The following is a 141,638-nucleotide window of genomic DNA, read 5'->3' as shown; positions in this document are numbered from 1 at the left end:
CGTACAAGAATGACATGCATCTCTTACCTTCTGCTGTAGTGGGCAGTCAGTTCAGGGCAAATCCATTCCAGTGTCTGTGCGAGTGATAGAGAGCCTATCAGTAAGAGAGGGCCGAAGTGTTTGTGTGTCTGTCTCCAAGAGTTTGGGGCCTTGTATTGGAATGTTGGAGGCAGCCATTCAGTTTGCTACCAGATGATGATGCATTTTCCTGAGGAAAAAGAGACACCCTCCCTAAACAAACACACACACTCACACAGACACACACACACACACACACAGACACACACACAGACACACACACACACACACAGACACACACACACACACACACACACACACACACACACACACACACACACACACACACACACACACACACACACACACACACACACACACACACACACACACACACACACACACACACACACACACACACACTTGCCTAGACACATAACACTTTATATACATACACACACACACACACACACACAACAAATAACATAACACAAGTACAGCTTCAAGTACACATACACTCATATATACTCGAGAGTTGAATGCACATAAACATGTTTAATTGAATGTATATGTGTGTATAGCAATGTATGTTTGCTTATGTTTGTGTTTTCTTTCAGGAGATTTTAACTCTCCTGCTAGGCTGTTGTTGAAAATAAGAACTTGTTCTTAAGTGACTTGCCTGGTTAAATAAAGGCAAATAAATAAATAAATTCACAGAGATAATGTTTTGACAACAGTTTTGATATCCACAGTTACTTGGTTTCACTGAGGTCTCAGAACAGTACAGTGTCACTAATCTTAAGGTTAATAATCTTAACCTTAAACAGTTGACATAGTAACTGAAACTTTTAAAGGTATCCTATTAGATCAGCTGGAATAGGCTGTTCCTGTGATTCTCATATTTTACATTCTAATTATGTGAATTTATGAATTAACCATCAGGTCCTGTACAGCAAATGCAAGATTTCATTAGGGTTGGGAATCACTGCACTAGTAGATTCCTTTAGTATTGGGGTTTTCTTATTGATCCTGGGACTGCACATTTTAGATGCTCCAGAAACAGTATGAAAACCCCTGATTTAGCACAAGCTGTGCAAAGGCTTCTTGGATGAATGGTCAAACACAATCAGTTGTCCAGAATGAATCTAATAGAACAGTGGTTATTTACCAGGGGGCCGGACCCCACTATGGGGCCTCTGCAAAACTTCCAGAGAGGCTCTAATAAGTCTTACATATGTTCAAATTTATATATGTTAAAACAGTATTAATTAAATTTCGCAAAGAAAACACTAAGGCCTGGTTTAACAGATTAGGCCTTAGTTCAAATAGGACATTTAATTAGCTTTTATAAAGATGCCTTAGAAAAAAACATTACTGGAGTGCATCTTTTACATATTTTAGGATACGTCATGTGCAAGTTCCTTTCAGTTAGAACAGCTCAGTAATTCACTTTAGTCTGGGACTAGGCTTAAGCCTCGTCTGTGAAACCGTGGTAAATAAAAATGCACAATGTTTAACTGGCATCATATTTTATTACAGTTTATTTTAATTACAACTGAAGTACCAGAGGTACATTTCAGTTTAGACAGGAGGGCCTTCGAATATTGTCTTAGACAAAAGGGGGCCTTGGAGTCAAAAAGGTTGAAAACCCCTGTATAGAACATTCATATGAACAGGATAACTAAGAATCTTTAGACTTTTCACAGACATTTTAGCATAACCTAAAAAAAATAAAATAATAATATATATATATAGTTGTACAAGTAAAAACACAGACATAAATAAAAGCCACCCCCTTTAATACCTGCCTTCCTCATGTAGGTCTAGTTGTTTAGTCTGTATCTACAGATGAGATACTAACGTAAAATACAGAGGAAGTGCACATGTTCTGTATTACTTCTCCCTCTGGTGGACAATACATTATAGCGCACCTACGATCAATGTGATGCTCTGTTCACCTGCCATTAACACCACACACATTCAAATAATTGTTACTTTTATTATTTTATTTTATGAAATCTACCAGTTCATAAATACCATTAAACTTAATTAGTATGTCCAACGACATACTTTCCTGTGATTGTTAACATGTTAGTATATTATTGTGAATTAAGCTTTAAATGCAAGTAAACTTGCATACTGCACGTTCAAACATAACCCGGTCAACAAGCAAGAACCAAATATTTACCATACCAAGAGTGACGGCAATTTGACAACTGAACACTATTAAATGTACCACTCTTATGAGTTTGTAAACAAACACCTCACAGTTACCGGGTTGCTAAACTAGTTGTATACTGCACGTTGCATGTGTGTCCTGAGTGTGTTAGGGAGCTCAGTCCAGTGACCGCAATAATCCGGAACAGATACAATCACAGTGTCTGATGTGTTGGATGTTGATGGTTGCCTCTGTCATGATGGATGTTGCCATGGTGATGTGGGTACGTGTGGAGACAGGGATGCTCAATTCCTTCATTCTGCAACTGTTCCTGTTTGTGGAGACCATGCAGCTTCTGCAACAGCTCAGCAATGAAGGCCTGAACACACACACACACACACACACACACACACACAGCTTAATCTAGCTGTACGCACTTAAAGTAATTGTGCTTAAGCATGTAAATGTTTGTTTTTTGTTAGAAAAAATAATAATTTATGTAAAACCCAGAAGAATTTTTTTACGTGATTACATTTTTTTTAATTGCTTACACACAATTTCTATAAACTACACACAAGACACCCCCCCCCCCCCCCTTATAAAACAATAGTGGATTTAACATAAAAATTTTACATCTAATGTTAAAATGTATTTTTTTTTATGTAACCTTCTCCCTTGTTTAAATAGTTGTCAGTTCAAAAATAATTTATGCAATTTTATAATATTTATTTTAAAGAATTAAAAGAGCAATTTCATGTCTATCCTTGTATAGTTCAACTGGTCGAGGTTTAAATGGGATTTAGAAAGTAATTATTAATAAGTAATGCAATACTTTTTATAGAGAATAATTAGTACAGTAATCCAATTACACTGCTGAAGATGTAATTAGTAGCTAAAAGTATTAATTACTTTTAGGAGCAATTTACCCAACACTGAGGACAACTTTCTGTAAAACTTTATAAATACTTAAGATAAAGTGTTCCTATTATCTTAAAAACGGGTCAGTGCAAAATACTGGTTTATCATAATCTTGTGGTGTGTTAAAAAATTTGAGAATATTAAACAAAATTAAACAATACTTAATATAAATTAAAAATGTATCTACTGGTTGTTGTGTGTAAACTATATAAAGCTCGTAAATATCTTCTGCAGACTGTATGTGTACCAGTCAGCAGTTTCTATGTTTACTCTTTTAAGCTTCACAATCTTAAACAATAAAATTGAAAATGGTGAGAATTGTGCCCTGGTGTGTATCACACATGAAAATTGATTACGTTTTTCAGATGTCAGTGTTCGGCGAGTGTGTGAGTGTGTGAGTGTGTGTGTGTGGTAAGTGCCACGTTCCTCTCGACTGATTCTCCATGATGTGTCAGCATTTCAACACTAGCTTACCCAGAGACACAATCTTCAGCACATACACACACAGTAACAAACATGTACACGCACACACACTAATCAAAAGGCTGAGAGTGTACATTGTTAAAGAGCCCCGATGAAAGAATGGCTTTGTGCTAACAGAGAGCAATAGGGGCAAAGGGAAAGAGAGAACAAATCAGTCATTGACAGTGATCATTGTGAGGAACGCGTGGAAGGGAGTGTCAGCCACTGCAGTGTCCCTCAGAGAGAGTGGGAGAGAGCAGGAATGAGGGATGAAGAGGAAAAGTAACAGAGGATGAGAAAAAGTCCATAGAGGGGTAATGAGGATGATTAGACAAAAAAATTTGAAAAGAAACAAGAAAAATGTTAGGATAGAAAGATGATGACAAAGAGAAGGATTTACAGATGGATGGAATGATGAAAGTACCTCAGTGTTCCTAGTGCAGGTTTGCAGAAGAACCTGTAAAACAAATGAAAACAAATTAATAATTTCTAATCTTAAAAAAAAAAAAAAAAATGCAACTCAATTAAATGAGCCTAAAAAGTCAGTAATACTTATATTAACATCTGTGTAAACTAACATGCACTTGTGTGCAACCAGTGGAGAATATAAAGCCTTAAATGGTTATATATTGTGTAGAGCATTCAGACAAATGAGTCTACAAAGTTCTCATTTCTGAGAAAAATGTTGAGTCCCTGCAAATACTTGGGTCAATCGACATGGTATAAAAGCTCTGGCATCCACTCACCATCTTCATCTAAAATTAAAATGGCAGACAGACCTCAAAGTCAATGGTCCTATCTTTTACAAGTCATTTTCATGTGAGATACAAACTTTAAAATTTGAAGAATTAAAAAGTTGAAAAATGTAAAAAAAAAAAAAAAATGTTAATGTATTATTTGAGCACTAATGTATTGGGGCGGAGGAACATATTAAGAAATGCTTACTAATGTATCTTCTTCTTCTCTAGAGGGTCATTTTATTTACCTGACATTTGTAAGAGATTTTCCCAGAGCGGAAAAAAAATCTAGTTGTCTAATAAACCTGGCATTGTATATTATGAATATTACTGTCTCTTTAACAAATTGCTTGTGTTCCTCTTTTATAAGTTGCTTTTAAAAGCGTCTGCTAAATTTATAAATGTAAATATGGCTAGAAATACAAGCACAGGATGTGGTGTGTGTGAGAGAGGGGGATTATGGAACCTGTAGTTTGTGTGTTCGCTCTTCATCACTTGAGAGATCCAACAAATCATCAATGTTCACTTCCTCTGGCATGTCCTCCAACATAAACACACACACAAAAAAAAAATTAGTAAGTGTGCTAAAAGCATTAACTGTTCCAGAAATACATAAGAAAAAATACACAGGTATGAGAATTTAAAAATAAAACACTGCAGAAAGTAGTAGGCCTACTATGAGAAGCTAAAAACATACAGGCATAGGACAAACTGTAAATCTGACATTGTAGACATGAAGTCCAATGTAAGACATGTAGCCCCAACAATTACAGCATACTGAACCAATTATGGCACCGCTGCACTGAACCTCATTTGTTTATTCCACTTCACATCTCCACTGCCTATTATATCTTATTGTTCCTCAACTTTTCAGCAGCCTACAGTTTCAGTATCTCAGAATATCTTCAGTCTCAATATTCCATAATCTCAGTGGGAAACTTTTGCGTACACATAAGCAAAAGAACAAACCCAGATAACAGATCGCATAACACAACTCCCGAGAGACATCTCTGTCATCTCTTACTGTGGGACAGCGTCTCACAACAACACACAGCTTATGTTTAAACTTCCTGCCTGTTGCTGCCGCAGACGGGTTCTCAGGGGTGCCCATGTAAGGTAGCGATAAAACCAAGTGATCCCCCTCTGCAATTGAGGGACATTAACAAAAGGCTGTTGTTGTATATATAAACTTGAGACTCACAGTCTCCTCTCACACCATTTAAAGGTGTATGAGGAGATAATTGCATTTAATGTGCCTTATACAACTATATATATATATATATATATATATATATATATATATATATATATATATATATATATATATATATATATATACATACACACACACACACACACACACACACATTTTGTTGGATCTTTGATTAATTGCTTTTGTTTCTCTTGTAAGTAGCATATAAAAGTATCTGCTTAATGCAAAAATGTGAAATTTTCATTTGGGAAAATGCAAATACAGACAGATAAAACAGAACTGTGTTGTCAACATAATGAAAATGAAAATATTTAAATGCAGAAGCAGCCTTTCATTGCGTGGTGTAAAATATTTTAAGTGTCTCATTCTTATTATTTTGGTGCTTCTTCTGTCTACAGGCACTTTTTAAAACCAAAATTACCAAACATTCATGAAAGATGATCCATGAATTCATGTTTATGGACAAAATATTTAACCGTCTATACACTACTGCATTCAACTATGCAAAAATCAACACACCTGTTTACAATAAGAAACCTGAATTTAAAAGTACAAAGTAGCTAAGGTGAATATGCATTTTTTAAAACTGACATCGAGAGTAGTATGTAAACGTTTGTGGTCAACTTCTTAGGGAAGGAACTGTTACACATTCAGCAGTCAAACATTTCAAAATAACGCATGAGACAGCAGAGTTTTGGAAATGCATGTGCGGCGCCCTCGTTCATTCTTCCATCAAATTTGACTTAGCCTATTTTTTTCGAACCCACCAACCTGTAGTTTCGAGCGTCAACACTGCACCTGTGAGGATGAGCATGGACACTCACCTTGCCCTCGTACAGCCTCTCAAGACCTTCATCGATCCATTTCTCCACGTCCAGTCTTTTCTGAAGCTGTTTGCGGTTGTATTTTACAGTAACGCGCGCTTGACGCTTATGCATGTTCATCCCGTGCTCTGGACTACTATCTAAATCCGGGGAATGACCGGTATGTATCTCCTCAGTCATGTCTGCATGCGCCTGTGCTCGTCTAAGAATGAAGCGCGTGGACAGAAGCTGGACGCTGAGTGGCGCGCGCTCTCAACTTGATTGGAGGTAACGTCAGACGCTCGTGGATTTATGGGGTAGGCCCACATTTAATGTTGTAACATAATTTTTTTGTAAAAAATAAATTACGTGTTATTACAGTTTTGTAATTGCTTACACACAATTTCTCTAAACTACACACAAGACCACAAAACATCACACACCTCACGCAAAAGCGAACACTTGATTCAAAACTATTTTAACTCTTCTAAAAATTGTGTTTTTGCACAGAAAGTCTGCACACAACCCATCAAATGATTAGCCATAGGGTGAATGCTGATAAAGTGGGGCGTTTCAGTTTGGTTGTACTGTACTCAATGGGTTTACATTTTACACTTTAAGCGCATGGCAGTGGTCTTCATCAAAGAGACACTATTTCTTTAAATGATAAAATCGTTTTGGTTGATTCAATATGACACTGGTGGTGGGTGTGGCCACACCTCAAAAGGAGGACACCCTCAAGGTTAAATGTAGAAACCCCTTATAAGGTTGCTCACTAAATGTAAACAAATATTATTGTGCCATTTCCTGTTTTGTTTGTTACTACAGTTAACAGGGAATAAAATGAAAAGAATAAAATGTTTAAAAATGTGTTAGTTTTCTTGTAAGGTGTATTGCTGGCCCACTTTGACTGATTCCAGCCCACTTTATCTAGCACATTGAGACTGAATGTGTTAGATAAAGTGGGACAGAGGGATTCCGGTAAAGTGGGCGATCTTTAACCTTCAGTTTATACTCAAATTTATTATATAAATTGACATTCACTGGTTAGATGATATGTATAATCTACTTTTTTAGAAAACAGAACTGAGTGTGTCATTATAAAATTCAAGTCAGATATGGAAGAAAGGAAAGATTTTTTTTTTTAGATTTTTACTAAAAGTTTTACAATATGGTTACCATTTTAAATGTTCCTCTAATTCAATTTTTGTAAGCCTATTTGTTGTAGAGATCATTTTTATCAAATTTAATGTCAACAACACAACATGTTCTATCAGTTGTTTGGAATTTTGCACATGCATTGAGTATTAATTTTACTCATAGTCTAGGCTATATGCTTTTGGGTTTGTTAAATATGTTGTTGAATATGTTTGTTTGATATGTTTTAATATATCATGTGTTTTTTAATTAAGATACAGGATAATTTTTGATAAATCAGGGATGGCCCACTTTAACAGACCAGCTGGCCAACTTTACCTGAAAATAAATTTGTCTGGAGCGCATGATCTCAAAATGTGTATTGTATATATCTTTCAAATAACACATTATATCAACTGTATTCAAATTGAAATATTACAGCTGGACCTTAAAGTTAACAAAAGTTAAAAAACAAAATAAAATAAAAAACATCTAGGCATCTAAATTGCACGTTTAACAAAAAATGGCCCACTTTACATTCACCCTACACGCCAAACTACACACAGATGTAAAAAACGTGTCTTTTGCTTGTTCATTGTGCAGTGGAGTTTGTCATTGCACTCACACGTACATGTATTTGCACAAATACACTATATAGCCTACAGTATGTATGCACAATTGATTAACTTTACAGTTATTGAATTGAATCAACTCTGAACTGACTTAAGCTGAATAATGACACTTGGCTAAGTTGGCTTGTTAGAGCTGCTTTACATCAGAATTTGTTAATGTGAAGCTGCATTGAAACAAGTTGTATTGTATGAAGCATAATAGAAATAAAGGTGACTTAACTTGTATGTCTATTCAGTACATATTTACAGAATAAACAGAAATGCAAAAATGAGTTGTTTCTCAAAACATTGAGTTTTGATTTCTAAGTGAACAAGTTATGTATAACCAAAGTGTTTTCACACATGATCATTGGATGTAAGTAATTGGTTATTGACTGTGGCATTTGAATGGCAGTGTTTTCAAAATGAAACACAGGAGCTGTTAGTTTGGAATAATGAGTCTAATGTAGAGAACTGTTTGTTAACAATGGTGTACAGCATGCTTGCAGTTTTGCAGACTTGGTCTGAAGATCAGGTACATGAGTGAATGGTTTCTCTGAGTGTCTCAAGTACCACTTGAAGTGTGTAAGCAATTAAAAAAAACTAATCCAGACATTGTAGAAAGAATAGAATTGAAGAAATTTGGTGTTTTTCTCATATAATTTACTTCATTTCATTAAAATAACAAACACATATACAAAATAAATTAACATAAAATCTTTACAAAGATAAGACAATGATTGAAAGCAAAAGTACAAAAATGCAAAATAGAAACTTAGGCGTAAACTTAGGTTTAAATTAATAGGAAACATCTGGCAAAAGAAATAAACATTCATTAGACAAACCCCATTGAAGAAAATCGGATTTTTATGTAATTTAACATAAGAACCACTGACACATATTTCCCCATATCATTCGAGGAAAAAAACCACACTGCTTAATACACAATACAAAACTGGAGCAAAATCTTCCCTTTTGGTCTTAAGAATATCGTTTGATATTCCTGACTGTGTTCTGCTTGCTTTCTCTTATTTATACCTTTTTTATTATTATTAAATCCTGACAAATGAACAAAGGTGATACTCTCACCCTTATGCAATAAAAAAAGTTCTTGTTTTCATCAGTCTCATACAGAGCCCAGAGTTTGACAAGAAAGCACCTAACTTCAATGCTCTTCAGTTGAACTTACTTCTTTCTCTTTCAATAGAGGTATTTCCTTACTTAGTTCTCTTTGTATAGAGCTATTTTTCACTTTTTTTATCTTTGTATAAAGATATGAGTTCTCTTCATATAGAGTTCTGTAACCTAAGTCTGTTTCAGCTTTCAGCACTTGTGTCTGTCTTCATATGGAAACAGATTCACAGAGCCCAGCACACAGTAGTGTGAGTGTTTGTTTCTTTTAGTTTTTGGTTTACGGAGTCTTCCACCTTTACAGATGGCAAAGGTCCAATCCCTTATTCAGCTAAGACATACTTCATTCATTCATTCATTCATTCATTCATTCATTCATTCATAAAAATTAAGACAAAAGCAAGTGCTACATCCAAATTCTCATCCCTGCATATGAGTTTGTGTGTTCGTGTAAATGCTCGTGTGTCTACATCAGTGTATGCATGTGTTTGGGCATTTACACATCTCATCTAAGCCCTCCTCCAGCACTCCACAGGAAGTCCTGCCCAGCAGGCAGCGTGTGAGAGGCCGCCAATGAGATGCGGCTCTCAGTGTTGCTGGGTTTCACCTGACTGAAGTCTCGATCATAGGGATAGTGCTGCCTGTCGAAATTATTCACTGTCTCCAAATCATTAAACACAGAATCGCACAGCTGTTGTCTGCGCAGTCTATGCCTTCTCCTCCTGGTCACCACCAGTCCCACACACACTCCCAAAAACACAGCCAGCACACCTAACACACATGACACCGCCACAGCTGAAGGCGAAGTCCGCCCAACCCGGGGGGCCATCATCTCCAGACCTCCCTGCACAGGAAACTCACAGGTCGAACCCATGAACCCAGGCACACACTGACACACTGGCCCCGAGAAGTGTGTGTAGCACGTTCCCCCGTTAAGGCATGGGTTCGTGAGACAAGCGTCTGCTCGGAGGCTGCAGTTTTTACCCATAAAACCTAGAGTACAGGTGCAGGTGTAGTCGTTAATGGCGTCTTGGCAGGTTCCGGCATTTTGACATGGATAGCGGGCGCAGTCGTCAATGTTTGTCTCACAGCGAGGGCCGGTGAAACCAGGGCGACAGCGACACAGAGCACTAGCACCCAGATCCACACACTCACCACCTACAACAAAAGAGAGAGGAGGTTACATATGAGTAGGTGTAGAAGAGAGGAACTGTAACAGTAGGACATGAAAAAATGTTTAGAGCTATGCTCTTTTCTATACAATGAAAGTGAATGGTGACCACAGCTGTCAAGTGGATTAAATGTAAAAAAATTCCATGCATAAAACTTCTATGTGTTCAGAAGACTTAGTGCATTTGTCATATGTAATATGTTTTTTTATCTTTTTAATATGCTTTTACTTTTTGGAGTATGAGAGGCTGTAGTTTGCCATCCACTTTCATTGTATGAGCAGCATTAGCATTCTTCAAAACTTCTTCTTTTGTGTTCCACAAAAGAAAGATATCTAACATGAGGGTTAATATATGATAAATGTGGGTGTTTTGGTCACAATTCTGTTATTGCATTTTTTCAATCAACACAAAAACTCACCATTGGCACATGGTTTGTGGCTGCAGCGGTCCAGTCTTTTCTCACAGTTGGATCCGGTAAAGGCTGGGGGGCAGCGGCAGACGTAGCCACCGGTGAATTTCTCCTCACATGTCCCTCCGTTAAAGCAGGGGTCATCAGCGCACGTCATCGCAATGATCTCACAGTTCTTCCCATAGAATCCCTGAGGACATGTGCAGGAGTAATCGTTCTCCAAATCCTGCAAGGAAAAAATAGGTATCAAATCATTTTTGATCTCCACAATCCATTGATCTGAGCATATTTATTTATCCTAAATCACATTCATATAGTTTGGAAAAAATTATTTTACAGTTATTTTATTTAGCCTATATTAAAGGAATAGTTCACTTTGAAATTAAATTTTGGTATGTTTTAGCTTACCTCAAGGGCATCCAAGATGTAGGTGTCTTTTTTTCCGCAGTAGTTTCAATTTTGATATTTTTAGGTCAAACCGTTCTTGTCTGTCAGTCATTTAATGCAGGTCTGTGGTCACTGTCTCAAAGAGCATGCACATTAAAACAATTCCCCATCGTCCAAATTAAACAATTCCCCATCGTAAGTACACATTGATGGCCTAAGACACGAAACGAGCGGTTTGTGTGAGAAAACGAACAGTATTTATATCGTTTTTAGCTCTTATTCACAGCCACGTCCAAGTGATCTGAGGGCGCTCGCGCATCCTGGTGTGTGACGTGTACGCAGACTGGTGCATCGATATATACACTAGATGTCGCCTTAAAGACATTCGTTCCAATGAACTGCCGTAGACAAGGCGACGTCTAGTGTATATATCGATGCACCAGTCTGCGTACACGTCACACACCAGGATGCGCGAGCGCCCTCAGATCACTTGGACGTGGCTGTGAATAAGAACTAAAAATGATATAAATACTGTTCGTTTTCTCACACAAACCGCTCGTTTCGTGTCTTAGGCCATCAATGTGTACTTACGATGGGGAATTGTTTAATTTGGACGATGGGGAATGGTTTTAATTTGGACTCTGTGCATGCTTTTTGAGACAGTGACCATAGACCTGCATTATATGACTGACAGACAAGAACGGTTTGACCTAAAAATATCAAAATTGAAACTACTGCGGAAAAAAAGACACCTACATCTTGGATGCCCTTGAGGTAAGCTAAAACATACCAAAATTTAATTTCAAAGTGAACTATCCCTTTAATTGTCTTTTTAAATAAAATGTATTAACTGTAAATGTTTGTTTTTGAACAAAAATGTAACATGCTGCATCTACTAAAATTGCATGTGACGTAAAATATAGATAGATAGATAGATCGATAGATAGATAGTTTAATTAATAAGTGAGCTTAGACTTACGTTGCAACTGCCACCATTCTTGCAGGGGTTGCAGTCACACTCGTTAATCTCCAGCTCACAGTTTGTGCCCCCATATCCCGGCCGGCAGGTGCAAGTGTAGCTGCCCTGTCCAGTGTTGGTGCAGGTGGCGCCATTAGCGCAGGGTTTGTGGTTGGTGCAGTAGTTGAGGTCCTGGTTACAAAAGAGGCCTCCCCATCCCTCCTTACACACACACTGCCACGGCTGCGAGCAGGTCCCATGCAGGCACCCTGGGTAATGCACACACTCGCTGCAGGACGGCCCCTGCCATCCCAGACGACACTTACACTCTCCGGGTGACTCGCAGTAACCGTGTCGTTCGCTGCAGTCTGAAGAGCAGATGGCTGTGGGGGGAGACAGAGAAGGGGGGTAAGCACACCACACACACACACACACCACGCCCCCCGGAGAGGGCAGATGAATGGGTGTGTTAAGTGTAGGGGCCAGCAGCTGGTGAGCTGACAGAGGTAATGAACTCTTTTGTATTTTGAGCTACGGCAAGCGTGCACGCACACACACACACACACACACACACACACACACACACACACACACACACACACACAGAACGACCCTCTAGCATGTATCTGTTGGGTTTCTTTGTTAGGCTGAACAAAAGAAGTGCAGAAGCTCTGAAGGAGCAGCTCAACTTCCATCAGACACACACACTAAGATATGAGAGATAAGAGGGACGTAATGCTGCTGCTCAGGTTCCAACACACACAAACCACAATAGCACATAAATACAGTGATCAAGAAAGAGCTAGGACTGCTTCTTTAGGACCCAGACATACTATCCCAAAGGACTTAACAGACCTCTGACCATCTGACACACACATAGGTTGTAGGCTACTCACGATCGGAGCAGTAGTCTCCCTGCCATCCCTCTTGGCATTCCCTGTTCCCGCTCTCATCGCAGGTGTAGTGTCCCAGCGTGTCGTCACGGGGACGGCAGTAATCCGAACACGCCTCGCCGTAGTAAAACTCATCACAGAAAACGTGATACGAGTAACGGAGCTCGCTCTGATCGCCGAAATGAACATCCTGAGACCAGTCTTCCCCAATCGCCAAGCGCCTTCGCGTTGCTAAACGACTGATCAGGTTGTTTTGATTCTCTGTTGGGGAAAATTCAAGGAAAATTGTAGCTTGAAAAAGCAGTGAATTAGTTAATTAAATAAATAAATAACTCTTAATTTAGTAATGCATCATGTCTGTATCTTTGTTTTGAATTAAATTGCTACAGAGTCTCTGAAACAGGGCCACTCACCTGTGTAATCATGATGCTCTTTGGGAGACTCTGCATTCCATGCCTCAATAATAAGAGAAAATGTCCCCTGAAAAGAACAAGAAGTTATTCCAGATCCAGGGAAACAAACTGAGAAGCTAACAATCTCTATGTCTTTCTTTCTTTTTTCTTTTCTTTTTTCTCTTTTTTACTTGTAGGCCTATTTGTTACATTTTCTGACTTTTGCATGGTCTTGTTTATGGTCTTTTGCACTTATTTACATGTTAAACTTAAGGGAACCTGAAAAAAAATGTATAGGCAGCATTTGTCTAATTAGTTATTTTCTCAGATCAGCTTAATAATTACACAATGAAGTAATGAAATATTGTTTGCTAGTGTTAATCTAATGTTATTTTACCGGCCACTTGAAGTGGAAAGGCACCCGGATGGCTGCGCTGCTGGCTATGGAGCTCTGGTCCGCTCGCAGGACACTCGTCTGACCGGTTCCGAAGGTGCACGGAGGCTCGGCGGAGATGACGTCCTCAGAATGCTTGAGACAAATCCTGAAAAAGATGTTGCAGTCTCGCGTCCTCCTGCACAAGCGCCGTGTCGTGCTGAACGAATGAACTTTCAATTCAAATACACCCGATGAAACCACCTGTTCAACAACAGAGAAACCGTTGGCTATATGTGACTTCTACATATTTTAATAAAAGAAATAAACAATGCTGCACTACCTAGGAGACAAATATTCATACTATAAAGGCACATTAAAGAGAAAATGAAAATATAAATGAAGTATAGAAAAAGCCTTGAACTGGCTCCTTACCAACTGGAAAAGCGACACAGACAGCAGGCAGTACAAAGACAGATGCGCCATCTCGCTCGGTTAATCCTAAACTTTATTACAATAAAACGCACGTATCTTCATCCGAAGCTTTAAAGTGTTTAGAGTTACAGAAGAAGAAAAAAACAGTTAGATGTCCTGGTAAGAAATCTCTGGTACGTCCATGAAAGTCCACTGTGTCTTCAGAGGGAAAGCGCACTCGTCGTCTCCGTTCTTCAGCGCGTGCGGTTTTACTTCATTGAATGTCTTGATGAATGGACGCCGTTATATAGGTCTTGCCCCCCTCCACGTGACGTCAGAGGGGACATATGCCATAATATTGGCCTGATTAAATTGATCTGCTGCTGCGTGTGGCAGTTGTGTTGATGGAGTTGAAGGGTCAGGGTTGAAGCTAGCCACACTGCTGTCTAGGCTATATCATTTAATATTTTTCAATACAGTGATGTTGGGCAGATGTGCACAGGAGTTCTCAAGTATGAAAACTTGATGAATATTTCTTTATTTTGCGAAATTATAAAAGTAAATTCAGCAAACAGGGGCGTTTGTCACTCGCCTTTCAGAATTCGTTTATTATTCGCTCTACTTGTATTATAAATGAAAACATCTGTGATCTGTAGTGATTTAGATTTGATTCGTTTACTTAAAGTTTGTCCAAGTAGGTAGAATAATTATCGTGAATTTTAAATGACACGGTTCTATTAGGCTAGCCTATTCGTTGAACCAAAAATTATATGCGGTGCAATATTGCCTTTTTAATTAGGACTATATGCTTGCATCCTTCATAATGCGAACAGTAGGCTAGTTATGATCTATAATAAAGGAAGGTTTGTGTGAAAGTAAAACTTATAGGACAAAAGTCTAAATCTCTGCAAATATTTTGACAAATGTTTTGACATTAAAAAAAAAGTTTTCTTATTAGGCTATTTTAATTTTTTTATACCAATAGGCTATATATATATTAAACATAAAATAACAATAGTTTACGTTGTATTAAAACATATTATGCATTTAGTAAAAATATATATATTTCCAATTATGACGTTGGACGATGTTGTTTCCACCAGAGTGGTATGTAGGCTACTTTTACATCGAACTCACGTTTCAGTTTTTAATTATTTCCTCTGCATCCAAACACACACACACACACACAACCGTGGACTGTGTGGTCGATCTGACGCGTGCGGGCAGTGGAAGGCCATAAGTGTCTGTCTGTTTGTTTGTTTGTTTGTTTGTTTGTTTGTTTGTTTGTTTGTTTGTGTCAGTCAAAAGTGTGTGTGTGTGTGTGTGTGTGTGTGTGTCCTACTACATGGTAAACACGTTATTGGGACCAGACAAGGATATAGAATCAATTTTTGACCTTATGGTGATTTTTTTTTAACATGTAAAAATGCAGAAAGTTTTCTGTGATGGGTATGTTTAGGGTAGGCTATTTAGGGTTAGTGTAAGGGGATAGAATAGCCCCTATACAGTTTGTGCAGTAGGCCTAGTAGCCTATAAAAATCATTACACCTATAGATTGTCCTCATAATGACAGGAATAGCCTACCAGTTTTTGTCTGTGTGTGTGTGTGTGTGTGTGTGTGTGTGTGTGTGTGTGTGTGTGTGTGTGTGTGTGTCTTTTGTTGTGCAGTAGGCTATGCAGAGACGCGCAGGCTGCTCTGTCTGGAGGATGGGTGGGGAAATATCATGATGACGCTTTTGTGTGGGTCAACTCCAACAGCTGTATGTTAACATGCGGCACATGGTCACTTATTGTCCGCCACAAACCGCCCGAACTCACCCAACCGGCATCTGTTGCGGTCGGTAAAACACTTGCAGCCGTTCCACTCATATAACGTAGGCCTAACTGCCTAATATGTTATTAGGGCCTACATGATGCCTGTAAACTATTTTCCAAAGTAGGCCTATTAGGTCGGATTAATATAAAATAAATGAACATCGAATAGTAAAGAACACTGTACTACAGGCTTATGCAATTCAGTGTTATGCGAACTGAATGGAATTTTCTTTTTTTTATATCAATCTATTCACGAGAAGAGCAGAAGTTGTGACGTGTGGTTGTGTGCTTTTGTGGTCGGTCTCGCTCGAGAGCTGTTGTTATGGTAATGAGTGACGCGTGCCTCAGAATCCTTTCATTAAGCCATAACCACAATGCACCACTTATAATGTCTTTTAAAAGACCTCATAAATATTGTCTCCAAGACCGCAGATATAGGCTAAGTGTACATAAATCTAGAAAGTGTGTCAGACAACAGTCAGGAAATATTAGCTACTTGTCACTGTAAGCTAACAAAATCACTTCATTAAACCAGCTGATTCTTTACTTGATAACTTATGATTCCTGTCAGTGATGCTGGGGAGAAAGACCCAATTTATGCCACTCAATGTGTTGTATCATCTATATTGCAGAGATAAACTCTTGTTGTGGGTAAGAGGACAAATGACCAGGTGAGAAAAAAGTTTCAGTAGCTTATGGTCAAGGAATGGAGTATCTAACTTTAACCTCAAGCTGTTGTTGGTGAGCAAAAATTGAATTAGAAACTGTTGTGGCTATGGCATGCAAGATGGTTTAATCCTTAAACGAAAGCTTTGCGAGTGCTAACAAGTTAAGGTTCAGTTAAAAGCAACTGACACATGGTCTGGGCTAAAGGCTGTTAGCTAGATTTAGGTTTTTGAGAGCCCATCTGCACAGAGAGAGAAAGAGAAGCACTTTTCCAAAGAGAGAATCTCAATATAGCATTCACATGTAAAGGTAAAGAAGGCAATAAAACAGTAAACACTTTTTTCAGACAACAGTGAAATGAGAAAAGTTTTTTTTTTTTTTTTTTACAGTTAGGACTATTCCAATTTAAAATACTTAAAACTTAAAGGGATAGTTCACCTAAAAATGAAAGCGCTGTGGTCATTACTCATTTACTCACCCTCATGAGTTGTTTTTTTATGCCTATATAATGGAAGTCAATGGTCACCAATACTGTTTGGTTCCCTATACATTATTCAAAATATCTTCTTTTTGTGTTCGGCAGAAGAAAAAGTCATGCAGGTATGAATCGACACCACTGTGAGTAAATGATGACAGAATTCAAAATTTTGGGTTAAGTATCCCTTTAACAGAGTCTGTGTCACTTTGCTTGACCCGAGGAAATTAATATATGAAAACAAAAATGAAAAAAGTACCTTCTGGATGTGACTGTCAATGATATTGCCTGACTGTTTTCGTAAATGTTTGGCAGTAAGAAGTTAAGGAACACCTGTGAAATTGATATACTGTATTTATGTTCCTCTTTATTTTGTCATGACATAGTATTTTTACCTAACATAGGCCTATTTATTACCATTTTAATTTGATATATTTATACTTCTGTTTCTCTTAAGTTTAAAATGTTTATCAATGTGTAGTCTCTGGTCTAAGTACAAGTTAGGATAGTGAGTGAAAATGTCATCATTTTTATAAAATAGTAATTTTAAGTAATTTTTTCAATTTTCAGTTTTGTCATATGTCTCAAGAACCAGTGACTAATCAAAAGATGAATTTTAATATCATTATGCACATTTTTCTTAAACTTAATTTTAAGTAGTAAGGTATCTGTTAATCTTGTTATCTGAGTAAGAGAATGGTTGTGTGTTTGCAGTGAATTATTGCATGTGTGAGTGTGTTGACTCATCGTCTGTGAGATGCTGATGCAGATGGGCAATGACTGATTTGTGTCTTGTAACATGGGTGTTGGGGGATGGTGGTCCCTTGAGGTGGGACACAAGCGTGGCAGGAGCATGGGAACCCCAGAACACCCTTCACTCCACATGCATATATACATATTTATGACCCCGCACCCACACCTCAAATCTCACATATGTGCAATCAAACAGGCCTGCAAAAAGGGACATACACAAAGATTTTCCTCTCAGTCATTTGTGGTCATTGTCCAGTACCTCAAGCACTATTGTTTCCGTCTCAATTAAGATGATTTCTTTAATTGATTACAATTAAAGAAAACCTTTCACAAACAAAATGAGCTTGCACATTCATACAAATAAACAGACTGATAGCTTGTCAGACTTTAGGTATTCGACTGTACACACATACAAATTCACACATTCATTTACTCACATCGCCATATCCTTATTCGAGCCTATATAGATGACACCCAACCCAGGATTTCCACACACGTCATGACATCTGCTCGCCCTGGAGACCAGCTCCCATAGGACATACACACACACACACAGTTCATCTGCCTACATTAGTGACCCACACCAGACCAGCATCCTGAGGACACACACTTTCTATCTGCATCTGTTGAGCCTCGAGCCCTTTGGGACGGCAGACCAGTCTTTTTCTCTCTCACACACACACACACACACACACACACACACACACACACACACACACACACACACACACACACACACACACACACACACACACACACACACACACACACACACACACACACACACACACACACACACACACACACACACACACACACACACACACACACACACACACACACACATCCAAAATCAGATGGCCTTGAGGAAAGTACTCAAGATACTCTGCTTGATGGTCAAACTATGTTAATGTGTGTAGGATCGGAGCTGCTGTGGGTGTGTATGTGTGTGCAGCTGCTGCGTTCATGTGGAAATGACAGCAATAATCTCACAGAAACAGATCACACTGGAAAACACATTAAAACAGAGCAGTGGTCTTGTGGTCAGCGTAAGTCCTCATGGGAGATTCGCTTTTGAGTCTGGCCTGGTTCATGTTCTCAAACTATTCCCTTGTCTCTCTTTCTACATCTGGGCCCATCAAAAATAAATCCCAACCCCCCACCATCTATATACCTTAATTTTATTTTACAAACCATACAATTATACAGTGAGGAAAATAAGTATTTGAACACCCTGCTATTTTGCACCCTGCTAAGTTCTCCCACTTGGAAATCATGGAGGGGCTCCATGCAAGATCTCACCTCGTGGGGTCTCAATGATCCTAAGAAAGGTGAGAAATCAGCCCAGAACTACACGGGAGGAGCTGGTCAATGACCTGAAAAGAGCTAGGACCACCGTTTCCAAGGTTACTGTTGGTAATACACTAAGACGTCATGGTTTGAAATCATGCATGGCACGGAAGGTTCCCCGGCTTAAACCAGCACATGTCAAGGCCCGTCTTAAGTTTGCCAATGACCATTTGGATGATCCAGAGGAGTCATGGGAGAAAGTCATGTGGTCAGATGAGACCAAAATAGAACTTTTTGGTCATAATTCCACTAAACGTGTTTGGAGGAAGAAGAATGATGAGTACCATTCCAAGAACACCATCCCTACTGTGAAGCTTGGGGGTGGTAGCATCATGCTTTGGGGGTGTTTTTCTGCACATGGGACAGGGCGACTGCACTGTATTAAGGAGAGGATGACCGGGGCCATGTATTGCGAGATTTTGGGGAACAACCTCCTTCCCTCAGTTAGAGCATTGAAGATGGGTCGAGGCTGGGTCTTCCAACATGACATTGACCCGAAGCACACAGCCAGGATAACCAAGGAGTGGCTCTGTAAGAAGCATATCAAGGTTCTGGCGTGGCCTAGCCAGTCTCCAGACCTAAACCCAATAGAGAATCTTTGGAGGGAGCTCAAACTCCGTGTTTCTCAGCGACAGCCCAGAAACCTGACTGATCTAGAGAAGATCTGTGTGGAGGAGTGGGCCAAAATCCCTCCTGCAGTGTGTGCAAACCTGGTGAAAAACTACAGGAAACGTTTGACCTCTGTAATTGCAAACAAAGGCTACTGTACCAAATATTAACATTGATTTTCTCAGGTGTTCAAATACTTATTTGCAGCTGCTGTATCATACAAATAAATAGTTAAAAAATCATACATTGTGATTTCTGGATTTTTTTTTTTTTTTTTGATTATGTCTCTCACAGTGGACATGCACCTACGATGACAATTTCAGACCCCTCCATGATTTCTAAGTGGGAGAACTTGCAAAATAGCAGGGTGTTCAAATACTTATTTTCCTCACTGTAAATAAATAAATAAAATTAATTATTAATTAATATTTATTTGGAGTGTTTGTTTTATTCCAAGGTGCAGACATCTCATTCAGATAAAAATAATAAATATTATAATTTTATTAACAACAAAGTAAAAATATATATATATTAATAATAAGAGTTAGACATTACATGTCAGAACAGGTGCACAGAACACACCGCAGCTACACAGCCACACGCCTGGCTCATGCAGCTGAATAGGGGGGATTGACACGGGCCCCACCGTGAAGCTCTGAACCTCTGAAGAGGAAAAGAGGGCCTCACAGCAGAGGTAGCGTTATGTTATTAGAGAACCCAGAGTGACAGATGTAGGATAAAAGAGAGGGCAGGAGAATCAGCAGGGGTGAAAGAAAGAGATGAAAAGGTGAAGAGGTCAGCAGACCAACAGAAGAAGGGGAGGAAAGACAGAGTTGTACTTGAAAAAAGAAGGATCGATAAATCTATCCGCTGTTGCTTCACAGTCTGCTTCTTTTGTTCCAGATGGCAGCTGATGTGTGGCAGGTCCTACAGAGAAATCACATCCAAATACATTTACACTACCGGTAAGATTAAGAAAAAAAAGAAGGAAATCACTTATGCTCACTGCATATTTGACCAGAAATACAGTAAAAATTGTCAAATTGTGGCATATAATAACTGTTTTCTATTTTTTTAAATAATATTTTAAATGTTCAGCATCATTACTCGTCTTCAGCCACATGATCCTTCAGAAATCATTTTATTATGTTGATTTGCTCAAGAAACATTTATTTTTATTATCAATGTTTAAAACAGTTGTACTGCTTAATATTTTGTGGAAACAAATATTTCTAGAAATCTATATTGAATTCTATTTTTCTTTGATAATAGAAGGTTCAAAAGAACAGCATTTATTTAAAATAGGAATCTTTTGTAAAATTATAAATGTCTTTACTGTCACCTTTGATCAATTGAATGTTCTTTCTTATTAAATTTCTTTCAAAAGGAGAAATCTCTTTCTGACCATAAACTTTTGAACGGTAGTGTACATGTACACAAAATCACAAAAAGAGTTATTTAGTCCTGGAAACTTGTCTTTTCATTGTTTTGTTTTTCTTCCCTCGAACAAAAAAGGTTTATAAAACAATCAAGACCAGCTTTAACATGAACTTAAAAGTTAAAAAATTCAAGCGTAAACAGATAATCAAGTAATCTATCTTATCCATCTGCCAAATAACAAAATAAAAGCAAGACAACTAAACCTGTTTTCAAATAACCAAATGTCAAAAAAACAAAAAACCCTGCAGTTTAATGTAACCTAAACCAAAGACAAAACCTGATATTGTGTTTCTGGTGCGACGCCCGGTGAAGATGGCTAATATGATAAATGACTGATACATTATACAGACATATTCACAATCTGCAGACAGCCACAATAAAGTACATTTTTTTCCAGCAGAGGTCCCTAAACCACACAATAGGGCTACCAGCTGCCGTCTTACACATGCACAAAGCATTCCCCAACCACAGCTCTACATCAGCACACACACATACACACACCGGCAGCTGTTTAAGCAGAGCTCTTCAGCCCTGGAGAACCGGAGAACAATACTTGAGCTCTAAACACTCCTGTCTGAAACTTAGAGAGAAGCTAAGTGTCCATGCCAGTATCTCAGTAAAAGCACAGGCATAAACATGTACGAACATATCAGCAGAACATGAAATAAACACTAGTCTAACCATTCAGTTCAAATTTATTGAAATATCAGGCTCACTTATGGAGCGGTTTTCATTCATAAACCAAACATACACACATGAAACTCACACTGCTAAATGAAAACCCAATGATTTTGAAGAAACACATGCAGTAAAATAATCATTTGAGGAATACACTGTGTGAAAATTAAAATACACACTGCCCTCTAGTGACAAGACAACAGCATTAACTTGAAATATGAAGAAAGAAAATTGGTTCCTGAAAATGTACATTTGTCCCACTTTTTTAAATCAGTGAACACGGCATAAAAAAATAAATTGGAAAAGTTCCACTGGAAAAGAATTTCCTATCAGACAAAATATGAGACCTATTTTAATGAGATTCAGATGCCTTCTTTTACACCATATATACTGGTCATAGAAAGGATTTAGTTGTCCCTGAACACCATTAAATGTGACTGCAAGTTAAAAACAGTTAATATTACAGAGGCATCGTCACTCACATAGCTGTAATAAATATGAAACGTACGTGTTTGTGAGTAAATTAAAAGCTACTCAGATGATAAACTCGCTACAAATAAAATAGAAGTCAATGGTCACCAAAACTGTTACCAACGTTCTTAAAAATTCCTTTATGTTCCACAGAAGGAATAAAGACATAGGATTGGAAAGACATGAAGGTGTGAGTAAATGATGACAGAATTTATATTTTTGGGTGAACTATATCTTTAACTCATCGACAGACGTTGCATAAAAGCATGTAATTTATACATTTTAAAAGTAGGTCCTCTGATGTTAATCTCAAAATTTCCTATGTGACTATGTTGTGAGTGAAGGAAAAAAAGTAATATTTTGTTGTGGAAGATCATATTACTTTAGGCACAAACAAAATCTCTTCCGTGCACGGTTTCAGCTAACATTTTTGGATTGGTACTTCACTATAAACAAAAACCCTAAGTGTGCCCTATTGATATAGAGAGACCAGATACAAAAGCATCTTCTCAAATAGTTGTCTTTGTCCTTGCACTAAATCACAGTATTTTGACATCTTGACATTGCGCCCTCTGATGGTCACCAACGTTCCAGTGAAAAGTTCCTCATGATTGTTGTCTGACTGCAGTTTCTTTTCAACAACGGGTCACGCTCTGATGCTTGTTGGTCATCATCTGATTGCTAAACACACATTTCACAACGCAGGTTTGCCGTTGACCTTTTCATGTAGTATCGTTAGCGCGCCGGAGGCAAATTCTCGCATCACCTGCACGGTATCCCTCTGTATCTGCAATGACTCGCGTGCAAACTCCTGTTGCGTCTCCGTTAGCTGCTGCACTGACTCTGCAAGAAGCTCGAGCGAGCGGGAGACCGTGGCCAGAAGAGCGTTAGTGCTGTGCTGCTCCTGCACGCTAAGGCTTGCGTTGTGTGCTAATTGCTCACGTGAACTGTCTGGCTCCGCCCCTGAGAAAGACAAGGGTCTTTTAGTAGAGGCGGTGGCTGTGGAGGAGACGTGTCCAATATTGCCTCTAGTTGCAACTCCGTCCTCCTCAGAGTAAGAGTTACTGACAGATGCCATTGAGGATGATGGGAAGAGGTCACGGTTGTCTTCATCTGAGTCTAAGTGGGATTCAGGATCTGTGATCAAACAAGTAAACAGTCGTATCATAAGTTAAACATCATATCATCACAAGTTTCCGATACACCATTTTTTTTTTTTCTTAAACACATGGGATGTAAACATTATACACAAATTGTTTTGGGACATTCAGACATTACATTTACAACTTGGTTGGAACAACAATACACTACTTTAATGGCCGGTTTCACAGACAAGGCTTAAAGGGATAGTTCACTTTGAAATTAAATTTTGGTATGTTTTAGCTTACCTCAAGGGCATCCAAGATGTAGGTGTCTTTTTTTCCACAGTAGTTTCAATTTTGATATTTTTAGGTCAAACCGTTCTTGTCTGTCAGTCATATAATGCAGGTCTGTGGTCACTGTCTCAAAGAGCATGCACAGAGAAGTCCAAATTAAACAATTCCCCATTGTAAGTACACATTGATGGCCTAAGACACGAAACGAGCGGTTTGTGTGAGAAAACGAACAGTATTTATATTGTTTTTACCTCTTATACACAACCACGTCCAAGTGATCTGAGGGCGCGCGCGCTTCCAGGTGTGTGACTGGTGCGCGCGTTCTAGTTTAGTCTGCACAAGCGGACTCATGAGTGACGTACACGCACGAGAGATCACTACCGGCGCTTTCCGGCGCTTGCGCAGACTAAGCCAGAAGGTAAAAAGGATATAAATACTGTTCGTTTTCTCGCACAAACCGCTCGTTTCGTGTTTGGACTTCTCTGTGCATGCTCTTTGAGACAGTGACCACAGACCTGCATTAAACGACTGACAGACAAGAACGGTTTGACCTAAAAATATCAAAATTGAAACTACTGCGGAAACAAAGACACCTAAATCTTGATGCCCTTGAGGTAAGCTAAAACACACCAAAATTTAATTTCAAAGTGAACTATCCCTTTAAGCCTTGTCCCAGACTAAAATGCATGTTTGAGCTGTTTTAACTGAAAGCAACATGCACTTATATATCTCAAAATATGTCAGTGCCATAGTTTTATCTCAGAATTCAAAAAAGTAATGTTTTTTTTCAAAGGCACGTTTGGCTACTTTAAAGGGTAAGTTCGGTATTTTACACTTAAAGCCCTGTTTACAGATCGTTTCTGATGAAATAGAACGGTTAAGATTAAAATTTGGACATGCTCCTGTCCCGAGAATTTTAGGTTTATTTCGCTTTCCCCCCCACCCCCACAATGGTTGTCTAGGTGCACTGGAACATTCCTTCCTAAAACACATTAAACTTTCGTTTACAAAGACGTGAAACTCACCGAGTGGTCAGGGGTGTTCACTGATATGCTCATACAAAAATCGCTGCAAAAGATGCTTTTCAACAGGTTTTATCGTAGTTTTTGTCCAACTCCATTGACTTGTATTGAAAGACTGTGTGAGGTACGGTATTACTCCGCCGCTTCTTCTTCTGCTTCTTCTGTGTATTCAATGAAATGCCAGCGGTTTGCTTGCAATTGGCAAAGGTGCATTATCGCCACCAACTGGGCTGGAGTGTCTATTATTCAAGCTCTCAACGGAAGAATATACGGGTGTGACGCGTTTGGAAAAAATAGGTCCACAGTTTTAAAACGAATGGTAAAACACCTGTTGGAATGCATCTTTTGCAGCGATTTTTGAGTGAGCATATCAGTGAACACCCCTGACCACTCGGTGAGTTTCACGTCTTTGTAAACGAAAGTTTAATGTGTTTTAGGAAGGAATGTTCCAGTGCACCTAGACAACCATTGTGGGGGTGGGGGGGAAAGCGAAATAAACCTAAAATTCTCGGGACAGGAGCATGTGTCCAAATTTTAATCTTAACCGTTCTATTTCATCAGAAACGATCTGTAAACAGGGCTTTAAGTGTAAAATACCGAACTTACCCTTTAATGTCCTAATTTAACTAAGGCCTAATCCTAGCTTAATCTAAACTCTGTTTGTGAAACCAGGCCTAAATGTTTGAGGTCAGCTTAAAATTATATTTTTTTTAAAAGATATTCATACTTATTCTCTGATGATTTAATTTATCAAAAGTTACAGTAAAGACATTTAGAATGTTACAAAAATTTGTATCTCAAATAAATGCTGTTCTTTTGAACTTTCTGTTTACCAAAGAATTCTGAAAAAATGCATCATAGTTTCCACAAAAATATTAAGGAGCACAAAGGTTGTGCATTGATAATACTAAAAAATGTTTCTTGAGCAGCAAATCAGCATATTAGAATAATTTCCTACGGATCATGTGACACTGAAGACTGGAGTAATTGCCTCACAGGAAATAAATTACATTTCATAATATATTAAAATAAAACTGTCTAATTTTAAAGTTATTCTAAATTGTAATAATATTTCACAATATTACTATTGTTATTGTATTTCTGAGCAAATGCATCATTAGAGAGCTTAAGAGACTTCTTTCAAAAACATCTTACTGACCCCTAACTTTTGAACAGAAGGTTTGAAAACATAGCTGTTTAATATTTGAGATCAAAGCAAAATACTTAAATAATTCTTTTTTTTTTCTGTTTTTTCTCTAGGATAGGCAAAAAATAAGCCTTTGGCTTCAGCCTATGCCTTTTTGGTCACAAAATACATTGTGTGAATTGTGTAGATTGTGTTTATTTGTTGATATGACTTGTGGGTATGTGACCAAATAAAATCATTCATTCATTCATATATATATATAGTGCAGTCAAGTTACTTGCAGTGAACTTTCACTAAAATGGATCTCTAGTGTGTACAAAATCACAGTGCAGTGCTAAATCTAATGAAAATTCTAATGGTCCAACTTGAGTATTTTCAGTTTGTTTACCTCCAGCTTTGGATCCGTCATACTGCATCTCACCAGCACCTCCAGCTCCGCTTGTAGTAGCAGGCATTCCTCCCACATCCATTCCTCTGCTCGGGGAACTGTTGACCGATCCCATCCCCACAAACCCCCCATCCTCCTCTTCCTCATCCTCACACACAGGCTCTTGTTCGTCACCATGACTGCGAGATCTGGACCGCTGTGTAGCTTCCCATGGTTTCTTGTCCAGTTCAAGTATGGATTCCACGATGACTTCCATCGGGGACAGTTCAATATTGGACCGTGCCAATCGCTGGGACACTGTAGCACCAGTCCGCAGAGCAGCCACTTTCCGCTTTGTGTCGCATTTGAGGTCGGACCATTTCTTGATCACCTCCATGATCTCTCTGTCACACTCTCCGATCTCATTAACACGCGCCGTGATCTCGGCCCATTTCCTGCGCTTCACGTCAGAGGGAATGCCTGCGTTAAACTTGCCTATGCACAGACACAGAAAAGTATCGGAACATTTTATTTATGTACAGTTTGTCCATTTTATAGGGACATGAAACACAACCGGTGATTGTCTGATCTGAGCAAACTCATTTAGTTTATAACAGACTGCTAACTTGCTAAGGAAGGTTTTGCCTGTCAAACGGAGGTAAAACTCACCCACAACAATGTGGCGATTCTTCCGCACTTCGTCCAGCAGGATGTGCACTTCACTGAAGGAGAAACGTGCTTTTCTCCTCTTGAAGCGCACCATATTGTCCTGTTTGAGGTAGACCGAAGACACGGACATCTTCACGGCAGAACGATTCACTCAGTCCAATTAGGAGTCTGTGTAAAGTGTAGAAATCAACATTTACATTTTTTTTTTATCTGAATCAGATTGCAGTATTTACTAAAAATGTAATTTGTCATTCAAACTTATTTGTTTCTACAGAACCCTGCCATTTAATTAGCTTTACGAACCGGATTGCAGCAATATTTGAGTGCTGGGACAAAACAGGCTGCATAAAAGAACTGTAAGATTAATATGTTCACACAGACATTTGGGTGAAACCTCTTTAGCTGCTTTCTTTTTCTCACAAAATGTGTATTTCCTTGTCACTTAATATGAGGCAATGCCATCAGAAATGAAAATATTTGTATTATAAATATGGACAAATGTTGCATTCATTTCAATAAATGAAGTGGTTTCAAACTGATTTGAAGAGCAGCTATGCTAATTTTCTATTTCCTGTTTCTACCTCAGGAAGCACAGATTGCAAAAATTTCAGATGACAGCAACACTTGTGAAACTGGATAATGCCAACTTCAGATACACATAGAAAACTGTTAGGTATTATCCTCGTATTGTAATAATTAAGAGCACAAGCTGTAATCGCTGCCTAACAAACTCCTTGTATCTGCTAAACTGAAAACATGATGTCAGCTAACTACATAACCTGTATTATCTTATAGCTGTATATTACAGCCATATGGACTTTATTTTGACACACTCAGAATACTTCAAAATTGTAATACTGAAACAAGCATTTTCTGTAAAGCTGCTTTGAAACAATACGTTTTGTGAAAAGCGGTATAAAAAACCTGAATTCATTTTTAGCTCCATCTATTAGTGTAAGTGTACCTATTAAGCCCACCAAAATCAAATTTTTTCCTATTGACATGAAAAATCATTTGTTAACATGCATTTATAATTAGTTGATGTACATATCAGAATATAAAATTAAGATATTTTATGAATAAAGTCAGAGAAGTCTAGCATGGGCTTAAACGCACCATTCAAGCCACCATGTGTGCCAAATAAGTGTGTTCCACATCATGATTGATTCACAAAATATGAAAATGTATTGAAGTAAAACATCAATATATTTATTCAGTGACAGGGAAGTATTTAAAAAATTACTTTTACTAATGTTTGATTAGAGCCCTGTGTGGGATGGGTTGGTGTTAGTGGCCGGTGGTCAGGAGCCAAGCCGTCCTAAGGCTCCATACTCTGGGCTTAGGGGTGGTCTCCTAGGTCCCAGGGGCTCGGGACTGTGGGGAAAGTAGGGTCCCTCATGGCTCCCAAGTTATGCCAGGTTATACATAAGGGACTTAAGGACAAAACGGGCTTTATCTCATTTGAATTAATGTGTAATTTGTAGGCCTATCTAAATATAGGCTAGTTCTAAATTAAGGTAGTAAGTAAGGTAAGGTAAACGGTTAGTAAAGTAAAAGCACACAAAGAAATGCTATCATTAAACACTTTCACTCAGAAAATGTATCAAAGTTTGAAATTAGAGGGATTCCTCATTGAAACACATATGGTTCCACAGTGAGTAATGGTGAAAAGAGACCATGTTTTGTTGTGACAAGGTTTACAAAGTCCCCTGAGACAGGATGCACATGAGTGGCACTCTCAACATTGCCAAATTTGATTGGTATGCAATAAAAGATGTCAGTAGCAAATAACAATGCATTTCTCTTTTTTTTAATTTGGGCTTAATGGGTACACGTACCCTAACCATAAGCGGTAATATTAAACTTATTATGCCTACTTAAAATGGGAGAAATAATGTAACCTCTGAACATTTTCTTTACAATTTGTGTGAAAAAGTTGAGACATGGCCATGACACTGAATAGAAACAATGATGTTAAAACACATAAATAACACTACTAAACTCAGAACTTATATCAAATTAAATATGGAAAGAGGACTCAGCTTTTTATTTCCTTCTGTTAGGAAATAGTAGCAAATCTTGCAATGTTTCTTTAAAATATAGAATTTTTTGTTTTTCTTAAGCTCAATACATAATTTAATCAATATGAAGTTTTGTGGTCTGGTTTTAGGGATAATTGCATAATTTTGCTCTCATTTAAATTGTACATTCATGTTAAAGAATTCTATTGATCACCTCTGATTAATGTCAAAGTGGAAAGGTTGCCATTTTAAAAACTAGTGGCAGGCAAGGTTATGAGACATGAGACACAAGACGTCTCACACACCAGCTGGTGAACGTCAGCGTCACCGTGAGTGCGAATTTCTTTTACATTCATTGTTCAGATCGACAACTCACTTGATTTCCATCTAACGTTACAAGATGATCTTAAGTAACAACACACGATGGATGTCCCGGAAGGAAGAGCAACTAAAACGCCGGCTCATTCATTCATCCAGCTATTAGCTCCAGACGAAAGAGCGCATGTTTCCATCGAGGTGTAGTAGCTACAACTGTAGTTACATAAACACATTTCGATCACGCGTTCTCTCTCTTTGTGCCGCGAGGAAGCGCCATCGTGTTAAAGCAACTGATTAAAACCAAACACATACATCCCCAAGCAGCACACAACTGTTGTCGAGCGAACATAAATCGAAAAATGAAAAAAAGAATATCATTGTTATCATAACGAAACAAAACGCTTGAATCGGAAGAACATTTCGCCCCCATTTTCTTATTACCTACAATCATCACTGACTAGCTATTTAAGCTAGCTAACGTTAGCTATTTTACACGATGTGTGCGATCACATTCACTTTAACGATCAGTTTGTAAACTCCAGGAAAGCCGTAACCGTATAAAGTACTTTAAGACTACAAAAGCTTGGAAAATACCTCAGAATGGTCAAATGTAATCAATATTTTGCGTTGCGTCCAGATATCCAGAAACTTCGTAGAAAGCGGCGTATGCGCTGCGCAAGCGCACTTGCTAGCCTGTTCTCCGTGGCGTAGATGGGTGGGTGCAGTTACCAGGTCTGACCACTCCTCTATCAGTTGCGCTGGTGCTCACCAAACAGCTTCAGCACACACGCTTTAGCTAACGCTGACGGTAATGTCCTCCTATTAGCTAACATTTTCGCGTTTTTATGTATACGTTTATGCTTTATTTATAGTAATTGGAGTTAACATGCTAGGTTGATATATAATATATATAGAAACATGGAAAATATTACTGCATCAAAACATACATCAATGATGATGGAATTAATCAATAAACAAACTGATGAAGAAAACAAAGTTTATCACTTTATTTTTTTATTCAATATAAAATTGTATTTGACACCAGATTTAATGATAAATTCGTGGCACTATTTTTATCCATTGCATCCCCCTTTGGCTTCATGCAAAATTGGCTCCAACTGACAACATCAATATGTAAAACAGTTTTGCATATTTGTGGCTGAACCCTAAACCCTTCATAAAGGCATATTTGTTTATTTTGACACATTTCTTATAATTTTCTGTCTTTGGTTAGTTTTCTGTTGAACAATGCTACTAATGGACTAAATGACTAAAAACGGTAAAAGTAATAATAATAAAAAAAAAAACGTATAGAGAAAGAGAATGGCATAGTTGAGTGACACTCATAACCCCAGAGGTTGAAAAGCTCCATGCTGGTATTTCACTAGAATTAGTGCTATAGTGTGTGAAAAACAAGAGAGGGAGCTGTAAAGCATAATGTCATTATTGCATATAACTGATTTGACGTCATCGCAGACCTTCACATCACTCAGGAGTACATTGTCAGCTGCAGCCACTGTGAACAGACATAATTTCATTTATAATTATATATTACAGAACCTTTTATACCCAGTAAATTTGATACTATTTTTAAGAGAATGTAACTTTGTGTCATTAAGTTGTAAAGATATCAACATTTTCTTACCTCCTGAATATTGACCTTGATTGTGCCATCATTGTCTTTGTCAAGAGTCTTGAAGGCACCTGAAGTCAACAAAAAAACACGGATAAGTATCTTTAACACTTTATTAAATAAAGAATCATTTATTATTCTGTATAAAATTACTGACACATAGCTAAAAGGGTCATTAATTTATTAAAATTTATCAATTTAATTTTTAATAATTAAAAAAATATGCGAACACTAACTATCTGTAACGTTTAGATAGTCAAAAACGACTATTTACCAAGTCAGCTAAAAAATCTTATTTTGAACTTGTTTGCTCTGAGACATCATATATTATAGATGATCTTAATATATATACTGAAGGAATTAACAAAATGGCTGAATTTTCCAATAGCCTACAGGGGGAGCAACAAGTAACCAAACTGAGTAAATTTGATAAAATACCTTTACTCCCTAAACAGCTGCTCATATAGATTGCATGAAATGGACTGATTAACAATGTTTTCTTTCTTTATTGCAGACATCCCACCTTGCAAAAAACAAATTTCCGGAAGGTAGTGCATATGAATGCGTAAAAATAAATAATATAATATTCACATAAGCCGCGTGTTACGGGTTAATAAGCGATTTCAATCAAATCAAAATTTGAAACGCATCAAATTTTCACTGGTCAAAACACCAGGTGTCACCGATAATGCGTCTTGGCTGACCACTTGTGATCGGATTACCAAAAAACGCATCTTAATACTGGGTTGAAACAGGGCTTCTCTCTCGCTTGCTCGATCTCTGGGATATTGTGAATAATCTGCGGCCGTCAGGGAGCCACTATCAAAATGCTGGGAGACTTCCGGAACTTCGTGGAGAGGTGGGATGCCTTTTATTGTGCTGATATTTTCCAGTAGCCTTCAGGTTACACACCACACTCATGTTTTGATATTTGCTAGTCAGAGACATGTGGTATTGGGGGTAGGGGGAATTCTTATTATAGAAAGCATTTTATTGGACAAACATTTGTAGTGCCTGTGAGTGCAAGCCGAGTCATCATCCAACTCAAGCAGTACACTAGCACATGGCTTCAAAGCAGACATGAACCAAAGGACATAAAATAAGAGTAAGAGTACACAATAAACTTGCCTTGTAGCCGTCACTTTATTTAACGACTACTAAACAAGCCATCTTTCAAAATAGGGAAAATAAGACCAAGTCAGTGTTTACATTTCCAGACCATGTTACTCCTTTGTTTCCTCATCATTTCCTGTACTCTACTCGGCGTACACCTAGAGCTATTAAACACTAAGAAAGAAACCATTTCACTCAGCTAAAACTATTTAAAAAGTATTTTTTTCCTTTATTATCAACTTACGGCACATGGCATCAAGTCTCACAAGGCAGCCGATGTAATTGTCAAAATCCATGTTTCCACTCTCATCGCTATACCTGCGAATAAGCATCTGAAAGAGTTGCTCATTCAGTGGGAAACCTGATGGAGGCACAAGAGATTATACAGAGGATGAACACACAGTTCAAATGTGATCAGCACAATGCATATATATTAAAGGACAAGTGTGCCCATTTTTAATCTGTTTCATGTCGGCAGTATATGAAGTGTACTCCATGTTACTAGCAACCTAATCTCCTGGTTTATTTGAAAGGAAAAGCAGACTTCTGACAGCTCCAGGGCTACTGTTAAAACTACAGATTGTACTTCCACATTTTGTATTGCTGCTCACGGATGGTCAGATCGAACCCAGTGCATTATGGGTGTTGAAGTTTCTTTTTGGCAAAAGGGAATACCACAGCCCTATTCTCTGTTTTCTATAGTCATGTAGAACCAGTTTTTTTCTACTGCATAGACAGCAAAGTTTTTATTAAAAACCCATCTTGTCAGTGGTGAGTTACCCCTTTAACATCACTGAGAACAGAGCTATTGTGCCAGCCTTGTTTAGGGACCAGTTCCCACTGGACTGAAAATAGCACAGGACTAATATTGGCCAAGATAATTTTTACCAACCAGTCTTATAATCAATACAACGTACATCCATTAATTGGGTTTTGTTAATGTTATTATTACAGGTGAGGATGATGTAAATCCACAATGGGTGTTTACCTGCAGCTTTGAAGGCACCTGGAAGCTCATCTGCTCCAATAGTTCCTGAGCGATCCCTGTCATAAGCCTTATAAACTGCCTATAAAACAGACAGTAGCTTAGTTATGTTAACTTCGTTCTCTTGTTTTTTTCTTAATGCAAAGTTCCATTTTCTGTACATTCATAAGAAAACATGTAAATTCAATCAGCAATACGAATAGATCAAACACAACAACATACAAATACCCAGCGTAGTTAAATCAAATCTCTAGTTTAAAATCACAAAGCCAAATCTTCAAGCTGCCGTTGTTACATTCTCTACTCACCTGCCATTTCTTGATGTTGTTCCAGAGGTGTTTAAACTCATGGAAGCCCAATTTACCTGTGCTGTCACTCTGGAGCACAATGTCAAGATCAAACACCATCAAAAATCTGAACATCAGACTCAAAGATTTAAAAATAATAATAATGGTATCGGTTGTCGGAGCTGAAAGTCTCATGGGCAGCACACAAACATGTAGTATGATTGTACTTCAGGCAACCCGAGTTCGACTTTTTTGGCGGCGCAGCTGACTTTTATTTCTACAGTGCTGAGAACGCCAGAGCCTGAGCACACAGCGCTCCTATTCTAGATTAGTTTATGATCTGTTCAACAGTCATGTCTAATACGTTATTAGATACTGTTATACAAAGAAAGTATACAGTATATGAAAAAGTATTAGTGTTTGCCATGTGGTTGATGTCCAGTGTCGCTAGCTGAGCAGAAGTACATAATTTTGTTTTGCTTGGTCGAAAGTTGCGTTGGATTTTCTCCTTAGCGTAAAGGTTAAGAGGTCCATCTATCACTGTTTTCCATGTTTGTAGAGTTAGTTTGTGGGGTAAAAATATAGGTTTATAATCTGTGTGAGTACACAACTTTTTTTTAAACGGCGAGTGCTGGTGTTTGGCGTGTTATTGCCGATTGCGTACGATTAAGTCACTGGTAATTCCTATTGTGCTGGGTTAGACCCTACTCTGAAAGTAGGAGCTAATTTAGCTCCCCCAAAAGGAGTTCCTAGAACTAAAATCATTTCTAGTTTCTGCGGTGCGAACACGTCAAAAAGCAGGTACTTCCCTTTAACTTTGCTTCCTGTCTACTGTAACTACCCTATCGCAATAAAGGCAAAAAATTTACTGTATTGGTTGATATTAGATATATATTTGCTAATTGCTAATCTTCACATTTATATTACCTTTGATATCATCTAACAACCATTCAATCAAAATGAATATCTATCTTTCACACTGTACATTAGTGCTGGGCGGTTTACCGGTTCATACCGAATACCGGTGTTTATTTTTGTTACGATATGAATTTTTAATATACCGCAAAACCGGTGTATGTCGCTTTAATCGGAACGCGGCGCTGCGCGACACAGTCTCACCCCTCATTTACAACACACGTCTGCGGCGCATTACAGCTGCGACAAGGTTTTATTCCGTCCTCCACGTGGTGCGTCAAAATAGACCAGGCGCCTATATTTAGCGAAGCGGCGCGGAGAGCCGCTTCTGGGAAGCTTCGATCTGAAACACAAGCATTGACTAGAATGGGCACGAGACGTGTGGGGGTGAGAGTCTTTTTTTCTTGCGGCGCGCGTGTTTTTATACTGTATTAACGTATATGAAGTGAACTGACGGTCTTTAGAAAAGTTTCTTTGTTATTACGATTGAATCTTTCTTTATCTTTCCTGATAAAGCAGTGTTTATGAGCGTTGCTGCTTTGTGTACAGCCGTTACCGGGGAAACCACTGTTTCTGCCGCTCCTAAAGCGCGTCCTGCTGGCACCTCTTTGTAATCAGCCTTGCAAACCTGTATTATTAATATTAGTGTGGATTTTTTCTATAATATTCACTCATGACAATAAAATAGGGCATTAAAAGTAAATCTACTGCACTATTTCCTCTCTCACTCAGTAGAAAATGTGGTAAACACCCATCATGCTTGAGAAAAAAAAACCACACAAAAAAAAACCGGTAAAAACCGTGAAACCGGTATAATTTAGAAAAAAACCGTGATGTTGATTTTTGGTCGAACCGCCCAGCACTACTGTACATTATAATGTTGTGATGTCTAAATTCTCTTGTACCATCTAAAATAATTGATTTTGTTTTAATTTTAGTCAAGACAAAATTGTATATCCATTTACAGCCAACAAAATAATTATCTTTCTGTCAGTATCGGCCAGAATTATTGTAATAGATTTTCCGCTAAAATCAGCGATTTTGTATTCAAGCAATTGTTCAGATCAAACAATGAAGGATACATCCATGACAGCCACCATACTTCTACATGACTCGATGGTAAAGCCATCTGTCTTCAGATCACCATCTGCAATACCATACAGGGCAGAGGGAATCAGCATTACACAGCAGCAAACATCAGACACACACATACCCCCACATACCACTCACGTTTGGAGATGATTCTGTTGAGGATGTTCATCAGTTCATTGGGGCTTACTTCCATGTCCTGAAACAAAAGGAAATGTTTCACAACAGTCAGCGTTTATTGTACGTATCGGTGTATATATGAATATTTGTTTGCGTAATACTAACATCGCCAGCGAGCTGCTGGAACACTTTACGGAACTGCTTCTCTTCCTCTGACTCGTTGACCTCAGCATAAGCCAGCGGTCTGCGGGGCGGGGGCTGGGGAAGGATCTCAAGACTATCAGCATCTCCAATGCAAATATGCCTTAAATTTACTAAAATATTTAAAAATTACTAATATATTACTCTGGAATGGTCCTAATATAGAACTCTCCATCATTCATGTTTTAACTAAGCTACCAGATACACACTGTACAGTGTCTTTTATGATACAGGTAACACTTTGATTAATTTTTAGCAGTTGGATTTATTTACTAAAACATAAAAAAGCATTTGACAAAGAATAAATCATACTAGATATAGCTCTTCAAAAGTCTAAAAGGTTTTTCAAGCCCAGTTTTTCAGGAAGCAACGTAAATAGGTGACACCATAATCATTATGTGATAACAAAGTGATTGACAAATGCATTCTCTCAATTTGTCTATTGCCCTATAATCTGTTCCTCAACAAAACATTATTTTTTTTAACCATTTTTGTCCTTAATTGCCAAACTGAATATATCTAATATTAATACAATATGTATTTTTATGTACTTTAAATGATTTATCTACATTTCTATTAACCGATAATTTTTTTTATTGATTTGTTTTTTCAAATAATTCATCAATTACTTAATTAAATGATTTATTAATTACCCAAATGATTGAGTGCCACAATTGAGCCCCAAATATATTATTGCTTTCCATTCATAATTCACTTTTCAAAGAGTTCTGTAGAAATAATACAGATACTTTTATTATTATTGAGTGTACACATCAAAAATAAGGGTGCTACACTACACAACACTGCAGGATTCTTTCTATTGGCTCTTTCTTGAAACAGATCAGAGATGACTGACAAGTAACCATCAGAGACACTCTCACACTGAGAGCTCCTGTTACTCACAGGTTCAGAAGGCACAAACTGGCCGGGGTCGATGTTGCTGTGGAAACAGGATGAGAAGGCATAATTATGATTTCTAATCAACTACACATTCACAAGAAGTCACAGTTGTACACTTTGGTACAGTATTTCCATCTTATTAATAAACAAATATTACTACCACGACAGCAGTACTACTGATCCCAACTCTAAAAAAAGAAATAAGATAGTGGATGCAGAACAGTCTGTTTATTGAACATATATTACTGCAAAGTTACAAGACTGTCCTTATTATAGCTTATAAAGGAATGAACTACAGTCCCACAAAGCGCTTAAATGAATTAAAGTCAATTTAAATTATTTGATTTATAGTCATTAGATAAAAGTTAAACAATAACACATTTTAAGAAGTATAACAGAAGCAGTAATTTAGCCTCTCTTCCATTCTTAAGTGTTATAGACAGAAGAGGATGAAAAAACAGTAGATGTGACATCATCAACCCGTGTGTGGTTTAGAGCAGAGCTGCACCATATATCGAAATAAATTTGATATTGTGATATGGTATAGCGTGATTGTCAAATTGCCCAGGCTGCCATTTAAATAAATAAATATATGTGCTTTTCAGAGTGAGGTACATCATGTATTTCTCATTTTTTTGTTTTACATGTTTTTTGTTATTATTTTGTTTAATATATTTAATAAATCACAATAAAATCATAATTATTATTTTATGGTCATACTGAAATGGTCAAAAACTGAATGTGGCCTATAAAATTCACGTGAAAAAAAAAAAAAAAAAACTCTGTTCACGGTTTGAGTTGGTTCTTGTAAACCCAAGTACGACCACCCAAGTTGTCAAGTTTTTCGATCCGCCCTCACAAGGAATTTTCAGCTCCTTTTTAAAATTATTTTTATTTGACATGCATATGCATGTGAGCTGCTCTTGTCAATGCAATTGGTATCTGTGGCCCATCTTATCTGGCATTGTAGCTTTGTGAAAGGGCTGTAGAGGAATGTGTCTATGTTTATTGTTGATCAAACTTGTCCAGATTTGTTTTTTGAAAATGTAATGTTTGGTTATTTAAAGCAGTGTTTCTCATCTTCAGCTACCTACCAGAATGTTTTAGGTGTCTCACTAATTTAAACACCTGATTCAGAAAATCAGCTTCTCAGTGTGTTGAACAGGAAGACATCTAAGTGATTGTGTTCATATCAGCAGCAAACTGTACCGGAGTTCATAGGAACCGAACTCTGGTGTGCACAAAAAGTGCTAGTGTAAAAAGCATCCTAAAACATTCTGGGAGGTGGGTCCCGAGGACTGGAGTTGAGAAACACGGTGTTAAAGTATGATAACAGTGTTAAAAATCAGGGGTATTTAATTTTATAATTGTATGAGTTCCAATTTTCTCTCTACAGGTACATGTGTTTCAAATCACTAATAGGAAAGCTATAAATATTAGCTTGGTCTCTTTTTAAGATCATGTATAATACCATAGTTGTGTTTTTATTTGTAGGATTAAATGTAGGATTATTTATTTTTTCCTGTTTTTGTTGTTTGAAGCATTATAATAATAATAAAGTGAGATTCCAGCTTCAGAGGCTGGCTTACATATGGATGAAAGAGAGCAGGTTTGTGGTGAAATATTGCCTCACCTGACCACATCAATAATGCCTCCAAGGAATTTCTTGGCTAGGAACATCTTGTGGCACAAATGGTTCACTCACTTCCTGAGAGGAAGAAGAAAGCAAGAATAACGTCTCTGAATTGTTATACATACATTATAGTCACTAACAGAACCACACCAAACTTAAATACATTAGTATACACACATTATTCATAGCAACACAAATTACATTAAAAAGCACGTTTGTTGAAAGGTTTCACAGAAATATGAGCTCACATGGGGTTTGCGAATGTCAATCATGTTAAAAACTGCGGACACACCTACTACAAGTATGTTCCCCATCCATCCACCACCCACACTAATTAAACCGCAAGAGAGAAAAAAACTCACACATGTACCAAGCGAAGTAACGTTATGTATAAAACGACGATTAAATAGAGTTTAGATGCAATCCATGGGCGTTTTCATCTTGGCAAATCGCATGAAATACGGACCATAGGTTTGTAGACGTTTGTTTTTTTCGTCAGCAGAAAAACTTCTCCTGGTAACAGTATTTGTTAGTCCTCTTTAAAAAATAAGGCTTAGCAATAAAATAATAATCAAGCATGAGTGTGTTTTTAGATGCTCAACCAAATTTGGAAGCGAGTAAAACATGCTAGCACGCTAAACAAGCTAACGTTACCTGGCATGTATCCGCATTAATCAAGTAAAACCCGCAAATTACTTACATTTACTGGGCAACATTTTTGCTAGTAAACGTGTACGAATCATTTTAATTAGCTGTTAAGCGCGTAGAAAGAATACACTTACCAGAAAAGAGAGAATGGGGTAAATGTAAACTGTCGCCTGTCACACGGCAGTACAGTTCGCATCTGACAGGATACGCGGATTCTAAAATAAGTTACGCAAACAGCGTAAATGTCAGAGTGAAAAAAAAAAAAGAACAGTCTATGGTGAAAACACAACCCACATTCCAAAAGAGCTAAACGCAAACATCGTAGAGAAAGACCATCCCATATTTCCACGAATTTAAGGAGGGAAAGGCGCGACACTTGAGCGACTAGTTAGGTCAGACCGGTACAGGATAATACAAAGAGAGTTAAAACACTAACGTTACAACAGTCAGAAAATACAGCAATACACTTCATTTATTTAGTTGTAAAATAGCCATTTGTTTATCTTTTCACTGAAAATGGTCAATGTAGATGTGTTTGTACAAGATTAGACAACCCTGTAGACCTTTCAGGCTTCAGAGGACAAATATTTCAAAGGCTGCTGCATAAATGGCACCCATTAAGATATCTACAGTAAGATATCCTTAAAGACACTACTAATGCTTTGCATGGACAATAATATATTGTAAGTTGTAGCCACTTTTGTGTATTGCATTTACAGACTTTGCTTTAAGGGTGTAAACATGAATAACCTGTTTGTCTAGTTCAAAGTTCAGTCAAGTCTTTGTATGCGTTACTTCTTGCCAAGCAACAGATTGGCCCGGACAACTTTGGGAACGTGGCGGATGGTAAGGGAGACTCTGGTGCTTCGGGGCAAGGTGTTGCCCACGTGAGCACCCGTTGATGAGAGATTTACCACATGCTTTGACAAAATATCCTCAGCAACTCCTTGAATACCGTGCAGGTAACACTTGTACATATCATCCTGGAGAATCAGCAGACTTTTTCGTTGTACCAACAGCGATAGTGTGTAGCGGCTTTTTTCTGTTTGAGGAACTTCAGACTGCAGAGAGAGGAGGATACCATTAAGAGACTGATGTTTGATAGTTAGATGAGATTGTTAGTGTGAGTCTGTCTGCTGCTACCTGAGTCTCACAAACAGGCTTGTAGAAATCTAGAACCGTATGAGAACCTAGACTGATAGTTGTTACTGTGGGGTGATACAGTGGTCCATCCACATGAGGCTGAGGGAGAGAAGGTTGAAATGAAAAAGGGTGGGTTAAAAATGATAACTACAGGAAATTAAAAAGAAATCCACTCACTCGCCTTACCATAATTCCCTCCCCAGGCTTGTATTCATTTACAAGCACATGATTAGCTGCCTTTCCTGCAAAAGCTCCAAGAGCAGATATTTTCTCTGTGTACTTTAGCAGCCAATCAGGGAGCTTTTCAGTGAGCATTCCTTTGGGATTTGGCAATCCACCTGTAAAAGAAAGTACAAATTATTTCAATGATGAATGAAAATACATAATTTTTTATAAATATATCCCATATTTATTTTTGATGTCATCAAACAGAAATAAGATAAAGTATATCTGACTATAGTGATTAACCCTATGAAGTCTATTGTACAGTTGTGTCGACCTTGATTTATTGCAATATTAAAGTGTTCAGTTTTATTTTGATTTTAGAAAATAAACATGATTGCAAAGCAATGACTCACTGGCAAGTCAAGTGCATATTTATTGTCATTCCTCTATATAACAGGTATACATTGGAACAAGATGGCATTTCTTCAGGACCATGGTGCAACACGGAACATTTTACAAGACTACATAAGTGTATATATATTTATATATAGGCTCCCTACCGCCTCAGACCAAAGAGAGAGAGAAGCGCGTGCGACCACCGGACACCGCCCCCTTACCTGGACCCATCTCTTCACTACCCGTCCTTCACGATTCCCTGGCACGATGAGGACACCAGATCCCCTTTTGTTTTAACACTTTATTTCCCCCATTTTTGGACATTTTTATGTTTATTTACTTTAATAAATGCCACTCCAAGGCCTGACACCACTCCCACTGTGTCTGTCTATTGCTCATCCCCGCAACAATATATATATATATATATATATATATATATATATATACACATATATAAAATAAATAAATAAATAGTAATACTGAATATGAAGTTGTAAACATGGAATATGATTATTTTATGGCATAGCAGCACAAGTATAGCAGCAATACTAGTAAAGTGACTGATGCAGTTACTTTATGCAAGTACAGTTTGCAGTAGTACTGAGTCTTACTGGGTAAGTGTGTGTATAATGATATGAATGTTTAATGGATTAGGTGTTCGACAAACCCAGGTATGAACCTTACTAGGTATGAGTCTTATTGGGTTAGGTGTTCGACTAACCCAGGTATGAACCTTACTAGGTATGATGAACCTTACTGGGTATGGTGTTATGAGTCTATAACACCATTTATGATGTTCAACTAACCCAGATGAGTATTGGGTAGGGCTGCACGATATTGAAGAAAAATGCGATAACTCATTAAATAATGCGATATTCGATATGCGATAATGCTTAAAGTGTGTAAAAAAACTTTATCTTTAAAATATATTTAAAATGATATAACCTACATACGTGTTTCACATTCTTTTTGTGACAAGAAGACATCCCTACAGCTTCTGAAAGTTAACAGCAGTGTTTTACTGTAGCATAAGAAGTGTTATATTAACATCAGTGTAAACCACGGGTCAGGTTATCCTACATTAGGGTTATTTAACAACAGAAATTGAATAATCAAAAAAAAAAGCCTGCTTATATTTTTTACTGTATTAATTAAATATATACTGATTCTTATTAAAGCTACAAAAGTTATTCAGCCAAGAGCAGTGAGTGATTTTCTCTTTGTCTTTTCTTCATGACCCCAGCTCAATATGCATATTACAGTTTACACATTTGCGATATTTCGATAATTTCAATATATTGTGCAGCCCTAGTATTGGGAGGCAGCCGGGTGTTCTGAGTAATCTCACTGTCTCAGGGAAAAAACTGTTCCGAAGTCTGCTGGTGGTGGCATGGATGCTGCTTTACCTATATTCTGCCAGATGGCAGAAGGGTGAACAATCCATGAAAGGGTGAGAGGGGTCATCCGCAATACGAATGGCTCTGCGGATGCAATGTCTCATAGTTGTTGAGGAGTAGTGCATCTTTGAGCCTACATTCAGTACAAGTAAATTACTGTCTGACCCTGTCTGTGAAACCAGGCCTAAGACTTTTCTCAAGTCGTATTGTCATTTTTTCTGTAAGGTATCTGTACATTTACTCAAGTATGGTATATCATTTACTCTTTAAACCTCTACTATTGTATCATATATTTTAATACATTCATTTTTAAGGTCTCTAAATTATTAACTGGATTGAAGCTTTGCTGAAAATCCTGTTCCGCATAATATACTACATGTCTTTTGCCCTCTGACTGATAGTTCATACTACTTATTTATAAAGTAGAAGGCCTTTTAGTATAATTCTTAAAATGGCCACCTTCTGGTCATGATACATGTCTTTTTGCTGTGAAATCTGTAATGATGAGTAAACGTAAGAATAACTTTTACATTGTTAGTAATATTTCAAAGTGAAAATTTACTGGACTGAAGCAACTTTACTTGAGTATCCATACATAATGTTTTAGAAAAATGTTAAAATATATAAAATATGATACTACAGGTTTTTGAGGAATGTTTGTTTGTACATCTCAATCATCATCGTATTGTATTCCCTTATAGGTTTGTGTCACACAATTTTAACTACAGAGCTTTGATAGTAAAAATAAGCATTTAAATATCATCTTAATAAGGCATATTATTGGGAGATATATAGTAAGTGACAACTGATATGAATATGCATTTTATGTAGTAGTCTGCTATTCTGCTGTAAAAATCTCATTGATTTACATCACAATCGATCAGAATTTTATCTTAGTTTTTGGACATATAAATAACATCTGCACCAAATTGCATAGTTTGGGCCTCTGAAGAAAACTGGCTCCATATTATCTCTAATTCTCTATATCATACTATATAAGGGGCAAAAACACCTGATGTATTAAATATGATACAAATCTTTAAACACATAAGCACTTATGTAATAAACTGCACATAATAAACTATTCCATTAAAAAGTGCGTATGTAGTGTGTGTCAAACTGCCTATACTGACCCCAGTTTTGTAGCCTCCTCCCTGACAACTGTGTCCACTTGGGTTTGGGAGCTCTGTATACCTTACAAAAGAGACACAGGCCAGAGTGTAAACGACAGACGACATGTTATGTAGGTGTAGAAAGTAGGAAACCAAACCATTTAAAAGTCCTACCTGCTGCAACAGATACTCCTCCTCAGTCTCCGTTATAAAATTTGGAATATAATAAATAGTTGGAGGAGCCTAAGTATTAACATTGAGTAAAAAAATTAAGTAAAAAACAATAATATGCGTTCATTCAAACATTACATTCATGACAAATTACCTCTTTCACAATGAATTTTTCCAGGTCAGTAGCAATGTTAATGTTACATGGATTTGCCATCGTTCTTGTGAATATTTAACCATCGCAGATTTATTGGCAATGCAAGCAAATGACTGTCGTTCCACGAGTATCTAAACAAACGTTCTTCAAAAGCAACTACGTCTAAACATAAGATGACAAACATAAAAAAAAACCCTTCACTAATGTTTACAGTGGCATCTAAGTTTTAAATCACTGAACTGTTGCTGAATGAGCAGGATGTGTTAGGTATGAAGTTTCCTCGCGTACTGTCGTGAGTAAAGCACGTGACTTCCCCGTCGCCGCCTGGAGGTTCGGAGCGGTACTGCGCATTCAGAGGAGGGCGCTGTGACCATTGAGATGAATCGCCAAGAATGTACGCATAAGCATAAATCTTCTCAATAGAAGACCATGATATTTTAATGAAAGAAGTACACGAATGCCTCCAAGACACTAAAGACAATTCATATATATATTTATTTACAAAAACAAATAAATTCTTTAATAAAATTAGATAGCCAGAGATGTTTCGCTTGTAAGTAAAGTGATAAAAGGATCATGAAACACTTGCGTTTGTGCTTGTAACTATAGGGACTACCTTTCTCCCCCATTCCAGCTGAAATACCCCCTCCCTCTCTATCGCTTTTTTTCCTCTCTTTTTCTCCCAACTCCCAATTTGAGCCTGCAGCGCTGCAGCTCCGGTTTCCATGGCAACGGCAGAGCAAGAGCCACATCTTGAATCAGCCATGGTTTCCTTCATTAATAGTTATTGATCAGGTGTGATAATGCTAACAATATCAACTCCAGGAGCACAGCGCGGACTGCATAAGCCTTCATCACTCTTGACCACTGCAAGCAGAGAGAGGAACAGACCAGCATGTAAATGGGGAAACCGGCCACTGCAGTGTGTGCTGCATAAACTGAGCGAGACCAACAACTGTGAAACACATCATAAAAATGTGAAGCATAATAAACATCATGTACTCCTTGTCTTGAACCCAAGTGCATTATAGAAATGCTAACAGCACACAACTGTTCTGATATGTGAACCATTATGGTTGAGTGTTGTAACGTGCATTTACCTGGTTGTAGTATTGCGGTTTTTGGGGAGTTTGGGTTGCCAGGGTTACGCAGAAATAGTGATGAATTCGTGACAGGAATACGCCTGTGTTCTTCTGACACACTCTCCTCAAAGCCACGCTCCACACAAAGTTGTCGCCTTGACAACATGATTTAATGATGAGATCCTCCCCTATACAACTATCTTTGAAAAACAGACACATCTATAGGAGAAAGCAGCAAAGCACAGTAATCTCACAGATTATATCCTTCTCCTATGATCAGACGAGAGTCGAGACACTGTTCTGCCATTTGAAACGGGGAAGGCTCGATTGTATTGCTCACATTTTTCCATAACGGTGTGTTTTCATGCAATTCTGATGTCCTTGAATGTCATTTAAGGAGACAGAGCATTACATTTGTTTAAATAAGTTGCATTTACAGCTGAGCTCTCCAAGATGAAACTGGACTGCTAATGGCACTAATGTTATAAATCATTTATTTTCTATTATTATTGTGGTCTCATACACTGCGCTTTAGATGCCTATAATCGATGTTGCGTAAACAATATTTTATTATTCACAGATATTTAATGATGTCTTTGACATTTAAAGATGCTGTATACTGTAAAAACTGCTGTTGCTGTAAAATGTATTTTTTAAGTACAATCAACTTGGATGTTTAAGTAATTTCAACTTAATATGGGCAACAATAAACTGACTTAAAATTAGTTGAATCTGGTATAACTTAAAAAAAATTGCTTTACTTATTTTAAAGTTAAAGCAAAAAACATATGTTTTCGTAACTTATTGATCACACAGGATGCATTTCTCCATTCCAGTGCGCTACTTTTCCATTGTTTTTCTTTGTAAAAACGCGGCTCTCATGTTAAAATCATTTCAACTTTTTTTTCAAAGCAAAAACGCGTACTGTGAAAGAGCCCTAATGCTGCACTGAGCTTTCCTGGGTTGCTGCTACAACGTACACGCTTGATATCCCAATGTGTCTAATGAAGTACTGATATAAAATAGTATGTGACATGTTCAGTAATGACTGAGATGTGTAAGAAAAAATGTAAATGTTTTGTACTTTCAAAAATCATGTCTTTTCTGCAATGCTGCCAATATTCTGGGCCCTCTGTATTTGTGTCTGTGTAAGCATAAAACGTGAAATGCATGGAAAAGTGATCATCCCATATACCATCAAAGGCTTTACCCATGAGAGCTTTGGAGGGTTCAACACTTTTAATGCATCATTTATGCCGTTTGGAATGGCTGCAAGAGAGACTGATAAAGAGAGACATAAAAAGACTGACAGATGGTTGTGGAATCAACATAATCAAAAATCATCTTTACAAAAAATTAAATACAAAATTCTTAACACAGATATGCAGAATGAGAAGAATTCATCTTCTTAAAAAAAAAAACATCAGTTTGACACCTAACCAATTAACTGTCTTCCAATACAACAGGTGTTGAAATATCAACAAGTTTAAAAATTCATGTCTGCGAAACATTACACTCTCTAGTAGGCCACTTTTCTGTCACAGATAGCAGATGCCTGATTTATCGGGTGAATAAGACATGCTTTTAATGAGGGGTTGTGTGCAGAGAAAAGATGTACTTGTCTCCTGTGGGACCTATGAAGTCATTGTACAAGACATAGTAAAATAACACATCGGCATATGTGAGTTTGAGCCCTCACACTTTGGCATTAGGCCACCAACCTTTTACATTCATTTTTGTCTGCATCATGACATTTCTGCATGTAGAAAAAGATTGACTTAACAGTGCATGTCTTATCACAAAATACATGCTGCTGTGAGACCAAATGTAGCCTATCCAAAAGCATTAATGACTGAAGTCTAAATTCTTGAAGTTCTGAAGGACTGGAAACACTGGGATCCTTAACTAAATTTCATCATGATAAAGAACCCCCTATGATCTTTTATTTTCATCATACATTGGATTTAATAAGTTGTCATGAGCCTTGTGCAGAGAAAATGAGCCCTTGGGTATGTTGTAATGAAACGTGCCTCTACTAAACACCAACAAAAAAAAAACAATTGATTTTATGACCCACAGAGTTAGTACCTCTGGGCCTCTAAATTAATTTTAGTTGTCCAGTGATGTCCCACTAGATGACACCCAGGCTTATTTGGTTAGTAGCCTAACTAGGAATAATAATTATTATTAAAAATGCAGCATACATGCAGCTATAATAGTCATTACAATTCAAGTCTTATCATAACTGGTAAAACCTTAAAGTAAAAGAAAGAAAACATCAGTATTTTTACTTTCTTTAGACAATGCGCAATTTCACTCAATATTACTATTAAGTACTGCAATGCCGTAAATGAGTCCTACCTGTCCCAATAAAAGTAAAACATGTTGAAGATTAGTTGACAGGCAATCGATTCATTAAATGATAAGCTATTTCCTCACAAAAGCAGTTTGTTCAGCGTAGTGAAGCCTCTTCTCCATTCACATCCATTAAAAAAATGGCATCTGGTCTCCTTTCCTGCGTACCACTCATAGACAGTAAAAGAAATGGACACAGCGACCCCATTGGATTCAACGGAGAAAAGTGAAGTCAATTAGAAGCACTCACTTCCTGATGGCTGAGCGTACTGCGCAGACTCAAACTGAGCTTGATGACGTAGATGTGACGTGAGCAACCAGTCTGTCTTCTAGTAGCTGTGCCAAGAGAAATCTGAATCATTCCCTTCCGAAACTTGCAGAGACGGAGAGTGTGAGTAGGAGGTGTCCATGAGCTAGGAGCAGGAGACACTTTTGCTAAGGATTCTGATTAATTATTTTGTCATTTTGCCTCCACGTCCACCCGATTGCCTGCGAGCTTCTCCTCCTGTCCATACGGTAATCTCTCTACTGTGCGACAGAGTCGCGTGGTTATGAGGCAATCGTTAGCCTATTTTTACAAAAACTGCTTCTACGGGGCCATAACGTAAGATACAAGGTAATGGAGCCTTTTATACATTTTCGTGTTTCTTTAGAAATAAATAATGGACAAATGGAGTCTTTAATTGCCTCAGATGTAAAGTTATTCGCTGTCAAAGTGACGCCAAAATGAATGGGAGTCAATGGAATGCTAACAGCAGGTGATGGTCTGCTAATCAATGGCGGCCCCCGGGGAAGCTTCAGTTTTTTCTGAAAGATTACCCCATTGGTACCACCACAGCCACAGCGTTAGCATTAGCCGTTACAGTTTTTTGGCTAAAGGTTGAAGGCTTGTCTTCTAGTGCTTTGATTGGACCCTTTTCACATTTCATCATAGTTGGGTAAATTTCTAAAGCGGTGAAAGAGACTACTATATTTTTCGTGTTCCCATTTGCTCAAATAACAAAGGAAAAACTCCAAAATAATGTTTTCACAACTTTCAAAAAGAAGAAAAAATAGAGAGAGATTGATAACGCAAGCCCGTAGGCAGGGGGGGGGGGGGGGTTCGGGTGGTTCGAACGAATGCTTGTGACAAATATTCTGGGTTGTTGTTTCAAATTAATATGATTATTGTAGCTGGACGTGTGTGTGTGCCGCGCATACCTGTCAACACTCCCGTGTTTCCCGGGTTTCTCCCATTTTTCATGTATTTATGCCCATCTCCTGGACCCCTCCCGGCAGAGATGGGCATAAATACATGGAAATGTATTTAAAATACAAATACAAAATACTGTGTGAAAAAATGTATTTAAATACAAATACAGTATTTTGTATTTTGAAAATACACAAAATACATGTGAAATTGTCACAGTGAATGAAGAAACTACATAGGCCTACTGACTTTTCATTCCTAACCTCATCTCTGCCCTCTCTTTCTTTCTTTCTTTCTTTCTTTCTGGCAATTACAAATAAACGCCTTCAAAATAGCAGCCATTTATATAGGCTACTTATTTCTGGTTACAATGTAGTCTATTACTTGTGGTGAACATTTTATTAAAAAATTTATGATTTATTAAAAAAATCATAATGTATGTAAAACTGTCCAGGAAAGAATATGGATGGGCGATATGACCAAAATCTCAATTTTACTTCACAGTAACAGTATCATGGTTTCACAATTCTCAATATCAGTTTTGATTCCACAGAATAAACTGAATTTCAAACTCTTTTGAGTATTTTTTTTTTTTTGCAGGTAGTCCAATGCTTTTTAAAGGGGTAATATAATGCCATTTTTGTACAAGCTAATATGATTCTTTAGGGTCTAAATTAAAAGTTTGGAATATACTTTAATTAAAAATTCTCATTAGTATTGTAAGAAAATACTCATTTTACCTGGTCAAAAACAGCTCTGTTTTCAGCACGCCGTTTAATGCGTCTTTAAATGATAATGAGCTTTGCTCACCCCGCCCCTCTGTTCTGTGCGTACTGCGTAAAGTTTTAATAACACAATAACAGTAACGCTTTGTTCATTATAAACGTGGGATTATTAATTATACTGAGAACATCGTACATAGAAAACATGCCATAATGTACCCTGAGTGTAAACAGCCGCATTCATCGTGAAGCGTGCAGCAAGTGATTTGCAAAGATTAATATACATATTAATATAAAGGTTAATAAAACGTTACACTCACTTCAGTTCTTCTGGAGGTGCAGCAGGAACACGAATAGTTGGTACCGATCAAATAAAAAGATTTAAAAAAAAAAAACACTGGATGGATTTTTATCATTTTATGATAGTTGTGTACAGGCACTGCCAACACACATTTCAGTACAATCGACTTGTAAACATGCATGTATACCATTATATGACCCCTTTAAGTAATTTTATGTTTATTGTATGTAAAGTTTATGTGTTTCTATAAGTTTATTAAAATTAGAAAGTGTATCTACAATTTAAAATTAGAATTAATTTAGATTCATTTGACACTATTTACCCCTTTTTTATTATTATTTTTTATGTACAATAAAACTAAAAGCTGAAGATTTTTGTAGTGTATCATTCATCAGTGCTTGTTTTTCCACTCCAACGTTCCAATAATCCCTGCCCACTAAAAGCTGCATGGATATTTACTTACCCCACAAATAGGCCTATTTATGTAAACAATTTAGAAAAAGTTCCATCAATATAATATCGCTATGATATAGTGTCATATCACCCAGCCCTAACATGCAGTAATGCTTTAAACACATTTGACAAGCTAGTTGATCAAAATCAACAACCGGTCAAGACTGATTGGCTAACGCTATTTTCCCACTTGTCTGTGCTCTTTTATTCTTTCATGTTAACTGAAGTGAATAATGCACTATTTTAACTTTAATCAACAAGTAGAATTGATCATGACATTCTCATCTTATTCCAAAAGAAATCGCTGATCCAGTGCTGAGGTATAGTGAATGTCTGAACTAGTTGATGCACAAAATCAATACCCTGTTAAAGAGGTTGACTATACCGTGTCTTTTGGGGGAGCCCACTTTTGTTGATGTTTTTTTTCAAAGGGGGGGGGGGGGGTGTTAAGAATTAAGAATTAGTAGTCTGAATTAAGAAATCATTATAATGCAGTCAAAAATTATTTACAAGGAACATAAATATTTCATTTACCTTCAGAGTCTTTCGTTCATCTGTCACGTGACAGACGCAAATATGAGCTACAAGTTATAACAGCTACAAGTCACAAGTGTAGGCACTTGCTTTATGCAAGCACTATATAGGATAAATCACTATACAGGATTTACCCTATTATACTTTATCGACCCGATTTGATAGGTCAAACAGCAAACATCCACCAACAAAAAGTCTATAAATAGGCTGTCTTTGAGTTCACATGAACAACGTTTAAATTATTCGTCGGGCTACAGAAGAATAATTCCTCCGTTCAATTAGGCCTAAGACATCGAGAGTCACGCAGACCTATAACAACCCAGCCACAACACATTTTGGGAATAACATGCCTTACCTTAAAGGAGAACTCCGGTCAATTTTAACATTGAGCTCATTTTTTTGTACATTTGGAGTGCTGTCAATACAGAGAACAACGACAAAAATCGGTGTTGCCTACACCGAGTTATTCTATTTTTAAAATTTGCACCCTGTTGACTTCAATGGGGCAAGTACTAAACCTGCTTTTAGCCTCTTGACATCCTTGATGTGTCATTACAAGTGCACAGAAAATGTGAGTGATTCCTTCTGAGTGAACACGAGTGAATCTGACTGCAGTAGATGTGAAAGATATGAATAAAAGTGATGTTATTTAAGCCAGCGCAAATACCTGTATTTACATCCTGTTTTCGGTTGAAGTCCAAAGTAGTCGATTGCCGAGTTCACGCGCATAGGTTTAGTTACGTATGATCATGCGCGTGAACTCGGCAATCGATTACTTTGGACTTCAACCGAAAACAGGATGTAAACACAGGTATTTGCGCTGGCTTAAATAACATAATTTTTTCCAAAACTTGCAGAAGGTTCCTAATGTCAATACTGACTTAGGCTACAGCTTTAGCCTTGAGTAAATTAACTTGTCTAAGAAAATGATTCATAAAACGTATAAATATCAGTTGAGCCTATGTTTACTTTCGTCACTGACACAGACGAAAATGAAAAGACTAAGTTCAGCTTTAGGAGGGGAAGAAATAGGCCAGGATAAGAAGACTGAGAGAAAAAGAAATATGAAGATGAGGAGAGAGCAGGCATTGACAAATAATCTAATGACAAGGTTTTAAAGCTAGCCTATTTCTTATCATTTTTTGGCCTTCAAAAGTCCTAAATTGCACATATGTAGATCAGAGAAATCCAAATTTTCACGGGGGAGCATGCGCCCGAACCACCCTAACTACACCGGGGCCTTGACTCTTGATGCCCAGGGCACAGGAAATTGTTAATCCGGCCCTGAAGGCGGTGTCCCTGCAAAGAAACCGAAGTACCACAGAGTTATATGTGTTTGTACCAGTGTTAACCAGTGTACTAAATCCATAAGTGTCAAGACAAATACAGCAAAAAGCAAACAGGCATTGACAGAGAGTCAAGAAATGATGATGAGAAGAATTATTATTAATATTTCAGTAACGTTCATTAAATCTATTCTGTTGTTAGTGTGGTCTTTAAACTTATCAACTGTGTATGGACTGACAAAGGTGTTACATGAGGAAGCAATTTGACAACAATGCAGTAAATATTTTAGGTGCATCGAAAAGCGCGCTTATACCAGCAGACAAGCTAATCCAGCACAAATTAGTTCATAAAAGGTCACCAAAATGAAGTATTTGAACCTCATAATCAAATACAAAAGGAGGAGAAAAACTGCAAAAAGGTCCACTTTTTGAAAAAAAGAACCCCCCCTTTCAATAGTCTGGCTACGGACCTGCCTGTAACGCCAGTCAGAAGAGAGAAATATGTAAATTTTACCGTCACTTCCACAGCCGCTGTAGAAACATCCAGCAGCGTTAGTTTCTTGTATTTTGATGCAAAGGTAATTGAATGCAAATTATAGTGTTATAAATGTGCTTACAAAAAAATTAAAAATCATTTTCTTTACAAAAAAAAAAAAACCCTGGATGGATTTACGATGTTGGTGACTGTTAAAACGCGTCATCACAGTCTGTGTAAACTGAAACGGTTAGTTTTTAGCAATACTGTATACAGCGTTAGGGAGTAATTAACTAAGCACCACCAACATAAGTAGGCTAGTCTAGTCTAGTCTACAATCTTAAAGGCATGTTTTAATAGGCCTTTGTCTGAGCTCAAGGAAGAGTCATATCCGCTCACCTTGACGGTCCTTTTCTCTTTCTTATTTGAAGAGCTAGAAAGTCAGTTGATTGATTCATCCTAAACGATCGTCTTTCTCGTAGATATTGTTGGGAAGTCAGGTTTATTATAGTGAATCGATTTATCCTAAACGTGCAGCTTTATTCTATGTTGGTTTGTAAATTCACACACTCGCACGTTGGAAAAAGCCCTATGCATCCTATGAAAAGCGATTCAATAATCCGAGTCACTCCATAGCCTGTGTAGCTACCGTTTTCACCTCAGTTATGTAAATTAGGCTGTTTTTGTTGTAGGCTATTTAGTGCAAGTGTGATAGTCTTGCCCTTATAAAAAAATGTCATACATTGATTGAATAGCTACTGTTTAAATTAGCTAGATTATTATTAAAGGAGAACTCCGGTCAATTTTAACATTGAGCTCATTTTTTTGTAAATTTGGAGTGCTGTCAATACAGAGAACAACGACAAAAATCGGTGTTGCCTACACCGTGTTATCCTCTTTTTAAAATTTGCACCCTGTTGACTTCAATGGGGCAAGTTTTAAACCTGCTTTTAACCTCTTAACATCCTTGATGTGTCATTACAAGTGCAAAGGTCGTGAGTGATTCCTTCGGAGTGAACTCGGGTGAATCTGACTGCAGTAGATGTGAAAGATATGAATAAAAATGATTCAGCCAGCGCACATACCTGTATTTACATCCTGTTTTCGGTCGAAGTCCACAGTAGTCGATTGTCGAGTTCACGCGCGTGATCATAGGTACTAAACCTATGCGCGTAACTCGACAATCGACTACTGTGGACTTCGACCGAAAACAGGATGTAAATACAGGTATGTGCGCTGGCTGAAATAACATAATTTTTATTCATATCTTTCACATCTACTGCAGTCAGATTCACTCGTGTTCACTCTGAAGGAATCACTCACATTGGCTGTGCACTTGTAATGACACATCAAGGACGTCAAGAGGCTAAAAGCAGGTTTAAAACTTGCCCAATTGAAGTCAACAGGGTGCAAATTTTAAAAAGAGGATAACACGTTGTAGGCAACACCGATTTTTGTCGTTGTTCTCTGTATTGACATCACTCCAAATTTACAAAAAAATTAGCTCAATGTTAAAATTGACTGGAGTTCTCCTTTAAAGGTGCAGTAGGTGATCTGGAAAATGCTAACTTTAGCCTGCTAGCATTGAAAACATAAACGATCCCTGCAAATCGCCGTCCAAAGCCACGCCTCCTCTAAAACACATGAACGCACACAGACCAGAAGCGAGACCAGAATGTACGGATTACATCCATAGCAATTCGGATTACATCATGTGTCATTTGCCTTGTGAGAAAACTTAACAGTACAGTGAGGGGAGAAACAAAGTGCTTGCTTGCATACATAAGTATGTGACTGTGAAATGACTCCAGTTCAGAAGTTGACCTGTTGACATAAAGGGAAGAATGCACTGTATTTCAGCTTTATTTAATATGCAATTTCAGGACATAGCGGCAACACACTCGAATCTCACTGAATTATCTGGATAGGGCAATGTCAGCGGTACATAGAACTACTGTCTGACCTGAAATGTAGGTAATTGCCACTTGTTGTCGGTTCAGATGGAAAGGTTGTTAGGTTGGCGCTGATTCCCTGCCATCTTCGCTTTGTCTGCACAGTGTACGTGAAATGTGCTGATGACGTATGATGTCTGAGTGAACACGCTGATTGACAGGAAACACATGGTATCATTTCTTTCGGACCGAATGCAATGATTGAACGGACATTTTATGGTCCCATGCCTTACACAGACGATATATAGCCTATTTATAAAAATACATTTAGACCGGTTAACATAGTGATTGCTATCAGGATATACAAGGAGACGTTCAACCAGCATAACAATTTCTTTTTCTAGAGAATCCCCTATTGCACCATTAGGTCTATATCAGTTTTATTTATAAAGTAAGCTTAAATTCAGCTATAGCTACTTTTTGTTTGTAGCTTGTAGCATATCTAACTGTATTTGCAAAACAGTAGCTTGACTGAACTGTAGCGTAATACAAATGATAAGTTTGGCAAGATAGTCTACAGTTTCAATGTAGCCTCCCTCCCCAACACTGCAGAATATACAGTATCTGAGATGTGTGTTCATCATAGGCTTATATAGCAGGCTGGCACACTGAAATCCACTTTACAATCTATAACCACTGAGGTCTAGAATTAATGGCATTCTGGGAAACATTCTTTTGATTCGTTATTTACAGGCATAATCAAGGAAACATACCACGTATAAGGATCCACAGCAATTTACAGCGGACTCACTGCCATGGCAACTGCTGGGGCGGTCGAGAACAAGTGATCACCTTAAATTCTTACCTCACGGATATCTCTTCATTATTATATTACAGATTTGGTAAAGCTCAAATGGACGAGAAAATGTAATTAATAATAATAATAATAATAGTGAAATTGAGGGACACTTTTAACTGGTTTCTTTTATGATCATATTATATAGGTATAAAATAGAAAATCCCTTTACAAACCTCAATCTTAATATTTATTTTCAATATCTTTTTTTTTTTTCAGTATCTTACTACATATTGTAGAAATTGTAATTTCTAATAACAAGAGAAAAGATCTAGGAATAGTTTGGCATTGAGTATATGTGTGTGTTGAAAAGGAGGGTTAGAGCAGGAAACAGGACATTTGAGGTTTGGCTGAGGTATCCAAGGCAACCAGGTAGCCACTTCAGCTCGGCAGTACCTATATAAATCTTACATCATTCACATAGTCCCTCTTGATACTGCGTATTGCCTAAATTTATTAAACTCAGTATTTAACAGCCATACAGTTGTTTTCTGGGCTATGATTTGTTTGTTAGTTCATTACATAAATGTTGTTCATGCATTTCTTATTCTTTATGAGTCTCAAGCGCACACACGTTTTGGCTTTTAGCGACCTAACAGCGTCACAGGCAGGCGTTATGATTCACACTGATCTTGCTATTCATCATAATGACACTTCAACCATGCCGTCAAACTGCTGCACTGCAGGACTGCACTGCTTCCACACAGCATCACCACAAACAACTGTGTGTGTGTGAGAGTGAGTGAGTGAGAGAGAAAGAGAGAGCTTTAAAAGCAGTAGGTTTTGGCTTTGCAGCACATGCAGTATGCTATGTGAGATTTGGATGGTTAAATGGATAAATTATGTGTTTGTGTGCAATATATTGGTTAAATATACAACCATCCTCAACTCCACAGATGAATATTACTGCTATAAAATTATATATATAATTAAAAATTAAAAAAATGTATTTAAATGGACAACATAATTCAGTAATTCCAAACCAGGTGCAATTGCTTTGTTAGAACCTATAGTACAGACAACTGTTAAAAGACTAAAACTAAAAGCATTATAAATTAATATATATATATATATATATATATATATATATATATATATATATATATATATATATATATATATATATATTTTTTTTTTTTTTTTATTAGAATTTTTTTTTAAGAAGTCTGTTCAAAACAAGTATAAATTAACCCTATTTTCCCGAGAGAAAACTATGTGTGAAATGTAAGTTTTATACATTTAGATGACAGAATTTGCTGCTTGGTGTGGCTATTTTTACCCATTAATTGTCCCTTTTTTAACTAAATTAGTGACCATAGTAATATTAAATGGATAGTTCACCCAAAAAAAGGAAATTCTGTCATAGTTTATTCACCCTTGTGTCAATCCAAACCTGTATTATTTTCTCGGTGGAATGCACACACACACACACACACAAAAAAAATATATTTTGAAGAATGTTTTAAAGAATGTTGACAATGCAATCTTATTTTGTGAAGAAACTAAAGTCCTACAGGTTTGGACTGGCATGAGGGAGAGAACATTATGACAGAATTTGAATTTTTCTTAACTATCCCTTTAATGATAATACTAAATGAAATCGATGTAGGGATACTTGAATCTGTTGAGTACATAAGACAGAAACTGTTGGAAAACACTGTTTCAATTAATTGAGAACACAAACTTTTCAGAGGTTTCTGCAATTTATTTTCCATTCCTCTAAACTGAACAGAACGTACAGTTTTGAAAATCAAAAATAACACCTTTCACTTTCAAAGCACTTCAGCTTCACACACAGTTGGCAATTACAATGGTAACAAGAGTGTCTGTGTGTCATTATCTAGACACTCACAACAAACACCCATGCAAAAGGATCTTGCGCACACACACACACACACACACACACACACGCACACACACACTGAAGGGAATGTAGTAGGAATGCGGGACAGATATCATACACACACACACACACACACACACACACACACACACACACACTCACACACTCTCTCCTTCTGACCTCTCCTCCCCAAAATGAACAGAAATACAAAAATAAACACACTTTAAAAAATTACAACTCATTTACAAACACCAAAGGAGGAAAAGAATAAAAACACAACAACAGGAAAAACAACAATATATCTGTCAAAGTTTTCCATGTTAAAAACAGGTTGCTTGGTTCAGGTTTGCATCCAGTAGAAGGTTACACTGTGTGTGTTTGTGATGGGACCTAATGCTCAGTAAAGTGCATTTGATGCATCAGCAGACAGGAAGAGAGAGAAATGAATTTGGGTGCTAATGTGGCTCTGGGCCTTCCTAACACTGACAGATATGATCGAGCTACATGAACTTTACAACCTCCGCCGTAAACATCACACCTAAAAGACATTTAACATTGAAATAACATTTTGTTTCAGTTTATGCAAATGTAAATACATTCATAAATTACATGTGGGGTTAGGAGAATCAAGCTGAGAAACTAGAGAAGTCTGAAAGCGATGAACGCAACTCCTCGTATGAATAAACACGACCGTAGCCAAAAAACTGAACTCATATGACGTTTCCATGCATGGGTATGTTCCCCTGAAATTAGAGGCAGGGAGATGGAGTCTCACACGTAAGTACGAACACATTCCGCCGTCGTAAACTGGAATCCTCTCGCTTTTATGAATTCCTGAATGACTCCAGTTCCCATGGTTATGCTGCAGTTCTTAGGCCTATATGTACTGGCCTTTAGAAGACCACACCCATCTGACCGAGAAAAACAAATGAAGTGGTAGAAAGAAAGAGCGCTCCGTTCGTGACACATGCAGAAGTGTGTCTCGGAGCGACACAAGACGTTTCTTTTTTAAAATGTTTGTCTGTTTTGATTTCCCACCCCTCAATAATTCACTTGGATATCATGCAATAGAGACGTGCAAAAAGATAACACCTAAATCCACAAAACACACTTTCATAAATGGCTGTGTTATGAATGCGTATAACATGTGTATGCCTACTCCATGCCGACCTACAGAGACAATATGACGTAAAAGCAGTGCGGAAGCCACAGGTCAAACGAATGCACAGGATGCCTCTACTGAGTGCATTAAAACCATATGGATGCATAAAACAATTTTTTCTCTTAGTCTATGCAGCTATGGGGTCAAAACAATGCTAACGTTGCGCTATGTCTTTTTTTGTTCCTTCGCTGATTATCTTTTCATTGGAACTAAAAGATATTGATTAATTGGCACTTGTTCAATGCTTCTAAATAAGTTATCCATATCTAATGTTTCATCACACACCTACATGTCGAGAAGCTGTGAAGGTCTAGTTTGGCACAGGTTGACTATTATTACTGCGTCTATGTAATTAATATCGATACACCTCGTTTATACCCCTGTCGAAAAAACGAGCACAATCCTAATCAACAGACCAGACGTTTTTTTTCTCAACTAAAATATTTCTGTATATTTCACTTATCAAATAGCAGCATTTTTTACTTATTTTTTTTAAACTTACGGTATTACAAAAAAGTACATGTAAACCTATTAATTCAAAATTTGTAGTAAATCCAAAGGCTCATACAACAGACATAACAAAACACAAAACTTGACAACATGCTACAATATTGCTTCCAATAGTTCTTTACATTTTAAGTCGATCTAAAATTATCAATGACGTAGATATGGACACCAGCACTCCAAAGAGAGCAACTCTAATGCACAAACAAATTGCAAAGCTAATCTTAACCAGGCTTGATTGGCACTTTCATCATCCACACGAGTATAACGGATAATCACACACTGAAACCAACAGCGCAAGACTGCATTTAGACCACAAACTAGAGGAACTACACCAAAATACACAAAGAACATGAGACGCGACGGATTCCACAGTTTCATTTTTTTTTTAAAAATGAAGGAAAAATGCAGAAATGATCTTCGATAGTTCTCAGAGAGAGGAAAGAGAACACAGAGCACAAACGACGGTGACGTCATCGTTTGAGTTTGAGGTGGCTATCACATCCATCTCCCTTAGGTTATTGTTTTTTTGTTTGTTTTTTTAACCAGAGTTCTTTTCTCTGGGTTTACACCTCTATGTTCTCACAGAGCACAGATTCCCTGTTCTAGCTAGTTTAAGGTAGAATACTGAATCAATCAGGCAGAGAGCACGAGAATCTGATCACATGTATTAATGTTAGACTATGTCGTGTATTAGTCCAGAGGTACGGTGTTCGCAACACGGCAGAATACCCATCAGCCGCTGTGGAGACACACACACCCTCTGTGATAAACACACACACACACACAACACATCCGTGGCGACCGGCAGCCTGGAGGGGAAGAAAGCGAAAGGGGAAAGGAGAGACAACAGAAAGTGGGAAAAGTGGTGACAGAGCAAGACATGTGGGGGTCTAAGTCAGAGCACAGAAAAAGGAAGAAAAAGAGGTAGTGCAAAGACAGAGGGAGGACACGGAGAGAGCGAGAGACAGAGTTAACCCTAATGTCATGAGCATCAACAAATTTGAACTGTTTTACTACAAATATAAATGACATCTTTGACTATAATCATATTACCCTCATATTGCTGCACCAAGTGCTTGTGCTTCTGAAATCAGGTACAGTTTGATCTCCAAACAGTATTGAACAATTTATACTTTGAGAACTTGATATCTCACGGCTGGTACTGAAATACAGTAACTAGTTTGGAAGTAGATTAACTGAGTGTATGGCATGTTAAACTTTGAATGGCATTTAAACAGCAATCATGAGAGATGTGGAAATGTTAATATTCCTTCACAATTATGCAATGGATATAAATAGGTTACTCTCTCACCCCCTCTCTCTCCCTCTCTCTCTCTTTCCTTCTTTTTCTACGTTTCCGCTTCGCCTCTAGCGAGTAGATTAGAGGCCTGGTAGTTGGAGGGAGATGATGAATGACTTTTAGAGTGTGCATGTAGGTCAGCAGTAGATTGGGCTGTGCAGTGTTGTTAAATATAGAAGTCCAGGGTTCAAATGGAGATCTGCTAATTAATGACAGGTCTGGGCGCCGCGGGGGGGATCGGACCCTCGATGACCTCTGGTTTGGCGAAAGAGCAAGGTAAACTACAGGTAGACGTTCCTACAGCGGAGCCTCGTGGCCCGTGTTCTTGTGCTCGCTTGGTTTCATTGCTTAATTCCGTCATGCCGTGTCTCAGTGGACACACTCTCGATGGTGTGAAATATGTACAGTACATTCCATAGTTGCGATGGCGTCAGGCCGCTGGATTCACAGTGTGGTTCAGAGACGATTGCTCGCCCTGTACGGGAGCTCCTGCTCACTCTCCATGCAAGAGCCAATTGCTGGCAAGACCGAAAATGCTGTTAGCAGCAAATGTTTTGATGCAGTGTACAACTGTGGAATTAACTAATGAGTAACTATCACCACGTTCTGTGCAACTGATGACCTGTTGATCAGTGAAAAAGGTGGAGGGCTCGTGAAACTCTCCAGCAATGGTTTAGAAATGTTGGGCAAACGGAGCTGTGCGTCTGACGCTACGGCCTGCAGTTTGGTTTCTCAAAGGAAGCAGAATTACGATCAGTTAGCCTGCAAGAGTTTGCCTCGCAGTGATGCCGCTTTACAGAAGAAGGCTGAAGGTCGACAGTAGTATCCTCCGGCCTTCAAATAAGTTCAGACAGGTTACAAAAACTGTGTGTCATTTTATTCTCTCGTTCACTACCTCAACCGCACCTCTGCTGCCATCCTGCCAAACTGCGATGTGAACGAGGTGGAATCTGTAATGCACCCAAGACTTTGCTGCACTGCATACAAACTGGAAATCTTTCTCCTTCTTCACAAACATGAGGTATGACAACCTGAGCTCCTTTCAACCGAAACAGGCACGGACATTGCCTGGCTCCTCCAATCAGGGGAAGAGGAGGAGTTAAGAGGTACATCTGTCTAAACAGGTCCAATTATTTTTCAAGTTCAGGATTCTAAGGACTTCAATTCCTTGGTAGTGTGTCCAAAGTTTTTCTGTAGTAAGAGTTAAAAGTCAGTGAGACAAAACAAGCTTTTAAGATCCTACCGTCTCTTCTCTAGCAGGATCTTTTGAATATGCACTCTGTCTCGTGAGTAAATTGCAAAATGCCCCCTAATAATTCACAAGGGCTCCCGAGAAACTCTCCCATAAATACTAAAATCAGTATGTATGACAACAAAATCTCTTCAAATGTGTTTTCTTATAGCACCAAAATGGGATCCTGTGACTAAACTGCACTTGTATGTATGTGTTACATTCCAGTTCTCTAATGCAGAGTATCTGAACTTTGACGTATGATGTCTGTCTCTGTCTGTCTGTGGCTGAAGATTAGCTATCTACTTTTGACAGCATCTCAATTTGATACTCTATTTACATATAAAAAATGCCAACAATATCAGGAAGTCTATACATTCAGGTCAACCTGGATTCACAGGTTTGAGTAAATCTAAAAGAGACTAAGTGTGAACTGACCATAATGGAGAATAATCACAGAGATATTAGTAATGTAATGCAGATCAAAAGCTTTCAGCAAGTGTTTTGGATTAAGTCTCAGTTGAAAACAATAAGGGGGGAACCAAGAGTACCTATGGAAATGGTTCACAGGTATCTTTGTTTTCATTTCAGGCCTACACTTGTGGAGACTGAATTTACTGATATCAAAAGGGGGACCGCTTCAAACTCCAATTCTCCTTGCTCAGGGTGGGAATCAGGTATGAACTAAACTGTGAGGGTTTAGCAATGGAAGCCAAAAGCAGAACATAGAATTCAAAAGACCCTGGCTAAGAGAGAGGAAGCGAGGTTTGAGCTCCTCCTCCTCTGAGTGCCCCAGGGCACATTACTCTGACCTACACAACGTAACAACTTTAAAAATACAGCAGAATTTCAATCACAAAATATCTCTTCCCACTCAGATTATCTATCCACAGTTCCATCAGATCTTTTTTTCATTTGTTTTATAATTGTCCTTATTTTGTGTTTAAATATTTGGACACGTTTCTTGCTCCAACTCATCCTGTTCGCCATCGATTTCATTCATTCAGTCATCTATCAATTCTCTCTGGTTTCCTTCGCTTTCGTCGTTCCCCTCCCCACTCCTGTCCATCCCTAGCCCACCTTCTGAGGGTTGGTGGCACGGACGCCTTGCTCGTATGTGATTCGCTGGCTGATGAGATACTGGGCGGCCTGTGTCGCTGCCGGCGACCCCGTTATGGTCACCTTGCGATTTCGTGTGCCTGGAATGAACTCTCCCTTTTTGGAGATCTGAATTCGTGCCCCCGTCAGCTCCTGATACTCCACCAAAGTCTTGCCGCCTTTTCCCAAGATGGCACCGACCAAGTTCTCAGGCACAGCGATCTCCACCACCTCTTTTCCACCTTCTGCCAGCTTCTCTGTGCCCAGCAGAGATGATGCCACCAGCGGTGATGAGGGATTCAGGTACCCATTAGAAGCCCCTGTGGCGGCCGCTAGAGACCCCAGCGTGAAGCCTCCTAAACTAGGTCCGACAGGGTGACCGCCCCCTCCAGAGGCCTCGCTGGCATATGTAGCAAGCAGATTGGCGGCAGCTGCAGCCGCTGGATTGGCGCTAGCCGCAACGGCAGCGAGCACCCCAGATGCGGCGGCCGGGTTAAGGCCAAGCCCCAGTGTATTGGTATTGTAGCCATAACTGGCCAGAGTGTTCAGGGCAGACGTAATGGCAAGCAGATCATTACCGGAAAGACTTGACATAGCTGTAGGGAACCCACCCATGCCTGCAAGACCCGCCTGGCCAAGGAGTGTGGAGGCTGTAGCTGCTGCGGCGGCGTTGGGTAACACCTCTGTAGAGTTGGCAAAGGGGGATCCTGTCGGGTTGGAGTTGGCCACGGGGCCGGTGATGTTAGAGTAACTGATATTCAGACAACTGCTGCTCTGTGGGTCCTCCTGGATCTTCTGGACAATGATCTCCACTGCTTTGCGGTTCTGCTCTGGCTCCCCGCTCACTGTCACAACGCGCTCCTGCAGATTGATGCCCTCAGGCTTCTGAGAAAGCTGTACCCAGGCTCCTGACTGCTCCATCACAGCCTTAACTGTTGCCCCACCCTTACCGATGATGAGTCCTGCTGTGCTGTTGGGCACGATCAGTTTAGCCTGTGGAGGAGGGGAAGTGTCACTTTGATTGAGGAACAGAATTACATGCATGAGACTGCATACAGCCCCAAAAATAGATGCTGCAATAAGCTCAAATGCATCTGTGCTGGTTTTATAGATGTTTGTTTTCGGTCCACACTTACACAGTAAAAAATGTTTGCAATATATTAAAGAGAGTTGCATTTACAATATCTAACCCTGCATGCTCGTATATGTTTAAGAGTGTATAATAGTGTATGTGTGTGTGTGACTGTGTAAGGTCTGGCTTATAAGTCAGTGCTTATTTCAGCCATTTGTTGATCCCCGGTCTTACATTGCAGCTGCTCGCTCTCACTCCCTCTCTGTTTCTCATTCTGCAAAGATCAAGCAGGTAAAAATAACCCACACTCTCACACTTTGCTGCCCCTCTCAGCCACTCTTTCCCTGGGGAACAACCACCAGCCTGCCCTGCCCTCTGCCTCCTCTGGGCTGGTATATTTTCCTCTCTTAATTGTTGCTTATCACTGTCAGATAGCTGACAATAAGTACATTTGCATGCACCTTAGAAATTGATTTCAGTTAGACTAAAATAATTCACCTTTTTGAAATGTCATGTAAACGCTCTTGTACACATCAAACTGCTTGACTAATTATAACTGCACATGTAAAAAGTACTCACTGTCTTTGCTGCCCTTCTATTAGCAAAATAATCACAATATTACAAATATTATGAAATAAGCTATGCTTCAGCGGAATAACTGATTTGCATGATTAATTCCTAAACTGCAAAGTCTGATACGTTCAACTCTTCATCACCCATTTAATAACTAGGAACTTCGGTATGGATTTGGTGTGGTGTAGTAGTAAAGCAACCTCCCAAACTAACCTGTTTAACACGGTCAGGGTTAACAGTAGTCTGTGGCTGGAGAATGCTGACAGGTTCGGTCTTCTGACTGCTCTGAGGCATCTCACGAACTTTTTCAGCGATGAAGTTATGTACTCCATTCAGAGCTTCCACTGTACCCTGAATCAAACAAACACGCTCTGTTGTACCTGATCACGCACACACACACGCACACACACACACACACACACACACACACACACACACATACACAAAAAAAACCCCACAATGTTAGCATATAGACAAAATGCACATGTAAAATTAAAAGTATTAGGGCTGGTTATTGATCTAAATTTCACGATTTGATTTCAATTCACAAGCTTGCAGTTCAATTTGATTTTGATTCATATCAGATACAGTACATGGCAAATTTTCCCAAGGGAAATAAATCTCATCTAATGCTATAACCAGTGTTTCTCAACTGGTCGGTCGCAACCCAAAAGACAGTCTTGCGACTCTGTTTTCGGTGGGTCGTGGAGTGTGTAGAGAAAGAAACAACCGAGAATAGTGTTTAATGTTTTTTCTGAAGCAAGACTTTTATTTTGAAAGACGTGCTTGAACGCTGTTGACTTTTCTGTCAGACGCAGTTTAAGTAATGAGTGCCAAACAAAAACGCGTTGTCCTGATTCAGTATCTGCTGTCAGATGAGATGTTGTCAGGCTATATGTCTGTGTCATTATTCTAACATTATTTTCATCTTGCTATAAAATAAAAAGTCTCTCACCTCAGAAAAACAAACTGTCCTGTCCTGTCAGACATTATTTCTGTGTTTGCCGTGAAGAAGAAAGTTCAACACTATTACTAAATGTACTATTACACATTTAGTCTAAAACTACAGTAACCATCATGTTTACCCAGCGCACACAACGCCTCTGCACTTACTCAACATTTCTCTCAACATGGGACAAGAGAGGTATCAGTCAATAAATGGGAAAACTTGTAACTTGTAAAAGTAACTTGTGCTACTAATTAAAAAAAAAAATGGTGACATTAGAATTTAGACATTAATGTGACATTAGAATGTCACATTTACCTCAGAAAAGCCATTTTCTGTATAAACTTATTGGTCAGCTAGAAAAATGAACTAGAGATGAGCATTTTGCTTAATATATGCACTATATTACATATTCATTCCATTGATGTCTTTCCACGGCTAAAACACTGATTGAGCAATTACCTTAGACATGATACGTAAGTTGTACTTTATATTTCCAAATTAACTTTTGATATTCAATCAATGTTTATTTGCCGCTGTAACTACTAGTAAAGAGGAAGAGATTATCAGTTTGTGCCGCTTGATCTGAGGCAGCAACAGCAATCTGTCACGCCACATTAAAGAGCACCAAAATGGTATTTATTGTTTGAATTTCACAATAAAATGGACAGATTTTGAAATCTGAAACTTATATATCAAAAGTAACAAAGCACAAAGCTTTTTCGATTTATTGGATCGGAGGCAACGTTACAAAGGTCTGTTCTTCATCAACTGAAAACAGCATAGACTAAAAGATTTATTCTTGGGATTTAAGAATTGATATCCAATCGGTTCATAAAAATGAGAATCAATTAAAATTGAGAAATACATATTTTGATCCAGCCCTAGAAATTATGTATGCATAGTACACTACCATTAAAAGATTGGTAAGATTTTCTAATGTTTTGCTCACCAAGGCTACATTTATTTGATCAGAAATAGAGTAAAACAGTATTGAGAAATAACACTGTGAAATATTGTTACAATTTAAATAACTAATAAAAATAATTATATTCTTATATATTTTAAAATGTAATTTATTAATGTGATGGCAAAGCTGTTTTTTCAGCATCATTACTCCAGTCTTCAGTGCCACATGATTCTTCAGAAATCATTCTAATATGCTGATTTGCTGCTCAAGAAACATTTCCAATTATTATCAATGTTGAAAACAGTTGTGATTTTTAGGGGGATTCTTTGATGAATAAAAACTTCAAAAGAAAAGCATTTGTTTGAAACAAATCTTTTGTAACTTTATAAATGTCTTTACTCTCACTTTTGATCTATTTAAGTATTATTATTATTTTTTTTTTTAAACTTACTGACACCAAATTTTTGAACGATAGTGTATATATATAAAATCTGGACATATATCAATACAGTACAAAGATTTGTTAGTAAAGCTTAATATCAATCAAGTAAATACAAATACAGTAAATACTGTACATGCATTCTCCTTTCAGTATAAATGTAGATTGAAAATAATCCAAGATATTTGAAATGAACAAAGACATTTGCTTTGCTGTTTTCCACCCCCTCTTTCTACCACAAGGACCATTTGGAGTTCCTAAAGGCACAGGGGGGCTGATAGTGATCAAGGCCTGTAGGTCAAGATGTGGGTACTTCGGGGGTCTATGAATTGTCACACCTTTAGTACAATGGGGGAATCTCTCAGGTAACATTTTACATATATGCTTGGTACAATTAATGGTATAAGTTATCATCTCATACATCTAAAGCCGCGTTTCCACTGAAATTACCCGGAACAATTTGTCCCAGGAACTTTTTTACCAGGAACTTTTTTTCCCCCAGACCTGTTGCTAGCCGCGTAGGACTGCACGCGACTTTACAGTTCCCACTGGATTTCATCCTTTGAATTTAAGCTTAATAAAGCCTGAACCTCGTCGTCGGTTCATCTGTCGTATTTTTTAAACTCCATTGTTGATTCGAATAGCAGACGACTGTTACTGCACGCACCGCAACAGATGGTAGCTGAATGAAATGCTGTGTGGAGTCAACCAATCAAAATGCGTCATGAACTCGACCAATCAGCATGTTCAGTGCCCAAGTCCCACCCCTTAAAGTTCCTGAACTTTGAAAAAGTATTTATAAATAAATATTTACCCGGAACTTCATTTAGATCCTGGTTCCTGCGGTGTAAACACACCGAGTGCCACCCCAAAGTTCCTAGTTTCTAGGGAAAGTTCCTGCGGTGGAAACGCGGCTTATTTTGTAACTATTTTTAGTGTAGCCATAACCATATTTTGTCATTAAACCTTTTCAATTACAAAGGATGTGCTAACTAGTTTTGATTTGTTATTGACTTTAAATTGCTATCTATTGCAATACAATATTGCCACTCTCTATAGCAACGCTCTCCCACATATTAAGCTATTGTAACTGCGCTTATTTCCGTCGTTGGTATAAGTAGCAGTGGGTGGTAATAGACAAGAAATATACAGTTTTCTACCATCTACAACAAGTGCATCTATCAGAAAGAATGAAAAGGGCTGTTGCAACACAGGGGGAAAAGACAGATGAACTTATGGCTGCATGACGTAATTCATTCAGAATGCATTAAATTCTGAACCTGTCCTCTCTAACCACATCACTCCTGTGGGACACCCCACACAAATGTCTAGGACACACATACAATCTCCTAATCTCTGGCATCTCACTGCCCTGAAGTGCATGGACTGTCTGAAATACTTTTGTAACTGTGAGAAACCAAAGAGCTCACATTGGACTGGACCCTGTTAAATATGACCAGAGAGATGAAGTCTACAATGAGTTATTGTTACACAATCATCTGCGTATTGTGTCAACCTGAATTCAAGTTTGGATTTGTTCAGTCTTGTGGTGGAAAGTATAATTCAATGTCCTAAATATACTGTCATGATCATCTTCTATTTTTTTGGAGGGAGAGAGATGTGGGAAGCGGGGGCATGTAGGTTGTTGGTAGTGTGTGTTTGTTTCTGGGCAACAGTGCAGTGATATTGCCTTGGATGTATGTGTGTGTGTGTGTGTGTGTGTGTGTGTGTGTGTGAGTGAGAGAGTGAGTGAATGAGTGAGTGAGTGAGTGAAAGAGAGAGAGCTCCAACACTGAGTGTTTGTTCCTTGGCTGTGTTTTTTTTTTACCACTAGATTGAGTATCACACACTTATTCGTATCTGAAGCACAGCACAGCACAGCACAGCAACACACACACATACACGCACGCACACACGCACGCACACACAAACAACCAGTTTCAACATTCACGCTTCAAGATGTTGAAGACCTACAAATAAATCATCCTTGAATAAAGCACACACTAGTGTTCGTTTCAGTCCTGCCCTCTTTGAGGAGGTGTGGTTTGTGGTAAGAATCTGCGTTTAAAATACTTTTAAGAAAAGACTGAATTGTAATTTACTTGTGACAGACTACGGTGTGTGTTAAAGCACTGCTGGCTGGAGTGAAACCGCTCAGCTGTAGGTGAATTCTTTTTATAGCTCTCTTGCGAGCCAGAGAGAGTTTAAATGTTTCCCTTTCAACGTCTCATAAGATAAATGAGGTTTGGAAGAGAAACTGCTATTATATCAGAGACCAGAATGATTGAGGATGTGCTGGTGTTTGTGCCAGAGCAGCACTGATTGTTATACGCAGGGTTTGGCAAAATTCAGTATTTTATGAATTAACTCAGTTTAAATGTATGAGTTGGAATTTGAATTGAATTGGAATTACAGGAAGAGGAATTTATTGATGATTAATTTAGATGAAATCAAATATCTATCCATCCATCCATGTATTATGAACTTTCAAATTTCAAAACATTTTTTTTTTATTTAAAAGTAAAAAATAAAAACAAATCTTTGTTAAGACATCTTTACATTAAATTCAAATTTCTGCATCCAGCTTGCTACCTCAATTTAAATTTAGGATTCAATTCAAATTCAGGAAAGGAAATTGAACAAAGTAATTCTCATTTCATTTCTGATTGGTGAATAACTGTGGTTGTATCATATTGTGTGGGACTACGACATTGTGTAGTTAGAATAAACACAGCGAAAAGAAATGATTTGAAATCTATAAAATATTTTTAAATTAGTGGCATGATGAAAGGTGAATTTGCAAGACAAAAAAAAACTGCAAAAGCAAGTGAGAAGGCAAATGAGAGCGAGAATATGTGTTTGTGTGTGTTAGTAGAAGGGTGAAAGGCAGAACAGGTGGTCTCAGGATAGTTTGTAACGAGTGTGTTTAATGAATGAAAACATAGCTATTCACAGACAAATTATGTTCACATATTCAGCTGTACGCTTCACAGCTGCGACACACACACACACACACACACACACACACACACACACACACACACTTTCTCACATATTTCCTCTCCCTATGGGCACATTTTCCACTGTCATTCTCAGCCATTTTTATTTTTCACGCTACAACATAAAGCAGCTTCTTAATGACACATGGTGGAAAAGACACTATAGTCATTGACACAAACCAGCCAACATCTGTAAACGTCCTCGTACACATTAATCTACCTCCATGGGACCTTCAGCATAACATTGAGAACACACTTCCAAGATTGCTGTTTTCTTCAATTCTAGAAATTCTAGCTCTCAGTGAGAGTAAAGATTGTTTATTCTAAAAAAACGCACAACTTTTATCCTTCATTTCTAAAAATAAAAATGGTTTTACAGCTTGATAGCATAGAAGAACTTTAAGTACCTTAGAACCGTTTATTCATTAAAAAAACACAAAAATGAGCTTAAAAGAACCCAGAAACCAAAATACTGAACTGAGGAACCCATCATCATCAAAAAAATAAAAATAAATAACTGTCTCTAAGAATCCTATTAAGTGAAAAATAGTTACCGATAAGGAGAAGAAAAAAAACATTGAAGGATCTTTATTTTCAAGAGTGTTTAGTCTGAAAGAGAGTTATGCATGGCACTATTAACTCCACCATTTGTTACACAGTAAATCAAATGATTTAACTGTGAGGATTTATAACACAGATCTAATAATAGACAGATCATTTTTTTATTTAAAATAAAATAAAATATATGTGCTTAGCACTGAAATAAATAATGTTCATCATCATTAAAGCCAGACAGAAGATGTGACGCATACCTGGGTAGAAGTCTTTAGATTTGGACAGTTTGATGGTGGCTCCAGTCTCTTTCTGAAGCTGGACGATGGTTTGACCCCCTTTACCGATGATTGAACCAGCAGCATAGCTGGGAATCAACACCTTCAAGAAATATTCACCCTCCTCTGCACACGCACAAAAAAAACACACACAAAGTTAGAGATAAAGGGGGGGGGGGTAAATTAACAGCATCACTGTATATGTAATAGTAAAATAATTTATAATTGTATAACAATAATAACAATAAGTCTCTTTCCCGAAATTCAGCCTTGGTGCAGAATTACAGCCACTACGAGCCAGTCCCACAATAAGCTTTCCTTAGGACGTGCCATTTCTGTGTCTGTAGCTTTAAATGCTAATGATGAGGAGAGAGGTGGGGCAAGGTGGAGTGTGGGGGTGTGGCCTTGACCAGCTTGTGGCCACGGTACCAAGCGCTAATGTTTACAGTGGATGTATCGCAATGGCTCGTAGACACGCAGTCGTTCAAGCTTTCCAGTGTGACCCAGAATCTGATCCGGATGGAGAAGCACCTGCAAGTTGCAACTCAGCGGATACAGCAGGACGTCTCCGAATGGTTAGTTTAAAATATTGTGTCTTGATTCGGTACTTTAGTTGGTTTGTTTATGTATGCTGTTACAGTTATTATCATGTAGCTAACGCTAGCCTACGTTGTTGTCTTTTCATGTTGCTCTGATTTGCTATCATTTTAAAGCTGTATTAGCATCTATATCAGTAATCTTTGTAGTTTAGAGAAGACTGTACTCTGGCTAATTTTTTAATGACAAAGTTCTCCATGTCCACGTATATTGAAGTCATGTTTTCCAGAGAAAATAAAATTAACCCACTGGTTCTTCAGAGGCTCGGATGAAGGAACTAAAAAAAGACTTTTGTGTTTGTTTGTACATCCAAACACTGAGCAACTGCCATGCTTCGCTCATTTGCAAGCCATGATGTCTCTCGAGGAAAAAACAATATCGCACTCGCACGGTCGTAGCTCATTTTCTCATGGGCGGGCCAAATTCTCTGGGCAGGCAAAGCAGAGAAAAGGGGAGGTAACCTTTCCCCGTATGACGACATATAGGAAAGATTCCAGATCGGCCCATCTGAGCTTTCATTTTCTCAAAGGCGGAGCAGGATACCCAGGGCTTGGTTTACACCTATCGCCATTTCTTGCCACTGGGGGTGAATGGGACCTTTAAAATATAAAATGAATGGGACCTTTAAAATATCATAATGTGTCTTTTTGTTGTTAGTTATGTGCAATTTGTAGTCATGTTTAATGCAGAGTATTTTTGGGATGCGTTGCACATTTCTTTAAAACTGTAGTAAGATTGTATAACAGTTTGAAAACCTCATGAAGCCAACCAGAGACCACATGAGTGCACCTCACTACGGCGACTCCTTTTCAAACAATATACAAACAAAACATGAAGAGAGACGCGTCTGGTTCTTTTCTTCACTTCCCCTCCTTTTCCATTAATATTTCTTTCTTCACTTTTTCCTCACTCTCTTTCTCTCCCTGATGAGTTCCTACTGATTCTGCCTCTGTCCCACTTTTTCCCCATGCAGAGATAAAGTGACCTGCTTTGGGTTGGTAGAGGTCTAAATTTAACCAAACTATCTCTGTGTTTTCTGTCCTTCACTATTTTTTGTTTGCCATCTCTCTCTCTTACACATACACACACACACACACACACACACACACACACACACACACACACACACACACAAAGGGTCAGCCAGCCAACAAACAGCTCAGGTCCTCAGCATGGAGGTTCTGTGTCACAGTCAGAAGTTGAGGTTTAAGTGAGAATATGTGGCGGGTGGTGTGTAGGCAGTAGCACTTCACTATACTGAGGCTGTGGGCTTGTGGGTAATTGCCTGGAAGGCTGTTCAGACAGGAGCATATGGATGCTAAATCCTCAGATTTGTCCAGAAGAACCCAGCCAACAGCGCATAAGTCACTCAGAGGTTCCCAGGGGGACAAGGCTTCCCTCTCCCATCACAAAATTACACATCCTAAACACAACATATGGACCAGAGTCCATTGCTAAAGCAAGGAAAGTACCAGAAGGTGACATCACAGTGACATTATACAGCTCAAGTAATGTTGAATACTTGAAATACCCTTCTAAATGTTATGGTTGGCACAGCTAAAACAATTTAAAAACTATTTTGATTTGTAGCAGAAATGGGATTTAAGGTAATTTTATTAATGTATTGTGTGACAAAATGGAAGCAGGTACAAAAGTACATTGTGTTTGTGTACTATATCAGTGTCTTTCAGAGACTGTAGTAAATACGAAAGATAAGATGGATTTCGCAGACTCAAATGCCCCCAATCTCTAGCAGCTGACCCTTTACCACTGCAGAGAGGAGGAGAGAGAGAGTCAGAGATGCAAGGGGAGAGAGAGACTGCAGAATAAGTGCAAACACACTAATAATAAATAAAAAAAAACATGCAAAGAATGAAAAAAAGATTTGAAAGCATCAGCTCAGATACAAAAGATTTGTTAGGAATAAAGAAAGGAATATTCTACAGAAAGGAAAAGACAGGGAATGGTAAAGGAAAACAGCAACTAGGAAGGGAAAGGACAGATAAGGGGAAGAGGAGAGGGGAGGGGCAGCAAGGAGAAGGTGAAAATATTATGGTCTCTAAGCAACTCTGATTGACTCTCCTATGGGAAGGCTTGATACATTCCAAATCACACCAAACGTCACCTGTACACTAATGCTGGCGTGAAGCATTTGTGCAGTTCTTCCAGAAATGCAGCACACACTCTCACAACTGGAAGGCCAGTCTGATCGATTTGTGATCAATCGTCCTATCCAGACAATCCCATTAATACCAGTAAATCTAGGAATCTGGGAAATCCAATGAAATGTAATTGTCAGCCCAGGCATATATTAATCAAGCCACGAGTGGGAGGGCCAGTTAGTAGATGGCACCAGGATCAAAGCAAACATTAGCTTCAGTTGTAATACATTATAGTCAAACAGACAGACAGAAAGAAAGAAGAAAGAAAAAGAAAGAAAGAAAGAAAGAAAGAAAGAAAGAAAGAAAGAAAGAAAGCTCACATGCAGTATAAGTCGCTTAAGCGCAGTTGAACGTGCAATGCACAGTTAGAAAGATACTCGAGCAGAATTTAAATTGAAAAGACAATTCGAGAAAAAAACAGAGCGACCCAATCACTCACATTTCCACACATTCCTATAAAAAACGCATGAAACTCTGGAAAAGGGAAAATAAAAACTGCATTCCCATCTCACTTATACAGATCTAAAAGCGGTTATCTGCAGCATTGCTATTCTTTTGTTCATCCCTCTCTTTTTTCTCTATCTCTCCCTGACTGACTGGCTTTGCTCTGAGCTCAGTCACTCCAGAGAAAATAATTTGTTAAATGAATGTGTGCAAATGTCAGAGGGTGAGAGATTTTTTATTTTAATTCTCTGCACTGGACTGACATCAGGGTTTCTCTATAAAACACATGCAGCGTCCGACATTACTTCATCTTGTGACGACGCCATACACAAATGCTCACACAAGGACACTAGCTCCCTTCGTAGGGGCTAGTAGACACGATTGAGGTCTGGATAGAGCAGTGCAGAGTGGTTCAATCTGTACCTGTCCTCTGCAGCGCTCCAGGTGCGCAGTGGGATATGCATTACATCATTGCCTCACCCGACTCAATGCTCTCTGCCACACACACACACACACACACACACACTCAAACACACACACACTCAAACACACACACATGACTGACAGGTAATGATAGGATTCCAGTCCATGATGCTCGCTGCAGCCGAGCAAACACACACACACACAGTTAGGCAGATCCCGATCTTATCAATGACCGGTCTGTTGAACGGGAGGGTGCGAGTGTGAATGGAATGAATGCAGACACTGTTAGAGGGACTGTTTAATGAGGGCACTTTGCAGTGAACGGAGGAAGAGGACAGGACACAGTGGACACACGCTCAGGAATCAATGATGGAGGTTTTTGAAGAGTGCAGCCAGAGGAGAGATAAGAAAAGAGTGAGTGCGTTCATATGACCGGAAAGGATATAGAAAGGGCAATCAGAGCTCTCGCAATCATTGAAGTATGTCGCACCAGCACGCCACAGCATCGCAGAAAAGCGAACCTCCGGCAGCCGTTTTTTTACAGAGCGGCAGTGTCGGCGTGTGGAGCGTTTGACCTTGGCCAGCGAGGAAGGAAACTTCGCTCTCTCCATCGCGACCGCCTCACAATCCTTTCCAAGATGACTTGGAGGTGACATTCTGAAGGCACAAAGAGCCAATGGGAATGTCTGCTGTCGCTTACCTGTTGTTAAAAGGAAAACCTAGAGCACATTCTCATGCAGCAGTGATTTGAGAATGACGAGCGCTTTGGGAGCGCTCCTCACCCATGCGCTCCTGCTTGCGGTGATGATGTAAGGAAAGCTGGTGTAACAGGTTTTCAGCAGTGAGTGTCTGAGTAAATAATACAATCTGTTGCTGCTGTTTGCCAGTGAGCCATACTTACACAGCCGCTAACACAGGCAGACGGTTACGGGCTCAAACCTATGATTACACACAGCACATAGAGTGTGAACAGAGTGTCATGCAAACACACAGACGGAGTGGGTTAAGAGGGATTGCATTGTTAAAACCCCCCCACCCCCAAGCAACACACACACACACTCTGCATGTGAAAAGGAGGGCCTGTCCTAGGCACACTGCAAGGACAAGCAAGCCTCTCCTTCCCACAGAATGAATGAAGAGACGCCAACGAAGGACGGGAGAAGAAAGGGCGAAAGAACAAAAGACGCAAAGCGAAACGGTCAACTCATCCGCACACGCGCATTCAACAAGTCAACAAAAGGGGACCGAATTTCTTACCCATTCTGCTGTAGCGTGCTGGAGGTGGGGTTCAGATAGCCATGGACGCCGAGAGGCTGGACCTGTGAGCGATGCCCGATTGCAGGCTGATCATAGAAGCTCTGCCGCCGTCAAGGAATGTGGCCAGTCAACCTTTTTCCCCAGGTTCGTATCCGAGAGGGGGACAACGTCAGCGCATCCTCCCCTCCATACCCGCAGTCAGCCCCCGTCTCTCTCTCTTGCTCTCTTTCCCTCAATTTCCCTCTCTCTCTCTTTCTCTGATTGTGTGTGATGCCAATGCAATTGCTGTGTGCTGTGTGTGTATGTGTGTGCTGTGTGTGTATGTGTGTGTGAGTGAGTGTTTGAAGCAGAGAGGTTTGGTATTGTTCAGACAGAGGCGGACTGACGGGGGGAATCTTCCTACTGCATCACCCTCTGCTTTCCTTCTCATCCATATTCAGCGAGAGCTCCAGCCCTGTGCTGCATTCTACAGAGAGGCACCTAGCGTGTCCAATCACCCCGCACCCCTCCCCAGCGTCACACATACACACACACACACACACCAAGGCTTTCTTTCCCATCGCCCCCCCACCACCACTTTGACGCAGCACTATAAAAGACGTAGCGCCTCGCTCACGTTTGGGTGAAATATGAAAAGGTACGATGGAGGGAGGTTGCGGAGGGAGAGAAAGAAACGAAAAAGAAAGACAAAAAGAAAGTGCGAGGGAGTGACCTTGCATGAGCGGAGAGGAGGTATAGAGCGAAAGCGGGGAGGCAGTGGGCTCCTTGGACGGCCATGTTGGAAACACAGCGAGAAAGAGAGAGAGAGAGATTTTTGAAAATGGCAGAAAGGATCTGCCGCAGAGCGCCAAGGGGCCGGCCAAGTAAATTACAGCCTATAAATCCAGCGACGCTATACCCAACCAGCGCAAGCGTGCAGGTGCGCGCAAATACGGCACCTGGGGGGGGAGGTGTCTGAGCTCAGTCCCAGGGTCATACTTAATTTGCATAGTAGCTTTTTTCAGCTGAGCTTGATAAATTCCCTACATATCCATACTAGGTATATCGATGTGCTCTGCTGGGTATCACGGATGCAGCACGCAGAAGTATAGATGCTTCTGTTCAGGCAAACCGATCACGTTCAACACATCCACTGGACATTCTAGAATACATGAGCCCTCTCTCTCTCTCTAGCCCCTCCTTTCCCCACCACCTGCCCAATTCACAGTCAACTCACGTCACCCACACACTGCAAGGGCACCTGTGTCCTTCTCTCGGCTCACTCTCTCTCACTCGCACCTTTTGATCTAATACCGAACTGCACAAAAACCCACCAACATAAATAGCTCTGCCAAAACCTCCATTAGCAGCATTAACATGCCATTTCAATTACAACTGGTAAGAGGCCACACACACTCTAACTGTGTGTGCACTGGTGAAATTAGCATCAGCAAGCAATGGCTGTTTACAAAAGGGAGGGCATAAAGAAGATCTCAATCACTGACCATCCTCTTCGTCACCCTCTTCAGGTCAAAGGTCATGTAAGGGGGAAGGGTTCGTCACTGATAGGATTTTGTTTTAATTAACAAAGCCAGATAGGTGGACAGAATTAAAGATGGTCTGAACTGCCAGTGAACAAAGAGATAGGCTAACTAACTTACTGACTAAATAAAAGACAGATCATTAAACTGTGCTTAATGAGATGCGTTTACAAAAGCTGTCAAACACACTAGTCCAAAGTGTTCATCATTATAAAAGCCTCTTTCTTTGTATAATTTGCCACAGCCTTTTCTGTCATTTCTACTCAATTTCAAACTCAAAGTTTTCTGAATTGTAGCTAGATTTGCATCATTAGTTGTAGTTAAATAAAAAAATAATTTAAGTAAAAACATTTTTATTTTATTTTTAAAATCAATGAACTTCTCACTGCAGGTTGTAACTTTGATTTCAATTTTATTAAAGTTTTTAATTTGAGTGTTTTACATAGCATATTAAGCCTTGAATTTATTATTATTGTATAATTCACCGAACTCTTAGAAGATTATAACACATTATCCTGTACAGTCCGTATTTAAATTATAGAAACAGTTTTGAATCATTCGTATATTAAAGTATCTCATTATTTAACATAATGATAATAACAATTTGTGTTTAATAATAAAATAAAATGTGAAAAGAAATACAATGTTAATTGTGCCATTGCATTACTATGAAGCATATTGTCACTAAGTCAGAATCAAAATCAAATAGTGTGAATTATTCACACAAATAGTGCGCACTAATGATCAAATTCGTTAGGTAATAACGTTTGTCTAAAGTCAATAGTTTAGTTGTGTGTATACAAGATACAGAAGTTGCGGTCTCAACGAATTCAACTTATGAACCCTTCATAACATCCTCATCTCATTAGCTCTGAACACTGAAAACCATCAGTTGTGCATAATCTAAAAAACGCGCGCGGCAGTGAGTGTGTGTGTGTGTGCGGGGGTGATGTTAGTTAAAACACTCGCTGGACAGCTGCACCGGCTCTCCACAGCGGGAACTGCCGCCCCGTGCGCAAAACTCACTTAAGTGTAATGTTCACACACAACGTTGCTGAGATTTTCTTTTCGCTTCCTCCCAATCTGCCCAAACACTCACGTTTACAGTAAAATAAGTGCTCTAGAACGTAATTGTTTGTATCACGTGACCTTCACATCACAGCTATTGTTTAAAGAGCAATGACTCAGACCACCGTCTCAAGAAATAGCCTATGGATCACTATCTAAATCTACTAGCAAAACCCAACCTAGAAACTAAGCATACTAGTAAATTGTCTAAGATGCTTTTTAAAAAAAAGAAAAAAAGAAGAAGAATTGTTGTGTTATGCGCACAAATGATTTACATTATCAGCAACACCTGAAGAAAACTAAATCAAAATGGACCCTATTGCACTTTTGGATATGTAGAGCTCCAAAAGAAGCTATAGAGGGGAATTCAATCTTTTGTTTCCATTTGAGTCTATTACTGCATATGAATAGAGATTAAACTACAGCAGCATGTGTTCTCTCCCCCTTTCATTCATTTTCTGCTCAATTTAGCTTCAGATCCAGAGGGGCGACCACCACCACACACCATCACCACGGGGTCATGCAGGGTCAGGCCCCTTTTAATTGTAGTAGCCTATTAATTATTTGTAGCGCAGCTGGAGTATTTAAGTATTTTTTACTAGTATTTGTAGTATTTTTTTTAGCTCTTACGAACTAAAAAAAAAAATATATATCTATCTCTCTCTCTCTATAAGGGCAATTCTCTCGAATCTTACCATCTGAACTCCCGTAGAGTAAGCTAAAAGAGCATTTATAAAAACAAACAAACAAACGTAAAAGTGGACTAGGCACGCGACTCGTTTGACATGACTTTATTTAGAGCAGCAGGCCCGAGTGCTGCCTGAACACCCGCGAACTGTCGATCGGATCTTACCTCCGGTGTTGGAGCGCTTGGTATTGCTCGCCTCGGTCGGTGTTTCCAGGGGTCTCTTTCGGGAATCGGAGAAATCCTGGTCCATGTGTGGCGACTGAGAAAGGTGCTGAGGGCTCGAGAAGACCCCGTTCTGCTGAACTGCTCCGCCAGCCATCATTTTGTCACCGGCAGGAGTTCACACCGCGTTAGCACACCGAAAATCGCTAGAAAGCACATACAAACCAGTCAGCGTCTCCTCTCCGACCTGTCCGTATGTTTATTGGAGCTTTAAATGTCATAAAAATGCCATGCTGCAGGGTCGCTGCGTGCGTCCTTTTCTGCCGCGCTGTCCACTAGTTTCCGTTGGGAGAAGAGGCGCATTAAAGCTCTAAATATAAAAATCAATTCAGTGTAGTCTATTCATTAGCGCGCACCCGACACTTGAGACGCCTGTGTGTTTAACGAGCCCTCACACACACGCGCAGCGCCCTCTCCAAAAAGATTCTCGCGACCATTGCCTCGCGCTGACAAACTACTAAAAGATAAACAAATCAAAATTCAAGCTCAGAACAAAAGACAAAAACGTGAATGTCGCTCTTATTTTTCCGGTCTCCGCGCAGCGACGTTTGGTTTTGGAAGTAGTGTATTGCTGTCGACGCTGTCAGTCCGTTTGTTTTGGGAGTGTAAAAGAGAATATTTTGTTTGAGAGATGCAAGAGTCTTGGCCAGCGCGCGGCGGCTGCTCGGGTGACAAGAGCTCTCGCGCAGCATCCCTGGACCAATTGTGAGCCAGAGCGCGAGAGCGTTCCTGACGTCACGAGCCGCATCTTCAAAGAGTTTTCAACGGCTGCAAGTTTCAGAGTCCAGACTCACTCACTAGTTTAACAACTTGAACTTTAACTAAAACTGTCCATGTATAGCTAACTGTGATAATAGCAGTTACATATAAGAATTATTAAATAAGTTATTTTCAAAGTGCTTCAATGTGGAATAAATTGCATTTTGCAGACGTCGATTAAAAGGCAAGCTTATTTACGTTTACAAAGACAACAAAGGTATGGTGAAAACGTAAACATAATTATGCAAATTATATATGTACTTTTTCAGAGCATTTAATCACCATGATATTTCAAGTAATTGATAATGTTAGTTACCACATGATTATTAATGAAAAATTGTAGCATTTTTTTTTTTAAGATTGAACATTTTAGAAATAAAAATAGCAAGTATATGGTACAACAACCAACAATAACTGAAAAAAACACACAGATTAAACAGAGTTAAACAGATTGTCATCAAGATACCACATGGGCTCTTACATGGAGTCTTTACATTTAAAAGAAGAGAACTGTATTTATAGTCTAATTTCAATTTCACAAATGAAACCCAAAAAGGACAAAACTCTGTTAAAAAAAGTTTTACAATGTGCTTACTTAAGATGGAATAGCTCATATGTTCAGTCACAAAACAGCCCCAAAAGCAACTAATTCCAGTACATAAGTGTTCTAGATTAGAGTTTTGGGGTAATAATTGCATATTTCAAACTTTGAATTAGATTAGATTACAATCTTATATAACAGAAAAGATTTACATAGAGGTTATATGTAAACAACACCACATCCCAATACCAAAGGCTAAATATAATTAAACATGTTAACTATTAAATAGTTAGCAATCCACATAAGAAAAATCACAAAAAGACAGTGTAATCTTGTTGGAGTGTACACAGGCCATTTCACAAATTCAAGGCCGAAGAACACATCACAGATTTTCAATAAAACAAAAACAGAAAACAAACCAATCATGAAACCAATTTTTATATAAAAGATTGTTTAAAATCTTAATTCCAAGTATTTGATATGTTTTGGATCAAAGGTAATATCACTTTAAAAGCAATATTCTCTGGACCCATGTAAACTTTTTAAAGGACATGATTATGGTTTAACTGACAGTACAACTAACGAGCCCTGGTGCTTGTAAGGAATTAATTATGTACCATTTTCCTCCCCAGAAGTATATGGAATTGCCAGTATTAGCACATACGGCTAACCACATACTCAGAGCCAGACCTCTTCCTGTGTCAGACAGGACTGCCGGTTTCACGGAGTGCCTCTTGAGCTCCTTGCAGCGTCTCTCTTTTTACACATTTCCAATAACCAGAAATACCCAGCTGGGGCTGAACCTATGCAACACACAGGTGCAATCTACAGTAAGTCTACCGGTTGCTGCTTTGAGCCACTTACACACATTCACACAGATTAACAACTACTGTCACAAGATTGGGCTATAACTGCTCTTCAGATTAATGTCCATCATGAGTATTATTATCAGCATCGACATTAGAATTTATGTCAGAATCTACTACCAATAACTCTAATGATTTTTATGAAATGATTAATTTTAGCACAACATTGTAAATGAAATAAATACAATTCTGCAAATGAATAATTCATTATCAATTAAAGGGCTAAATGGTTTCTCACCCTGAGTCCACGAAGTACTCTGTCTTTCATCACATTGAGGAACTCTTTATCACTCAGACAGTTGTCCCCGTCCAGGTCAAAGATCTTAAAAACGGTGTCCAAAACGTTCTCTGAAAGGTCGTGGCCTGTCGCTATCTTCACCGCTCGCTTAAACTGAGCTATAGAGCAACATAGTGAGGGAGATTGCTATGCATTTTAATGACGCAATCAACACAACTTGGAAAATGTCAAGAAATGTATTAATGACAATCAGTTAGGCTATGTCTTATTAGAAGTTAAAACTATTGTCATCCAGATCAGTCTTACCCATTCCTATTGGCTTGTTGGCATCATTAATCATTTTTACTGAGAAGGCGAAGTCTTCCAGATTATTGGTAAAGAGACAGAATGCTTTAAATTCATCAAAGGTGATGCTCTGACAAAGACAAAAAACAGACACTTTCACAAGACATTTTAAAATAAACTAATGGAATTATAATGTTACAGGATGCTACAAATGCACAAGATCTTTATTTTAGGTTGTTATAAATAACGTTTTCTTTTAAATTGATATTACAATTTAAATTAAATGTATAATGTAATGACCATGTCTTTCACAAGATATTTCAGCCAGTTGATGGTTTTATTATAAATGGCAGTTGGCATTCAGGTAAACAGGTTCCAGAGTTCTCTAAATCAGTAGTTCAACTTTTTTGACTCGAAGGCACCCTTCGACCCTTTTAAAACATGTTACCTGTCCAGTGGGGATCCTCTTCCTCATGTTGTCCCAGTATGCCTCATTGTCCTCTTCATTGGTGTAATGAAGCAGCCATTCAGCAAAGTCCTCCCGCCTCATGGTCTTCATCCCTTTAGAAAACCGCAGGAACTCAACTTCTTGAACCTCCGCCTGCAGATCTTCCATAAAACTACACAAAACCAAAACAAAATCCTTGAAATATCTCTCAAGGCTAAACAAAAGTTAAATCACAGGATAGTTGGTAGACAGGAGATGAGTTACCCGGCTTACTTTGAACAATGTTTGTTTTAAATGTAATTTTTTTTGAAGAAAATTAATACTTTTATTCATCAAGGATGCATTAAATTGATTTCTATTTTAAATAAATGATGTTCTTTTGAACTTTCTATTTAATAAATAATCCTGCACATTTTTTTAATATTTAAATAGTTTCCTCAAAAATATTATGGGCCAGATTTACCCAACAGGTCAAATGAGTGTGAGAGCACAATCCCATAAAAGCGCCGATGGGAGTGATCTACTAACAACGTGCAAATTAAAGAACACGGATCATTTCCATAATGACCAATGCAATCTAGAGAGCAGCGCAAATTAGCGTCTGGTTTAAGTCATGCTTTTTTGGGGCATTGACTAGCACATACTTTAGCAAATCATGTTGCGTAATCCATTTAAATACTCTCCTCCCATAAATTTTGCGTCTGAAAGGGAAAACCCTACAAATGCATATGCAATAAGGTCAGCCGCAAAATGTGTCCACAAATTTTTCACTGCATATCTTTAGTAAATCCTGATGACAGTAGCTTTTTAACGCCAAAAGAGGGTTTGCGCTGGCACATGCTGTTAGTAAATCTGGCCTATATGTTTAACATTGATAATAATTAAGCATCAGTAAATGCTTACTGATCACCAAATCAGCATTTTAGACTGATTTCTGAAGGAACATGTGACACTGAAGACTGGAGTAATAATGCTGAAAATTCAGCCCTTTCATTACAGGAGTAAATTATATTTTAATATATAGGAAAATAGGAAAAAGTTGTTTTAAATTGTAATCATATGTCAAATATTACTGTTTTTCTATCAAATAAATGCAGCCTTGGTGAATATAAGAGACTTTCAAAACATAAAAACAATCTAATAGACCTATCGATCTTATGTTGCTGTATTCTGCTAATCTCATGTCTACACTTAACACTATTCAGAATCAATTATGTTATTTTTGTAACAATACATAAAGGAAATAAGTGAGTGGAAACCAGTGGCGGCTGCTGGTCTTTCAAAGAGGGGAAGCTCATTTTCGGCCTACATCATAAAAATTGTCCATTTATTTATACGTAAATTCTGCCCAACGTTCCTTTTCAAGAAAATGCTCTGTGACCCTATATCGTTCCAACTAGGTGACTTGACCAGTGTGTCCTCTGAATGGCCAGCAGTGTTAGGTATAATTGTATAAATGTAATAATATAATAAAGGTATAAATAACAATATAATAAAGTATAATAATAATACTACTAATAATATATAGGCTATTTTTAATTATTTTAATAATTATTGTTTTAATTATTACTAATAATATTATAAAAAATATAATAGGATAAGTAATAATATAATAAAGGTATAAATGTATAATTGTGTGAAATGTATTATGAAAAATGGCTAGCAATTTCGACAAGCAAATACCAAGAAAGAGGTAGCAGCAGTTTATCTTTTGACTATCACTTGAAAAATCCGCGATGGGACTGAGCTCGAACTTTTTATTGTATGAAATCGCTGTCAATCAAAAGGAGATGCAGCCCCTCCAATCATCACGCGGAAGCCCGGAGTCCGGGCCAGCCCACTCCTCATTCACCCCCAGAGACGCTGAGCGTCCGTGGGCGGGACATAATCGCAGCATTTATCCAATGACCGTCTAGTTTCGAAGCGCTGAAAAAAACTGTTCAGAGCAGCCCCATAGAAGTCAATGGACGCTGGGCTTCAACAGGGAAATGCACTGTCTGTGTCGCTACGGGAATGTATGAGAAGGTGATCGAGTCAGCCGACCTGCTGTATGTAGCTGATTCTGAACGAACTCGTCTTTGAGATTAACGTTTTGTAACGCATTTTTAGTCAATAAAATGTTAACACAATAGTACATATTTGACCATAAATTGTTTTGACATTATAGGGGAAGCCGAGCTTCCCTTGCAGTCTTAAAGAAATCCCCACTGGTGGAAACATCATAGTGAAGGCAACAAATAACTTCTGATTATAACTGATCATCACTAGTGAGAAGTTTACAGATTTATATTATAACACAAATTTAAGGTCAAATAGCCTAATATTACAGATACCACACAACTATAATTTTTAATAATCACACAGTCACTTAAACATGCTAAAGTAACCAGAGGTAGTGTGCATTTTGGGTAATGCTGCTTTACCTGCAAAAATCTTTGTAGTGGAGTTTTTCCTTGCCATTTTTCCCAAAGAAGAAAACCTGTAGTGTAGTGTTGACCTCACTGTCACTGTCTGAAATCTGTAGAGAAACAGACAATGCTGTTTGCCTAAACATCTAAATGTAACAAATGTGTTTATAAAGATATACAACAACTGAACTTTGATATTGAACACAACTAAGAAGTGTTTCTATACAGAAAATAAGAATAACAAATTCTAAATCTCCCATATAACATGCAAAGTTGCTGAACTTAAACATGTACGCACCTCTGTCCCACCCTGCCTTAGCAGCTCTTTCCTCGGTCGAATAACTTTCTTCAGCTTCAAAAAGAGAGTAAAGTTAGTAAAAGAAGTCATGCACATTCAAATAACTGATTTACTTAGATATTCTCTAGTGTTTATGCATGTGTTTGTGTGTTAAGTGGCAGTGGGGTGTAGATATGCTCTGAAGAAAAATGATGAGTCTATTCATATAGCTTTTTGAGCTTATGTGAATCTTCTGCACCACATGGCACACTGATACCATGTTTGTGAATAGACCAGACATAATTCAATTAAAACATTTTTTCTGATGCTCCAATCATGCACCAATCATGCATCAACCATTCCCACATACCTGGTGCACACTGGTCTCATCTCATGCCAGCATTAACAGAAACACAAAGCAGACAGACCCTAATGACCACACTACTTACATTCCATAATGAATAAATCCAGTCAGGAGAACTTTCTTAGTTAAATTCATATAAATTTACAAGAAAAAAAGTTGTTGTTTTTAGTTTTTTTTTTCACATTTGCACTTATCAATTTGAGTATGAGAAAACGTGTGACGAGACATGTCATACCTTCTGAAATTCCTTCTTGTCCACATGCTCATTGCCATCAATGTCAAGCATTTTGAAAGCAATATGAAATCCTGTTTGAGGTTCTGGAATCACAATGCAGTTAAACAGAGTAAATCAATGGATACTGGCTACAAGGAGGAAAAGACTAACGGGTATAAGCTGCCCCATTGTCAGTAAATATCACAAATACAACTATGATATAATTGTGATGTTATGGTAAATACAGTATATTCCAGTATAGTTTCACAGCAAGCACTGAGTGAAGATGCAGTATTTTTGGCTTTGCCGGCAAAGTAGCAAATCTTTAACATAGGGCTCTAAACTTGTAGAACTGGACTAAAACTGCTGGTACTTAACTTTTTGTACACCAAATGTGCATCTATTCAAGTACAGACCTACTGCAAACTCACCAAAAATAGGATTGTTAGATTTTTAGACAATATTCTGATTGTACTCAAGCAGTTTAAGAACAGTGGGTCTCAATCACTAATAGCTGCGTGAATTATTCGTTTTTATACGCACAGGAAAATTTCACCTAATTCATTGTGTTCGTGTTGTGTACATGTCAATTCATGCAAATTCTCTTTTTAAACCCTTCCAAAGGATGAGGATGTGAATGTTTGCTTTTAATTGCTTCTCTGTGATCTCTGTGAGGTCTAAATGGGATTTACAAAACTCCTATCCATTAAAGAGGGGACAGTACCCACATTATTTGGACCAGCTTGACCCTCAGAGTCACAACCTGTAAATAATGTAAGTATGATTAATTATCGATTTATATATTTTCTACCAGGTGTTAAAAATATGTCGTTTTGTGTTTTTATATTATTATGGTCTCTGGTTAACCGGCAACTCACGTCTTACTGAAATATTTCTGCTTATCAGCTGTGGGCCCACAATTAGCTAAAATTCATTTTAATGCAGATTGTCTGTTGTTCTTACTACTTTAAGTAATGATAAATTATGGAGCAAGATTTGCTTTACAAACTTTAATGTTACATCAGTCATTCACGTTAGTGCTCAGCTCAGCTACACAGTTCCCATATGTACACCACAATAAATTAGAAATATACACATTGGTTTGTTGATGGAAATACACTTGTTAATGCTGATGGTAAGGAATTACAATGACATCATCTCATAACGTACGTCAAACTGAGTAACGTATCACTGAGAAACGTCCTGCTCAGTCGTCCATGCGATGGAGGTTCGGGGTGAATAATTAGTTCTTCCAATGTTTCATCATCGGACTTGCGCTCGGATTGATATGAAAAAATCTACGCCATCATTACTGTCTTTAGTTTACAGTGTGCAATCGCTGAGCTTTAGGAAGAGCTGAAGTTTAGTTATGGTAATGGCCGTTTCGCTTCCGACAGACGCTGTAAGAGGTAGACCAATAACAACAGACTGGGCCATCTGGCCAATCAGAGCAGAGTAGCTTGCGGAGAGGAGGGATTTAGAGAAACTGAATCATCGGACGAGTTGTTTGAGAATCATTGAAAAATGTGGTGATGTGCAATATATATTATGAGAAAATTAGTGTTTCTTGACCTTTGATGCATGTAAACCTGTTGTAGGAGACCCCCAAAACAATTAGGAACCTTTAAAATAGAATAATAGGGGCACTTTAAGGCCTATATCCATGTATAAAATTATTATTAAATCTTAACATTTATAAGGCCACCAGGCATATGTGATTTTTGCAAACGAGTGGTTTCAGTTGTTCCTACATTTTGTTCGTAAATTTGAAATAAATTCTAGAATGAAAATTATTGATGAATCATGATTTGTTCATGAAAACATTCATATGCTGATTTCACGCACAAGTTAGTGAATGAGATCCAGTAAATTTTGGTGCCAAACCAGAAAGTGATTAAACAGTGATTAAATTGTCTTTCTACCCATCTTCTGTGACTTTTGAGACTAGGAATGAAAATCATAAGGAAATATTTTGGCTTTGAGTCCACTTAATGATTGTGTCTTTTTTTTTTTTTTACTTGTGAGAAAGCAAGTCATCAAATCTCTCAAATTATTTTTGTTCCCAAGTTGGACTATATTGTCATACTGTATGTTTAATGTGGCATGCAACCAGCAAGGACAATGATGCATTGTCTAATTATTGTGCATGTATTATTTCACAAAGGCCAGTCTCTCTTTCTTATTGCATTCAAATAATACTGCAAACTCAGCTAAAATTAATTTTGCCATGATGCTGTGAATTCATCAGCAGTGCAGGATGGTGCAGACGAATTTTGACGAACATCACAAAAATATCTGGTTCCAAGGACGGGAAACTGATGTAGCTGATAGAAAACTCTTTATGAAATGATGTAAAAAAAAAAAAAAAAAAGGCCAGGAATACTTACTTGTAAGAATAGTGAGGAGAAACAGGTACTCTGTGTAAGAGATCAGCCCTGAAAATAATTGTTCAGACAAGGATATTCAATGTTAATTTTGTTAATTAAAACACTCAATTATGTAAACAGAAACAGCATATTCAAAATTAAATTTTAATTGTGACATTTCCTCAATGAGGCATGTGTTCGCTCAACATATACCTTTGTCTCCGATTCCTCTAAACAGGAGATTTCCTGCCTCAGCCCTGGAAGCCACCCTTATCATATCGTCCACATCCTGTGAGTCGACCAATCAGATAATAAGGCAAAGCTTTAATTGTATCTGTAAGACTTTCAGTACAATCACACATCACATCACATATGATCATATATTAATGGTATTTGTTTAAGGCTAGTATATTTGTCTTCGGAGCAACATTCATTTTGAACTAACAATATGAACTTACTGCTTTGGTCAGGATCTTTTTCTTAAGTTTGCCTGTAAGAGGAAGATCACAAGTTGTTGTAACAATATTTTGCAGCATAGTGAAAATTAACTGAAAAAAAAATAGCTTTGAGGTCTGTAGTTGGTGTTTGGAGAGATCCTGAAGTACATTATGCTTACTTTATGAATACAAGGCCTAACACGCAGAGGTGATTACTTCCAGATAAACAGCGTTTTCACTCGGATGTACACTCAAACCAGAAACATGTTAATATAAATGAGAGTGTAAGTGAAAGAGAGGGGAAGGCTGCATGTGTCAGCAATTTAGGGTCTTGGTGTATTTTGATAGTAGTCCACATAAAGAGATACATTTAAGCAGAGAAATATTAAAGTATGCACTTTTCGTAAAGGTAAAAACTGTCATCCTAAAGTAAACATAAAAGCTATATTCTATTTAGTCCAATAGAATAGGAATGCACAATATCACATTCTAATTTATACATAATAGTGCCTCCCCCTAGTGCATGTCTCTTTTTGAGTTTTTGCACATTCATATGATGGTATGTCACTTACAATCCACTTTCTCCATCAAGACTGAATGGAGGAAGTCTCTGGGTGTCATGTATGGCTCCTCTTCATAGATCATGGAGGCAAACTGGTTAAACCGCAGTCGTCTCATTGACACTTGTGGTACTTTGATCTCCTCTTTCTTTACAGACATACCAAAATGAAAAGAAAGAGTACAAGTTGCATTCATGAACTGTGCAATTGCATTGTGTCAAGAGCTTAAACTGGCCTCTAGAATATTTTGAGACATTAGAATTATGACCGCTTATCTTTACTTGAATAACTTGAATAGTGTTTAAATAATGTCTAACTGGAAAGTTCAGTATCATTTTACACAAAGAGCAAGAGGCAATTCTATGACTTTTTAAGGGACAACAGGGGAGCAGTGTTGTGATTGTTAATTAAAACTAAAACTATTAAAATAGTTTTGTTTATAGAAATAAAGCTGAAATGAAATATAAAAATAAGATGAAAATCTTAACCTTATAAAATGGAAACAAAGTTGCCTTGTCAGCTAACTGAAATAAGTTGAAGTTGAAGTACTAAAATTACTAAAACAAACTGAAATAAAAATAAATTAAAGTTAAATGGAAATAGAAAACTAATAGAAAAGACATACATGCAAATAATACTGAAACATAATATAAAATGAAAACCATATGAAAATGTAAAAAAAATAAAAGCTAATTTAAAATATTAATAAATACTATATTATAGTATACAAATAATACTAAAATAATAGCAGGGGGAGGGGGCAAATTTGCACAGTGGTAAAAATGATTGCAGCAAATATGATTCGATGATCTTTAAATGTGAACTCAAGATTTATTATCTCTCTTTAACCAATGTAAACACTGTGATTGTAAGATTACCTTAAACCAGTTTAAACTGAATCATGATGAAATGATAACATGAATCATCTTGTTATGAAATAAATATTTTTCTCCAAAACACGTTGGCCTCAATTATTGGCACCCCCATGAAATCCTTATGAGGAAAATATCTTTGAAGTATATTCCTATTCATATTTGCATTTTTTTTAGCAGACCAGGGTGATTAGGAACATGAAATTGTCTAGCCATGACTTCTTGTTTCATATGAGTATAAATATGAGGAAATGCAAAGTTCAAATTCCCTTAATCATCCATTACAATGAGAACAACCAAAGAATAGTTCTGATGTACAGCAAAAGATTATTGAGCTTCACAAAATAGAAAGTGGCTATAAGAAAATAGCTAAAACACTGAAAATACCCATTTCCACCATCAGGGCAATACAGTTCCAATCAACTAAAAATGTTACAAATCTGCCTGGAAAAGGACGTGTGTCTATATACTGTCTAATGCACGGCAATGAGGAAAGTTTGAATGGGACCAGTTTCTGTGGTCAGATGAAACTAAAATAGAGCTTTTTGCCAACAAACCCACCAGATGGGTTTTGGTGCATACAGGGATAAAAAAGTACCCCATGCCCACGGTTAAACATACAAACGGTACACGGTTAAACCCCTGACCTGAACCCTATAGAAAATGAGTGGGGTGAACTGAAGAGAAGCACCAACATGTCTCTGGGAATCTGAAGGATCTGGAGAGATTATGTATGACGGAATGACCTCTTGTCAGGTGTTCTCCAAACTCATCAGACATTATAGGAGAAAACTCAGTGCTGTTATCTTGCCAAAAGGAGGTTGCAAAAAGTATTGAATAAAAGGGTGCCATTAATTGTGGCCAAAGTCTATTGGAGATAGACAGAGAGATTTTCCTCACATTTTCAATTATTTTACTTCAATGAAAGGTTAGATTTTTTTTTTTTTTTAAATTAAAGATCAAAAGATTAACAATGCAAATGTATTTTTACAGGCTACTTCGTTCATATTTACCAAGGGTGCCAATAATTTTGACCATGACTGTATGTTACAGTTTGCTGTGACAGCATACAGACAGAACGTGATGGCAACAGTGTAACTATCCAAACTATTAAAAAAATGTGTACATAAACGAAGTATAATTTTAGTGACTACGAACAAAAAGACAGTGAGTCTGTTATGCTTTTAACTTCTCGGACAACACGACGATTTAAAAAGTTAAGAGGTTGTTTTAAAAGTTGTCTCTGCTTAGAGAAGTTTGTTTACCTTCGTGACCTCCTCCGCGTACACGATGTGTGGCCAAAGTGTCCGTCTGGGTTCATTGTTATGGTGAATAAATCCGCCAGCTACAACAGAGCCTAGTAGACCCGCTCCAACAGCACGACTGTACCATACACTTCTGAGAGGCCACAAACCTCTCACTGCGTTCCGCCAACTAGCGCCTAACCTGGCCCAAGTCGCCATTATTCTACTACGGGAAGTATGTTTTATCAGTCTTCTTTGGTCAATAGTGGAGTTAGAGTGATAAGAGTCGGTGATTTGTCGCCCCTATCAGGCGCACATCATAACTACATTTTGCTCGCGAGCTCGTGGAAAGTTGATTATAATGGAAGACGCACCTTGCAGTGCAAACGAGTTGTACAGGTAAATTAAACATTGATGATGCTTTAGTCATTTTACTCATAGTAATTTTAGGCACTCTGTGTACATTTTTTACTAAACGGGACATAATCTCCGGTTAATTTAGGAGAAGTGATCTTAAACAGTATTCTTCAGACGATCATCTTCCTTAGAAGTTTCAGGCAAGGCACGCTGAATTTATAAAACATGATATCGTGGTAATTGCTCAGCTTTAATGAAAACAAATATTTAAAATATTTTGTGCGGCTTATGGGACAATGAAAGAGGCCTGCTGTTCTATAAATAGACATTTATGACTATATAGCTATTGATAGCCATGATGAGATGAGATGAAAAGGAAGAAAGGATGGGGAGGGGTGAAGTCCACATTCTGAAACACAAGAAACAGGTAAATAGGCGACCTTTTAATCACCTCATGCTACATCCTAATTTTTATTTATTTATTTTTGCATGATTAATTATTAGTTGATAATTTGATAATTAGTTGAAAATGCATAACTCTGACGTTTAGCCCTATTCTGCTCACTCTTTGAATAGCCTTTAAGTTAGCGGTAACACTTTTTTATTATAAAATGTTTTATTTAGTGTCCTTGTAACACATGTTAGATGTAACATGTGCATGTTAACACATGCTACATGTAGCTAGCCTACTTGTTATACTAATAACAGTAAATTATGCATAATTACACGCAACTAACCCTAAACCAAACCCTAAACCCTAGGCTATGTAGTTGATTTTTTTTTTTTTGTATTTAAATGTATAATTACACTGTAACAAGGAAACCTTAAATAAATTGTAACAAAGTGAGATTTAGCTAGTGGTGAACTGGCAAAATATACATTGCTCTTGATGTAATACGTTTACGGTACATTTACGTTAGTTGATTAAAAGCATTTATCAAAATAAAAGACAAAACCTCTACACATATGTAATGTTGTGTAGTTATTACTCTGAAACTACAATGCATTTCCCATTAGCCTTTGCAACATATGCCGTAAGTTAATGAGCTAGTGAAAGAAAAGGACTGCATTCATATTGAGATTTGATTTAATTACATATGTGACCTACAAGTGGATAATGTCATAAAAAGACACCTAGAAGGTAGAACGTGCTGAAACCATTATAGGCCTACAAGTTAGTCCAATTTAGTAAAGTAATACCATAAACAATACTTGTGTTAATATTAATTGTATTCACATTTTTATTATTAATCATAAGCATTTATGACTACATAAATGTAAATAATTTTTTTTTATTTTTTACTCTGAAACTACATTTCCCATAGGCTTTGCGACATGGGCGTGTTTCTCTATGTCGTCTCCGTTTAGTTGAAGAATGAGCCAGTGAGAGAAAAGGACTGCGATACACACAGAACAATTTGCCTTAATTACAATAAATGGTGGTCATATGAAAGTATTTCGAGACTTTCGATGTGTTTCAGGTTTAAGCGGTTGTTACGCGTAGTTACACACCCTCAGGAATTGTTTGCTAATGTTTAATAACTGATTAATGTGAAGCTCATCCGCTAGTCGGTTAGCAAAGCGCCTTTGCCGCTGCGATGATGGAAACTTGAGCAGCTCAAAGCAAACACTCATCCAGCTCTTCAGACCACCCAAACACAGTGAGTTTTACTTTAAAAAATGTACTTTTAACAACGAGTATGTGATGCTGCCTTACTGAATCCCATAATGGCCGGTTTTATTTAACAGATCAGCTGCTAACGTACTAGCTGAGCAGATTTTTTACTTTGTTTTGGGTCTTTGTTGCTGACAGAGGTGTAACCTGGAAAATTAACTAATATGAAGTCAACTTATACAGACAAACTGCTATTTAGTATTCCCTACTGTGTAGTTATCTTAACATTATCTGCTGTTTTACCATCTGTTCTGTTATCTGCCAAGTCTTGTACATGTATAGTGAGGTATGAAATCTCTCTCTCTTACAGGGACCCCTGTGCCAGGCAACAAGATGCAGACCATAAAGTGTGTTGTCGTTGGTGATGGTGCAGTGGGAAAGACCTGCCTGTTGATCTCCTATACCACCAATGCCTTCCCAGACGAGTACATTCCTACGGTGTTCGACAACTACAGCACTCAGACCTGTGTGGATGGCCGCGCCGTCAGTCTTAACCTGTGGGACACGGCCGGTCAGGAGGAGTATGACCGCCTGCGAACCCTCTCTTACCCACAAACACACGTGTTCATCATCTGTTTCTCTGTGGCAAGTCCTTCCTCTCATGCCAACGTCAGGCATAAATGGCACCCGGAGGTGTGCCACCATTGTCCCGGCGTGCCCGTGCTGTTGGTGGGCACTAAGAGAGACCTGCGGGGGGACAAGGAGACCCTGGAGAAGCTGAAGGAGCAGGGCATGAGTCCCACCACTCCGCAGCAGGGCAGCGCTTTGGCCCGAAGCATAGGTGCTGTGCGATATCTGGAGTGCTCAGCCCTTCTGCAGGAGGGAGTGAGAGAGGTCTTCAACGAAGCAGTCAGGGCCGTTCTCTACCCCAACGCCAAGAAGCACGCCAAGAAATGTGTGCTGTTATAACTACATGAGGATGTGTGTGTGAAAGATTTTATGAAGGGTGGAATGTAAGTTAGTCATGTGATCGTGTGTTGCTACCATTTTTTGTTCGTATCTCTACACTACAGTTAGCAATAGGTGCACAGGCTGATAATGAGGAAGATTGAGACTGTGCGTGCTTGTGTGTTTGTGTTTCAACTTTACATGCATATCACCTAAGACTTAAATACGGTTTTGTAATCTAAAATCAGGCAGACAGAGTGGATTTGTCTAAAGGACTACAGGCATCGGCAACTTCTGCCTTCCTACAATGCCTTAAAACCCCAGCATATTTTAATCACTCTGAGGATATTTCATGCACCAAAGTGTAAATTCAGTCTAATGTGACCGAAGGTCTTATGAAGGTGCTGTCTTTCTCTTACCGCATGAGTAGGCTAACACAATTATGAGGGCTTGCAATCCCCCTAATTTGCGTGCTATGTTAATGTGAGACCCAAAGGACTATAGGTTTGATGGCCTATGCTTACCACAACATGCCATTTTTCCTGTATTGTTGCCTGTTAATGATCTCTGACCTTTGTAGGGTCGATTGACAGCTCAGGAAGTGCTGTGTAATCCCATCGTGCCTTTAGCGGCTCAGCCCGTACATCTCACAAACTCCTTCCTCGGCTCATTTCATTTAGGGTGCTACTTTGGGTGCCAGTTGACATTTATTGCTGGAAAGGGCTGCTGAAAATGTACTGAGAGCTGCTGTAGCTCACCTGCCTCCTACTTGAGCTGTAAATGAAGGGATATAGTGCTGTTTTGTAAAACCCTTGGGGTAGAAATGAAGATCTTTGTATTTGGCTTGTTGTGCCTGAATCCTCAAATTTACAACCCTGTTATTGAATCTGAAGTGCCACTAATATTTGTATTATTTTGTATTTTATCATGAATGTTGACACTCCAATGAAGTGCCCTAATAAGAAATATTGGAGGAGATATACTCTTTGTCTTACATCTCTGTTATACAAGGAACATCCAGACTGTGGTTAATGTACACAAACACTCCAAACATTCAGGCTTCTATTTGGGTCAACATTTACATTTTATATATTGAATGTCTACCTTTTGTATAATAAACATCAGCTGTTTCTTTTTTTAGCCAAAGGCTGCTTTGTCAACGATTTTGTTTTTAGGACATCAATACCACACTAATTTCTTTTTTTTTCTTCTTTTTTTGTATTAAAGCTGTTTTTATTTCTTGAAACTGTCATTATTGTTTAAGAATATACCTCCACTTGCATGAGAAAATAAACCAGTTTTAAAGTAAAACAGAATGGTTCTTTGACCTCAGATTTGTTCATGACGCTCTGTATAAACGCAGAGAGAACAAGTGGGAGAAAGAAAGAACAGCTGCATCTCTCTGACGTTCTTCACAATGCTTTTACAGATGAACAAAACCGTCAGCTGTGGATGTGTAATTTGTGTTGAGGCATTGTTCTTAGAGTAATGATCTAATGTTTAGGCCTGAATGCTTAATTTATTTTGGGACAGGTTGTCCTTCACAAAAAAGTAGGAGAGACCGGGGTTGGTTGGCACACGGTTCATTTCTCATACATGGATGATGTAACATTTCAGTGTTTGCTATCTTATCTTACAATACAATATTGAAACAAAACATCAAAAAATGTAACTTCTCAGGATAATGCTGTGAAATTAATTAAGAGATATTTGATTTTTTTTTTTAAATGAATGTTATTAGAGGTTATATTTTGATATTTATTTGATAATTATTCCACTATCCTTTATGGAAAAAGTTTGGTTGGTTAGTAGTATATGTGTAATATAAGAATAATTCATAAATCCTAATATGTGGATAATGTCATTAAAAGACTGAAGTAGAAAGTGAAAAGCAAATATTGTAAAATTATATTAATATTTGGATCTGGTCTATTTTGGACACTGGTCTACAATTTTTTAGAGGTCATTTGCTTCAGAGATAAAATGTGCTATTATGTATTTTTATGTGCTGAATTCACAAATGACTATTACTAACTAATTGGCTGTTGTTTCCAATTTTTACATTTTATATTGTGTATAGTACCTTTCACCTGCCCTGTTTATGTAACACTTTAAAAAATGTTAAAACTTTAAAAAGCAAAAGGGTTTTATAAATAAAATGTATTATGAAACAAAGGGCAAAAAACTATTATGTACATATTTTAGTCCTATTCAGTGTCTTTTCGGTGCTTCTTGGCTTGTCTCTTGCATTCATTAAATGGAGCATCTCTTGTCACTGTCCAGCAATAGTCTAGAAGCAATGATGGTGTGCTGGTGAAATTGCTCGCTGTGCTCGTTGCTCACTGATCTGCAGTTCGGTGAAAAAAAATCTATGAGATGAACATTGCCATTATGCAGAAAAACAGCTTTACGACATTGTAAATGTCATATATACTGACCCAATAGCATATCTTGAAAACTAGAGCCAATCAACAATTTTAAGTATAATTTATGTTCTCAGTGACCCAGAAGAATTAATAAAATTTGACTACATTTATTTCAAAAGCATTTTGGCTGTAGACCAGTGTTATAAACCAATAATTTATGATATAGTACATACAGAGGTGGTCAAAGTACAAAACTTCCTTACTTGAGTGAAAGTACAGATACTACTGGTCAAATATTACTCCAAGTAAAACATGTAAATGTACTTTGTTATTGTCCACTTCTGAGTACATATAAATTATATCAAGTAAATTAAACATTAAACATTTTAAAATATCAGACTAATGTGTGTTAGTTAAGTGGTTGGTTAGTTAGTAGTTAGTTTGGTTTATTGCTTTTATTTTTAAACACTATAGCTTTTACTTTACAAATGTCACAATCAGTGTTGGGACAATTGCAAAACATAACTTTATAGTCACTAAAGGGATAATTGACTCAAAAATAAAAATTCTTTTAACATTTACTTACCCTTATGCAAATCTGTGTGACTTAAAACATAAAATAAGACATTTTCACATTTTGTCTCATTTTTTTATTTTTTTATTTACAACAATATTCAAAATATATATATTTTTCTTTCTTTTTTTCTTTTGTAGCAGTAAATATAGGAGATATCTCCTACCCTTAGGAGATACCATTAGGAAGCATGGCATTAGCTTTCACTGTTACGCTGATGATACTCAGCTCTAATTCTTCACGCCCTGACGAAACTTACCAATTCACAAAATTAACGGAATGCGTAGGTGATATAAAAAAAGGATGACTAGTAATTTCCTACTACTTAATTTTGAAAAAACAGAGATTCTAATTATTGGACAAAAAATGTCCTCACGTAATAACCTAGAATACTGTCTAACTCTTAAAGGCTGCTCTGTCAAGTCTTCGTCGTCAGTTAGGAATCTGGGTGTGCTCTTTCATACCAATCTGTCACGGGCCTAGTATCTGTAAAACCGCATTTTTCCATCTTAAAAATATATCTAAATTACGTCATAAGCTCTCATTGACAAATGCGGAACAATTAGTTCATGCGTTCATGACATCAAGGCTAGATTATTGTAATGCTATTATGGGTGGTTGCCCTGCACGCTTAATAAACAAACTACAGCTGGTCCAAAACGCAGCAGCTCGAGTTCTTACCAGAACCAGGAAGTATGACCATATCAGCCTGGTTCTGTCAACACTGCATTGGCTCCCTATTAAGCATTGTATAAATTTTTAAATATTGCTGTTAAAAATATTTAGGCTAGCTCCCCAGTACTTGAGCGAGCTCTTAACGCATTATAGTCCTTCACATCTATTGCGATCTCAAAATTCCGTCCAGTTCATAATCGACTGCTAGATCCTTTTCCTATTTAGCACCAAAATTTTGGAACAGTCTTCCTAACATTGTCCGGGAAGCAGACACACTCTGTCAGTTCAAATCTAGACTGAAACCCCATCTCTTTAGCAAACACATTATAGACTTCCATAATTCAATGTTAGGCTGCATAGGTCAGCCGGAACCGGGAACACTTCCCATAAATCCTGATGTACTTGTTACATCATAAGAAGGATGGCGGCCGTCTACGCTAATATTAGTCTCTCTGTTTATCCCGAGGTTTACTGCAGTCCGCCGGATCCAGGCCATATCCAGATCTGATGAAGGACCTGCGCCTGGACACGACGACAACGCAGTCCTGAAGTGTCAACTAGTCTCTCCCCTGTGAAGGCCTTCTTCCCTTCCCTTTACCTCTGTACAGATAAAACTTTGTCATGATAATTGCGGTAGGCTACACGTGGCTATGCGGAAGCGATAAATAATTATTTATTATACATTTTCAAGGCCAGACAAGTAGTTTGTTGAGGGTTGGTTTGTAAAGAAGGACTACACGCCTGCGCAAATATATATTCAAACGCGCATACCTGTAGACTAAACACGTGACGCGCATGTGCACGCCATCAGCGTTTTCGCGGGTTTGCATTTTTGAGGTTTGCGCAGAGATAACCTTTTTTCTACATTTTTCAAGGCTTGCACCTTGGAATCTATTTCAGGGTTTGCGTTCTCGAGCCACCAGGCACTGTTTTGTGCGGATGAGCAGGCCGGAGGGCATTAAGTGTTTTCTGTAGAATGGTGTCGTGTAATCGGCCCCTAAGTTAATAACTAATGATCTTTGCAGCGGAAGTGAATTAATCAATCAAAATTAACTTTAGCTGGACAATAACTTTATTCTAGAGCTGTTATAAAGCCAAAACAATCTCTGTTACTGTAATTTTCTATTATCACTGTAAAGCTGCTTTGAAACAATCTAGCAGTATATTGTTAAAAGCGCTATAAATGAAGATGACCTGACCCGACCTATTTTTTGCTGACAAGAAACAAGGTCACAGGTGTGGAACGACAAGAAGTTAAGTAAATTATGACAGATTTTAATTGCAATTTAGGAAATATGAATGTGTTTGTTTTTGCTCAAAAACATTAAGATAATAAAGAATGAACATTATACAGCCAACATTCAGGTATGGTAGGCTATCTCCATAAACTATATGGAAATAAACATCAAAGCAACCAGGGACGTGCACAGGAATTTTGAGGGGCAGTTGCTCTGACCTGAAAAAAGCCCCCCCCCCCCCCATGGGCTATATGAAGGACTGAGAATAACAGGGTCTTTATTAAAATATATATACACAAAGAAGTAAAACACTGAAATACAGCACTCAATCACCTTAACTACTACTAATAATAACACAGATTGTATCAATAATAATGCCACTGACGATTCTGATTATCGATCCGATTCTTTAACGGTTCTTCTTGATAGCACTGTGTGGAAAAAATGTAGTATGCTTTTCAAAAAAACAAGTGGTTTTATTTATTTTAAAGCTTAAGCTTGAGTAAGCAAACTGTACTTTTTATGTAATTTATGTAATAAATAGAACCTTATTGTAAAGTGTTACTGATTAGTTATACACCGATTCAGACGTCTCCTGAGTTCACTGTTGGAAAGATCAGTTGTTTTAGCCATTCATTAAAATGAATCGGTTCAAATGAGTCATTAGTTCGCGAATTGGACGTGTCATGCGCCTTGTGTGATTATCCCAGCAGTTAGGACATGGACATCCAAGATTTCTGTCAACACAGAAAACATTTCATCACTGGATAGTTTTTTTCGTTTAATTAAAGTGTTGTTTTATGTCAGCTGAATGTCCGGAACACTTTTCAGAGAAGTTAAGGAAACTTATTTAGCACAATTCACACCCAGCGGTAATTCAGGAAAACAAATCTCCGAATGCTCCACATGAAACTTTTGGTCTTCCGACCTTTTACCACCGTATCGATTAATTTTGATTAATATGTGTGAGGGAGAGAGAGCAAGACAGCGCTTAGTTTGGAGACGGTGAAGTCTTGTTTACACTTTCGCCTGGCTCCGAAGAGAGAGAGTGCGCGCGCGCAATCGGGTCTCTCTCTCTGCTTGTTCTTTCAGTTAAACATGCGCCGTCACAGGCGCAGCAGTTCATCTACATTACTCACCGATCAAATAAGACTTTGGCGGGACAAAAATTCACTTTGGCGGGCGCTAAAACAAGTTCAATGCAGGAAAATTCTTGCGTGAATTTAACTGAGTAGTACATGACCATGCACTCGCACAAATGTGACCACATAAAACTCGCACATTCTCAAAAAATGGTCGCAGTCTGGAACCCTGATGATGATCGTTCGTTTGTTATACATCACAAACTCACCTTTTCCGACAACGTTGAGTCGTCTCACCCGACAACCGCGACAATCTCCTTCTAGGGCCGCTCATGCAGGCTCAGCTCAGGTGCCGGTCGCGTGCAGCGCTGCAGCCACGTAAACAGAGTTTGCCCTTCCCCTAGTGACTTTCACTTTCGGTGCCCGAATGGAATTGAATGAGGCTTTGCGATTTTTTTTAATCTAGGCCTACGTGAAATTCTGCATCCATTGTACTTTTTATTTATTTATTTTTTTCCCCCTCGGAAGGGCAACGTGAGTCAAGAAGGGCATATGGGCAGTTGCCCGGGCAACCTGAGCAACCCCCCTGTGCACGTCCCTGAAAGCAACTGATATTCTATAATTCCATGAAACGAACTGGGTCTCCAGGAGTTTTTCTTTTGCTTTGTTCAATTTTAATTCAGTTAATTAAGCAAATTCTCCTCTTCTTATCAAATTAAACTGAACAGAGAACAATGCCGTGTGCTCTACTCTCCAGTGCGGAGCAGCATCTTTAGGCCTGCAGGGGGAGTCAGATAGACTGGATCAGCTCCGAACACAACAAACAGAAGCACTCACAGCTGCGGCTACTAACCGCGCATGCAGCAGCTCATTCATTGCCAAGAATGTTTGAGGGATTTATATCTACATATTAAATAAACTAAGCTTGCATATAATAATCTTGAACGTATTTTTTTTAATTTTTTTTAATTTTTTTTTTTTTTTTTTGCGCGTATGCTTTTACGCGTTCCCTCTGGCTGGCTGCTAACAGCTAATCGACCGGGGACAGGGAGCTCCTCCTTCGGTCAGATTTTTACTCGAGCCCGAGGATCAAGAGGCATTCGAGTCGGATAACAGCAGCAGAGGAGAAGGTACATGCTCGCAAAGATTAATATGCTGAAGCCATAACAGTGTCTAAAAAGCAGGATAAAAGTAAAATAATACCGAGGTGGAACATAGAGGGAGGAGTGTGAAAAATTTAACGTGTCAACATCTCCTTTCTCCTATCCTATCTCCATTCTCTTGTATTGTCAATTATACTCCATTAATTCTGGTATAAACAGTTTAGCGGTGTATTTGTGTAAATGTATGTGTTTAATTTAAGTAGTAGTGTTATAGTCAGAGGGTGGTGTGGTTAAAGAACTTAACGTTAAATCCGAAAAGTTGCAAATTCGAGTCCCACAAAAGGGAGATAATAAAAGTAACTGGTAAATGATTGCTGGCTTAACTTACCTGACTTTGCTAGTAATAATATCCATGAAGTTGCTTCATGGATGCATTAGATTTGGTGGGCTGATGAATGCTAGGATATCTTGTTTTTTTTTTATGTGTAGAATGTCAGACTCAGACAGCGATGAGGACCAGGACCGGCCCTTCCACTTGACAGGGTTTCTGTTTGGCAACATCAATGAGAATGGACAGCTGGAAGATGACAGTGTGCTGGATACAGTAAGAAACTAAATCCCTGCTCTTGAATGTCTCTTGATGAGTTGGAAATTCACCATCCCGTTTTTTCCACCTTTCTATTTTCTGAATGCTTGTTATTGATCTTAATTTTATACATGCATATATTTCACATGTTTTAGTTTTTTTGTGTAATTTATAATAAAAAATTTACAATTCAGTCTTCCGGTGAAATGCCAGACTTCTCTCTGGTGATGGATGCCAGACTTCTTCAATCATTTAGTCCCCACTCCTTTCATACAAGCTCACATTCAGATCTGCCTCCATCTAATCAGCAACGAATGAATAGAACCAAGTTCCCTAATTTTTTCTCTTCAATAATCCATATCACTCAGATGCACGTCACAATATGGAAGAAAAGATCTGTCGCTACTTCCATTACATAGCAACTTTAAGGTCTTTTTGTTGTTGCAAGTCATTGTCAGTGTGAATGCCGTTAGTGGAGTGAGGCTAAAAAGGAATGATGACCTTCATATTGTACATATGCCTGTCAATTGTCTCTTTCTCTTTATCAGGAGTCAAAGAAGCACCTGGCTGGTCTGGGCTCTCTGGGTTTGGGTTCGCTCATTACAGAGATCACAGCCAGTGAGGAGGAAACCGCTGAGCAAGAGCAAGATCAGAGCAACACTGATGCAGAGGGTCTGTTTCCGTCTAATTATTAGAAAAAATGTCACTCCAAGCAGTCGGATATGTGCAGTATGTGCAGAAATGTGATAAAATAACCCAACTTTGTGCAATATTTGTGTTTGTTGATCTAGGATGGGTAAGGAGCACAGACGATGCAGTTGATTACTCGGATATCAGTGAAGTTGCAGAAGATGAAACCCGCAAATACAGACAAGCCATGGGCAACCTGCAGCCATCACGGAAAATGGGTACACACAGGCACAACTGGTGCAGAAAACACTGACGTATATGCACAAATGTATTACTGACGTGTGTATTTTGGTGTGCAGATGAAGAGGATGATTACGATGCTGATTGTGAGGATGTTGATGCCAAACTCATGCCTCCTCCCCCTCCTCCTAGTCTGTCAATCCCTACCAAGAAAGAAGACACACCCACTCAGAACAGCAGTGGTAAATGAGACAGCGTGATTGATATATGAATCAGTCAATATTGTGTGGATGTTCTTATTTTTGTATCACCTCTTTTTGGTTCTTGCCTTTTTCACTCTTTATTCTTTGTAGTGACTGATGAGGCTGATGGTATCATCCTACCTTCCATTATCGCTCCATCATCTGTGGGTGATAAAGTTGATTTCAGCAGTTCATCAGACAGTGAGAGTGAAAGCGATCGACCTTCTCAGGGTTCAGGGACAGGAGGACAGCCAGGATGTCTCACCCTCCCTCTTGCAGGCATTATGCAGAAAGATGCTGCTAAAGCCCTGCCTGGAGTCACAGAACTCTTCCCTGAGTTCAGACCTGGAAAGGTGACTGTTGCACACAATGACCTGGTTTTATAGACAGGGCTTAGATTAAGCCAAGATTAGGCCTTAGTTCAATTGGGACATTAAAGTAGCTTTTATAAACATACCTTAGAAAATAACATTACTGATGTGCATCCTGAAACAAACAATGGTTTTGTTTAAAGGAGAACTCCGGTCAATTTTAACATTGAGCTCATTTTTTTGTACATTTGGAGTGCTGTCAGTACAGAGAACAATGACAAAAATCGGTGTTGCCTACACTGTGTTATCCTCTTTTTAAAATTTGCACCCTGTTGACTTCAATGGGGCAAGTTTTAAACCTGCTTTTAGCCTCTTAACATCCTTGAAGTGCACAGCCAATGTGAGTGATTCCTTCAGAGTGAACACGGTGAATCTGACTGCAGTAGATGTAAAAGATATGAATAAAAATGATGTTTATTCAGCCAGCGCACATACCTGTATTTACTTCCTGTTTTCGGTCGAAGTCCACTGTAGTCGATTGTCGAGTTCACGCGGATAGGTTTAATACCTATGATCACGCGCATGAACTCGACAATCGACTACTGTGGGCTTCGACCGAAAACAGGAAATTGACCGGAGTTCTCCTTTAAGCAAACAGAACAAAACAAAACAAAACAAGAAGTTTATTTCATTTAAAACAGCTCAAACATACATTTTAGACTGGGACTAGGCTTAAGCCTTGTCTGTGAAACTGGGGGAATATGTCTTAGAAATAATCCAAAAATTAGATTACACACTTCATCAGATTGCTAACTCATTTGCTCTCCAATAGTAGTTTGGAGTTTCATAGTGTGTTAATTTTTGATCTACCAGGTGTTGCGTTTCTTGCGGTTGTTTGGTCCTGGTAAGAACATGCCATCTGTCTGGCGAAGTGCCCGCAGGAAACGGAAACGAAAGCAGAGAGAGCCACAGTCAGACACTGCTACAGGTGACAACGAATCGCAACCACCTGAGCCAGGGGCTAAGAAAAAATCAGGATGGGACTATGAGTATGCACCACCTCCACCACCGGAGCAGTGTTTGTCTGATGATGAGGTAACCAGATAGACAACATTTCATGTCCACTTTGACCGCTTCAGGAAAAGGACCCATATTATGATGGGATCAAGAAGAAAAAACTCTGTCTTTGTCTGTCTCTTTGTAGATCACCATGATGGCTCCGGTGGAGTCCAAGTTCCTGCAAGTGTCTGGTGAAGGTGATAAGGTGTCTGAGGTGAGGCCAAAGGTGGCAGAGTGGCGTTATGGTCCAGCACAGCTTTGGTATGACATGCTTGGCGTCCCGGAGGATGGCAGCGGCTTTCATTATGGATTTAAACTCAGAGATGACCAACAGCAAGACAGTACTGATGCAGTGGAAAAAACTGCTAATCCACCAGCTTCTGAACCAGTCAGTGAGCAGGAACCACCCCAAGAAGCACAAGCTGAGGTCAGTGTTTTTTAACCTAAATAAAAATGAGAAATGTTGCTTTTGCAGATAATTCAAAAATAAATTAAACTAAGAATAAATGAAAGCTAAATAGGAATAAAAATAAATAAATAAATGGGAAAAAACACAAAATTACTAAATTTTAAACTAAAATAACTAATTCAAAATATTAATAAATACTATAATAGTATATAAAGAAGTAAATATAAAAATAACACTGGTTGCGGCCATTTGTAACTTGAATGTGCATGGCTTCCAGTGTCATACACTTAAAAAAAACTGATAAGCAGTCCATTATGGTTGATGTTGCAAACTGGTATTTGTAATCCTATTATTTTAAGTTTTTTATCATAAATACAGTGGTTTGTTACAAATAGTTTTACTGTTTACTGCACTTTGTTAAAGTTATTTAAATAAAGCGGATAATGAAGTCTTGCACATTTATAGAAAATACCTCACTTCCGTGTTGCAAAAAAGGGGAATAGAAACATTGGGTAAATCAGGGGTTGTTTTTCATTCACAATAAAATGACACGTGCAGTAGGAACAGTCATTAGTAATAGTTACAGACAGCTCAATTACTTGTATCTGTACTTTCATCTGTGTGAGTTAGCAGGGGGATGAGGTGTCTCCGATGCAGGATGAGTTGTTTTTAATGGTGACCCAGCTGCAGTGGGAGGAAGACATCATCTGGAATGGAGATGATGTGAAACACAAGGGCACTAAAACTCAGCGTGCCAGTCTGGCCGGGTGGCTTCCTACTAGCATGACCCGTAACGCCAATGCTTATAATGCTCAGCAGGGTGAGAGAACACAGCCATAATGCAACAAATAAACAGAGAAGGTCACACATGCACATTCACAACACTGACAGTGCATCACATCAAAAACATATTTTTATGTCCTGATGGAGTATTGGTCTGTGGAATTAATGTTTTCCAGGTCTAAGTCGCAGTAATTCGCAGTTGGTGCCCCCGACCCCTCCTCCTTTGGTCAAAACTCCATCCATAACAGGTTCCAAAAGAGACAAACATAATCATGATCATCAAGGTACTGTCCTGAGTTTAATGAAGCATATCTACTCTTTTGGGTTTAGAATAGAAGAAACTGATTTTTTTTCCTTACAGTTGCTCATGAGGATGACATCCCTTGGTTCTCCATATTCCCGATTGATAATGAGGACCTTGTGTATGGACGTTGGGAAGACAACATAATCTGGGATGACCAGAGCATGGACTGCCTCCCTTCTCCTCCCATTCTCACCCTCAACCCCAATGATGAAAACATCATACTCGGTATTTTTTAACATTTTATACTTAATTTTAAACCTTGAGAAAGTTCACTTATAGTCAGTCATTGATAGTTGTTATTTTAATCAAATGTACTTAACAATTACTTTGTGCTAGTGATCTGTCTTTACAAAAGTGTTTCTGAACCTTTTAAACTCCAAGGTCTCCTATTGTTTACAAAAATATTCAAAGGCCCCATGACTTTTCCTGTTTTTCATGATGTAGTGAAATAGAATTAAGGATAAAAATATTTAATAATATCTCACAATTTCTACCTGATAAAATATTTTAGAGCTTTCCATAACAAGAATAATCTATATCCATTATAAAAATAATCATGTGATAATTTACATGACTTCTCAAGGTCTAGAAATAACAAATATGCACATCCAGGTTTTCCAAGACCTTAGGAACCCTGAACCTTAAAAAAAAAAAAAAAAAAAAATGTTAACAAGGTGAATTAAAACAAGAAATATCTTAATTTTTAGTTTTTTTAGTTTATCGTAATGCATGTTTTGTCTAATTTTAAATAATTTGAAGTCTTCTTGGGCCCCCTTATTGGGTCCTGGTCCCCTGGTTGAGAACCATTTCTTTACAAAATTCTTTACAAGTGTACATGGAACCTTGACCTTGATCTATATTTTCAGAGATCCCAGATGAAAAAGAGGAGAGAGCCTCTCATTCTCCTTCCAAAGAAAACAAAAAAGAGACAGCACTGAAAAAAAGTCGCATTCTGCTGGGAAAGACGGGCGTCATCAAAGATGAACCTCAACAGGTGAGATGAAGAAAAACAAAATGTGGAGTGAGGAAAAGAAAAGTAGATGATGTGTGTAATGTGTGACACTTTGTTTTACTCTGATCTAGAATATGTCCCAACCGGAGATTAAAGATCCCTGGAATCTGTCGAACGATGAGTTCTACTACCCTAAACAGCAGGGGCTCAGGGGCAGTTTTGGAGGAAACATCATCCAGGTGGGGGATTAGGGATGTGAATAGGGACCCAGAGTCAAATCTGAATAATCTGTTCTCTGTGAGCCAGCAGCCCTTTGTATTTTCTGAGTGTAATATTACAGTTGCAGTTATATATAAAATAATAATAGTGTAATATTTATTTAGTGCCATTGTCCAAAACATTAGAACAGAATAATACAGTGATTGAATTTAATAATTCGATTGACTTCCTGGTTTTGCTTTGCCAGTTCTCTTTATTTAGTTCTTCTGTGAACGTTTCTTTCCTCAGCACTCCATTCCTGCTGTTGAGTTGAGGCAGCCCTTCTTCCCAACTCACATGGGACCCATGAAACTACGACAGTTTCATCGACCCTCCCTGAAGAAGTACTCATTTGGAGCACTGTCCCAGCCCGGCCCGCACCCAACCCAGTCTCTCCTCAAACACATCAAGAAGAAGGCTAAGGTAGACTGACACAGCCTGAGAATTCATTTGTGTGTTTGTGAATGTGACAGTGAGTGTGTTTGTGTGTAATGTACATTGACATGGGAAAGTTTATACTTCAGTCCTTCATTTGTCTTTTCATATTTTAAAATCTCTCTCAGATGCGAGAGCAGGAGCGTCAAGCATCGGGCGGAGGGGACATGTTCTTTATGCGCACAGCTCAAGATCTAACGGGCAAAGATGGAGACCTGATTTTGGCTGAATATAGTGAGGAGTATCCTCCTCTTCTCATGCAAGTTGGCATGGCAACCAAGATCAAAAACTACTACAAAAGAGTAAGTCACAACTTCACACAGGCCACAATACTTAAGACATAAATGTGATCTTAATGTAGTTCTGGGACTCTAGTGGGACAAGTCTGAGATCTGAGTCTCAATAATGTGAGGTCTTGTGGATCTGGCTCTCCTAGTCTGGTCACTGCTGATGATGGCATTGTCAATGTTTATATGTATAGAAACCAGGTAAAGACCCAGGAGCACCTGACTGTAAATACGGAGAGACAGTTTACTGTCACACGTCTCCATTCCTGGGATCATTGCATCCTGGACAACTACTGCAGGTAAGATCATGGACACCACTTACACAATCCTGTCACCCTCTTCCACCTTCATGTTTTCTTTTTCTTTCTTTTTTATCACATTGTACATTGTGATTAAAATTGTCATTCTTCTGAATTATGTTGCTCTTTTGTTTGTGTGTGTGTCACAGGCCTTTGAAAATAACTTGTTCAGAGCTCCCATCTATCTACATAAGATGCCTGAGACTGATTTCCTGATTATTCGGACAAGGCAGGGCTACTTCATCCGAGAGCTTGTGGACATATTTGTTGTGGGTCAGGAGTGCCCTCTCTATGAGGTGCCAGGGCCTAACTCTAAACGAGCTAACACACACATTCGAGATTTCCTACAGGTAGCACCAGCACCCATCTCTCCCTTCCCTTTTTATTCTGGTTGCATGTTAACAAGTGATGAGAAGTGGTGTATGGATGAGTAAAGTTTTGAATATCTAATGGCTGATTACATAGGACAGTACTAATATGAGCAGAATACTTGGTGTATTTAACATCTTCAGTTTCATGGATTGTATTTAAATAGTTTCTCTCTCTGTAGGTGTTCATCTATCGTTTGTTCTGGAAGAGTAAAGATCGCCCTCGCCGTATACGTATGGAGGACATAAAGAAAGCTTTTCCCTCTCACTCAGAAAGCAGCATCCGCAAACGCCTCAAACTCTGTGCTGACTTCAAACGCACAGGTGCACTTACTCTCATGCACACGTTCATCTTAAATTAAATTCTAAAATCAACCTTTAGTTTACCTTCTGTCATTTTCATTAAGAAATGTTTGAAATGCACAGGAAATAGAAAACAGGAGGAACTCAGAGAAAGAAAATTTTCAGTCACTGTGTGTGTGTTTTGTCAGACAGGAGAATTGACAGATGCAGCAAGTATTTTTCCTGGTACTGGGAAGGTAGGACAGGAACAGAAAGCTAAGGAAATACACCAGATCACATAATTCTGCCTCGTTTTACACATACTGCGCCCATGTTAATTGGTTACAGCATTCTACAAAAAAGATGACAGGGATCCATACAAAATTTCTATGCCAGGGCTCGACAATAAGGACTGCCCAATGGCCCGGGGCCAGTGTAAGCGTAGCTTGGGACGCATCCTAAGCGCACGTCCTTCTCAGACAGCTTGTGAATGCTGAATTGAGCTCTTTCAAGTCTTCTTACGAAAATATTCACACAAAATTAGCAAGTTCCAGTCTCAGCAAGTATCTTAGTAAACATAGTCTGTTACATCTTAAGTGAACATAGACAGTTGAGTATTAAAACGCATGTGTAACACTATATTGGATCCGTGCAGCTCTTAGGCCGTGTGTCCACCAAAGCGTTATTAGCCAGCTGAAAACGCTAGGCGCTCTGCTAAAAACACTCAGCTGTGGGCGCTTGAGAGCGTTTTGGCAGCGCAGCGTTTTTTCAGTTGAGACGGTTGAGACCGAGACACTTTGCTTGTTATGATACGGAATATCCGCGAAAGTCTTACTAGTATCTCATTTCACACATATTTTGTTTCTGTGTCGATTCTATATTAAAATGTCAATACAATGTAATGTATTTTATCTGGCTCTTGATTTTGTTCCGTTATTATGCTTGTTGTTGTCATCTGTTGACGTTGTACAAGCAGAATCATGTGGCGGACGCGGTTGGTCTGTGTGGTATTAGTCCCGCCCCTCCTCCACTGTGATTGGACGGTTGGGTAAAAAGTGACAGTGATGAGCGCTGCGTTTTACCAAAAATTGAACATTCTTCAACTCTCGGCGACCAGTAAAAAACGCCGAACGCTCAGCGCTTCAGCGTGAAAAAGACGCTCAGCGCCTCGTTACGCTCATGGCGTTTTAAAAACGCGGCGCTCCCATTGAAAACAATTGAAAAAACACGCCAGCCGTGAGTAAAAACGCTTTGGTGGACACACGGCCTTAAGGTGATGATACACGGGGCAACTTTTTGAGAAATGTTGCAGGGCAATCTTGCCGAGCGATTGTTGCTTGGGCACTTTCCCATTGAAAGTGGACAAAAAAATATATATCTGGATAATTTAGATCTGTCTTGGGCCCTGTGTCTCCTCTGGTTGCCTGTTGATGGGAACATTGCCCAGCAACATTGCCCAAAAAGTTGCCCTGTGTATCATCACCTTTAAAGTGACAGCAGCCTGATAAACATGCTGCTGTCTTTGTTTTAATGTTAATCAAACAACGAAGGAAAAAAATCACTCACTGCTCTTGACTAAATAAATTTTGTAACTTTAAATGACTAATCTATATTTAATTTATACAGTGTGAAAGTATGCAGTGCTATTTTTCATTTCATTATTAATTTTCTCTACCTGAAAAACATGAAAAGCAGTCTTTATTTTATTTGTATGTTTGTTCTATTGTATTTGTGCTATTGCTCGTAATTTGATTATTTGTTCTTATTTTATTACTGACAGTTAACATGTCTTAGACAATATTTGAAATTAAATGAGTTAGGCTAGGAGTTTTTGCTGTCACAACTTTTTATTAAGGTTATGGGTCAAAAACAATGAAGACAATAACTAATCCTTTTTTTTGTGGTGGGATGAAAATTTTGGCAGGGCGAGCAAAAATTTTAACCAAAAAGAATTCTTAGTGTTGAGCCCTGTATGCTGTAAATCTGTATAAATCCATGATTTTAGCAGGTTATAGCTGTAATTTGGGTTACATTTTGTAAAATGTAAATGTGGCGTAAATCAGATCTCAAGACGAGCAAGTTTGTATTCGTTTCAATTGTATTCATTCAGTAACCCAGATGTCAATGTATTTTCTTTTAAAGCTGCTGGTCTGTTATGTAGCAGAAATGCTGTCAGAATGAAAGCACCATGCGAGTCATCAGTTCTTGCGTAGCAGGTACAGTTTGTGTTTTGTACTGAAGCTCTTTCATACCTATATCAGGTATGGATTCTAACTGGTGGGTGCTGAAACCTGATTTCCGGCTTCCAACCGAAGAGGAGATCAGAGCAATGGTTTCCCCAGAGCAGTGTTGTTCGTACTACAGCATGCTGGTGGCGGAGCAGAGACTAAAGGTTAACACATGAACACTTCCTATCCCGATGTGCACAATTTTCTTACAGAGCCACACCAGCTAATGTACACTTCTGTCTACCAGGATGCTGGTTATGGTGAAAAGTCATTTTTTGCACCTGAGGAAGAGAATGAGGAAGAATTCCAGATGAAGATTGATGATGAGGTCAGAGGTTTAATGAGTACATTTGAATATTGTTTTTTTGCTGGATGGTGTTTGTCTTTTTCATGGTTTGATTATATGAATGTGGTGATATGGTTAGGTACGTACTGCGCCATGGAACACAACTCGGGCGTTCATCGCAGCCATGAAGGGGAAGTGTCTCCTTGAGGTCACAGGGGTCGCTGACCCCACCGGCTGTGGAGAAGGTTTTTCGTATGTTAAAGTCCCTAACAAACCGACACAGCAGAAGGTACATGCTTTTCGACCATTTAGCACAGCTCCTGGCAATTATGAGTGTTTCATATGCATGAGAATGTCCACACACCCTCATTATCAAACACTGTTTCCTGTTTTTGCTCAGGATGATCGAGAGCCCCAGCCAGTGAAAAAGACTGTGACAGGGACTGACGCGGATCTGAGACGCTTGTCGCTCAAAAATGCCAAACAGTTGCTCCGCAAGTTTGGAGTTCCTGAGGAAGAGGTGACACTGAACTAATCAACTAATCAAAGATACAGTCTCTGAATAACCCCAGATTAAGCTAATCACTAAATAGTTATCAGAGAATGCTGTGTGTATTTTTTTTCTCAATGTTATTTAATCTCCCTAATGATAATGTTTATTGGTGGTCATTTTGTAGTCTCTTGCCTTTAAATTCCCTAATATGTGTATGTATGTGTGTATTTAGATAAAGAAACTTTCCCGTTGGGAGGTGATCGATGTTGTGAGGACCATGTCTACTGAACAGGCTCGTTCAGGGGAGGGGCCTATGAGTAAATTTGCTCGTGGGTCTCGATTCTCTGTAGCGGAACATCAGGAACGTTACAAAGAGGAATGCCAGAGGATCTTTGACCTGCAGAACAAGTGAGAACCTGAAAGTAGCAGGGCTCTTTTGCATTTCATTCTGCAATATCTCACACTAAAAATGTTTTCCAGTACAGGGATGCAATCATGTCAACTTTTGGCAAAATTCGCCATTTTGAATTAATCAAAATTAGGTCATTTGTATGATTTGTGTAGATCCCCTGAGTTTTTAAAATGTTTGGCATATTTGTGTGTGTGGCACAAAGGGAAGAGTTTCGCTTTTGTAGACAATCACAGGCATCTCTGTTGAAAGCAATGGCCAATCAGAGGTGTTTACAGTAGGCAAGTCAGAATCCACTCTGAATGAGTTTTTGTTTAACGCAACTGCGTTCTACAAACTCGCAAATCCTCTCATTATAGCACCAAAGCTTAGACACGATGTAAATAAGAGATTTGTTGTGCAGTGTGTAGTTAGATTCATTGATTATAACGTGAGTTTTCGCTCGAGTGAGTGAACTCAGTCAGTCGTGCTATAGAGGGAGCGCATTTAATTATGCGAGTGAAACGCTAAATTGTTCCGTGAGTCACTCCTGAAATTGCTATGATTGACATTAATTAACCGAAGATGGGACAAAACATCTGACAGGCTGATGTCAAATTAAGCGCTAAAAGGTTAAAGGGAGTGTGTTACTGTGTGGGTTGCATCTTTGTCAACTTTTTAACCCTTAAGAGTTTGCATCTTTGGCCGTAGCACTGTTAATGCTCACCCTAACAAAGTTGTGACAGAATAGAAATATGTGTTTTTGTTTTTTAGAGTACTGGAGTCCACAGAGGTGTTATCGACGGACACAGACAGCAGCTCAGCAGAGGACAGTGATTTTGAGGAGATGGGAAAGAACATAGAAAACATGTTGCAGAATAAGAAGACCAGTTCTCAGCTGAGCAGAGAGAGAGAAGAACAGGAGAGAAAAGAACTGCAGCGGATGCTGATGGGAGAGGACAATGAGAGAGAGAGGGGCCGCAAGGAACGACGCAAAGGCTGTACGTGTGTATGAAATTGAGATCGTCTATGCTAGGGCTGGGTATTGACAAACATTTCACAATTTGATTTGATTCACAAGCTTACTGCTCGATTCAATTCCAATTTCGATTCAATATTGATTTATTGGGGTATGTATCAGGTACAGTACATAAGGGGAAAAAAAATCTGGAACAACAGTTGGTACATTACTATAATATTAAAGGTTAAATTAACTGATTTGTATGGGATACTTACATTTAAATTACACATAAGGACGGTATTATAATAATATCATTATAATAATAGCTTTTTAATAACATGATTATGTTTCTACTCGTTTTTTGCAATATAAATATTTAAATGGTGGCTGTCATAAAAACATGACAGATTTATTCAGACATATACAATACATATTGAAGAACAGATTACATGAAAAAGAGAATAAATTTCCAATATAGTGCATATATTTGTCAAAATGCTCCTCTAGTGTTAATTTTTCTCGCTAGCTATCACATTTATGGAATTTTCTGAGGTAAATATAACATGCATGACATTTTGTTAACATGCTGTTTTATTTGTCTTTGCGAGTTTGAAATACTGATTGAGCGATTATATGAGACATGATACGGATTTCATTAAGTACTGGAAAGTGCTGGACAATAAGTCTTTCAATATACCTTCTGATGTTCATTCATGTTTATTTCATGCTGTAACTAGTAGTAAAGTGGAAGAGATTATCAGTTCACGATGCTCTGCGCTTCCCCTTCGCTTGCACTGAGGCGCTACAGCGATATGTCACAGTACATTAAAGAGCACCAAAGCGTAATTTCATAAATTGCTAGAATTTGAAAGCTAAGACTTTTTTTTTTTTTTTTTCATATCAAAAGTTACAAAGCATAAAGCTTATTGTGTTTTTTTATTTTCTTTTTGGATGGGAGGCATGCTACAAAGTTGTTCATTCATCAACTGAAAACACCATATAAGTAAAATTTTTGGCATTTAAGAATCGATATCATTTCATCAAAACGAGTATTGATTTAAAATCAATATTTTTAACCCAGCCCTCATCTATATCCAGATCTTAGTCTTTCTCTGTATCTAATAACAGCATCTGTTTGTGCATTTTAGCGAGTGCCCTCTCCACCAGCTCTCACAAAGATGATGACGCTTCCTCCGTCACTAGCCTGAACTCTTCAGCAACAGGGAGAAGGCTGAAAATTTATCGCACATTCCGTGACGAGGATGGCAAAGAGTATGTGCGCTGTGAGACTGTACGCAAACCAGCTGTTATCGACGCCTATTTGCGTATACGCACCACAAAGGATGATGACTTCATGTAAGTATCTGTTTGTGTACTTAGTAGTCAGTACTAGTACACAGCAAAAACTAATTAGTATTGAACACGCTTTTATTTAAAACGTTGAAAATAATTATTAACAAATGTAAAAATCTTTATTATTATCATTAATAAAAATGCCTGTGTGTGTTCTTCATGTGTCTGCAGTCGCAAGTTTGCATTGTACGATGAACAGCACAGGGAGGAGATGAGAAAGGAACGGCGACGAATTCAGGAGCAGCTGCGACGCCTTAAACGAAACCAGGAGAAAGACAAATTTAAAGGTCCACCTGAGAAAAAGGCCAAAAAGGCCAAAGAACGACCAGACCTGAAGGTACAAAATTAGAAATATACTTCTACTCGCCACTGATGTGCGCTTATCAATCCGTCTGAAAGTGTTTTGCTGTGAATGAAATGAGCACATGATATTTGTTTGCACAGACTGAAGTTTTTGGTTTTGTCTACAGCTGAAATGTGGTGCTTGTGGGGCAATTGGACACATGAGAACCAATAAGTTTTGCCCGTTGTACTACCAAACCAATGCCCCACCTTCTAATCCAGTGGCCATGACAGAGGAGCAGGAAGAGGAGCTTGAGAAGACTGTCATCCACAATGACAATGAAGAACTTATTAAAGTAGAAGGAACCAAGATTGTTCTTGGAAAGCAGCTCATTGAGAGGTAATGCAGACATGGTAGTTGCATAACATGTATGTGAGCTTTTTTAATCAACGATAAACCTTTTCAAGAGGTATAAGAGAAAGTGTAAATCATTCAATGGCTTGCCATTTAAATTCCATATTAAGTTTCTATTAACCACCTTTTACCTTAACTTTTAAAATGGGCCTGTTGTCAGAGTAGTTATTGTTAACTAAAACCATTGAAAATTATTTTTGTTAATTGAAATGAAGCTGAAATAAATATAAATTAGATGACAAGCACAAACTTAGCGGAAATTAGAAACTAAACATTAACTAAAACATTAATGAATTTTGAAATGTTCACGTGACATGCATTTTAAAATGTTCTGTCTAATCTAGTAATTAATATGCTGTATGTATAATCAACATAAAAAATATTTACCAAATACTGTTCAAAATAGTTTTAGATGATGTATTTCTTGCAAGCCAACTTCCCAAACGTATTGTCAGCTACTTGCATCATTTGTATGCTCAGCTGTGTTAGTGTTTGTATTGTTATGATACTTTATCAATATGTTTATAGTGCTGATGAAGTGCGGAGGAAATCTCTGGTTCTGAAGTTCCCTAAGCAGCAGCTTCCTCCTAAAAAGAAGAGACGCGTGGGGACAACAGTACACTGTGACTACCTCAATGTAAGAGTATGTTTTAAGTTTAAGTTTCTTTGTGCAGTAGTTGTTTACAGATTCTTGTAGACCCTGAATGAGTAATCAGCACATGGCAGCATCTCTGTGCCATCATCATTCGTTATACTATCTCTCTGTCTTTCTCTCAGCGTCCTCATAAGTCCATCCATCGCAGAAGGACAGACCCCATGGTCACACTCTCTTCAGTCCTGGAGAGCATCATTAATGACATAAGGGACCTTCCTAATGTAAGATGCATTCACCTATGTTATATACTAGACATAAACACATTCTCTGACACATTCTTGAATATGTTGTTTGTCTCTCAGACGTACCCCTTTCACACTCCTGTGAATGGCAAAGTAGTTAAGGATTATTACAAGATCATCACACGACCGATGGACCTGCAGACGTTACGTGAAAATGTTCGCAAGCGCATGTACCCTTCACGAGAAGAGTTCAGAGAGAGTGTCGAACTCATCTACAAAAATAGCGCTACGTACAATGGTACTTTCACACGCGCATACAGGAACTTAAGGTATTTACTCAGACTAGACGTACACATAAACTATTTTTATGTATAATATATGTATTTTTCAGGTGCAAAGCATCCATTAACCCTTGTTGGTCAAGCAATGCTGAGTCTGTGTGATGAGAAACTGAAAGAGGTAGATAAAAATATTTCACTAGGACTCAAAAACACTTGCAGAGAGATTGAGGAGTAATTATTGTGGCTCTCTTTACAGAAAGAGGAGCGTTTGGTTCGTTTGGAAAAAGCCATTAATCCTCTTCTGGACGATGATGATCAGGTCGCTTTCTCCTTCATCCTGGACAATATTGTCACACAAAAGATGATGGCTGTTCCTGATGTGAGCGACCACTTACTGTTCTACCCTAATATGTTTTATATTTATACTTGTATTTAAGGACTTAACATGTATTTTAACAATTCTTATTTAATATCTGTCCAGTGTTAGTCACTGCAAGTCAAGTTCCTCTTAAGGGCAATATTAACCTATTTGGATTTTTTCTTTTTTCTTTTTTTTTTTTTTCTTTATTGGATTTTCCTACATTGAATTACAAGTGCACAGATAATAAACCCACAAGTTAAAATTAAGCAATTTTATTACCCCAATAACCAAAACCAATAAACAAAACTGAAGCATTAAAATAAAATTAAAGCTTAAATGTCTATAGTGTCAGCCAGTGCATTATGGGACTCCATACCTTATCAAAGAGCCAATGAGTTAGAATCAACATTTTTTTAGCTTAGAGTAAACCCCTCTTTAATCCAAAATATTTAGATTTTTACATTAAATTATGAAAGTATTTTGACATTAAAAAAAACTTGCTCAGCAGCTTTAACACTGAAACAGTAGTATTTGATGGTTCCATATAGCATGTTCAGTTAGCAAAAATTAAGTGAATTGCCCTTTCTTAATTAGTTAATGTCTCTTTTTCTCTCTGTAGTCCTGGCCCTTCCATCATCCTGTTAACAAGAAATTTGTTCCTGATTATTTTAAAGTCATCATCAACCCCATGGATCTGGAAAGTCTCCGTAAGGTCAGGAAGATCTGTGTGTGTGAACACAAGAAACTTCAGTAGGAATGTGGTTTATTTCAGAATCTCTGAACTGTGTGTGTGTCTGTGTGTAGAACATCTCCAAACACAAGTATCAGAACCGGGAGGTGTTTCTTTCTGATGTTGGTCTCATTCACAACAACAGTGTTAAGTACAATGGTGAGAACCAAATTAATATTTTTATTCATATTGAATAAAATCATGATTTCACATATGTATGCATTCTTTTATTTACATTTTTTTACTTCTCAGGTCCTGATAGTCCTTATACCAAAACAGCTCTGGAAATTGTGAATGTCTGCAAGCAGACTTTAGCAGAGGTACTTCTGTGTGAGAATGAGTGTTCTTTGCTGTTTCGTATGCTCTGTTTGACTTTGTGTTTGAGATGTTTAATGTGTATCTGTTAGTATGACGAACACCTGACTCAACTGGAGAAGGACATCTCTACTGCTAAAGAAGCTGCTCTGGACGCTGCAGACCTTGAGAGCTTAGACCCATTGACTCCTGGACCGTACACACCGCAGGTACATGCACACATCACACTGAGGGCATGATCTCGGGTGTCTCAAGTGCTCTGTGTGCAAGTGTATTTGATAGCAGGTGAAATGAAGCATGTCATCATAAGAGACTCTGCCAAAACAGAACAGAAGGCTTGTATTCTCTCTCTCTCTCTCTCTCTCTCTCTCTCTCTCTCTCTCTCTCTCTCTCTCTCTCTCTCTCTCTCTCTCTCTCGCTCTCTCTCTCTCATTCATAGTCTGAACATTCTGTACTGCACAGCTGTTTGATTCACATTTCCTCACTGTTCTTGTCTTTTCCTCCTCCCTTACAACTTGTTTGTCTTTCTGTGTCTGGGGCTTTTTCTTTTTATATTTAAATTTTTCTTTCTTGCCTTCTTTCTTTCTTTCTTTCTTTCTTGCCTTCTTTCTTTCTACCTTTCTTTCTTTCTTTCTACCTACGTTTCTTTCTTTCTACCTTTCTTTCAGCCTGATGTGTGTGAGAACAGTGTGTCTGTGAGTTTGCAGGGAGATTCTAGTCTGTTAGCCGAGGCTACGCTAATCCCTCCCACCCCTGAGAAAAGAGGGGGGCAGGTATTCCTCTCTCCCTCTCTGCATCCATCCATTCCTCTGTCCATCCATCTCTTCATCCATTTTATTGGCTAGCTTGCTTTGCCCTTTGGATACGTCCTTCCACCCCCTCATCCATCCATTTTGTGGTCACCCACCCCTTTACTGTGATGGTTTCTGTTTGCTGCTTGATTTGCTTTCTTATCTATCTTCAACTAAGTATGTTTAGGATGGATTTAGAACTGGTCGTTAGTGAGCTAAAACCCAATTATTATTATTATTATTATTATTATTATTATTATTTTATTATTATTTTATTATTTCTTTTATATAAATGAGACTCTTACCAGCCAAAAACAATGAATGTAGCTGAAATCCTGCTTACAGTGGTAAATCTGTTGCATTTTCTCCAGAGTATCAGCCATTAACTGCTTTAGTTTTAAAACCGCTCTAAGGTTTTAATGTACAAAAAATGTAAAGCTTTAAAAAAAAAACTTGATTCCATCGATCTATCTCTCCACCTGTCCATCTGTTCATCCTCTGCTGCATGCATTTTCTGATTGGTCCTCTCCTTCTGTGTGCCTCTACACTGTCCTTAAGTACATTGTTGTGTACGTTCCTTAGGGTCGTCACGGCAGAGGCAGAATGGGCGAGGAGGAGTCTGATGTGGACATAGAAGGATTTGAGGAAGATGATGATGGCAAACCTAAAACACCTGCTCCGGTAATAAACCTGCGCACAAAACCCTTCAAACCAGGGGTCTTCCACAGGGGATTCACAGTCCCTTTTTTACCCCTTACTGTTTGATTTAATTAAATAATTATTGTGAGCAAAATAAAAATATGCATTAAAATATGCACGTTATAGGTAACAGTTTTCAATAAGGTCTCGTTTAACATTAGTTAATGCATGAACTTAACTGTGAGCAATATATTTTTACAGCATTCATTAGCATTTATTATTTGTTAATGTTAGTTAATAAAAATATTTAGATTAACATTTAATTAAGATTAATAAGTGCTGTAGATGTATTGTACATTTTTAGTTCATGTTAACTAATGTAATTAACTAATGTTAACAAATTAAACCTGATTGTAAAGTGTTGCTTAACTTAACTTAAATCAAAGCATATGCAATGGTTTAACTGAGACTTGAATGTTGTTTGTACTTTCAGGCTGAAGAAGGAGATCTGGATGATGAGGACGAGGAGGATGATGAAGATGATCTCCTCATGCGGCCACAGAGGCGTATGCATGGAGATGAAGAGGAATACGAGGATGATGAAGGCTCCAGGCGGCCAGCACAAGCCAGTGTACTTTACCAGGATCTGTTGATGTCAGACGCAGAAGACGATGCCAGTGAGGAGGAAGGCGATAATCCATTCTCCTGTAAGTAAATACGTGTGTGGGCGTGTGTGTGGGCGTGTTTATGCGTGTGTGGTGTGTCTGTTTGTGTGTGTCTGTGTGTGAATTTTGCTGTGTATGTAACATTGATTCTCTCTGCTCTAAATTTGAAGCTATCCAACTGTCAGAGAGTGGCAGTGACAGTGATGCTGAACTGGGGCATCAGGAGAGCACCCGGATTGGAATAGAGCAGGACGAGAGTATGATGTCTTATGAGGGGGAGGGGCATGATGGGGTAACGCACATGGAGGACAGCAACGTCAGGTCAGAATACATGAACACAAACATATTCTTGTTTGAGTAAAGCTGATGTTTTTCCATGTGTAATCATGATTTTGTATCATGTAAGTAAATGTAAATATACATATGCTACTGTTCTTCAATAGCTGCAGGATGCTAGAATCCTTATTGTTTGGTAGCCCAGTAACCAAGATATTACCAGTAATATTTGTCTTGTACTTAAGTGGGTGTTGTGATTGATTGATTGATTGATTGATTGATTGATTGATTTATTATATATCATTTCTGAATCTTATATCTCGTAGGAAGTTTGAAATGTGCTTTCTAATTCCTAGTCCTGTCATTCTTACACACATTCACCAAAGGCTAATTTATGTTTGTCACAGGGTTTCCGCGGGGCATTAAAAAGCATTAAAAGTCATTAAATGGATTTTGCGAAAATTAAGGCCTTAAATAGCATTAAAAAGCATTACATTTTAATCCTACAGGCATTAAAAATTAGATATAGTTTTGAAGAAAATGTTATACTATCAATTTATTTGAATATAGCCTTCATAATTAATATTTTTTATTTGCTGTTGCAAAATATGTACGTTAGTGTGATAAACACACGGAACCGGTTTGGTAATTGCTTCCGGCCGGAGCAAAATTGCCTTGATACGGAGGTGACGCAGACATTTTGTACAGTGGTGGACAGGAATAAAACTAGACCAGAAAAATGGGAAAGTGCAAATTCCATTCGAAGTGGATATTTAACGCAATTAACGCAGCATCTGTTAATTTTTGTCATCCTTTGGCAAGCTTTACATTATGATCCCGCTCTTATTCATGCAAATACTTTGAACCTGAACTTGGCTTGAACAAACAGTAACACACACAATTATGCCAAAATGTCTGTTTTGTCGAGTATCCTCATAACATAAGAGCAGTCTTGAGTTAAATAAAGTCTTAAATGAACGTGAAGAGTTGTGAGGGAATGAGACGCGTGTGAGATCCGCGTCTCTGTCAGTAGCGGCTGGTTTTAAAGGGACAGCAGCCAATAAAGCTTTCTGTCAGTAAAGTTAATCAAAGAACAAAGGGAACAGAGAAAATCACTAACTGCTCTTGACTAAAGAACTTTTGTAGCTTTAATAAGGATCAGTCTTTATTTAATCTATAATTTATGCCGTGCAGAAACTTTTTTTAAAACTTTTATTCATTAATTTCTGTATATTGTTCTGTATATGTTAGACAGGTACAGTAGGAAGGGAAAATGTGACATTTATTATAGGTTTATGTGAGGATTGTTTGAAGTTCACTTAAATTTAAAGTTGTTATATTTTTTGAAGCCTAATAATTAAAAAAAAAATTATAGCTTTCAATTACACTTATGTTGAATGGCTATAATTTATGGTTAAAATGGGGGGGAATCATTTTTATCCAGACATCAATAGCTGTAATAGTACCAGTGAGACTAACCTTCATTCATACAAAGATGCCATTAAACCAGTATTTGAAACATACTGTCTTTGTTGTTTCTACATTAATTTGGAGATTAATTGTGAAATAATTACAGTAATATAAAATATATAAACTAGATATTAACCTACAAAAATGTAAGTGTTTTTAATTGTGATTAATGACAGAAAAAGCCCACTTAGAGGCTTTTGCATCTGAACTCTTCACATATATATATATATACACACACACACACACACACACACACACACACACACACATATACACATATATACACACATACACGCATATATACATATATATTATCTGTGGTTAGTGTCATGTATAGCATTAAAAAGTTAAAAAAAAACTGCAGAAACCGTGTAGTCAATCCACTCAGTGCGGATCAAATATAACGATACGCATCGGTTTTCTTTCTCAACTGTTTATGTTCACTTAACATCGTGTCCTAACTACACGTGCCGCACGGCGCGATAAAAGGTATCTTTTTCATGTTAATCAGAGTTTTTGTCCTAACCAGGTGCGACGGCGTGACTTATGTGTCAAAATACCAAAAGACTGGCATTTTGACACATAAGTGTGTATATTTGACCGTTCAAGCCTAATTAGGCATCAAAAAGAACTCCTTTCAGTACTTAAGCGCTCTATGAGCAGCAGCTTTATGTGCGTGCATTTCAGGTGTGCGCTCAGAGACGATCTCTTCAGTATATGCACGCACTATCTGAATGATTCCTCTTTCCCTGCTTATTGCGCTTGAAGGGCTGATGTGATGTCACATTGCACAGACCCCACCCACGACTGCTAACGGACTCTTTCGTGTTAGCATAGACCTCACCCTGAGTGAGCTTTACACAGTCCACCATGTTATCTCCTCGCTTGAGGATTTAACAGCAGCATTCAAGTAAAATTTTTTATAATTAAAGCTACTAAAGTTATTCAGTCAAGAGCAGTGAGTGATTTTCAGTTTTTCTTTTGTTGTTTGATTCATATTATCAGCATTTATAGCAGCAGGTACTGTATATTACGCTGCTTTCACTTGAATGCACTGATCTAATATACACAGGCGATTTCTTTACTTGCTGTTTGTGAACTTTGTGTATTTGACATAACCTTGTGTTTATTTGACAGTTTAAGTGCAATAAGATGTGAAAGAGAACTTAGTTTAATACTCACGGGACGCACCGTCTGACAATCCAGCTTTCTGTGCGCGTGCTTCGGATGTATGCGTTCAGAAAACCATATATCAGAAGTTTACTGATATGGCTTTAAAACGAATGCAGATAATAAACTTTAATGATCTCGTGACCGCGATAGAGATGATAATCAAAACCAAACAGATGTTTTGTTCGTTTTTGGCAGAGTATCGGAGTCATGAGCTGTACAGGCTCCGCCCTCTTCTGGAAAGAGGGGCGGGGACCAGCAGCTCATTTGCATTTAAAGATACATGCATGAAAACAGCATGTTTTTCCTTCCTCTGAAAAAGGGCATTTACAACATGGCATAGTAAATTATCTGTAGAGTATTTTGAGCTGAAACTTCAGACACATTCTGGGGACACCTGAGACTTGTATTACATCTTGTAAAAAGGCGCATAATAGGTCCCCTTCAACTCTTTCAAATGATAAGCTTTCGTGACGCAATAGAGATGATAGTCCGAAATCTCTACCGGTTGACAAATTTCTACCGGTTTATCATGTCTACCAGTATATAATCAATCACCCACCCCTATTTCAACAAAAGTTCTCTTTTGCTAATTCTTCATTACACTGTGCCTCGTATAAAACAATCTGCAGTCTAATGCTCCGAACAAACCTATAATCATTCCACGTGATTCGAGACTATTAAAATAAACCATCCATTTTTTCCTGACGTTAGGATCATTCTTGAAGTCTGCACAGATACACAAATTAGCTGTTTAAACTGGACACGTCAAAGCGAACGTTCTTTTGCTTTTCCATTTGTCCTGTTGTCAAGACTCAAGCATGTGAAGAATGTCAAAAATTGAACAGGCATCTGTATACCGCATCCAGTGTAGACCACATCAGTGAAATTTGATTTCTCATGTCATCACCCCTTTAAGGAGCTGTTTTTACTGTATTTTTTATTAATTAAATGCAGTCTTGGTGAGAATAAGAGACTTAAAGACATTAAATCTTACAGAATCTTACTCATTTTCCCAGTTTTAGTCTACCCTTATCTACCTTCTCAACCTATTAATATCACACAAAGTTAATCAATATGGAACAGAAGATAGCATCTCTCTACAGTATAACTTCTATAAAAACACAATGAAAGACAGCAGCAACCTGTGTTTGTCATTAACACACTTTGCATTGTTCGAGAGTTGTCTGCGTGGCAGTTGCTTGGAGGATCAGCCCACTTAACTTGCAACATCTACAGGATTTTCTTAGGATTTTTTGGACAAATATCAGTATCAGTTTTTGCCCATCCCTGGTTCTAATGGCTGTTTTAGAGATCAGATATTTCTGTTGCTAACAAGGTGATGTGGCACTTTTATTTGAAAGGAATCACCTTCTTTTCCTACAGTCACCATATTGAGTTTTGTGGTCTCTTGTATTTTTTAACAGATGGCCTGTCTTCTCATAAATGTCTGATTACACTCTTTCACTTGCACTTCCTGTGTGTTATAGTTATGGCAGCTACTATGACGGAGACAGTCAGATGCAAAGGCAGGTGTCCAGCCCCAGGACAGGAGAACAGGACATAGAGGAGGTGTACGGGATAAGTGAAGAGGAAGAAGACGAGGAGGATGAGCGGAGGCGAGGGCCTAGTGTTCTCACACAGGCACAGCTCAGTGATGAGGAGGAGGACAGTGAAGAATTCAGATCTGTTGGAGGAGACAGTGACATGGATTCTGACAACTAACACACGCTTCTTCCTCTTCTGTCATATGTGCTGTGTAACTGTCCTGGTGCTGATGATGGTGTTGCACATAACTGTATATTTCGTACTATTCTAATGGTTGTGTTTACATGTTATTTTTATATGGCTTATTGAGCTTAAGTGACTCAGACAATGTTTGCGATGAAGAATGTGAGAAATAAATTTTTATCTATCTGAAATGGACACATTCTGAGTTTTGTCCTCCTAAACCTCAATTCACTCTGCCAAACTACTCTTTTAACTATGATCCATCATTCTAAAATTAATTTTAAAACACTGAACTCAGACTTGGGCAGGTCATACGGACAGTTGACATTTTACTTTGTTTTTTTTTTATATAAAAAGCCCCCCTAAAAAAATTCCTCCTATTTTTATTACTTAACTGGAATTAAAGCATGCAGATTTGATCAATAAACAAAAAATCATGTCCATTTTTTTTTATCAGTTTCAAGAAAAATGTCAAATCTGTCCTGCAATGTGACTGTCATTGTGAAAGTGCAATATTTATGAAGAGGTACTTTAAAAGTGCTTGACTTATTTAAATACAATATACAGTATATGAAATTCATTTTTTGTAGAAAAAAAAAAACACAAATACAATCTTTTAACGCAAAAGGAACACTGCAGCCCATCTATTAAACCTGCATCAGACCTTTTCTCGATACGAAGTACGCCAAAATTTAAATATAAAATAGTATTTATTGATCAATAATAGCCATTATAAACTTTCTATTTAATATATATTATTAATTATATTGAATGTTGTATTTTGGATACCTTATATCTGTCATTTGAGTTTAAAAAAAATCCAAATTTTTCTCTAAATCCTCTGATTGTAGTCCTTGAAAACCAAAAAAGTAGTGCTTAAAGTCCTGGAATTTATGTTTACAGTATCTGTACGAACCTTATACCAACAGGGACTGTAATGTAATCGCGTTCTAAATACATAGACGTTATTATAGAGCTATAACAGCTTCCACTCTTCTGGGAAGACTTTCAACAAGATTTGAAATCGTTTTTGCCAATTCATCCAATTTGGCAACTTCAATTTGGATGAGAAGGCTTGACTCACAATCTCTGTTCCAGTTCGGTCAAGTTCTTCCACACCCAGCTCATCCAATCATATCTTTATGGACCTTGCTTTGTGCACTAGGCCAGGGCCCAATCATGCTGAATAGGAAAGGGCCTTCCCCAAACTTTTCCCACAAAGTTGGAAGCATAGGATTGTCAAAAATGTCTTGGTATGCAAAGGTATTAAGATTTCCCTTCACATGCGGGGCCTAGCCCAACCCCTGAAGAACAACCCCATATATCATTATCCCTCCTCCACCAAACTTTACAGTTGGCACAATGCGGTCAGGCAGGTAACATTGCTTGCTGACATGCTTGTTATAGTTGTTCATGAGTCCCTTGTTTGTCCTGAGCAGTTAAACTGTGCATTGCTCTTCAGAAAAATCTTCCAGGTTCCTCACATTCTTTGGTTTTCTTGCCTCTTCTGCATATTTAAACCCTTTTCAACAGTGACTGTATGATTTTAAGGAAAATTGAGGGACTCATAGACAACTGTTAGTTCAAGGTGAAAACATTCACTGATGCTCAAGATGGCAACACAATGCATTAAGTGTCAGTGCAGTCAAATCAACAATATGTGTCCCCAACTAAGCAAGCCAGAAGTGAGTGTCAAGTAATCTAAAACTTCATCTGGTGTGAGAGAGAGAGAGACCGAGAGAGACCTTGGGAAAAACCAGGCACAAGAATAGTAATTTCTTAAAAAAAAACAAAAAACGAGAAGTTGTTAAATGTCCTGCATTATGGCATGATAAACACCATCTTAAACTTCTTTAAATAGCATTATTATAATTATTATATTTGTTCACCAGTTCACCTCATGTTAATATATTAACTTGAATAGGCTATTTAATAATAATTCAAAAAAAAAAAAAAAAAATTTAGTTACACCACAGGACCAAAGTTCACGTCCACACCTCCAAATATCTGCAAGAGTTTCATATCCAATATGTGTATGTGAGTGTTTGCGCATACTCCAGCTCTCACTGTGTTGGGTGTGTGTGTGTAAACAAATAAATAACCGAGTCAAGTGCAAAGAGCCTATTATGCAAGTGACACTGGTGGAAGTCAGATGTGTGTGGGAACTAAAAGATGAAGGTCTTACTGTACGTGTGTTTCATCTTATTTTTTACTGGAGAGGCAACTGGACAGACGGTAGACCGTAAGTGTGTGTTCAAAAGAAGGCTCAAATATGTTAAAATGGTTTTGTAGTATCTGTTTTAAATATTATCATGATATATTAGTTGTAAGCTAATACTATAATTACCATAGTTTCTGTATGTGTGTTCTTCAGCTGTCTGTGCGAGTATTGCTGACTTCGATCCATGTTTGACTTTGAACAATGGGCAGTGTGATCAGACAACTAGCAGATGTAGCTGTTTCGAGGGACAGCCATTCTGTCGGTAATCTACCTTTAGCACTCTGCACTGTACAGTAGTTTAATCTTTAGCTTGTTTTGAGATTCACCCCTTCTGTTTTCTGTGTAGGTGCAACAGTAAAGAAGGCGAGTTTTACTTAGATGAAAAGTGTTCTCAGAGATGGACAGTAGTGACCTTCGCCCTGGTGGCTTCTCTGCCTGGCCTCACACTTGCTGTGTTGGTGGGGGTGATTGTTTATGTGATGATGCTGCAATCAAATAAGAGCCACACAGGGTGAGAAGGAAAAACACAACTCTAGCTTTAATGGAGCTTATAGTTGCTTTATTGATTTTGAAAAGCATCCGGTAAATTTTTGTCTCTCTTACAGTCTGACTTTATGAGGGTAATTAAAAAATATGACTTACAGTCCATGATGCTCTAAAGTAATTATTGTGTGTTATGCCTAACAAGTAATTCATTCTGTCATGTTGTGCATGTGTGTGCCCAGTGAAGAAATGAAGACACCCAATACAGCTTTTAAAGAGCAGGACTTGTTCCCTGGAATTAATTTTGCTTCTGATATGAATGTGAGTCAACTTAATGTGCCGTGTGGTTAAAAATAGTTAAGGATTCATATCAATAGCACTAGGCTGCCATAATCCTAATCAGAAATGTGAAACCATCTGGATATATCTTTGAAAGTCATAAAGTCAGCACAAGAAATCATAAACAGAGCATAAGTATATCAACTTCCTGAATGGTCTGCCAACTATTTACTTTTTTTTCTGCCTTTTGTCTTGCTTTCAAAGGGTCAACCTCCCCCTAGCATGAGACCTGTACAACCAAATCCCATTCCCATGGCAGCCATATCCAACCGGCCCTATAGGTGAATTTTATCTCTCTTCTGATGATTATTATTTCAAGGCAAGACACTAAGCCGCTGTCAATGCATTTTTCTTCCATTTTGTTCATATATCATTCACATGATTTAAATGACATTTTATTCCAGTGGGAAATACTAATAATTCTTTTGAAATTTATCCTGTGGCATTGGCACGGACCTCTATATATTATAGATCACTGCAATGGTTGGAATGTTATTATTTTTTATTTTATCTGCCGTATCCTCATGTATTAACATTTTTCATTAATCTGCATCACTCTTCAGTCCATCTAGTAGTATGCGTCCATCCACTGGCAACATGGCTGATGCAAGACCCCGTGAGACAAACAGGTATATGAGCAGTACATGTGAAGGATGCTTGGTGCCCTGTGCTAGAGGAATGAAACAATGCAATTCGTTGTTCTCCATTGACACAACACTAACTTTCAGATAATCTGGCACATTTAGCATATAATTAGAATCAAGTAACAGTGCTGCATGTAAACAGTAAATGCTTATGAGACTGAAGAATTCAAATGTTTGCTGGATCATGAAAAATTTGACACTTACATTTACATTGCCTCCACAGCATGTACAGTGGTATGCGTGATCCTCCAATGGGAGGTCCTGTACAGCCCTACAGGTACAGTAATTCTACATCAATTGATAATAATAGCTCATACAGTATGTACATATATATATACGTATCTATACAGTACAGTCAGTACACATATATATAAGGACCAAAAGTGAAAATCCTGGTATTCCATGTTTTGTATTTCATGTCCTTGTGTTCAGTTCAGTGATTTTTGTGTTGTGTATTTGTGTGATTGTAGCAATGGAGCAGGTCGGGGTCAGATTGTTAGCAACCCATATGCAAGAGATTCATCCAGTCGAAATCCCTATGAAGACCACAACCCTTCTGCAGAGCACAACCATTACAGACCACATGCCCCTTCAAACACATATGATCACCTGGTATGGTTCACAAATGTAACAAACATTTCAATTCCAGGAATAGATTGGTAAACGTTTATAATCTTTTTTTCATGGCATCAGACAGCATATTATGATGCACTATACAGCACATGAGCAATTTAGAGGCTGTGTTCTGATAAGACTGAGAATGTGAGCTCACTGTGGATGATCAAAGGTCTTCTCTTCAGATAAATAATTCTCCTGCTCTTTATTCCTCCAACAGCCACAGAGTCAGCCCTATTCTCCTGCTCCACTCTACAGTTCCTCTGAGCATGGAAACCTCCGCAATGGATTTCCACGACCCACGTTAAACCTACAATTTTAGAACAATTTTTTGTATACATCTAATCATTATTGGATCTGATCAATTGTGTCATTATTTGTTGAGTTAAAATGTAATTTGTGTCTCTTTTTATATGAATCATTTACATTTATATCATACATTTATCCAAAGTGACTAACAAATGAGGAATACAATCGATTCATCTCAAGCGTAGAACATGCTGGAACAGGTTAAAGGAGAACTCCGGTCAATTTTAACATTGAGCTCTTTTTTTTGTACATTTGGAGTGCTGTCAATACAGAGAACAACGACAAAAATCGGTGTTGCCTACACCGAGTTATTCTATTTTTAAAATTTGCACCCTGTTGACTTCAATGGGGCAAGTACTAAACCTGCTTTTAGCCTCTTAACATCCTTGATGTGTCATTACAAGTGCACAGAAAATGTGAGTGATTCCTTCTGAGTGAACACGAGTGAATCTGACTGCAGTAGATGTGAAAGATATGTATAAAAATGATGTTATTTAAGCCAGCGCAAATACCTGTGTTTACATCCTGTTTTTCGGTTGAAGTCCAAAGTAGTCGATTGCCGAGTTCACACGCATAGGTTTAGTTACCTATGATCACGCGCGTAAGCTCGGCAATCGACTACTTTGGACTTCAACCGAAAAACAGGATGTAAACACAGGTATTTGCGCTGGCTTAAATAACATCACTTTTATTCATATCTTTCACATCTACTGCAGTCAGATTCACTCGTGGTCACTCTGAAGGAATCACTCACATTTTCTGTGCACTTGTAATGACACATCAAGGATGTTAAGAGGCTAAAAGTAGGTTTAGTACTTGCCCCATTGAAGTCAACAGGGTGCACATTTTAAAAATAGAGTAACTCGGTGTAGGCAACACCGATTTTTGTCGTTGTTCTCTGTATTGACAGCACTCTAAATGTACAAAAAAATGAGCTCAATGTTAAAATTGACCGGAGTTCTCCTTTAAGAAACAGTGAAAGCATTGCAGAGTGTATTTATTGTCTAATCAAATGAAAAAATAAAAAGCTCACAAGTGTTGCCAACGTGTGCTCTCAAAAGTCTAAAATTACTTTTAAAAAAAGAAAACCCTTGACTTTCAATTAAACCTGCAAATAAAGTTTTAGGATTTTGAACATTATGTGCCACACAGGATATTGAACGGGAAGGAGAGCATGAGGAATTTACTGAACTGCAATTCACAAAAAATTCAAGCTATCAGACTCCTGAACTTCTGCAGTGACCTGGACTGAGTTATTGCAATAACTGTATTTATATGCCACCAGTTAGTTAGTTACAAGTGCAACATTTTTTATTTATATTCTGCCAATTACCATGTGCAATATCATTACTTATATGCCACGGTCAAACTCTTTTTAGTGTTATTTTTTTCTTATATTTTTATGAACGGAATTTCGTTCCACTGGCTCATAAAATAATTTATTACAATAAAACCTTTTTATTGTCATAAATTATGACAATAAAAAGTCTAAATCACACCCACAGACGTTCACCACCTGAACATTTTTTTAAGATGTTTAGCTTTAAAACATTGATAATGTTTATGGTTAATTCCAAGTTTATGGAAAGTTTTATTATACTCTCCTGCATTCAAATACAAAATCCAGTTCTGCATCCTGTTTGCTACCTCATTTAAAATTCGGGAATTAAAGTGAAATTTAAAAAGCATGAATGGCACATATAGAAAAGCACAGATTTTTGGTTGTCATTTTGTGAAATGCTACAATATGGACATTAGGTTTTGCACATGTAGAGTCGATTGGTGCCGTCATCAAACCCAGAGGACATGCCAAATACTCATTTTTCAATTCAACGCATTTCTCAAATTGTTATGCTGATACTAAACTTGTACTGAAATGTTTTGTATTAAACTCCATTCATCATTAGTAGACATCGCAGATTACATATAATGTGACAGAAATGAGAAGAAAAGACTGTTTACATGTGATTTTTCTTTATGTTTACTCAAGAACAGGAGGTTGACCATACAAAGATTTTTCCTAAAGAAAAGCAAAATTGCCTGATAAAGCAATAAATAAATGTCAGAATAAAAAGGCAGTCTAAACAATTTGTTCCAATGTCCCCCAGTTTCTTCAGCAATTCTGATCCACATTAAACAGTGTCACAGATCCATGCAAGTGCTGATACTGGTTGCAATTGCTCTTGTTGAACCGTCTTCGCTGAAGTCGCTCATCTGACCCGACAACGAGGCCTAGCAATATCTGCTACTGGTTAAAGAACATGCAGTCTTAACCGGCTCCAAATCAAACAGCACATAAGGTGTAATTACGTGGGTGACGACATCTTTCTGAGTCGACTGATTTTGACCTTAAAAGCTAACGGTACAGGGAACACTTCTGTAGAAATCTTGCACTCAAAACAACATCCATGAAAAGGCAAACATTTAATCATGTGGGAAAGAGTGATGTGGAGCGATGCAAGGACGCCCAAACATCCATCTCTACAGATGCCCAGGGGCTTAAGGTCTCATTTAAGATTTATAAAAAAAAAAAAAAATAAAAAAAAAAGTCAACTATGCTAAATCTGTTTAGAAAAAAAGTAACCAAATTAACTAACCACTAAAGCGCCACTCTCTATTGTGTCCATGTCACATTGGCAGCATTGGGATGTTTATTTGTGGGAACTGAAAGATTGCGTGTGTGTGCGCGTGTGTGTCTGCGTGCGTGCGTGAGATTAAATCAGCCCATGTTCTTGCGGTTGCCATATCCTCTCCGGTGTGTGTCCTTCCAGTTGTCCCAGTCACGTGCCTTCTGCAGCGCCTCTTCGTCATCGTTCTCTTCCTTCCTCTCTCTTTCAGCTCTCTCATCCTCCTCTGCATCACCATCTGCTGTGGAGGAAAGACAGAGGTACTGAATTGAGTAAAAAGGCATATCTCTCCTCAGTTTTAGTAAATTTAAAATTTAAAATTCTATTTATATCTTTTAATAAAAGATTATGTCCTGCAAAAGCACTCAATGCGTGTGTAAGCACCTGCGCTGCGCGGTATGCCCTGGTCAGGTAAACATCCTTGCCGTCGGTGTTGGTCATACCATTCGTCCACTGTCATGGTGGGAAGGCTGGGATATCCCTCACCAAACACTCTGCAATACATTCAGAAAAACACACACACTAGTACTGCAGCACTGAACTCCACAGGCACACTCCGAATGCACACGTACTTCGCCTGCATAGCATCCTTAGTCAGGATAAAAGGCTTCATGGGCGGTCTTTTGGGTGGGGATGGCTGGGGGTTGCTCTACAGAGACAAACAATTATTAGTAAGGCTGTCAGTCTATTCAAAAAGCACAGCTGTAATTCAGAGTACATGGCGATGAAATACCTGCTTGAAAAGCTCCATCCGTTTCAGTATCTCGATCTCCTGGTTGATGGAGTCGATCTCCTCGAGGGCTAGCGTCACCCACCGGCGCATGTGCAGCAGGTAAAAATCTCTCACCACCTCTTCATCGGCTGAACCCGATTCAACTAGTCCCCTGATCTCACTCAGCTTGGCTTCTGTCTCCTTGCGCTGATTAAACCTGGAAACGACTTAAACGTAACTTACCAACCCAAAGCTTTTGAACAGCAGTATATATATATAACGATAATAATACATTTTTTGATTGGTGTACCCTTGACATCGGATGATGGATAGATACATGCATGTTACCAAATTTTCAATCCTAACCCACCTCTCGATTTTGGCTTGTCTTTGTGTTGCCATGGCGATGAGGTCTGGCTGTGACATTGGCATGGGGACTGATGGATCCATGCGCTCCTCAGTAGGAGTATCTGTTGTGTTCTCACTGGCTCTTGGCAGCTGAAAGCTACATATGTCATAGTCCTTGCACCTCTGGAGAAAGTCCCTGAAGTAGACGTGGGCCGCCTGCACGTGCTCCAGCCGCTTGCTGGGGTTCACTTGTTTCATGGTGAGCGCTCCCAGCAGAGCCGGCAACAGCAGGTACTTCAGGTCGGTTGTGGAGATCTCCTCCAGGGCCTCATTATGACTACCCGAAAAATAAGTCAATTAATACAGCACTTCAGTAAGTTTTACATTGGCTGTTGTTTCATAAGGACCACGTTATATCAGGGCTGCCAACTTTTGAGTTTAGCTTGGAGTGAGGGGTGTGTGTGTGTGTGTGGGGGGGGGGGGGGTTGGGGGGTATGTAAAAACAAATATTACATCACAATAAGTGTAATTGTGATTGATTGTCAAAACATTTGGTAACTAAATAGAATTTTATGAAGTTTAGTGACAACATGTTACAATGTTTACATTGTACAATGACTGGTAGGATACAGTTTTTATTATTGCTTGACAAAAATTTCAAGATTTCAATTCCATTCATGAATGTGATTTGATTCTGATTTTGATTGAATATTGACTAATTTGGATACATGTTTATTTTAAATTTTATTTAAAAAAAATAATCTCACCTAATGCTGTTAATATAGAGGGCCCAATCTGCTGGTATTATTAAAGGTTAAAAATAACAAATGAAATTAAATATAATGCAGTTTTTGTTATAATAACAATTATTTAATGACATAAGTAAAAATATAATAAATATGTAATATAGTGCTCAGCAAAATCTCCTCTCTAGCTATTTTTTCTATTCAGTTAACATGCTATGGTCATTAAATGGCTTTCCTGAGGTAAATGTAACGTTATGTGACATAATTGTTCTCCTGCTGTTATATTGACCTCTTTCCGTGGTTGAAAAACACTAATTGGTCGATATTATGTATACTTTCGGTAAGTTGTACTGCATCTTTAAATAAAAAAGTAACAGATGATCGGTTCACGAGCACTTGAACTGAGGCGCTCAGCGATCTGTCACGTCACAGTTACAAGCGCCAAACGTATTTTTGTCTGAATTTCGTAATAAAATTGACGGAATCTAAGAGCTGAGAATTAGTTTAATATTAAAAGTACCTCTTTGCTCCGCAATTTTTCTGTGCGTGAGAAAATGGATGTGAGAGCGTGTGAAAAGTGTCAATTGCGTGAGTCTCACGCTCAATGCGTGAGAGTTGGCATATTTATGCATTAGTGCAATACACTAACATTACTTGCCTAGATTATATGGTTTAGGTAAAAAAAAAAAACATAAAAATCCATAATGCTTGTAATATCTCATGTGTAACAAACCAAATAAGAAAATCAATGATGATATTACATCACCATGACGTCTTCAGTTCAGAGTAAATCGGAGTACACAGCCGAGTAATACTGTAGGGACTGGGTAACATTACAACCAGTTTTGCAGATTAATGCCCTTTTCTGTTTACTACTGTAAAACTAAAAAGCACAATAACTCTTTTAATTTGCAACGGATGACTAGACGAAAAATAGCTCCCATCATAATCAGCGCGTCGCTCGCTTGTAGCTGCTAGTGCTTTGACAGCAACACTGATTATAAAATGAGCATTTGAATTGATCGCTTCGCGTGCGAGAGTGCGTGTAAGTGTGTGTTGTTGTTCTCTCGAACCTGAACAGGTTCAGCTGATTGACCATCCTCGTCGCCTCCTCCAGTTGAGCGATGGCGCGCTTCACTTTCACCTGCACCGCGGTGGAGCTGCTCGACTCGTGCGTGGTGTCCACCTCATCGTACAGCTTCCAGCCCCGATCCAGCAAATCCGACAGCTTCGGAGCATCTGAACCACTGGGGTTTGGTGTACTGTTTGTGTCTTCAGCAGCCGCCATTTCTCAAAGCGTTTTTAAGACCCAACTCGGCTTCCGTCTTTTCCTGTTCTTAGAGTTTGTATCCGGTCGGTTTCTAGATGTTGCAGTTCTGAAGACTGACTGTGGATGTCAGCAGAGATCAGTGCTTATTATACCTCTTTAGATAACAGACACCTATTATCATTGTTAGCGTTGTAATAAATAAATAAATAAATAGCGAAATATATAAAAACACAGTAATATAAAATATAATTCAACTTAACTTAACAGCCTATTAATTGCAAATAATTTACAGTTTTAAAGCATTCGTTTTTAACTGCTTTAGGTTTAAATTAAGAAGTGCCACAAAGCTTGAAGCAACTTACAAATATACAAATATACATTTGTGTAAATAAACTTATAATGAAAATATTATTACAAAAAAATGCAGCCTTTTTTTGTTGTTGTTGCGTAAAAAGACCATACTTTACAATGTGATATCAAAAATCAGCTTTTACATTATATATATATATATATATAAAACACGCATTCATTCTGCCCCAAAAGCGCATAAGAAAATCAGTTACTAAAAAGATGATCCTGAGATCTTTTTGAAAAAAATTACAAACTTACTCTTAAAAGTTCACTTCATTAATTGTTTTGAAGTAACTTCCTTAACTTTAGGTTACAAAGGAAATGAAAAATATTTAATTCTAATTTTGATAGAGTCAGCTTTTGAAAACCTTCTAAAACATTTATTTTAACAGGAAACGGAAAATATTCTTTTGTAATTATAGTGACCTAAAAAAAAACATTGTTTTTACTCTGGACAGTATATCAACAGGGTGTGAGTTCCCACACATATTTTTTCCTCTTTAATTTATCAAAAGGCTAACTTTACACAGTGAAAATATATTCAGGAAAAATTGTTGCTTCTTAGTTTGCGCGTAAAAATGTTTTGCATGTAAAACTCCTTGTCTTTTTCTGTCAACATGACCATTCTGAACTATATCTTTAAAAAATCTAAGCAGCAAAAGATCTCCCACAGGGCCACTCAGTTTTCATTTTAGAAAGCTTTACACCCAGTATAAACACAGCTCTGTGACAACATTAGCATTAAGAAACCATTTGTCTCTGTGGTCTCGGTCACTGTATGCATTACCGTGTGCTGGATTATTTGTTTGTGTTAGTGTATGAGGGCAACTTAGCACAAATGGCTGATATTAATGATTTTTGCCTGTTGTTAACAGAATCATTCATACCATGTAGTACAAATAAACTTCATAAAGTAACATAGTCCAGGGCTGCTTTAACTCAGAATACTGAGCCTTTGTTAGGACGAAGCGGAAACTCGACTCATTTTCCCATGGTGTTGTATCGCTGAACCTCTGGCATGATCAGTTGTTATGAAACCAAGACACATTAATGTGATGATACACGGGACAACTTTTTTTGAGCAATGTAGCCGAGCGATGTTGAGAATTGAGAATGGGCAACACATTTCTATCTGGATAGCCTACTTTAGTGTCTCACCTGCTTGCCCATTGTTGCTCAAAAAGCTGCCCTGTGTATCCTCACCTTTAGAGCCATTATCGTGATTGGCGAGAACTCTCTCTAGGCTGAGGCAAAAGTGTTTATTCAGTTCACTGATCCTGATCCTGTCTTTTCTTAATCTAACCACACATTTAAACTTGCTGAATGCAACTAAAGGCACTCTCTAATGTGTATATTTTTTAATCACTTTAATGGGCTCTGAGGTTATTTTGTCTTTCTGGCCACGAAAAGCAAATTCCCCTCATAGTGGAGGACTAACTCTAACCCAGTCATGACCTTTAACCCTGATCTCTACCCTTGGAAAATGCAACATACATCAACTGTCACCCAATAGAATAACAGACAAACCGCATTCAAATAAACACCAGAAAACCCCAATGAGCTGCAGAGAGATGAAATGAAACAGCATACGTGTGAATGTGATTTCCAACTTGCTGCTTTTTCTTGCCACATCGATCAAACGGAATTTAAGTTCTAATTTTGTCACGCCAGGCTGTTGATTCTTCACATATTTGGAGTCGCTTGCAGATCTATTCTCAGTAGGCTATGTGTGTGTGTGTGTGTGTGTGTGTGTGTGTCCGGCTATGTTGTGAGATTTACAACCTTTTGTGCCCTTTGCTTTGTCACTGCAGTACCAGCAATATGGGGGGCAGAACTGACAGGTGCCACACACACACACACACACACACACACACACACACACACACACACACACACACACACACACACACACACACACACACTCAAATACACAGTCCAAAAACTGTTAGAAAGCAAATGGACCAAATGTCCCTTCCATAAGAAGGATGGCTTAAGAAAGGGACTAAATAATGTTTTAATCAAAACCAAAAAAGCCAAAGGGGTTTTGAAAGGGGAAGGTTTATGGTCTTCTAGTCAATATTAAAATAGTGTAAATTAATGGAAGATGATATAAAAAGATTTTGTCTGTGTGTGCCACTCAGGTTGATGGTAAAACCTGAAGCCACCTACACTGTGGAAAGACCATCCCAAGGTCAACACGAGGAAAACGGTTCAAGCGTTAGGGGATAGAAAATATCAACAGAAGTCAATGTAAACTCCCACGGTGAAGGAAAAACAAATGCGTGTTTGAGAAAGAGTCTGTCAGCAGAGATCGGTGGGGTTGTCCCGCATCTGTTTTCACAAACAGTCACTCGGCAAACAGCTAAGCACTAATAGTCTTCCTCAGACTGTGTGTGTAAATACTCTTTCTGTGGGAGTGTGGTGTTGTGCTCTTAGTAAACAATACACGGGACCCGGTTAAATGGAGAGCTGCATTCCACAGAGATTCACACCAGGTGCACAGTCAACAGAGGCAAAGAGAGAATCATCTTATTTCAGAAGAGATCATTAGAGCTGGTAAGTCCCGCCCCTTCCGCGGACCTCTAGGTTGAAAAATCGTCAATGCAAGTGAATGTGAGAAAATAATTATTTTCTGGTCCCGTTTGAATTTTGCCATGAATGTGAACATATGTTGTCTGTGAATTTTTAATATAATTTTTCGTGTAAAGAATGCTACAATTTAGCGTGTAGAAGTTTAATACGGTTAGACTTTGTGTGAGAGCACTTTGTGGACTACAACTCCTCGCTGCTTTCGACGCGTTTGATACGGGAATCTGAAGAAAGAACAGCCCATTTGGTTTGAATGGTGACTGACATTTGGGTACAAAACACACAGGCATCTCGATCTGTCTCCATATTATCGCAGCATTAGCACCGCGATTTGACAAGTGGAGGGAAAATGTGTTATGGGGTGACGTCACATAGGCGACATGTAGTCTTTCTCGTTATGTCTTTTCCACAACTGCTAGCCAAAGAATCATACAATATACTGTCAAACTCCTTACATGAAAAATTATATAAAAAAATCACAGAAAACATATGTTCACATTCATGGCACAATTCAAACGGGATCAGAAAATAATTATTTTCTCACATTCACATGCATTGACGATTTTTCAACCTAGAGGTCCACTTGGGGTTTTACGGATGGGCGGGACTTACCAGCTCTATATCTTTTTGACAGAAACACTCCTTCATCCCTGAGATCTCGAAAGCATCTCACACTTCCCGTGGCTGATGGAGGCTTGGATAAAGTTTAGAAAGTAAAAATAACTCTTGCTGGTTTAGCAACATCACTGATTCTTCTCTGCCAGTGTATTTTATTTTTCAACAAGCAACTTTGATATAAAATGCAAAGACTGAGCAAAAGCTGAACCCCCTCTGAGGCTCAGACCTGTCCTGCAAAGGGCCCAGAAATCTGTGTGTGCCTTTGTCTGTCTGTAACAATGCAGAGATAAAAATCAGGCAAATCAAAGGACAAAAGGAACCGCAGAACAGGTTAGCCCTCTGTCTCTTTCTCCTGTAGCTGCTGTTGAATACTTACTATCTGGGTTCTTAATCTCTCTATAGCACTGATATCCTGAACATGTCTTTGATGTGAAAGAATGTTGATGAGAGATCAGAGAACACATGCTCAAGATCACATACAATTCTGAGCAACATAAATCTACTCCCAAAAAAAAAGTGCTTCAGAGAAACTGTAAGCAAGAAAAATGAAAATATGGTCATTTACGTTAGTTGATGCTTAACTACAGCAATTATTAATCTTAGCTTATGTTAATATCAACATGTACTATGTATTTAAATACGTAATTAACACACTGTGAACTAACATGAACAGTGAATAAATGTTCAGAAAATATATTGCTCGTTGTACTTTCATTTTAACTAATGTTAACAAATGAAACCTACGACAACAGGATTTAAAAAAAAAAAATCCAAATTAGCTTCTTCCACATTAAATATTTTTAATAAAATAAATACAAATTTTCATTTTTACAGAAAATGTACAAGTTTTCCCAGGGTGAGAAGCGTGGACTTCATCTTTCTTTTCATGAATACAATGGAAAAATTCACAAAAATAAAAGACACTTACTTTGCTATAAAAATAGTGTCATTAACCTTCATAATCAATCATTTCTGAGGTCAACCAAACTAAACAGTTTGCTGCTTTGTAACTCGTGTCATGAAATGCATGTGACCAAAACAGATCGGAACAGACCAGCAATGTGTGAAGCATTACCGCAGTAAAGTCACTCTTTACTGGCACAGTCGTACCCTCCCCCAGTCTCTTTCTCTGAGCTGGAGTTGATGAGTTTTCTGCGAGTGGCCACTGCTTATCACTCTGGTTTTCCACAGGGTGCCTTGAGGGCCTCACCGCAGGGTTCTTTGTTTACAGCCATTCATTAACTCTTTCACCACCCCATATTCCTCAGCTTCTTTCTTCACTTTCATGCCATCCTCACAGCACTTAGAGGATTATCCACCCGCTTATGGCTCTAACATGATCATAGACATTCGCCCAGCACTGCACCGTGCCTCCTTGTCTCTGTCGATGAAGACAGTCCATGAGGTGGCTTGTCACTTGCAGACGTATCTCTCGACGGTGCGGTGGCAGGTTTTGCAGGACACGTAACAGCACCAGTGATATTTACACTGGCAGCGTTCCACCAGCACCTCCGTGTAGGCATTATAACCCCGTCCACAACACATGAGTCCACAGCTCTCGCTGCCAGTTGCAGTCTTGTTACACTGCCTGCAGAGATGATGTAGAGCAAATTATTTACACATCATTTACTTTAACCAAATAACTCTATAAAGCGTATTTGTGTCGTGAGAATCAGCATTCATGTGTGATAATGTTTAACCGATTCTATTCATGTGCCTCTTTTCTTTCCGTCGTGCTCTGTCCCATCTGTCAGATCAGTGATAATCCCTCATTCATTACAGTGACTGAGAACTGATTGCTCTCTCTCTCTCTCTTAACTCATCAGTAATCAATAATCCTTGATAATGATTGATGATGGATATCTCACCTGTCTGCGGTTCCGAGTGACCCCTGCTTGGCGTTCTGTGAGCAGTAATCCGGCGAGCTGACCAGGTAGACAAGTTCGTTCTCTCCGACAGGCCTCACCTCCATCTCCCGGGGGACCAGCTGTTGGCGGGTGCCGATCTGACGCGGAATGACCTTTGTGGCCGACAAGTATTTCGACTTGAGGTCGGCGGAGATGCTGTTGATGTCTTGAAGGCCCTTCCAGCAGGTCTTCACAGAGCAAGAGCCGGAAACGCCGTGACATTTGCACTTCATCTCTAGAGCATCCATGAGTGCCTATACAAAAACAACAACACAGACACACAATTAATGAAATGAAATTGCTAAATGATGCCAGTGTGAGCACGTAATTGAAGTTACCTGTCTTCCCACTGCATTGTTGTGAAGCTGCATGAGTCTGAAGGCCTGTGGTCCCGAGCGACGGTTCCTCATAGGCGCGTCGGAGAAAGCAGAGCCCATCTGCAGGCCGTAGCGCACGTTATCCCCACATCCACCCCAGCGGAAGTCTGGGGCCGCCTGCTCCGCCGGTGCTGCCGCACATGAACAGCTGGGGAGTTCTCCGGAAGCACAGGCACGGGCGATAGCATGACTGACCACTGCAGCGGCCAGAGAGAACACAAACGCTGCCTCACGGGTCCCTGCACAGAGACATCACTGTTAGAACACCTGCACTAGCAACCTGAGCTTTGCATAAGGTGTGGACTCTGCAAGTTAGTTGCTTTTATTTTTAAATAAAACTGAAACTTATATTTAAAAAGCAGGGTGGCTGCTGGTCAATACAATGCTGCTGAGAGACAAATCCAGATGTAATCACCTTTCGCCAGGTCCGGGGTGAAGTGAGGGGCGCTCTCGATGGACGAGCAGTTCCAGCGCATGTCGCTGAAGGCGCCCTGGCACGAGCTCTTGGTGAGTTTGGCCGCGTGCACGATGCTGTGCATGAGCTCGAGGTTCCGTTTGCAGAGCTGAAGCTGATCTGGCACGAGCCCGTCCAGGAGTTTACAGTGATGCGTCTGATTCCACCCGACAGAGCTCCCGTTTGCCGTTAAACCACTGCAAATACACATATATTTGAGCCAGTCTGACGGAGAGTTTGGTTAGCTAAACATACTAACTTTATTTGACTGAATAATGCTATCTTGTACATTACTGAACTTGTTTTCAACAAAGTTAGCAAGACAGTTAACAGTGAAAATCACGTTATCCAAATGCAATAACCACTTGGTAAACTTTTAATGAACTTCAATTAATTGTTTCATAAATAAAATTCATTATTCCGATTCATTCTTGAATAGAACTTATTCTGTTCTCGAATCAATGTGACATTTAAGCCATTAAGACATATTTAAACACCCAGCGACGCCTACAGCTGGAATAAAATAGCTGAAAATCTACTTTTTGGTGAAATGTCAGATATCATAAAATATTGAATTCATCCCCATGTCGCTTGCCGAATAAAAATAAATACTTACAGCCATGATATTCCTGTGCATGGATCAATCGCGCTCAAATACATAACGAAAAATAGAAGACAATTCCTGTATTCTGTCATATCGTTCTTCCGTCGTTAAGAAATCCTAATGAAGTCCGAATTGTTGTCTTTCACAGTGGTCAAGATGCTCACTACCTGATGGCACCGCTGAAATGTGTCCGAGTCCAAGTGAAGCTCTCTCTCTTTCATAGGTCAGCTATGGGACTCGACCCGCCCCCTTCCCTCCCTCCCACCCACGGCGCGTGGGCGGTCTCAAGATTCATATGCAAGAAGCGCGCAGAGGGATTACCTACTACAGTTAATTTATAATGGAGGGAAAACAACATAGGCTACTGGAAAAGAACAAATTTAACCAGATTGTCTAGTCACGCAATTAGAGTTTATCAAAGCTCACTAAAGTGTTGGCTATCACGCAGATCAAACCCAATTGGCAAAGATTTATGTCTTTCTTACCCTTGCAAATCAACAGTAGCCTATTTTTTATATATTAATTATGTTTTTTACATTAAGACTTAATGGTTTGTTTGTTGTTATTTCCTTTGCGCATATAGCCTTGTGAGCAAACAACGTTTTAACCGATTTGTCGAGGTTACGGGTAAAAAAGCCGTTAGCAACAGGCTCAGCCTCATCATCTGTAAAGCTCAGCTTTCCAGGGTGTGCGCCTTCCCAAAGGAAACAATTGAGCTTTAGTCTTTTGAAGATTTCTGTCCGAACGGGGTCAACAACCCGTTCATTTACATTAAAATATGTTTGATTCGGCTTTTCCCTGAAGGTAAGCCGGATTTCTTGTTCCTCAAGCCTTACAAGCGCAAACAGCTTAAAACAGCAGTGGGTCACTGTAACCAGGCAAAAGCTGCTGAGAACATTACATGTCAATGATCCATAATTTTATTCTAAACATCACATTTCCCCAGTCCTACAGTAAATTCATAGGTTCTTCGGGGGCAAAGAAAGGCACAAGTTCTGCCTTAAATAGTTATTTTCCCGCGCTTGTTCACGCGGTGCGGCTCGTTGGTCTAGGGGTATGATTCTCGCTTAGGGTGCGAGAGGTCCCGGGTTCAAATCCCGGACGAGCCCTAGTTTTAATTTTTTTTTTTTTAAAACGTAGACTAATTTGATTACTAGTAAGGAAACACATATACAATCGCTATATAGCGTAAACACAAATCTATTTTAATCGTACGATGATTATTCAGAGCTGAATGTGCCTGACGTGCGGAATGCAGCCTGGCGCATGAGAATGGTGGCGCTGAGACAGTCCTGCCGGTGCTAATCACTCTAGTCTGATCATCACATAGGTGTGAATATTCACAGGTCCCAGAACGGCCATATCTCACCGAGACAATCAGAAATAACATATCCCTCATATGCGAGCAGGCAGCTCGGTCGCTTCATGGAAAGGCGAGAAAAGCTTATCTTTCAATCTTCTGAAATGTGTCGGGACAAAACTGCATCAAGAATAGACTGCTTATTGATCTCGCGATGGGCCATCAGTGCCCGAAACTGCAAACTGGAATTTTAATTGTGTATGCGAGTGCATGAATTAGTCGGGATTAGGATCAAACAAACCAGTTCTC

General features: G+C 38.4%; 13 protein-coding genes across 20 annotated transcripts in view; 3 read left to right on the top strand and 10 right to left on the bottom strand.

The window, feature by feature from the left end:
• exoc3l2a (exocyst complex component 3-like 2a) overlaps positions 1–139 on the bottom strand; it is a 15,709-nt gene extending 15,570 nt beyond the window's left edge. Inside the window, exon 1 of the mRNA XM_081365102.1 lies at positions 28–139. The gene's annotated coding sequence lies outside the window, so the exon portion shown is untranslated. The remainder of the gene's footprint in view (positions 1–27) is intronic.
• A 1,394-nt stretch (positions 140–1,533) lies between these two features.
• On the bottom strand, positions 1,534–6,900 carry ppp1r14aa (protein phosphatase 1, regulatory (inhibitor) subunit 14Aa). Of its 2 annotated transcripts, none has more exons than XM_081365728.1 (4): positions 6,331–6,900; positions 4,760–4,834; positions 3,981–4,013; positions 1,534–2,555 (listed from the first exon to the last, which is right to left on the bottom strand). In XM_081365728.1, exons 1-4 carry the CDS (start codon positions 6,508–6,510, stop codon positions 2,391–2,393), a joined length of 453 nt encoding a protein of 150 aa, XP_081221854.1. In that variant the 5' UTR covers positions 6,511–6,900; the 3' UTR covers positions 1,534–2,390. The 2 variants fall into 2 exon arrangements, with proteins under 2 accessions (XP_081221854.1, XP_081221853.1); XM_081365727.1 differs by having other exon boundaries at positions 1,569–2,555; positions 6,325–6,516.
• A 1,810-nt stretch (positions 6,901–8,710) lies between these two features.
• Positions 8,711–14,465, bottom strand: dlb (deltaB). Its single transcript, XM_081364707.1, has 7 exons — positions 14,208–14,465; positions 13,797–14,036; positions 13,421–13,487; positions 13,011–13,268; positions 12,136–12,497; positions 10,779–10,995; positions 8,711–10,346 (listed from the first exon to the last, which is right to left on the bottom strand). The coding sequence occupies exons 1-7, from the start codon at positions 14,256–14,258 to the stop codon at positions 9,694–9,696; spliced, it is 1,848 nt and encodes a 615-aa protein (XP_081220833.1). The 5' UTR covers positions 14,259–14,465; the 3' UTR covers positions 8,711–9,693.
• A 7,059-nt stretch (positions 14,466–21,524) lies between these two features.
• LOC308691721 (uncharacterized protein) lies at positions 21,525–30,212 on the bottom strand. Of its 2 annotated transcripts, none has more exons than XM_081367239.1 (4): positions 29,958–30,212; positions 27,025–27,192; positions 26,377–26,850; positions 21,525–23,580 (listed from the first exon to the last, which is right to left on the bottom strand). In XM_081367239.1, the coding sequence occupies exons 2-4, from the start codon at positions 27,152–27,154 to the stop codon at positions 23,138–23,140; spliced, it is 1,047 nt and encodes a 348-aa protein (XP_081223365.1). In that variant the 5' UTR covers positions 27,155–27,192; positions 29,958–30,212; the 3' UTR covers positions 21,525–23,137. The 2 variants fall into 2 exon arrangements, with proteins under 2 accessions (XP_081223365.1, XP_081223366.1); XM_081367240.1 differs by having other exon boundaries at positions 21,973–23,580; positions 29,422–30,057.
• Positions 30,213–30,346: 134 nt separating this feature from the next.
• Positions 30,347–39,111, bottom strand: capns1a (calpain, small subunit 1 a). Its single transcript, XM_081367238.1, has 11 exons — positions 39,022–39,111; positions 38,240–38,314; positions 36,610–36,646; positions 35,671–35,763; positions 35,527–35,584; positions 35,379–35,443; positions 33,403–33,471; positions 33,098–33,176; positions 32,354–32,470; positions 31,009–31,067; positions 30,347–30,879 (listed from the first exon to the last, which is right to left on the bottom strand). Exons 2-11 carry the CDS (start codon positions 38,284–38,286, stop codon positions 30,853–30,855), a joined length of 651 nt encoding a protein of 216 aa, XP_081223364.1. The 5' UTR covers positions 38,287–38,314; positions 39,022–39,111; the 3' UTR covers positions 30,347–30,852.
• Positions 39,022–43,751, bottom strand: alkbh6 (alkB homolog 6). Its single transcript, XM_081367237.1, has 6 exons — positions 43,426–43,751; positions 43,275–43,343; positions 43,122–43,182; positions 40,217–40,368; positions 40,031–40,129; positions 39,022–39,948 (listed from the first exon to the last, which is right to left on the bottom strand). The coding sequence occupies exons 1-6, from the start codon at positions 43,483–43,485 to the stop codon at positions 39,679–39,681; spliced, it is 711 nt and encodes a 236-aa protein (XP_081223363.1). The 5' UTR covers positions 43,486–43,751; the 3' UTR covers positions 39,022–39,678.
• Positions 43,752–61,541: 17,790 nt separating this feature from the next.
• Positions 61,542–78,160, bottom strand: nova1 (NOVA alternative splicing regulator 1). The gene is made up of 4 exons (XM_081365887.1): positions 77,805–78,160; positions 69,463–69,606; positions 63,570–63,736; positions 61,542–62,704 (listed from the first exon to the last, which is right to left on the bottom strand). The coding sequence occupies exons 1-4, from the start codon at positions 77,959–77,961 to the stop codon at positions 61,685–61,687; spliced, it is 1,488 nt and encodes a 495-aa protein (XP_081222013.1). The 5' UTR covers positions 77,962–78,160; the 3' UTR covers positions 61,542–61,684.
• A 303-nt stretch (positions 78,161–78,463) lies between these two features.
• Positions 78,464–89,971, bottom strand: micu2 (mitochondrial calcium uptake 2). Its single transcript, XM_081365848.1, has 12 exons — positions 89,762–89,971; positions 87,637–87,772; positions 87,086–87,117; positions 86,841–86,916; positions 86,649–86,696; positions 84,283–84,365; positions 83,705–83,758; positions 83,422–83,516; positions 80,999–81,170; positions 80,572–80,680; positions 80,266–80,423; positions 78,464–79,964 (listed from the first exon to the last, which is right to left on the bottom strand). The coding sequence occupies exons 1-12, from the start codon at positions 89,957–89,959 to the stop codon at positions 79,863–79,865; spliced, it is 1,263 nt and encodes a 420-aa protein (XP_081221974.1). The 5' UTR covers positions 89,960–89,971; the 3' UTR covers positions 78,464–79,862.
• A 19-nt stretch (positions 89,972–89,990) lies between these two features.
• On the top strand, positions 89,991–94,839 carry rhogc (ras homolog gene family, member Gc). 2 transcript variants are annotated; one of them, XM_081365850.1, is made up of 2 exons: positions 89,991–90,139; positions 92,083–93,967. In XM_081365850.1, exon 2 carries the CDS (start codon positions 92,106–92,108, stop codon positions 92,679–92,681), a length of 576 nt encoding a protein of 191 aa, XP_081221976.1. In that variant the 5' UTR covers positions 89,991–90,139; positions 92,083–92,105; the 3' UTR covers positions 92,682–93,967. The 2 variants fall into 2 exon arrangements, with proteins under 2 accessions (XP_081221976.1, XP_081221975.1); XM_081365849.1 differs by lacking the exon at positions 89,991–90,139 and adding an exon at positions 91,423–91,758 and having other exon boundaries at positions 92,083–94,839.
• Positions 94,840–99,396: 4,557 nt separating this feature from the next.
• On the top strand, positions 99,397–123,010 carry taf1 (TAF1 RNA polymerase II, TATA box binding protein (TBP)-associated factor). 4 transcript variants are annotated; one of them, XM_081366176.1, is made up of 41 exons: positions 99,398–99,725; positions 100,188–100,302; positions 100,833–100,956; positions 101,076–101,192; positions 101,274–101,396; positions 101,508–101,749; positions 102,581–102,802; positions 102,912–103,193; positions 103,806–103,995; positions 104,135–104,242; positions 104,320–104,487; positions 105,129–105,256; positions 105,346–105,453; positions 105,722–105,895; positions 106,036–106,209; positions 106,389–106,493; positions 106,643–106,843; positions 107,044–107,185; positions 109,405–109,535; positions 109,619–109,699; positions 109,797–109,946; positions 110,058–110,177; positions 110,383–110,558; positions 111,313–111,539; positions 112,648–112,855; positions 113,024–113,189; positions 113,323–113,534; positions 114,078–114,186; positions 114,327–114,425; positions 114,507–114,684; positions 114,778–114,845; positions 114,924–115,046; positions 115,648–115,740; positions 115,833–115,917; positions 116,011–116,078; positions 116,166–116,282; positions 116,742–116,846; positions 117,447–117,545; positions 117,997–118,210; positions 118,339–118,489; positions 122,575–123,010. In XM_081366176.1, the coding sequence occupies exons 2-41, from the start codon at positions 100,189–100,191 to the stop codon at positions 122,807–122,809; spliced, it is 5,937 nt and encodes a 1,978-aa protein (XP_081222302.1). In that variant the 5' UTR covers positions 99,398–99,725; position 100,188; the 3' UTR covers positions 122,810–123,010. The 4 variants fall into 4 exon arrangements, with proteins under 4 accessions (XP_081222304.1, XP_081222302.1, XP_081222301.1 ...); XM_081366178.1 differs by lacking the exon at positions 116,742–116,846 and having other exon boundaries at positions 99,397–99,725; XM_081366175.1 differs by having other exon boundaries at positions 114,327–114,684.
• A 1,167-nt stretch (positions 123,011–124,177) lies between these two features.
• On the top strand, positions 124,178–127,439 carry LOC308690358 (uncharacterized protein; the record flags this gene model as incomplete). Its single annotated transcript, XM_081364759.1, has 7 exons — positions 124,178–124,191; positions 125,383–125,547; positions 125,762–125,840; positions 126,063–126,139; positions 126,726–126,779; positions 126,973–127,114; positions 127,338–127,439. 7 exons carry the CDS (start codon positions 124,178–124,180, stop codon positions 127,437–127,439), a joined length of 633 nt encoding a protein of 210 aa, XP_081220885.1.
• A 1,550-nt stretch (positions 127,440–128,989) lies between these two features.
• igbp1 (immunoglobulin (CD79A) binding protein 1) lies at positions 128,990–133,250 on the bottom strand. Of its 2 annotated transcripts, none has more exons than XM_081365393.1 (6): positions 132,933–133,250; positions 131,136–131,450; positions 130,787–130,982; positions 130,626–130,702; positions 130,438–130,547; positions 128,990–130,294 (listed from the first exon to the last, which is right to left on the bottom strand). In XM_081365393.1, exons 1-6 carry the CDS (start codon positions 133,145–133,147, stop codon positions 130,146–130,148), a joined length of 1,062 nt encoding a protein of 353 aa, XP_081221519.1. In that variant the 5' UTR covers positions 133,148–133,250; the 3' UTR covers positions 128,990–130,145. The 2 variants fall into 2 exon arrangements, with proteins under 2 accessions (XP_081221519.1, XP_081221520.1); XM_081365394.1 differs by having other exon boundaries at positions 128,996–130,291; positions 132,933–133,211.
• A 3,550-nt stretch (positions 133,251–136,800) lies between these two features.
• Positions 136,801–140,221, bottom strand: wnt11f2 (wnt 11, family member 2). Its single transcript, XM_081365450.1, has 5 exons — positions 140,042–140,221; positions 139,387–139,622; positions 138,933–139,210; positions 138,556–138,848; positions 136,801–138,275 (listed from the first exon to the last, which is right to left on the bottom strand). Exons 1-5 carry the CDS (start codon positions 140,119–140,121, stop codon positions 138,101–138,103), a joined length of 1,062 nt encoding a protein of 353 aa, XP_081221576.1. The 5' UTR covers positions 140,122–140,221; the 3' UTR covers positions 136,801–138,100.
• Between the last annotated feature and the right edge of the window lie 1,417 nt (positions 140,222–141,638).

The sequence above is a fragment of the Scardinius erythrophthalmus genome (assembly GCF_964197995.2).
Source record: "Scardinius erythrophthalmus genome assembly, chromosome: 5".
Classification (NCBI taxonomy): domain Eukaryota; kingdom Metazoa; phylum Chordata; class Actinopteri; order Cypriniformes; family Leuciscidae; genus Scardinius; species Scardinius erythrophthalmus.
The sequence above is the reverse complement of the archived record's forward strand: the minus strand, read 5'-3'. Positions and strand labels throughout refer to the sequence as shown.

What these genes read in the sequence shown, in the direction of transcription:
- taf1 (XM_081366175.1), top strand. Translation starts at nt 100,189, where the DNA reads ATGTCAGACTCAGACAGCGATGAGGACCAGGACCGGCCCTTCCACTTG. An exon ending in TGATGAAAACATCATACTCG is followed by an intron (nt 104,488 to 105,128) that starts GTATTTTTTAAC and finishes CTATATTTTCAG; the next exon opens with AGATCCCAGATGAAAAAGAG. An exon ending in ACATCAAGAAGAAGGCTAAG is followed by an intron (nt 105,896 to 106,035) that starts GTAGACTGACAC and finishes AATCTCTCTCAG; the next exon opens with ATGCGAGAGCAGGAGCGTCA.
- wnt11f2 (XM_081365450.1), bottom strand. Translation starts at nt 140,121, where the DNA reads ATGACAGAATACAGGAATTGTCTTCTATTTTTCGTTATGTATTTGAGC. An exon ending in TGCACAGGAATATCATGGCT is followed by an intron (nt 139,623 to 140,041) that starts GTAAGTATTTAT and finishes GTGTATTTGCAG; the next exon opens with TGGTTTAACGGCAAACGGGA. An exon ending in CACCCCGGACCTGGCGAAAG is followed by an intron (nt 139,211 to 139,386) that starts GTGATTACATCT and finishes GTCTCTGTGCAG; the next exon opens with GGACCCGTGAGGCAGCGTTT.
- rhogc (XM_081365849.1), top strand. Translation starts at nt 92,106, where the DNA reads ATGCAGACCATAAAGTGTGTTGTCGTTGGTGATGGTGCAGTGGGAAAG.
- nova1 (XM_081365887.1), bottom strand. Translation starts at nt 77,961, where the DNA reads ATGATGGCTGGCGGAGCAGTTCAGCAGAACGGGGTCTTCTCGAGCCCT. An exon ending in CAAGCGCTCCAACACCGGAG is followed by an intron (nt 69,607 to 77,804) that starts GTAAGATCCGAT and finishes GTGCGTGTGCAG; the next exon opens with AGGAGGGTGAATATTTCTTG. An exon ending in ATCTAAAGACTTCTACCCAG is followed by an intron (nt 63,737 to 69,462) that starts GTATGCGTCACA and finishes GTGCGTGATCAG; the next exon opens with GTACAACAGAGCGTGTTTGT.
- ppp1r14aa (XM_081365727.1), bottom strand. Translation starts at nt 6,510, where the DNA reads ATGACTGAGGAGATACATACCGGTCATTCCCCGGATTTAGATAGTAGT. An exon ending in TGTACGAGGGCAAGGTGAGT is followed by an intron (nt 4,835 to 6,324) that starts GTCCATGCTCAT and finishes TTTATGTTGGAG; the next exon opens with GACATGCCAGAGGAAGTGAA. An exon ending in AGCGAACACACAAACTACAG is followed by an intron (nt 4,014 to 4,759) that starts GTTCCATAATCC and finishes TTTGTTTTACAG; the next exon opens with GTTCTTCTGCAAACCTGCAC.
- dlb (XM_081364707.1), bottom strand. Translation starts at nt 14,258, where the DNA reads ATGGCGCATCTGTCTTTGTACTGCCTGCTGTCTGTGTCGCTTTTCCAG. An exon ending in CTTTCCACTTCAAGTGGCCG is followed by an intron (nt 13,488 to 13,796) that starts GTAAAATAACAT and finishes TGTTCTTTTCAG; the next exon opens with GGGACATTTTCTCTTATTAT. An exon ending in CCACAAACCATGTGCCAATG is followed by an intron (nt 10,347 to 10,778) that starts GTGAGTTTTTGT and finishes CTTTTGTTGTAG; the next exon opens with GTGGTGAGTGTGTGGATCTG.
- igbp1 (XM_081365393.1), bottom strand. Translation starts at nt 133,147, where the DNA reads ATGGCGGCTGCTGAAGACACAAACAGTACACCAAACCCCAGTGGTTCA. An exon ending in GGATGGAGCTTTTCAAGCAG is followed by an intron (nt 130,703 to 130,786) that starts GTATTTCATCGC and finishes TTGTCTCTGTAG; the next exon opens with AGCAACCCCCAGCCATCCCC. An exon ending in AAGGATGCTATGCAGGCGAA is followed by an intron (nt 130,548 to 130,625) that starts GTACGTGTGCAT and finishes AATGTATTGCAG; the next exon opens with AGTGTTTGGTGAGGGATATC.
- micu2 (XM_081365848.1), bottom strand. Translation starts at nt 89,959, where the DNA reads ATGGCGACTTGGGCCAGGTTAGGCGCTAGTTGGCGGAACGCAGTGAGA. An exon ending in CTTGATGGAGAAAGTGGATT is followed by an intron (nt 87,118 to 87,636) that starts GTAAGTGACATA and finishes TTCCTCTTACAG; the next exon opens with GCAAACTTAAGAAAAAGATC. An exon ending in TCTCCTCACTATTCTTACAA is followed by an intron (nt 84,366 to 86,648) that starts GTAAGTATTCCT and finishes TTGTGATTCCAG; the next exon opens with AACCTCAAACAGGATTTCAT.
- alkbh6 (XM_081367237.1), bottom strand. Translation starts at nt 43,485, where the DNA reads ATGGCAAATCCATGTAACATTAACATTGCTACTGACCTGGAAAAATTC. An exon ending in GAGGAGGCTACAAAACTGGG is followed by an intron (nt 40,369 to 43,121) that starts GTCAGTATAGGC and finishes TTTCTTTTACAG; the next exon opens with GTGGATTGCCAAATCCCAAA. An exon ending in AGCCTGTTTGTGAGACTCAG is followed by an intron (nt 39,949 to 40,030) that starts GTAGCAGCAGAC and finishes CTCTCTCTGCAG; the next exon opens with TCTGAAGTTCCTCAAACAGA.
- capns1a (XM_081367238.1), bottom strand. Translation starts at nt 38,286, where the DNA reads ATGTTCCTAGCCAAGAAATTCCTTGGAGGCATTATTGATGTGGTCAG. An exon ending in TCCAGCAGCTCGCTGGCGAT is followed by an intron (nt 35,585 to 35,670) that starts GTTAGTATTACG and finishes CTTTTGTTTCAG; the next exon opens with GACATGGAAGTAAGCCCCAA. An exon ending in GAGACTTGATGCCATGTGCC is followed by an intron (nt 31,068 to 32,353) that starts GTAAGTTGATAA and finishes TGTTGACTTCAG; the next exon opens with GTGCCTTCAAGACTCTTGAC.
- LOC308691721 (XM_081367239.1), bottom strand. Translation starts at nt 27,154, where the DNA reads ATGTCCGTGTCTTCGGTCTACCTCAAACAGGACAATATGGTGCGCTTC. An exon ending in GAATCGCCACATTGTTGTGG is followed by an intron (nt 26,851 to 27,024) that starts GTGAGTTTTACC and finishes GTCTGTGCATAG; the next exon opens with GCAAGTTTAACGCAGGCATT. An exon ending in TGACGGATCCAAAGCTGGAG is followed by an intron (nt 23,581 to 26,376) that starts GTAAACAAACTG and finishes GTTTGATCACAG; the next exon opens with ATCCTGAATCCCACTTAGAC.